We start from the raw sequence: 133,976 nt of genomic DNA on the forward strand, positions 1-133,976 counted from the left end.
AATCGCACCACTGCACTCCAGCCTGGGCAACAGAGCAAGACTCTGTCTCAAAAAAAAAAAAAAAAAAAAAATTACAGGGCTTATAAGAAAAGAAAGGTATATAAGCAAATTAACTGGGCAATCCACATAGATTTTCATAACTTAAAGCAATTTCATAGAAGGCATAGTATGTAGTAGTCTTTTAATATGCTAAGTGCAACCATCTTTCTTACTGAAAGAGAAGAAAACTAGAAATTTAACACAAAATAACAAACAATAAAAGCACACAATGGCCAGCTGGGCACAATGACTCACGCCTATAATCCTTGCACTTTGGGAGGCCGAGGCAGAAGGATCGCGTAAGCCCAGGAGTTCAACACCAGCCTGGGCAACATAGCAAGACCCTGTCTCTACAAAACATTTAAAAATTAGGCAGGTGTCATGGTGCATGCCTGCAGTCCCAGCTACTCAGGAGGCTGAGGTGGGAGGATCGCTTCAGCCCAGGAGGTCAAGGCTGAAGTGAGCCGTGTTCACACCACTGCACTCCAACCTAGGTGACAGAGCAAGACCCTGTTTCAAAAATTGAAATACATAAAAGCATGCAATGCAATATTAACACAGAAAGCTCCATCATCTTTTAAATAACAATTTTATAGATGGCAACTTCCATTATATTAGAGTGTCTTTATAATTTTACTTTTTTTTTTTTAGACACAGTCTTGCTTTGTCATCAGGTTGGAGTGCGGTGGCACGATCTGGGCTCACTGCAACCTTCATCTCCCGGATTCAAGTGATTCTTCTGCCTCAGCCTCCTGGGTAGCTGGGATTACAAGCACACGCCACCACGCCCAGCTAATTTTTGTATTTTTAGCAGAGTCGGGGTTTCACCATGTTGATCAGGATGGTCTCGATCTCTTGACCTTGTGATCCACCTGCCTCGGCCTCCCAAGGTGCTGGGATTACAGGTGTGAGCCACCGCGCCTGGCCTATATTTTTTACCTTCTTAGTCACATGTAAGAGGTATCTATTCAAAGTTTACCTAAACTCAAAATATGCTCAATATTTGAAATGTCATACTTAGTCAATATTCACTTAATTTCATAATCCTTTCCAGCTTCCAGATAAAAGGATTTTAACAGTGTGTATCTATTCAATGAATACACAGTTTTGTTCTCTGTAGCAACATCCCAATACTTCATGACCAAATTTGTATCAATTAGAAGGGACAGTACTCAAGCTGATAACTTATTTATCTCACATTTATTGAATTGCTACAGAAGGAAATCATTAAAATATTTAATGTATAAATCTAAGGTTGCCTCCTAGGTCCAGCTGGATTTAAATGACACTTTTTTTTTCATTTTTATAATTAGTAGAAATATTTTATTGTGAAGGCTGAAGAATATACTAAAATGCTTGGTTTTGTGACATCTGATTTTCCAACTGTAAGTTATTAGCACTTAGGAAAAAAGCAATCACTTAAAATAAAACTAAAAGTATAAAGCCTATGTTTAAAACATGGCCTTTATTAATACTGCCCACTGAGCTCCATTTTTATTTTACATTGAAATACTTCTGCTTTGCAAAGAAAAGACAGAAAAGTGCATTTTACAAGAGTACTTTTTTTGTTTTTAATTCTCTGAGAAAATGGAATCTGAATCACAAGTTCACAATGTGGTAAAATGAAATTAAGAAACAATGATTTCAGTAATGCTATGCCATCACTAGTGTTTAGCTCTGACTTCTTCTTGTAAATCAGATCCTGATATACAGTCTAGAGCATCTAGGTTATTATTCTACAGCATATTAAACACAGAAAAGGAGGTTTAAAAAAAAAACCCCTTTCAATGTACAAACATGAATTTAAAAATTGCTTTTAAAAAATCACCTTTTTACATAATGTATATGCAAAACTGCTTTAAATACATGATTTTGGAAGAATTATTTACAAAATGTATCAGTCTGTGGAACAATTCACAGACAAAGCATACATAGTTGCTTTACTTAGTTGTTGCATCTCAACTTTGGGAGATATAAATTCATTCGGCAGTATAGCAAACATAAAAACTGTGACAAAGTATCTTAAGGGCAACCAAAAATTTGATCCTCAAAACAGTTTAAATACTAGGACTGCCAAAGTTTCTAAACAAGGACATACTTTAATGATCCAGATGCCCATTTATAGTTCTATACTGTTTGACGGACTGAGACAGACTCCCTTTAACACAGGCAAGGCTGCAGGATGCAACCTCCTGTAAAAAGGACAGCTGAGAGCTATTGTCATCCAAAGAGTGAATTAACCTAGAATTTTCTTTTTTTCAATTTTATTAATATTTTAAAAAATACATAAAAATACAACATCCAATGTCTGAATAAATATATTTAACAAGTTGCAAGATAATACCTTATTTTACACAAAATTTTCAGCTTTAGAAATCTTGTTAAATAACTTCATTGTTGTTATATATTTCATTTTTGTCTTTTTGTAACAAAATAAAAACTCTGAAATTACATAGAAAAAAGACAAAATATTTTTGTCAAGGGATAAGATAGTCCACTGAAAACTTATTCACAATTCCACTGTAAACATTAATAAACATTAAAATATTTGCATAATTGTGTGCTCAAAAATCCTATAAAAAGTGGAAGACTTATTACAACTGTAGTTTTCAGTCAACTACACTTCCTTTCACAATTTATTTTGTCCCATTTACACCTTTAATCCTGGGCACACTGCTGAACATATACTTTGGCAGTTCTAAATAGCAAGTGCTTCCACAAAAATAAAAAAAACAACAATAATGAAAAAAACACAACATAAACCCCCTACTCACCAAGTGTTCAAATACATCTTAGTGAAAGTGCAGCAGTAACTATTCAGCTGGGTAATATTTTGATGTTTATCATGTGCACTTGCTTGTCTATGATTTCTATAACACCTGAAAGCTTTATTATACAAATTCAAATTTGCTAAGTGCCCTTTGTTCTATATCACAACAAATGAAAAAAAAAGTAAAGAGGAAAAATTATGACAAATATGGCAGGCTGCTTAACCTTCACTTATTAATCAGCTTATTTTTTGCAACAAGAAAAAAGAAGAGAGAGGGGAATAGATACAATCCGGCCTGGAAAAGTATACAGGATATACTTAGCAATGTCAAACCAGTTGAGTGCTTTCTGTGGTTGTAATTCAGGGTCTGGGGATTTATGTCCATGGCAGCAAACTGCTGGGAAGGTAGAGAAAATGTTTATCACCTGCATTCTACAGCAAGTACATTTTGTGGGGGAGATGATGATGAAGGACTCATTCCAGTGTCTGATGAAGCAGATGACATGGAGGCTCCCGCATGAGACACTGTGGAATCAAAACAACTATGTTAGATCCAAAAACTGTTACACAAAGATACCTGGCTAACAGCAAATTAGAAATAAAATTCTTCTTAACATTATTCACCTTAATCACAGGCCTCTTATATGTCACATGAAGGAGTAACAAATTGTCAGCAAAAATTTTGTTTGGCTCAATTAAGTAGAGTTAGTCTTTGGTCAGTTAAGTACTACTCAACACTTTAAAAGACATCATAAAATATAAGGATTAAAGAGACAAAAACTCTTAAACCTCTAGTTGGGGGATCCCCTGAAGGAACTTAGCTCAATCAGAAACAAGGTCAACCTGAGATAAACACAGAACCATAGGGAATTTCTGCTTTATCTATGGGTCATAGGACCATAAAAGAATTAACTTAACTCAGAGGATTTCCTCTGACAGGTATCAGAATCATGGAGATCAGGACGGAAGTAATGTGTGATAAGCAAAAAGTCCTCAAATGGTTTTAATGTAATTTTCTCCAGGAGGACATAACACAGATTAGGGATCAGTACTTTGAGCATTAGATGTTTTGCCACTTTTTAAGTTCTTTGCTTTTATCTTCTCTTTCCTTGCAAAACTCTTGTCTTCTGCCAATCTTTCCCTGATTGTTCCTATTTTATTTGAAGTTTTAATTTTTGTTTATTTAAGTATCATTACAACTTCTGGGGCTCAAGCGACACTCCCGCATCAGCCTTCCAAGTAGCTGAGACTATGGGTGCACGCCACTGCACCCAGCTAAATTTTAAATTTTTTGTAGAGACGGGATTTTGCTATGTTGCCCAGGCTGGTCTCCAATTCCTGGGCTCAAGCCATCCTCCTGCTCCAGCCTGCTAAATGCTGGAATTATAAGCATGAGCCCCATGCCCAGGCAACAAATTCTTATATATATGCCAGAAACCACTCAAATCTCAGTTTAATAACTCATTATGAAAACCTAAGCAAATAAAAATGGAGAAAAGACTATAATAAGCTGGGCATGTTGGCTCATGCCTATAATCTCAGTACTTTAGGAGGCCAAAGCAAGAGGACTGCTTTAGAACAGGGGTTCGAGACCAGCCTGAACCACATAGTGAGAATGTGTCTCTACAAAAAAAACTAAAAAGTTAGCTGGGTGTGGTGGCAGGCAACAGTGGTCCAGGCACCTGTGATACCAGTAACTTGGGAGGCTGAGGTGGTAGGGTCGCTTGAGCCCAGGAGTCTGATGCTGCAGTAAGCAGTGATCACGCCACTGCACTCCAGTCTGGCTGACAGACTGTCCCCCTGCCCCCCAAAAAAAGATGGTAATAAAAAAATCTTTTTGGCCGGGCGCTGTGGCTCACGCCTGTAATCCCAACACTTTGGGAGGTCGAGGTGGGTGGATTACTAGGGGTCAGGAGTTGGAAACCAGCCTGGTCAACATGGTGAAACCCCATCTCTACTAAAAATACAAAAATTAGCCAGGCATGGTAGCAGGCACCTGTAATCCCAGCTACTTGGGAGGCTGAGGCAGGAGAATGGCTTGAACCCAGGAGGTGGAGGTTGCAGTGAGCCAAGATCGTGCCATTGCACTCCAGCCTGGGCGACAAGAGTGAAACTCTGTCTCAAAAAAAAAAAAAAAAAAAAAATTCTAATTGTCTGAAATGTATGTCACCTTTAGGAAACTGACCCCAGAGCAGTGGTGGGTTCTCTGAAGAAATTTTAATTTGCTAATTTGTTCTTTTCTTCTTTTGATATTCAAAAGTTCTGTAAATACATCTTGGTATTTACAGCTTTTAAAAGAAAAGGATGAACATGAGAGTCTGATCTCTTTCCATTTGCTCCACCCTGTTCCTATTTGTAGGAATTAAAAACTGCTGGACTTGGAGCACAATGGTCAAGACCACACATGACAGGTCACTCTACCACAAAGTCATCCTCTAAATCTCTACTAGAGGCAGAAAACTTCTCTCAACATGATGAACTCTATCAGGTAATTTACCTTTTATTTGTTTTTTAAGAGATATCCCTTCTGGAGCTTTCCCCTCCTGTTCCATCCTACTCCTGGAATAGTTGCTTTCTAGGTCTGCTATGCAGTGGTCATCCTACAGCTTCCATTCACCATCACCTTCAGATATTCCTTCTCTATTTTCCTACGTAGGATTCCTTGTTTGCCAGATCCCATGTCTTCTTAGCTTGGCTTCTAGTGTCTAGTACTACCACTGAGAAATCAGATGTAAGACTCTTGATGCTGTTCTGAGATCCATTTCTTTTTATATATGTATCTTTATATGGTAAATTTTTCGAATCTACTTTTTGTTTTTTTTGAGGCAGAGTCTCACTCTGTCACCCAGGCTGGAGTGCACTGGCGCGATCTCGGCGCTCACAGCAGACTCTGCTTCCGGGTTCAAGTGAGTCTCAAACCTCAGCCTCCTGAGTGGCTGGGATTACAGGCATCTGCCACCACGCCTGGCTGACTTTTGTAGTTTTAGTAGAGATGGGGTTTTGTCATGTTGGCCAGGTTGGTCTTAAACTCCCGGCCTCCAGTGATCTACCTGCCTCTGCCTCCCAAAATGCTGGGATTACAGGCATGAGCCACTGTGCCAGGCCTAGAATCTACTCTTTATCCACAGGATTCTGAAATTTCATATGCTTTGGTGATTTTCACCCCCATTATTTATAGAGGGCACAGTGAGTCCTTTCAGTTTTCTGACTCACATCCTTCAGTTCTAGAATTTTAAAACTATTTCTCTGATGACAACTTCCTCTTGTTTATTCAACTCTCCTTCTAGAAATCCTATGATTCAGAAGTTGGAGCTCCTCACCAATTTCCATATTTCTATTATTTCTTCTCTCCTATTGTCTTTTTGACCCTCTAGTGGAATTTCTTCGGCTTTACTGCCTTATTAATTTTTCTAAATTCCTGCTATCATATTTTAAAGATATCCTTCTTGTTCTCTCAATTTTTAAAATAGTTACTATGCTTTTGTTTCAAGGTAGCAGTATCTTTCCCTTTACCTCTGGATACAAATCAAATATCCCTAATCCCAAAATCCAAAATCTGAAACTTTTGAGCATCAATGTGATGCCACAAGTGGAAAATTCCACACATAAGCACTTACCACAAACTTTGTTTCATGCACAAAATTATTTAAAGTATTACATAAAATTACCTTCAGGCTATGTGTATAAAGTGTCTATGAAACATAAATGAATTTTGTGTTTAGACCTGGGTCCCATCACCAAGATATTTCATTATGTACAAATATTCCAAAATCTGAAAAAATAAAAAACCCAAACACTTCTAGACCCAAGCATTTCAAATAAAGGATACTCAACTTGGATTAACTATTAAGAATAGTTGTGTGTGTTTTTTTTTTAAATATGGTATATTATCTGTTTTTTTCCAGTTCCTTTTTTTTAACTTTGGCTTCTGCCTTTATGTAGGGGTTTTCCTCAAATGTCTGGTCATGTGGCTTCCATATTTAACATTAAAAAGCTGACTGAAAGCTGTGTATGAGCATCAGGGCTTTTAAATATGGACAGTACACATGTAGTGATTGGCAAGGATCTTGATTTTTGTTTCAGGAACATCCAAATAGTAGGTAATTTTTCTTGGGCTGGTCATTTTCTTTAGAAGAATCTTCCAGTCTCCTCCCAGGACTAAGCATAAACTTGGCTGCCAGCTTTCAGGAAGCCAAGAGGACTAGGCCTCTTCTAACGAAGAGGCACAGCAATCTAACTATTCAGTATGCAAACTTTCACTCCATCCACTATTTTGGCTTAGCACTTAATCATTACCCTCAGCTGTGGCTGGTGCCCCCAAGTCTACAAGCCTACTGATTTCCTCATTCTCTGTTAAGTTAATCTATTTTCTGCTTGAGTTGGGGGTGAGGTAGACTTGCTTCACTGATGGGAAGAGGAGATCCAATTTCTCCTTTCATTTTCAACCAATCCCATTTCTCAGCATTGTCCCATATCCCTTCTGAGGGCTTTTCTGGGGTTACATGGTATGAATTGTCTTCCTTCTTGTTGTTTTGTCTCACTATGAGGACAAGCAAGCTTAGTTTCAGTAGTATCTCATCTGCTAGGAGAGTTACAGTAGTCCATCAGTTATGCAGCTTCCAAAAGATATACTGTTGACATTTCTTGTCTGCTGTGGTCATTCTCTCGTCCTTTTGAGTTTAGGGCTCTTAATTTCCTTTACTGTTATTTTAACAGGGCTTGGGGATGGATTGTATATGGATATGTTCATGTTTAACTAGAAGTTAATCCTATAACCCCCGAAGGGCTAGCTCAGACACTACTCCCTCTCTGTGATTGCTCCAAAGTAACCTCTCCTTCCACTAACTCCTATACTTGCTAATATCATTCTTAGGGCACACATTGTTCCACTAGATGTTAAGATCTCTGAGATGAAAATCTGTGTCTAACTCATTTCTGCACTTCCACCACCTGGCAGTGCCTGGCGCACAGCACATGCTCATTAAAGTTGCTGGGTGGCACTATCTTATCTTTTAGTTGTTTAGGGAATGATTTCTAATCCCAACAAGATAATCTCCTTGAGAATAAGCCTTATGATTCATTCATTTTGGTGAACCCCATAATAAATACAGTGCCTATTAATAGGTGCCAATAAATGTTTGAGCAAAGAGTGAATTTCAGAAGGAGTATGCTCTACCTGAGAATCCATCACATTTAGTACAATCACACATTTTGAAAGACAGTTCATACTCCCTTTTAAGGGTGTCATTCTGATTAACTCAGTTGCTGACCTACTCCTTTCAACAAAAGAAAACACTAGGAATTTAAAAACAGCAATTAATGAATGTGTGCTATATTCAATGAGTATCAAATTTAAATCTTCTAAAATGATAGGATATAGTTTTGAAATATAAGAGGAGAAAAATTATAATAAAATTACCTTCCCTGTCTTTCTTTTTTAATCTTTTTCTCCTCCTGTCTATGGTTGCAACTTCAGACTTCAAAGACATATAATATTTTCTGATTTCCTGTAGTTTTTCTTGGAGAAATGAGATTCTCTCCGTACTGTTCATATTATCTAATTCATCTAAAAGGGGGGAAAAAAGTTAATTTGCATTTTAAAATAATTCTTTGAGAAAAATGATGGTAGTTCTATCAAACATCTAACTCACAAATCAACAAAAGCTTTAGTTTATTAAAACCTAGTACAGTAAGCTAAATAAGATTGTAAACAGGGAAGATGTGAATTAAATTCATGATTAAGAATTATTTTTAGATCCCAAATGTTCTATACTAAACATTTATTACTTAAATGATCAGAAAAACATAAGAAAACATCAACACAAACCAACCCTGACCTATCTATAATTATAGTTATCAGAATAGTTTCCCTGTATTGGCATTTTCTTCACTACTACTAGTTATACAGTAGTTAGTGCTACAAAGGGCACTTCAGTTTCACTGATTTATATAAATCATACATGTCTTCTTAATGGAGACCTTCCTGTAAGTCAATATTTATCAAGTTAATTTTATGAAAAGACACAGATTTATACTTAAGACAACATGTAGTGATTATTGCTAAGGCAATATTTGGAATATCTAAATAGTTAGTCATTATTCCTTATTAACATTAATCCAAGTTGATATTTTAAGATATATTCCACTTTACGGTATTCATTTATCAAGTTTTCAATAAGCTTCTTACTGAGTTGAAAGCTCCATTTGTATGTCCTAGGGGATGAATTTGGATGTTTTTCTCTGTGTTTATCTTTCTCTCCATCTTTGATGTGTGGGGATATTCTTGCAGGAGATCGTGCAAGTTTCTGTGGCTTAGATACATTAAGATGCTTTACTGGGGTACATTTACTTGAATTGTCTAGGACAGGAAGATCTTCACTATCACTGCTTTGTCCTATAAATAATGAAAAAGGTTAACTCAGATTATAAATGATAAAATTCTTAAATATCAAAATGCAACAGACCTAACAATTACATTTCTTGGTATCCTACCTACAGAAATATGTGCACAAATGCACAAAGTTTATAACAGTATAAAAAAAAAAACAAAACCTAAATGCTCACCAACAGAGAAATGGTTAAAAATGATAAACTTTTTAATACTTTCCTAAAGTTGTAAAAAAGAATGAGCTAGAGTTCATAAGAATAAAAATGGCAAAATATCTAGTATAATACTGTTAAATGAAAATGCAAAGTTATAAAACAATATAGTATTGCTCCATTTATGTTTAAAACAAGCCAACAAGCTGCTAAAAATACTAACACTGTAAGACTAAAGCTAGCATTGAATAACACCAACCTGTTCCATTCTTTTCATTTTTGGCTGCAGCATTTGTTCGCTTTGGGGTACGCTTTTGCTTTTTTGCCATTAATCCACTATTGCCATCACTTGGTCTTTTCTGACCTGAAATAAGGTGGAAAAGGGAACGTGAAAAAAAAAAAAAAAAAAAAAAAAAACCCAAGAGGAAGTATATTTATTCAACAGACTACACTGACATTTCTTTTTTTAAGAAGAGAGAAAAGGAAAAGAAACTACTTTACAGATCAACAGTACCTAAAACTCAACAGTTTTAATTTTTGGTTTTCATATAAACACTAACTTTTCCCTAGAAAGTCCTTACCCTTCTCTCTGCTCTCTCTCTCTTGTACAATTATACTACAGGTACCAGAGGCAACATTAGTTTCAAATCCATTTGCCGATTCCCTCTCACAGAGACCTTCTTGAGATTCTTCAGCAATACTATCAACTTCAATCGTTATATCACTCTCACTTTTTACGCTTCGAGACTCATCTTGACTAAGAGTAAGTGGTGAAGCTACTGAAAAGTTATGTTGGACTACAGGAGGTAGGGCAGGTGGAATAGAAACAAGGGAGTTAGACTCAGAGCTTTCAACTGCTACATCCTCAATGCTGGTCTTATCCTTTTCATCCAAATCATCCAAATCTACTTCATGGCAAACCAAGGTTTCAGGCCCAATCAGAGGCATTGCATCCTCATCTTCTTTTAGTGGAATATTTACAGTTTCTTCAGCTGGACTATCAAATCTTTCACTAGTCAGTTGTTGGATGCATTGGTTTGACTCTGCTGTCAATGATGGCATTCCTTCATTTTCTCTTTCAAAGTGCTGTTCAAAATTTAACTTTTTCATTCCCTCAGATCCAATACAATCACTGGTCCTTTCTTGAGATACAGTAGTTGTCATTTCCATTCCATTCTCAATTCTTATTTTTTTCTCTGGTGATGATTGTCCTAGTATTTTCCGTTTCAACTTCTTTTCTTTCACACATTGGTCAATTTCATCTTCTGTAGCAGAAGAGAAGTTTTTATTGTCTAATGAAGACAATTCAAGACTACGAGCCTCTATATGAGGTTCACTTCCTGCTTCATTCTGGCCAAATGATGAAATCTTTATAATTTCTAAAGAAAGATCTTTTGTCTTGCTTCGTCTTCCCTTTCCTTTTGGAGATTTTTCGGCTTCTTTCTTAACTTCTTCTGCTTGTTCCATTTTGTTTCCAAAAATCTGTACTATTTGTTCATTCTCTCCAACTTCTAACTTCAGGGTTTCTAAAGGCTGCAGCTGAGTCCTATCATTTTCTTTTAATATGTGTGCAGAAATCTTTGGATTTTCTTCATCTAGCTTATCATCATTCAAATTTTCATTTTTTTCTAGTTCATCTTTAAGAGAAAGTTCTTCATTTATTAGATTCTTTTCTAAAGCATCTTCTGTTTCACTATCAGATGAACAAGAGTCTGTAAGAGGAAATATTATTATATTATGCAGGTTTTTATATTACCAATGTAATTTTATAATAAAAATCTTACCAAAAATAACAATAAAAATATTAATCATGTACCTCTGAATACCTCCCTGTAGAAAGTTCTGATATAAAACAAATCATAACATTTGTGCCAAGAATTTGAGGGGGAGGGGAAACTACATTAAGCGCCAAGTAAAAATATATTACATTGCGTATTACTAACTCAAATCTACATGAAAAGCTATTTTGCAATATTCCCCAGTATCATATTTAGGTACAAGAGTCCTTAAAAAAAATCAAAGGATCAGTACCTAGACATCCTAGACATGAAGTTAATTTGTTAAGTGGTTTGAGATAGTATCTAGGAGGGACATGTGATGGGCATTTTGTATCCTAAGAAAGGAATATGACATTCAACTTAAAATAATTGCGGAAAGAAAAGTTTTTTTTCTTTCCTTTCCTTTTCTTTCTTTTTTCTTTTTAAGACACAGTCTCACTCGGTCGCCCAGGCTGGAGTGCAGTGGCGTGATCTCGGCTCACTGCAAGCTCCGCCTCCCAGGTTCAAGCCATTCTCCTGCCTCAGCCTCCTGAGGAGCTGGGATAGGCGCGGGCCACCACGCCCGGCTAATTTTTGTATTTTTAGTAGAGACGGGGTTTTGTCATGTTGGCCAGGCTGGTCTCAAACTCCTGACCTCAAGTGATCCGCCTGTGTCAGCCTCCCAAAGTGCTGGGATTACAGGCATGAGCCATGGCGCCCAGGAAGAAAAGTTTTTAAAATGGGCAACTGGACTCAAAACTTTAAATATTCTTAACAAACAAGAAAGTACAGGAAACAAAAATTATTCCCTGTAAGTAAGGGAACTTGTAAAATAATAAAGTAGGGTTCTAAGACTGTATAGGATCTAAAAAATATAAAAATCTTGTCCACATGGTGCTCATATCCTCAAGAAGTTCAAAACTGCAAAAACGAATTTTTAAGTGAAAAGGTGTATACAATTTTATTTTGTGGTTTTATCATAAACAGAATGTAGAATTCATTTTCATGTTTTAAAAAATCCCTTTCAGTGGTAGTTTAATAAGGCTGGTATGTGGTTTTGTAGACTGGACACCAAACACAGTTATGCCGTCTAGGTATCTTTCACTTTGTGGACATCTTTCGTTTGTCAGCAGATGGCAGTAAAGAGGAAGGATGTCCTTTCATAATTTGCACACAAGCACCACATGTACTAATAGCAAACATGTAGTTCAGTATAGCTTTTTTCTTGAAAGAAGAGAAATTTTTATGTAAGACAACCATTTAAAATTTCTTTTTTCGGGTCTGGGCACAGTGGCTCATGCCTGTAATTCCAGCACTTTAGGAGGCTGAGGCGGGTAGATCACTTGAAGTCAAGAGTGCGAGACCAGCCTGGTTAACATAGTAAAACCCTGTTGCTACTAAAAATACAAAAATCAGCCAGGTATGGTGGTGCACACCTGTGGTCCCAGCTACTTGGGAGGCTGAGGCGGGAAAACTGCTTGAACCCAGGAGGTGGAGGTTGCAGGGAGCTGAGATTGCGCCACTACACTCCAGCCTGGGTGACAGAGTGAGGTAGGGTCTCGCTCTGCTACCCAGGGTGGAGTGCAATGCTATGATTACACTTGCTGTAGCCTTGACTTCCCAGAGTCAAGCAATCCTCCCACCTCAGCCTTCTGAGTAGCTGGGACCACAGGTGCACACCACCACGCCAGGCTAAATTTTTAAATTTTTTTCGTAAAGATGGAGTCTCACTATATTGTCCTGGCTGGTCTGGAACTCCTGGGCTCAAGTGATCCTTCTGCCTCAGCCTCCCAAGGTGCTGGATTACAGGCATGAACCACTGCGCTCAGCCTATAATTTCTTAATTACATTTAAAAGTATACAGAGGTAGAAAAGTGGGGAAAATGAGTACAAGCAGAATAAAATGTGTTCACCTATACTCATTATAAAACATGCCTGTACCACAATAGTCTGTGTTCTCTTAGAACCACATGGTTTCAGCTTTGCTGAAAGATCCCAGGTGAACAGCACTGAATTTATAGGAGACACTGGTACAGGCTTTGAGGGAAAGTGTAGCACACATTAGGATGCATGGATTGTCAATTCACCTTCTATTAAAATATATTATTTTTAAGATATTTATGAGAAAAAGTATTCCTAAATGAAAACATCACTAAATTTCAAATAAAAATGATACAGCAAAATATTTTCCTCAAATCAAATTTTATAGTTTCAATCATATGAGATTAAAAACCTAGGTGATTTACAGGTTGAACACCCCTAGTCCAAAAACCTGAAATCCAAAATGCTCCAAATTCCAAAACTTTTTGGGCACCAACATGATGCCTCAAGTAGAAAATTCCACACCTGACCTCATGGGACAGATTGCATCCAAACACAGGTGCACAACTGTCTTCGGCAGCCCCAGGCTAGTGTACAGGTAACCTTTTAATGAAAACACAGCATTGTAGGTGGAGATTGAAAGCCTGCTGTTTGTTGTCATTGTTGTTTAGCAGCCAATACAGATATTCTGGTGATGCTACCTTGCTGCTTAGTTTCCTCACACACACTATTTTTCCACTGTATTAATTGTAAGTCATATGTTTTACTGTTATGTAATTATGTGTAAGAAAATTACTTATCAGTAGGTGGCATATAAATTCAGAGTCAAGAATAACAGTTATGCCAAACAATCACAGACTGTTCACATGGGTGGCTGAGACAGTTATACCTTTGGTTTCTGATGGTTCAAAGTACACAAATCTTTATTTCATGAACAAAACTATTAAAAATGGTACAAAATTACTTTCAGGCTATGTGTATAAGGTGTGTATGAAGCACTAATTTTCATGTTTAGACTTGGGTCCTATCCCCAGGATAGCTCATTATGTATATGCAATATTCAAAAATAATAAAAAAAAAAAATCCAAAACACTTCTAGTCCCAAGCATTTTGGGCAAGGGATACTCAACCTGTACTGTGAATATTTCACACAATGGAAGTTTTATTATTTATGTTATTTTTTTTTAAGTCAGCCATCCTCAAAATCGAGCACCTTCCATTCCATTTGACAGAGGTGAGCTGTCTGGTATATTGCTGCGAGCACTTCTGGTACCTGATTTTCCTTCACTGTTTGCTGTCTTAGATAAGCCATACGGCATGTTTGATGAAAGGGTTGATTTTAAAGGAGGTCGTCCCCGTTTTGACTTCTGCCTCTCCTCATCTCTCTTTTCGTCCTTTTCACTATCTTCTTTATTCTGGGCAACAACAACAAAATGTATGAGAAGGGCCAATGCTTTATGAAAAATGAACATCCTACTTATCCAAAGAAAACTACATCTCAAAAAAGGTTTGATATTTTATATGTCACTTCCTAGTCTGTGCTTATAGAAGGATCAAGAGTTTTCTGGCTGGTCTGAGAGGTTATCGGCACTTATTAACATTAGTGTCACTGAAATTGGTATATAATCCTCCACTTCTGAATTTCTAACGTATTTTGTATTTACATAAATACAATATTGTACAATTGTAATACTGGAATTATATTGTGATGGTCAGCATCAGAGCATTAGAAGGCTATACAACCATTCAGCACTCCCCACTGTTCCCTACTATCCCCTGCAGAAGGGAAAGATACCTATCATCCACTAGACAAAACCATGGGCAAATCTCTACAGCAAAGCTTGACAATGGAGGGTGTGGGTGAGGGTACAACTGGCCAGTATATATGTGTTTTAAAATTTTAGTATTGGCTTCTAGCATTTAAAAGTCAAATTTCACATTTTAAGAAATATAGTGGTCTTGAAAAATCCTAAAATCTGGCAACCCTGGGTCTGCATTCCCACAGCAGAGTGGTTAGTTCCATTCTGTCTAAATGAGGAATGTGTCCTCTCATTTGTCACGGTTAGTCTTACTTTATCCTTCTCCTATAAAGCCTCTACGGGAATATGAGTTTGAAAGTCATGTCCTAAGGGTTGCTGGTTTTCACCTTTGCCGAAACAATGTGGTAATGTGTTACTTTTAAGCTCCTGGGTTATAAAGAAAAAATCACAATTAACTTTCAAGAATCAAGATTTTTTTTTTTTTTTTTTTGAGACAGAGTCTTGCTCTGTTGCCCAGGCTGGAGTGCAGTGGCGCGATCTCGGCTCACTGCAAGCTCCGCCTCCCGGGTTCACGCCATTCTCCTGCCTCAGCCTTCTGAGTAGCTGGGACTACAGGTGCCTGCCACCACGCCTGGCTAATTTTTTGTATTTTTAGTAGAGACGGAGTTTCACCGTGTTAGCCAGGATGGTCTTGATCTCCTGACCTCGTGATCTGCCCACCTCAGCCTCCCAAAGTGCTGGGATTACAGGCGTGAGCCACCACACCCGGCCAAGATGATTATTACAATAAGATTTATTAGACAAACACAATATCGTATATGCATATTACTAAGCAAAAGAAGCCAATCTAAAAAGGCTATATGGTGTATGATTCCAATTATATGATATTCTCGAAATGGAAAAAACGATGGAGAGAGTAAAATGTCAGTAGTTGTCAGGGGTTGGGGTGGGGGTAAGAATAAACAGAACATAAAGGACTTTTAGGGCAGTAAAGTTACTCTATATGATACTATAGTGGTGGATCCATGTCATTATATATTTGTCAAAATCCATAGAATACACACCACCAACAGTGAACCCTAATGTAAACGATGTACTCTGGGTGACAATAATGTGTCAATGTAGGCACATCAGTTGTAACAAATACCCCACTCTGGTGGGGGATGTTGACAATTTGGGAAGACTATGCATGTATGGGGCAGAGAGTATATGAAAGGTCTATATACCTTGTTCTCAATCTTGGTATAAACCTAAAACTAAGAAGTCTTAAAAAACACACAATACAATTTGAATAATTCCTATACATATTATAAGGGACATAAATCTACAAACATACTTTCGCTTTTTTCTTCTGTTTTTTCTTTGGTCCACCTTTGTCCAAAGGCCAGATTATCCTGTCAGCCTTCACCCACTCATCATACCTTAAAAAAAAAAAGAATATGTACAAACTTTATAAATTATAACCTTTTTGAAATGTATTCACCAAACAAAAACAACAGTGAGACAGACTAAATAGTTTGTTCTTAGTGTTGGCAAGAATATGAAGGGCACAGGGGCTGGTTTGTTGGTAACATGTGCCAGTAACTGTACTAGGTATTTTGCATAACCACTAGGGAAAGGCAAGAGGATTTAAGAGTTAACAGGTTTAGAAGGAGGTCTTGGAAAGCAAACTCTAGATTCAAGACAATCTGAACTGCTTTGTTTTCTACAGCTTTTACAGACCTGAGCTTATAATCAGATTCTGCACTAGAATTCGCTCTATTGAATGAATAATAGAAAGCTAGTCAGATAAATTCAGATTTGCAAGGTGATCAGTTTCAGGTTATTTTATCAAGTCCATTTCAACTTCCTTTTCTTCCTCAACACTCTCTCTAGTCTCTAGTAAAAATATAAAAAATTAGTCTCTAGTCTAGTATTTCCAATAAAAATTTCTTCTGAACTACATTGCCTTTAGGACTCTGAAATTTTTTAGAGATATCTGTATTTCACCTCCTTTATCTAAGTTTATTCTGTTTAGCTCAAGTTGAAAACTCATTTCCCCTAAACTTTTACTTAAAATTTTTATTTTTAAATTTATTTTTAATTTAATTTTCTGGGGGACAGTTTCAATATTGTTGCCCAGACTGGCATGCAATGGTGCCATCTTGGCTCACTGCAACCTCTGCCTCCTGGGTTCAAGTGATTCTTATGCCTCAGCCTCCCGAGTATCTGGGATTACAGGTGCCCACCACACCCAGCTAATTTTTTATTTTTCGTAGAGACGGGGTTTCGCCATGTTGACCAGGCTGGTCTTGAACTCCTGACCTCAGGTGATCTGCTCACCTTGGCCTCCCAAAGGGCTGGCATTACAGGGGTGAGCCACTGGACCCAGCAATTTTCTTGAAAGAGGGCCTCACTCTGTTGCCAGGATGGAGTGCAGAGGCATGATCCCCTGGGCTCAGATGATCCTCCCACCGCAGCCTCCTGAGTAGCTGAGACCATGGGTGTACACCATTGCATCAAGCTAATTTTTGTATTTTTTATAGAGACGGGGGTTTTGCCATGTTGCCCAGGCTGGTCTTGAATTTCAGAGCTCAAGTGATCTGCCCACCTCAGCCTCCCAAAGTGCTAGGATTATAGGTATGAGCCACTGCACCTGGCCTTCTCAAATGATTACTATCACTGCTGAATGTCTATAGTCCAAGTGACTAATCAGGGGCAAATAAGAAATTAAGTTTTCTGGAACTAAATAACAGTTTTTACATTATATAAATATACAAGTATTTATAGAATTAAGTCAAAATCTAAAAATATGTACACTTAATTGAAGAAACTACAGGCAGTCCTTGCTTTAGACCAGGAGTGTCCAATCTTTTGGCTTCTCTGGGTCACACTGGAAGAAGAATTGTCTTGGGCCACACATAAAATAACACTAACGATAGCTGATGAGAAAAAAAAAAAGAAAAAGAAAAAGAAAAAAAAACCACACAAACAAAAAAACTCTCATGTTTTAAGAAAGTTTATGAATTTATGTTGAGCCACATTCAAGGCCATCCCGGGCTGCATATGGCCTGTGGGCCACGGGTTGGACAAACTTGCTTTAGACTGTAGCGTGTTAATAGAAACTCATGTATCTGGAAACGATATTCTTGCTTTGTAAACTAGTTACCATGGAGATGTACAAAGTAAGGACATGGTTCCTGTATGCATGTATTTCAGCTGACATGGTACCATGACTACCTATACAGATGCTCCTTTACTTATGATGCCATTATGTCCTGATAAACTCATCACAAACTGAAAATATCGTAAGTCGAAAAATGCATTTAATACATCTAGCCTACTGAACATCACAGCTTAGCTTAGCCTACCTTAAACATGCTCAGAACACTTATATTAGCCTACAGTTGAGCAAAATCATCTAACACGAAGTCTATTCTGTAATAAAGTCTAAAATATCTCATGTAATTTATTGAATACGCTGTACAATATTGGTTGATTAGTCTCATGGTTTCTTCGCTGCTTGATGTGGCTTGCCACCACTGCACAGTCTGATGAGAGAGTATCATACTGCGTATCACTAGATCAGTAAAAAAAAAAAATCAAAATTCAGGCCGGGTACAGTGGCTCACGCCTGTAATCCCAGCACTTTGGGAGGCCGACGCGGGCGGATCACAAGGTCAAGAGATCGAGACCATCCTGGCCAACATGGCGAAACCCCATCTCTACTAAAAATACAAAAATTAGCTGCGCGTGGTGGCATGCATCTGTAATCCCAGCTACTTGGGAGGCTGGGGATGCTGAGGCAGGAGAATCGCTTGAACCCAGGAGGCGGAGGTTGCAGTGAGCCCAGATCGCACCACTGCACTCCAGCCTGGTGAAAAAGCAAGACTCCGTCTTAAAAAAAAAAAAAAAAAAAAAATCAAACTTCTAAGTATGGCTTCTACTGAATGCATATAGCTTTTGAACCATTTTAAATTAAAAAAAATTGAAGTTGAACCACTGTAAGTTAGGAACTACCTGTACCATGATTTGAAAACGATCTCTCACCTCATTAACCCAGTATCTAGTTTCTAAAATGGGACTGGCTATGAGCATTGTACTAGGCCTTTAAATATCTGTACTTTGTTAACTTATATGGAAATGTTTATTCATCTGAACATACACTGAGGGCCTACTAGTATGCACTGTATCAGGAAGTACGTAGAGAATAAACATGGCCCATGTTCTCAAGCAACCCATAGTCTGTTATAAAAGACAGACATAGGGTAAAATCAAGTATAGTCTGGTAAGTGCAATAAGAGAGTTGTGTATCTGATCCAGGGCTAACAAAGGGATAACTCTATCCAATTCCACAATTCCAAAGGAGGTATCAGACAACCAAGAAGCGCAAGCCTGATTTTTAGTGTACTTGGTCCTGGCGACACTGGACAAAGCAGTATACCATGTAGGTACTTCTAGCACTAATACTACTAACCAAGGACAGTCCCAGGATTTCTCAGTGAGAGACCAGGACTCTTCTCACACTTCTTACACTTGCAGATACTCCCTTTCAGGAATCTGGCTAAATTCTTTAGGAACCATGGTGGCTTCATCTCAACGAACAGGCCAGAATTATACCAGCTTTTAGGAGTAGACAAGAACAATGAAAAAACATGAACCAGGAGAGTACCAGTTAAGTAACGAATTAGGGAGATGACCAATCCAAAACCTGAGTGTATAATAAAATGACTGCTGAGAAGAGTCATAAAGTAAAACATTAAAGAGATGAGAAAGAAAGATGATACGGGAAATTCTAGAAAGCAGAACACAGACATATACAGATGTGAAACAGGAGTGGAGAGTTGTGAACTAAATAAGAATCTGAAGAAGAAAGAAGGCTATCCTGTGATGCAACTGGAAATACAATGACTGAAAGTTGGTAAGATGTAGTCCTTTTCCCCTGAATTCAGCAATACATTGTAAAGAAAACAAAACAGTTAACATTCATGGAGCACTAAGTGCCAGGCATGATTCTAAGCATTTACATCTTAATACAAATATTATCACTACAGTAGTCCCTGCTTAGCCACAGCATAGTTCAATTACCCATGATCCAAAAATATTAAGATATTTTGAGAGAGAGAAAGACTACATTCATATAACTTTTATTACAATATATTGTTATAATTGCTGTATTTTATTATTATTGTTAATCTCTTACTGTGCTTAATTTATAAATTAAACTTTATTGTAGGTACGTATGTATAGGAAAAATGATAGGATATATAGGATTCAGTACTATCTGAGGTTTCAGCATCCACTGGGGGTCTTGGAACACATCTCCAGCAGATGAGAGGGAACTACTGCATTATACAACACCTCTACAAAATAGGAACCGTATTTTTCCCAGTTTAGAGATGAGGGATTTGAGTCATAACAGTGCACACATCTAGTGTATAGAGAAACCCAGGAGCAGTCTGGCTCCAAATAAATACAGGGCAACTAGAGATATTAAACATGCCAGATTTTGTAAAAGACAACAAGAAAGGCAGCCCCCGACATTTAGGAATTTGCCTGGCACTATCCGTTGGGCCTTGGTGTTGCTTGGAGCTAGTCTGGCACGCATAGCTAGGCCACACTGTCCTGCTGTTGAAATATGAACAATTTCAAAGAGCATCAACATCAGACAAGTCCATTCTGTGATCATGATGTATCAAAACAAAAACAAGACCACTTCCTAATCGTGTCTGAACACAGAAAAAACAGGAACATTGTCCAAGTCACAAAAACGACCAAACATCTTTTTTTTCTTGACTAATGTGAGTGATTGCTGTTTCTTTACCAGTTATAGTGTTACCTTGGTCTGTCTCTCCTTCTAGATAAGATTTATTAAGAAAACCAATTATAATTACCCCAGCTTCCTGACAGGATCCAATATGGAGCAAAATCCCTTTTTTTTTTTTTTTTTCTTCTTTTTTTAAATAAGAGACAGGGTTTTGCTCCATCGTCCAGGCTGGAGTGCAGTGGCATGATCATAGCTCATTGCAGTCTCCAACTCCTGGGCTCCAGTGATCCTCTCACCTCAGCCTTCTGGGTAGCTGGGACTACAGGTACGTGCCACAATGCCAGGCTAATTTTTAATTTTAATTTTTTGTAGGGATGGGGGTCTAACTATGTTGCCAGGTCTGGTCTCGAACTCCTGGCCTCAAGCAGTCCTTCCGCCTCCACCTCCCAAAGTGCTGGTATTACAGGCACAAGCCACCATACTCTGCCTTTCTTAAACCCTCCCCAAAATAATCTAATGGAATATCAAATCTAAGTTCTAACGTTCTGTTTTATTAATTAGTCGACTTAGAATTATTACAGTGCTTGACACAGGCTTGATTTCTGATTAATGAAACAAACAAACACTGCACAGTTGGAAGCTGGGGGACTGGCTCCCTGCTCATATTCAGTAATATGTCTCCACAGAATTATGAATTATTGTTTTCCAAAGGTGGTGCCTTGAGCCTCTGTTGATTCATTTAACACCTTATTACTAAGGTGCCCTATGGTTTCCCTTGCTGTGTGTTCTCCCTCACTATAAATGAGTAATAAATGTAACTTGTTCTAACTACAGGTGTGATCCTGGTAGTCTCCGGCTAGAAGCATTGACACTGCCAGTATAACAGCAGGAATGTCAAAGTCTTGGAAAATTCAGAATCAAGGTGTGCTTTGTAAATATATACCATCATTTGCTTTCACTCTTCACAACATTAAGTTGATGTTCTATTTAACCACTGAAAAAATTTCAATAGTAAGAAAATACTTTCTTGCTTACCTGACATTCCATCCATAGTAATGTACCAAATATAAAACTTCTCCATCATCAATTTCAGTGCTTTTAATACTGGCTTCATAAATTTTCTGAGTCTTCCCTCGTCCGTATTTTACTTTCACTTTGGTTCCTGTTAGGCAGGGTTCCATGTCTTCCTCATCTTCCTCTCCCTCAGAGTCACATTTGCTTTCAGTTTCTTCCCTGCAGTAAGTTATAATATTGATAATGCTACTAATAACTTAATGGAGAACAAAATATGCTAAAAGAATTCAACAGGTAGATTATTCACAACCTAAATATTACCTTAGTAACATATCAGTGGAGGAGGAGAAGAAGGAGGAGAAGGAGAAGATTTCTGTGGCCTACTTACTAAGGAATTTATTACGTGAAGGTGCACTGTACCCAAAGTAAATCCATACTTTTTAAAAGCCAATCAAGTCACAGCTAATGATGATCTGTAATCAAACAAATCACTTCTGACAAAACAAAATAAGAAAAATACGCTCTGAAAAAATTCTTTAGAATTCGTATTTAAGTGCCAGCTAACGATGATCTGTAATCAAACAAATCACTTTTGACAAAACAAAATAAGAAAAATATGCTCTGAAAAAATTCTTCAGAATTCATATTTAAGTGCCACCTTATATGTAAAAAAAAGATCTAAGGATATTTTGTAACTTCCTGCAACTGAATTTTCTTAAATCTGCTTTACTACCACAATTAGAATAGTTCTTGGCAAGACTAGTTTTTTTAGTGGGCAAAATAATAAGCAAGGACTATCTACCTTAGTAACCATGTAAACTAATTTATATTTTAAAGGTTTCCCAACCCTAACAAAGAAAAGAAATTTGAGTATTAGGTCACTTGCTGACACTGTAGGATAGCACCACAAGAACAAAGCTTTACATTTGTGTTGAATTCTATTTGTTTACTCATATTCCATCAGCTTTTCTTTGTATTGATAATCAGGTATAAAGATTAAAACAGGACGGTCTAAAAATACTTTTAATATTTTTATAACAAAACATTGTGTATCAATGCTGTAAAGACTCACAAGAGAACTGCATCAAAGATCATTCTAGTGTCACAAGCATTAAAAGCTCAACAAGTAGTATTGTTCTCTGTAATAAATATAGGGCATTATTTTGGTGACCCCTGGGGGTCCTGACATGAAGCTTTGACAGCCCATTTGCAGTGGGAATGTTTTCTCTTGGAGGACACCTTCCAATAATAGACTGATGAGATAAATTCAAAACATTATGAGAAAAACTACTTAAAGATAATATTGTTCTTCATATTCAAGTCTGTGAAGTTTTCTCTAAAATAAACCTCCATTTACATAGCAGTTATAGTCTTTTTAAATCACATTTTTACATAGATGTATTATATGTTTTATATACATATTTCAATATACATATTTTGATGTTTTTCTCACAAAGCTTCAAACTATAATTAGGCCTTCCTTTTTTTTGAGACAGAGTCTCACTCTGTTACCTAGGCTGGATGGAGTGCAGCGATACAATCTTGGTTCACTGCAAGCTCCGCCTCCCGGGTTCACGCCATTCTCCTGCCTCAGCCCCCCGAATAGCCAGGAATACAGGTGCCCACCACTGCGCCTGGCTAATTTTTATATTTTTAGTAGAGATGGGGTTTCACCGTGTTAGCCAGGATGGTCTTGATCTCCTGACCTCATGATCCGCCTGCCTCGGCCTCCCAAAATGCTGGGATTACAGGTGTGAGATACTGCACCCGGCCAATTAGGCTCTACTTTTTAAGTGGTTCACCTTTGCTTAAATTTTTTTGTCCAAATATTTAAAATTCTATACTCATATCATTACACTCAACTCCAATTATTTCCTCCTACTTTTCCTAATCCTAATTATATTTCATTACAGAACCTTTTCTTACTCACTAACCTAGTTCATACGTAATTGTGATAGCTCCTGTGCCTATTTGTATTAAATCAAATTACCTCTCCCATTCACTAATCATCCTATTTTTCCAAATATTTATTATCTCAATGGCAGGTCAGTTTTCCCAAATTTGGCTTAACAACTCAAATTTCTAGAAAAATTAACATCACATAATAATAGAAAAATAACTATAGAAGAGAGCTGGTATTATAAGTAAGTGTGTTATGTTGTTGCTCAGTTAAAATTCATTTTTAGTAGTGTCCTAAAATTAGTAAATCCATTTCTCAACGCTTACAGAAACAGCTAATACCTTGGTGAGAGACTACCTTGATCTTGCTGGACTGCCTAATCTTTGACTATTTTTAAGTCAGTTCAGTCCATACTTGTCTAATACATAGAAAAAAAGAATACAGGTTTTACTCAACAGTAAACAGGATGGACATTAAAAAATCTAAAATTTATTGTTGTGATGTGGGGCAAGAATGTATTTTCCAAACTAGAATCAGGGGTGCATGCCACTTAATCTAATACAATAACTTGAAAAAGAAAAATGTCTTAAAGCTAACACACAGAAACATCTGCTAGTACTGTGCACCCATGTGTTTGTTAGCTTTCCCACATTGTACCTTTTTTAAAATGGAATTTTTGCTGTCGCTGTTTCCTCTTGTCCACTTCCTCCATTTTTCTCCAGCTCCCTTCCCTGCTGTCAACTGCAGGACCTTTCTTTTGACTGGGTGGCGCAGCCTTCTTTGAGGCCACTGTTTAGGGCACAAGTGCTATTAAAATGGTGCGACCAGTATATTCTCCGATTCCGAAAGGCAATACACATCATCTTCACAATGTGTCTCACCTTCATTAGACAAGAGGAACGGAAGTCCCAATAAGAAAACATTCCCTTAAACCTGAATCTCTAAGCAGGAACAAAGCGCTGTTGTACCCCAGACAGGTGCTTCTGGAGAACAAACATAAGATAATGTACCTCTCTTGGCTTTTCTCTTCCTCTTCATCTGAATCTTTGTCAGAATCCTCCTGTTTTTTAATTTTCTTCTCTTTTTGCTTTGGTGTATTTTTTCTCCCCAGTAGTAGCTCATTTTCTTTTTTCTCTGCAGTTTCATAGTCATCATCTGCATCCTTATTTTCTGTATCATTGTCTTTTAACTTGTCTTCTGTTTTCTCTTCTTCAATTTCCTTTTTAATAGAATTTACATCTCGAGCAATTCTCCTTCGTCCCTAGTAGAGGTGATAAAAGCTTTAAAATAGCTATCACTATAAAGGGGAAAAAAGTAGGAAAAAACATCTTTTCCTTTAACCTTCACAGCAATGACTCTGGCTTGAAACACGGCCCTGAAAACCAACTCAAAGGTACATTTCTCTTCCTTTTGAAAGTAAAAGAATAACTAATATAAATTACTTAATTATGTCCAGGTCTACTTTGGCTACATACTACTTAAGAAATATCTGTCAGAATCTGTTTGAGTGAAAAAAGGAAACAACAACAAAAAAGAAATAAAAGTTGTCTCCTTTGTTTACTACGTCATTTTATCTCACTTTTATTCTCAACTATAATAAAAATTTAAAATAAATTATCTAATGTTAATGATAAAACGTAACAATAATAAAGCATATCCCCTGAATTTTGCTTCTTTAAAAGCTCTGTGGTCTCTAATTCTACAGCTTAGTAAAACAAAATTTACATTGTCACTGTATTTGTGGATGACTACATTTTAAAAGGACTGAATTGCATAAATGGCAAAAAAAGTGAGGAGACTTCTTTGAATGAGTATCTGGAGAGTTCGCTGGGCCAACAGCAATATGTTTTACCCCCACTAGCTTCTATCTAGCCCACTGAATGCTGAAGTGACCATGACCGGTGAGCAATTTCACTATCTCCTAGGTTCTATTTCAAGACAACTTTTATACACTGGCAGAATTCTCCTCTTCTTGGAATAAAGCAGATAAACAGCCGGCAACTTAGGGAGCATTAGGATACAATTAATATCTCAGTAAGCAAATGTTTTCCCTAGTTGCTGGCTATGTGCTATTTACACTTCAAAGGCAGGAAAAGAAGAAATTTTTTTCTATCATAAAGCACTAGCATGCAAGTTCCAAGATGGCACTTCCATCTCCTCAGATCTACACAGTGGCTGGCACATAGCAGGTGTTTTTGTTTTTTTTTTTTGAGACAGAAGCTCACTGTGTCGCCAGGCTGGAGTGCAGTGGTGTGATCTCAGCTCACTGCAACCTCTACCTCCCAGGTTCAAGCGATTCTCCAGCCTCAGCCTCATGAGTAGCTGGGACTACAGGCGTACGCCACCACGCCCAGCTAATTTTTGTATTTTTAGTAGAGATGGAGTTTCACCATGTGGCCAGGATGGTCTTGATCTCTTGACCTCGTGATCCGCCCGCCTCGGCCTCCCAAAGTGCTGGGATTACAGGCGTGAGCCACCGCGCCCGGCCTAGCAGGTGCTTTTAAAATATCTGTAGGTAAATGAATGAAAACAACTGCTATAAAACTTGGGTCTGTATGCCTTTTTCCCAGAAGTACCATTTTTATTTATTTATTCAATTTTTTGAGATGGAGTCTCGCTCTATCACCTAGGCTAGAGTGCAGTGGTGCGATCTTGGCTCGCTACAACCTCTGCCTCCTGGTTTCAAGTGATCCTCCTGCCTCAGCCTCCTGAGTAGCTGGGACTACAGGTGAGAAATGCCATTTTTAGAAGCCTGGCTTATATATGTGGATAAGTGATGAGGATATTTTTACAAGCAAATGTATTACAGCACTTTTTAAAATAGTAAAAAATTGGGAGAAAATTTAGGAGAATGTAAATTTATGGTTCATCTATACTAGACAGCACATTGCAGATATTTTATGTAGGACGAGGAAGGTTTTTAGGTAATGACAAGGAAGTATGTCTACAATACATACAATAAAATATTATTCACCTTTAAAAAGGAAGGAAATTCTGACACGTGCTACAACATAATGTCTTGCAGATATTATGCTGAGTGAATAAGCCAGTACAAAAAGACAAACACTGTATGATTTCACTTATATAAAGATACCTAGAATATCAAATTCATAGGTACAGAAAGTAAAATTGTGGTTGCTAGGGGTTGGGGGAAGAATGAGGAGTTACTGTTTAATGGGTACAGAATTTCAGTTTTGCAAGGTAAAAATGTTCTGGAACTGGATGGTGGTGACGCTTATGCAACAGTGAGAATGTACTTAATGCCAATGAAATGTACACTTGAAAAGAGTTAAGGTGGCAAATTTTATGTTATATGTACTTACCACAATTTTAAAAAAAATTAAAAAAAGAAAAGAAAACCAATTTGGAAACTTCATGACATTCACTAAAAGATTCCATTTACTACATGAAAGAATGAACAGTTTTAACAACTGGTTTCTGGACTATAAGACAAAGAAATTTCACATTCTTTTTCATTAAATATGATTCCACCAAAAAATAAGACATATTATACTAATTAAACTTCTTTGATGGTGCGGTAAATTCCTTTCTCTTTCTAAAACTTGATAAATCCTACTATGTAAACATCACTGGACACTGATCCAAATGCTAGTGACAATTCCTAAACAGACTTTATATATTAAAGGAAAGAAGGAGCAGAGTTGGAAGATACAACCAGCGTACATGTACACATCACTAGAGCCACACAGTGTGCTATAAAGTTACAGAGAAAGACAAGATACCATCTAGTTCAGGGCACAGGCACTATAAAGAGGTGATTCGTTTATTCAACATCTATTTAATAAGCCTTTATTACGTGCCAGGCACTATTCTAAATGTCTGGGATCTGTCAATAAACGAAATAAACACTAATCCCTGACCTCGTGGAGTGTAATTCTTGTGTAGAGTGGCGCAAAATAGATAATCACAATAAACAGAATAAGTAAATTACAAATAGGAGCAACATTACAGGGACTGAGAGTTCTAAAGAGAGGAGGCAGGTTACAATTTCAGATAAGGTGACCGAGATAGCCTTCAATGAGGTGATACTTTAGCAAAAGACTTGGAAAAGGAATATCTGAGATTCATCCCAGATGAGAATGACTTGATCGAACATAAACAGAAAACAGAAGGAAGGGTTTTCAGGTAGAGAAAATAATATACAATATATTTAGAAAAAAGTAGTTAGCTAAGCAGCATTAAATACTGGAAAATAAGCTAGGTTCACTGTAGTACTTTTGTGTATATACGAAAATGGCTATAATAAAAAATTTTAAGTAATACTTAAACCAGATAAAACTAGTATTAAGAACTCACCCTCGGAGATTTTAATTCTATCTCTTCTCTTTCACTTTCACTGTTTGAATCAATATTTTCCTCAGGTTCACTCTTCACTTCTGTTAAAGGCATTTCTTGATCTAATTTGAGAGCCTCTTCCATTGATTCTTCTAAGTCTTTTTTTTCCTCTTTTACTTTTGGTTCATGGTGATGAATAGTTCTGAACTGAATATTTGCCGAACGGCAGTACTCCTCAAAACCATACAGATACCTAAACAAACAATATTTCATTTAAGAAATCTTACAGTCTTTGCATTTAACTTGAATTCACATGTTATTAAACACATTTTTAAAGAGTAAAGCCCAGTAATTTAAAAAAAATTTTGTGTTGCTATTTTCTGTGTTACTATTTTCTTGGTGTTTTAGATAGAATTATAAACAGAAAAACTGATCATAAAATGCTGTCCTGAGACGTCTCAGCTTGTGATAACTAAACATAACTATCCTAAGTTTTGATATGAAGGCTGTTCACCCCAAAAGATGTAGCTCTATAATATGTATCATAATCGCAGACACTGTCTGCGTCTTGCTTTTGGAAAGGAAATCAGGACAACATAAGAAATGGAGTAAATAAGATTTGATGCAATGAAATAACTTTCAATCACAAGTATCTGTCAACCTAAACCTTTTTATACACTTTCTCTAACTTTAATGTTCCTAGATTGATGTATTCTTGTTAACAAAGTAAATGGAAAATATTTCCTATAAATATATATTCTTTGATGAATAAACTATACTACTTACTTTCTATAAGCAGTTTTTACATTGTAGGAAGCAGCTGAATTCAAAATAGGAATGCCAAGGTCCATATAAATTTGCTTCCATACAGCACCACTATCAATCTGGAAAATTAAGTTTTTATGTTAACATTTGCAAAGGGAATTAATCTTTTTTTTTTTTTTTTTTTTTTTTTTTGAGACAGGGTCTCACTCTGTTGCCCAGGCTGGAGTGCAGTGGCGCAAACAGGGCTCACTGCAGCCTCGACTTCCTGGGCTCAAGTGATCCTCCCACCTCAGCTTCCCGAGTGGTTGGGACCACAGGCATGCGACACCACACCTGGCTAATTTTTGTTGAGATAGGGTTTCGCCATGTTGCCCAGGCTGGTCTCGAACTCCTGAGCTCAAGCAATCCACCCCGCCTCAGCCTCCCAAAATGCTGGGATTACAGGTGTGAGCCACCATGCCTGGCCAGGAAATAATCTTTACCCTAATATTCTATGTTCATTAAGGAAATGTATTTATTATCCAACGTGCATATAATGCAATATAAAATAATTTACCTTTTTATGACATCAATACATGTTTCAAATAGCAATGTTATACTTACATTGTCACATCCACCCTGATGATAAACCAGTCTGAAGAGTTTGAAGAGATTGAGATCTTTATAGCCCAAAACAGGTGGTTTGTTGATTGGAGTACCTTTTCAATGTAAGTAGGTAGAAATAAAATGTTTATTCAAATGAGAAATACTAATTTGAAAACAAAGCTGTCAACTTCTAATTTCCCAAATTTCATTAATTAGAGGCACATATTTAAAGAGCCTTAAACAATGTAAGACAACATAAGATATGCTCTCCATTATTTATATAGCCTTTGTGGGGAACTTCAGATTTTAGGTGTTATACTTCTAAAACTAATAAAGCCACCTCTTTAACTGTGAATGAATTGAGTAAAACTAAACACTACATGGTGTGGCCAACAATGTTGCTGGCTCAAGAGGCTTGGGCATAGGGCTGGGTGCAGCGGCTCACACCTGTAACCCCAGCACTTTGGGAGTCTAAGGCAGGAAGATCACTTGGGCTCAGGAGTTTGAGACCAGCCTGGGCAACATGGCGATATCCTGTCTCTACAAAAATTAAAAGGAAAACATTAGCTGAGTGTGATGGTGTGCACCTGTGGTCCCAGGTACTCGGGAGCCTGAAGTGGGAGGATTGCTTGAGTCCAGGAAGTGGAGGCTGCAGGGAGCCATATTCATGCCACTGCACTCCAGCTTGAGTGACAGAGCAAGACTCTGTCTCAAAAAAAAAAAAAGTTTAGGCATAAACAAACACAATAGAAAAGATAAGATTTACACCCTGGTTCCATTTTCACTGCTTTGACACAAATGTTAAGACTGTTAGCAGTAATCTGAAGGATGATTTCTGAAGGCCACACAGAATGTTTAGGACCAATTTATCTTAAGATTTTCCAGGACTAACAAATGCCAAGGAGTAGGATGGTTTATAATTGTTCTATTATTCTACCTATATTAGAAATCTCATCCTTTTCAGATAACAATTGGTCTCCTATTATGTTTAATTTGCTGAGAACAAGGATCAGGCTAGTTTATCTAGTTTATTTACCACAAATACAGCATTAGCAATTAGTGGATATGCAGATTAACATTATAACTGGTCACTTTCTATTTCTAAAATATCAGAATATTCTTTAGTTTTATAAGTGACAGGGAAAACTAAATTGTATTAAAATACTTTCTCACTTGTTTCTATGTAAAATAGGTATTAACAGTTTAATTCCAAATATTTTACTACTGTCAGGTGTAACTGATTCTAGGATTTATTTAAAATCCAAAACTAGACAGGCATGGTGGTTCACAGCTGTAATCTCAGCACTTTGGGAGGCAGAAGTGAGAGAATCACTTGAGGCCAGGAGTTTGAGACCAGCCTGGGCAATATGGCCAAACCTGTCTCTACAAAAAATAGAAAAATAAAAAATTAGCTGAGTATGGTGGCACGTGCCTGTAGTCCCAGCTACTCGAGAGGCTGAGGCAGGAGGATCACTTGAGCCCAGGAGGTCAAGGCTGCAGTAAGCCAGGAGCAAATCACTGCACTCCAGCCTGGGCATCAAAGCAAGAACCTGTCTCAAAATAAATAAATAAATTATAAAATCCAAAACTGTTTATCTGCAATACTAACAAAAACAATGCATATACCTAGAATGTAAACATGTAAAATAAATGACTACTTTAAAATAATGAGCATGAAAATACCTCTGTCTTCCATAAACTTATAAAGCTGCTGGAGGAAGTTGTCCCTCTCTTCAGGATCAAGTTCTTCCTCAGGCTGTAAAGATAAAATATATAAATGTATGGCGCAGTGAACTGGAAAAGATACATGTCTTCTTTTACTTTTGTGAACCCAATGTAAAGTCATCAAATTTTAATAAAGCTGAAAAATCTGAATTTTCTCAATATCCTACAATGCCAGATTTTAAGTCATATTTATGAAGATATAAAATGTCTACCCTTCACTCCATTTACCAGTCTAACTCTACCTTTGAGTATCACTGTAAGGACTAAGATTAGCCAAGAGGAAAACATTCAGGAATAAAATGGGAGTGTTACGTTTTCACCTCACCTGTTATTTTTTTTTAAGCCCATTAAAAATACTATGTGGCCCACGCAAATATACTGGCAGATGAGCACAATCATGACACATGTTCATTATATCATATATTTATATCTAAAAGTAACTTTCATATAAATATGATAGGTTTTGTTATTGTCAGATGAATATAAACCAGGGATTGCAAAGTCACAGTGGCAAAGGATTTTTGTTTAGATGGCACAATGTTTTAAAGAAATCTGAATACATTTAAGTGAGTCATATACATTCTATTTTACCCCAGACCTCATCACCCCCTCATCTCACAATAACCTGGTTTTCTCTTTTGCCTTTCTAGTATGGCCCCTTTGGTTGACTTTGCAACACCTAAAAATAAGATAACAAAATAATTCCAGAAGTAATTCTTAGGGAAGGAAACAAGATACATAATTACTGATTTAGCTTCTTTAAAAATTCTTAAAGTTTAGCAATACTACAGAGAAACAAAACACTGATATGTTTCCTCCATATAAATGATCATAACTCAGAGTATTACTCTCCTCTGTTCTAAAAGAGCTCAGAATCTTTTTTTTTTTTTTTTTTTTTTTTTTTAGATGGAGTTTTGCTCTTGCTGCCTAGGCTGGAGTGCAATGGGACGACCTCAGCTCACTGAAGCCTCTGCCTCCTGGGTTCAAGCAATTCTGCTGACTCAGCCTCCTGAGTAGCTGGGACTACAGCAGTGTGCCACTACACCTGGCTAGTTTTTTTGTATTTTTAATAGAGATGGGTCTCACCATTTTGGCCAAGCTAGTCTCGAACTCCTGACCTCAGGTGATCCGCCCACCCCAGTCTCACAAAGTGCTGGGATTACAGGCGTGAGCCACAGCACCCGGCCTGGATTTTTGTCTTTACAAAGCCATATTCAAAACAAAGGCAATGCTCAAGCAATAAATGTTGAGTCTTTGGTGTCCAGAGGGCAAGAGGCACTTTAAAATTGTGTTATCTAATAGCTGATAATATAGCCAGGATCAATAAGTATGTAGTTGATTAAAATATATAATAAAAAACCATGAGACAATCAAGAGAAAGGGAGTGAGATCTTTTATTACATTTTTTCTTTTAGTACATTCATTCATAATGATTTATAACACTAAAATACTTCTACCAAATATGAAGAAATTTAAATCTAAGTTCTAACATGTGTCCAAAATCAGCAGTTTACAAAGTTAATAATCACTATAAAGTAGTTAGTAGGGGTGATTACTTAAAGCTCAAATTAAGAGACGGCAGTTTTTTCCCCACGTGAATTTAAAAATATTGCTTTTACAAAGTTAACTGCCAATGAATTAACTCAAGAAAAAAAGTAATTCAATAGCCCAAGAACCACTTCACGCATTAATTTTAAGAACTTCTAGTATGGGGAAAAAAAAATCAAAACCAAAAACCACTTATGCTAGACTGGCTCTATGCTTTGCCTGTGCCCTGTAATCATAATATTCTCTTTTCAGACGAAAACTTCATTCCAGTATATTTTTTTTAAAGACAATCTTGCTGTCACCCAGGTTGGAGTGCAATGGCACAATCTCAGCTCACTGCAACCCTCTGCCTCCCGAGTTCAAGTGATTCTCCTTCCTCAGGCTCCTGAGTAGCTGGGATTACAGGCATGCACCACCACACCTGGCTAATTTTTGTATTTTTAGTAGAGACTGGGTTTCGCCACATTGGCCAGGCTGGTGTCAAACCCTTGACCTCAGGTGATCCACCCACCTTGGCCTCCCAAAGTGCTGGGATTACAGATGTGGGCCACTACACCCAGCCTCATTCCAGTATTTATGATGCTACAGAATTCAGGGATCCCTTCTGTATCCAATATATGTAAAAGCAATTCTTTAAAACGGCAGTAATTTAAAATCAAAGTTGCTCCCCAATACAAGTAAACAAAATCAACTCATCAACTGAAAAATTAGGTTGCACCCAACATTTGATAAATTTTTAAAGTTAAGAATACATTTTTATAGATAAAATTTGATTTATGTGTATTTTATTTAAAAGTTAGTGGGTAACCAAGAGTGCTTTAGGTTTCATGAGAAACTATGGCCAAAGAATTGTAGTTTTGGTACAGTTAAACAAGACATAAATGAATAAAGAATTCTACTTACAGACATATGCCTTGAGGGGAAATTTATTTTCTACCAAGAATAAATAAAAGATGATGCTATAAACAAAGTTTTAAACTTATCTGATGTTTCTGTGAAACTTAAAATTGCTTCTCTTACAATAAGCCACTCCTCATAATTATTCTTGAAAATAGCCTTGCTGCTAGTCACCTTGCAGTAAAACTGCATACGCTAGAAAACGCCTCCAATGAGAAGAATGTGCCTTTATGACTTTGTATGGGGCTCTTAATTGCTATCACGGTTTGCTTTCTCTATCCATGGCATTTTCATAGCAATTTCCCTCCTGGTCAAGGCCTGGGACTGTTGCATCTTTCAAGGGTTTTGGAGTGCGAGCGGGTTATAAGAATGGGAGGTAGAGGTCCACTAGACCATGCTGAGGAGACTTCTTCCCTTCATTTAGTCATTTACATTTATACATAAGAATAACTATGTACCCAGTAAAATGCCAGAGATCCAAGAGTCACATTCATGATCATAATTTCAAGAAATTTCCAATTTATTTAGTATTAGTATATACTGCCTAGTATTATAAGTAGTTGTATATCTATCTACACTACTAGATTGTGAATTTTCTGACTTTAGGCACATGTCTTCAGATTAAGCTCAAACATCTACTGATGGTTACCATGAATCAGAGATTGTTCAAAAGCACTGTGGATTAAAATGAGAACACATGGTTCCTTTCTATTTTTGCTGCTCTGAGTTTGGCAGGAGGTGTAGAAAGGTAAAAGAAGCCAATATAACACGATGTGATAAGTGTTGTAAAATACATAAAAGAATACAGGAGGAGCAAGTGAGGAAATGAATGGTTCTCCTTGAGATGAACTGGCAGTGGTAGTATTAGGCAGCTTCAAAATACAAATAGTAGACAGCCCTGGAGCTAGAGCAAACAGCATAAGCATGCGACTGACAAAGGCAGGCTGGGATTAGGAAAGGACTCTATAATAGTATGCTAAAGAATCAAAACTTGATACTGTGGTTAGATGTGAAATTTGAGACAGGGAAAGATAATTAGATCAGATTTGTATATTTAAAATTTCTCAGCCAAGAATGAGTTTGACGGATTGGAAGGGAAAAGGAAGCCATTATAACAGTCCACAAGGAAGAGAATGCATGCCCGAATTAGTCTTGCCAGCTGGGATGGAAAGTTCACCTCTTCGCATGAAAGGAAGAGGAAGAGAGAGAGAGAGAGAGAGAAAGACAGACAGACTGATGGAGGGATGGGGAGAGGGAGAGAGAAGGGAAGAGGGAAGAGAACCACTGTGCCTGGCTTACTCATAACTTTACCACTAATGACTGGCATTTAGTTTAGACACTCATGTGAATGAAAATGGTATCTGTGCAAATGAATTGTGTAGAGTTTTCTTGTTTCACATTCATTGAGTATGAGAGCTAAGATTTATGATAATATAAATGCAAGAGTCAGGGAAAGACAGGAAATAAGAATAGTTGAGGATGTTCTAAGACACAGTTGGGGCGGGCGTGGTGGCTCACGCCTGTAATCCCAGCACTTTAGAAGGCCAAGGCAGGCAGATTACCTGAGGTCAGGAGTTCGAGACCAGCCTGGCAAACATGGTGAAGTCCCGTCTCTACTAAAAATACAAAATTAGGCCGGGCGCAATAGCTCATGCCTGTAATCCCAGCACTGTGGGAGGCCGAGATGGGCAGATTGCCTGAGCTCAGGAGTTCAAGACCAGCCTGGGCATTACGGTAAAACCCCGTCTCTACTAAAATACAAAAAATTAGCCGGGCGTGACAGCATGCGCCTGTAATCCCAGCTACTCAGGAGGCTGAGACAGGAGAATCACTTGAACCAAGGAGGCGGAGGTTGTAGTGAGCCGAGATTGTGCCACTGCACTCCAGTCTGGGCGACAGAGCAAGACTCCGTCTGAAAAAAAAAAACAAAAAACAAAACAAAATTAGCTGGGCATGCTGGCGTGCAGCACCTGTAATCCCAGCTAAGACTGCGCCACTGCACTCCAGCCTGGGCAAAATGAGTGAGACTCCGTCTCAAAAAAAAAGAAGACAAAAAAAAATCACACAGGTGGTTATGGCCCATGACTTGCTGGCATTCACCTTGTCCCTTGTCCAAATATATTAATCAGAAAATGAATGATTATGCATTTGGAAATGGCACAAATTCTAGTAAACAGACTTCTTACCATTTTAGTGGGATGGGAAACTGATATGGTTTGGCTCTGTGTCCCCATCCAAATCTCATGTTGAATTGCAATCCCAAATACTGGGGGAGGGAACTGGTGGGAGGTGATTGGATCATGGGGGCAGATTTCTCCCTTGCTGTTCTCATGATGGTGCGGTCTCATGAGATCTCGTTGTTTGAAACCGTAGAGCACTTCCCCCTTTGCGCTCTCTCGCGCTCGCTCTCTCGCTCTCTTGCTCTCTCTCTCTCTCTCTCCTGTTGCCACATGAAGATGTGCTTGCTTCCCCTTCACCTTTTCTCCTCATTATAAGTTTCCTGAGGCCTCCCCAGCCGTGCCTCTGTACAGCCTGTGGAACTGTGAGTCAATTAAACCTCTTTCTTTATAAAATACCCAGTCTAATGTAGTTCTTTATGACAACGTGAGAACAGAGTAATACAGAGACAAATGCAATTCGAAAAATAAGATCATATCTTATTTTTGTAGGAGCTATTAACTTTCTTAGCTAGAAACTCTACTTTCCAATACACATTAGGAAGGTGGACAGTGTCCAAATTGTCAAAATATGTCAGTAAAAGATGATGAACTTTACCCAAAGCTCCTCAGACCCATGTAACTTGTACACAGTTCTAACTGGTGGCTTGGGATAGTTTCCTAGCGTATAACATATTGGAGCCACAAAAATTGACATTTTTAAAGTGAGGAAAGGTATAACTAAACTTGATCTTTGTGGTTTCCCTGTACTGTGTTTTGTATGTAACAGTACATATTATTGATGGGTATTCTCAGGTTTCAAGAACCCCTATGGGAATCCCTTAGAATTTTTGGTCAGGCGCAGTGGCTCCTGCCTGTAATCCCAGCACTTTGGGAGGGCCAGGCAGGAGGATCACTTGACCCTAGGGGTTTTAGACCAGACCGGGCAACAGAGCAAAACCTTGTCTCTCTAAAAAAAAATAATAATAATAAATTAGCTGGGTATGGTGGTGCGTGCCTTTAATCCTAGCCCCGCTACTCAGGACGTTAAGGTGGGAGGATGGCATATGCCTCGGAGGTTGAGGCTGCAGTGAGCTATAATCACCACTTACTCCAGATGTCTTCCCTCTGGTGTTTTCCCTTTGAATTCATTATCCATAAACATCTTTATAAAACACAGGTGGTTCCTGCTGGTAACCCTTTATTGGCTTTCAGCACCTTCAGGATGAGGTCTGGGTTTTTCATCACAGGCCTTTAGAAGTCTGCCCCATCATGATTTGACCCGTGCCCACCTCTATGTTCCTACAAATATCTGTTGAATTTTTAAAATCTCAGCTGTTGTCACTTATTTTCTGAGTTTTTAAAACTTTCATTTTATCTTTCCTATTATACTTAATACTAACAAAGGGAATGGGCAACACAAAGGCAATATTCAATGTAATATCAACAGCAGCTTCTGAACAATATCTAAGTGGCAGCAGGGGAGATGTAAGAAGTCCCATATCGTGGAAGGGAGAATAAAGAAGTGTAAGTGGAACAAAATACAAACAAGGAGCACTGAAAATCAAGAACTTTTACTACAAGTGACAGAAAACTATCCCAAGATGACTTAAGCAAAAAATAATTTATTTTATAAACTCACAAAATTATGCAAGAAATTGAGATTGCCTACAGAGTACACAGCCTGAGAAAACAGATACTATAAAGGGAAGTTAGATATCTTATCCCTTAGTTCCCCCCGCCAAGGTGAACTTTCTAGAACCTTATAACAAATTTCCCACCACCTTGTTTCAAAGAGTAATTTGCTACAACAATTACATAACCCATATTCATTCATTTAATGAAGGTTTAATATCAGCTAAGCAAGCTCTGTGTTGATAGCTGTTAGCTACACATACTGGTAGGAAAAGGAAAAAACAAAAACCCTGAAATCCCCTGCTTTCACAGATCTTACAATCTAGAGGAGGAAAGAACATTTTCTTAAAAGCCTGTAAAAAATTCTGAAACCTCTCTAAACCTTGGTTTTCTTAATTTTTATATATATATATATACACACACACACAAAGATACATATATATACACACACACAAATATATATATAAAGAGAAGGTTCTAGGAGATTTATTGTAAGGTTCTAGAAAGTTCACTTTGGGGCTGGGCGCAGTGGCTCACGCCTATAATCCCAGCACTTTGGGAGGCCAAGGTGGGCAGATCGCTTGAGGCCAGGAGTTCGAGACCAGCCTGGCCAACATGGTGAAACCTTTTCCCTACTAAAAGTACAAAAATTAGCTGGGCATGGTGGCGCATGCCTGTAATTCCAGCTACTGGGAAGGCTGAGGCATGAAAACCATCTGAACTTGGGAGGCGGAGATTGCAGTGAGTGGAAATCATACTCCAGTCTGAGTGACGGAATAAAACTGTCTCAAAAAAAAGAAAAAGGAAAAAAAGAAAAAGAAAGTCCACTTTGGGAGGAACTATGGGATAAAGTATCTAACTCCCCTTCATAATCTCTCTTTTCTCAGGCAATGCACTCTGAGGCGATTCCATATGTATATATTTATTTATATACATATTTACATAGACTGTTGCAAGGACTAACCAAACAGTCTTACTTTAAAAACCACCAAGTCTCCATAAATAAACTGAGAACATTATTTAGCGTGGTCATCTTTACTTGTTTGTATCTCCTACAAAAGGTAAACATTTTAATAGTGGTATTATGAAAGGTACATCTTGATGTATGTTCCGGTACAACAGATATATTTTGTTGTCACAACACCTTAGTGAAACAGCAAATAAAGACGAATTTAAAAAGAAAGCTTAAAATTTTAAACTTTCAGTTAAACTTCAGGTTTAACTTTAGGTTTAACTTAAAGTGAAAAGCAAACAAAACAAATAGTAAGTCTGGTAACTTAGGTGAGCCATAGGTCAAAATGACTATATAGGTTATCAATAAGACTCACCCCAAGTGGAATTCTGAAGAACTGTCCAGAAAAATTATCATATGTAAAAACTAACAATTGACAATATATAGATTAGAAGAAAGAAAACTGGGAAAAAATTCACAATCTTTACAGACTTATGTCACTTAGTGTAAGGGCTAAGAGCCAAGACAGTATGTGATTTACAAGAATGCAATAATTAAATCTTGAGTAAATATTACATTAAATAATGTACATTATACTGCGTTTAGAAAAAGGTGGTATGCAAGGCCGGGCGCGGTGGCTCAGGCCTGTAATCCCAGCACTTTGGGAGGCCGAGACGGGCGGATCACGAGGTCAGGAGATCGAGACCATCCTGGCTAACACGGTGAAACCCCGTCTCTACTAAAAAATACAAAAAACTAGCCGGGCGCGGTGGCGGGCGCCTGTAGTCCCAACTACTCGGGAGGCTGAGGCAGGAGAATGGCGTGAACCCGGGAGGCGGAGCTTGCAGTGAGCTGAGATCCGGCCACTGCACTCCAGCCTGGGTGGCAGAGCGAGACTCCGTCTCAAAAAAAAAAAAAAAAAAAAAAAAAAGAAAAAGGTGGTATGCAATATGCTTTAGAAACATTTTAATCCAAAAGAATAAAAACCACAACCTCTTTTGTTCCCTAAAATTATTTTATTACTAAAAGAATCACATATATATATCTTCAGTTAGAAAAAAAAAAAAAAACTACTGTAGATCCAGTACAGAGAATAGACTGGAGGAGGGCAAGCATGGATGTTGAAAGAACAATTAAATTGTTATTGTTATTGCATTAGTCTAGGGGTAAAAGAGAACAGTAGCTTGGAGTAAGATTGGCAGAAAGAAGAAAAGAAACCAAAGGAAGTGGGCAAATTTGAGAGCTATTCGAGTGGGTAGAAGAGAATGGACTGGGTATCTGATTGGACAGGGGGTTAAGAATAATCAAGGTGACTTCTGTGTATCTGGCTTGGACAGCTGAGCGGATGCTGCTTCTATTAAAATGAATTAAGGACAGCCAGGGAAAGGACAGGTTTAGGGGAAAAAGATGATGAATGCAGTCTTGCACATACTGAGTCTGAATATGTACAAGTTAAGATGAAATCCTCGGCCAGGCGCAGTGGCTCACGCCTGTAATCCCAGCACTTTGGGAGGCCGAGATGGGCGGATCACCTGAGGTCGGGAGTTCGAGACCAGCCTGACCAACATGGAGAAACCCTATCTCTACTAACAATACAAAATTAGCCAGGCATGGAGGTGCATGCCATAATCTCAGCTACTCAGGAGGCTGAGGCAGGAGAATTGCTTGAATCCAGGAGGCAGAAGTTGCAGTGAGCTGAGATCATGCCATTGCACTCCAGCCTAGCTAACAAGAGCAAAACTCTGTCTCCAAAAAAAAAAGATGAAATCTTCATTGGCAGTTTGTTATAAATGTCTTGAGCTAAGAAGAGACATCTTTGATGTACATATAGATATCGAGTCATTATATCATTTTAGATAGGAAGTAGGCCAAAAAACTGTGATGTCATGGATACCAAGCATTCTAAGAAGTTAGGTATGTCAGAGGTACTGACTACTACTCAGTAGTCAAGTAAGATCAAGATAAAAATGTGTTTGGTTTAGTACAAAACTTTGTTGGAGTCACCGCTAACCTTAGTAAAGTTGTTTTAGTTGTGGGAAAGCAAGATACACTATTATGAATTAAGAATAAAGGAGAGGTTATGAACAGTGTATGTAACTCTAAGTGATCTGGCCATGAGTGGATGAAGAAGAAATGTAGTTACCTGGAGAGGAAAACACAGAGGTTGTCTGAAGACTTGTCGAGGAAATATGGAGGGGTTGTCAGAAGGCTGGGAGAGATGTAAGCATGTTTTAAAAAGCTGATGAGAAGGATACAACTGAAAGGAGTAAGTTAAAGATGAAAGAAAGAAAAGAGAGAGTCGATAGTCTCTCTTTTCCTGAAAGGAGGAAGGGAATGAGATCCAGAGCATAACCTGAGAGACTCATCTTATAGAGGAAGACAAAACACTATCAATTGTGCCTCAAGTGAAAGAGAGCAGGCAAACAGGTTTACAGCATGCTCACATCTGAAGCTCCCAATTTCTTTATAAAATTGTGTGGAGTGGATATAGGATTATCGGTTTAACGGAGGAAATAATGATTTGCTTACAGAAATTGGGAATTGACCAATAGCGCTGAAGGCCCAGTGAAATTTGGTAATCATAAAATTTAGAGTGGTACTATTCTTCCCTATTGTACACCTACAGAAAATTTCAGGGCTCACATAAGAGATGATATATTCATAGTAAGGCACTTATAATTTCAGAGAACAGTTTTAACAACAGCTGCCTAAAATAAATGATTACATGATTCTTGTATTTTATCAGTTAACTGAGCCTAGTAATTTTTCCCCATTTGAAAAGGTACACATTTTAATCATCAAGATGTCATTTAAATGCTATCAAATCCAAGATTTTTAGTACAAGTCAACTATCTCATATGACCACAACTAAAAAATGAATTGATATAAAAGTGTTTTTTTAAATACATAAAAACATAGCTGTATGTAGCTATATTTGTGTGTACAAATGTGGAATCCTTATTAATCTGATTAGATGATCCTAATTGGGCTAGACTCTTTCTTATACTATTACCATGAAGCAAGACTCTGCTAAATACATAGGGGCATTTTTGTTTGTTTAATGGGCTAAACTTTAAGATTTTAGCAAGTCAGTTGTTATATGATTGCAAGCTAAAGTCTCAATTATTCATGGAAGGTTGGCTTTTTAGGATCTGCTTAGAAATACAAAATGTTCACATTACATTTAAAACATTCTTTAAATTCTACCAATTTAGCATGGTTTTCTTAAGTTATCAAGGATTTACTGTAAGTTTATACCTAAAGTAATCTTGAACGACCATCAACAAATGCCTTTACCATCTACAAAAAGGCATAAATATGCACAAATAACACGATTTAAACATCAAAAATAATATTTATGTTTCCATGAATAAACAAACTCAAGTACTTACGATTTTTTACAATAGTGGAATATAATCTTGGGCATTAATATGTCAGTGGTCCCTAAACAATTCCCAATATTAGAGAAATGGCAGTAGTTATTTAAAAATTCAGTGAATTCAAATTTTCATTACTAAATAGGAAATTTTTAAAAGCGCCCAACCTATAAGCCTACTTATTATAAGCCAAAATGATTTAAAAAGCTAAGACTGGTCACATTCCCCTTAATGCTCAGTTTTCCAAACAACAATCCATTTTTTTTTTACCCTTAGAAAACTCTCCTATATTTATCCAAAGTAAATATAAATCAGGAATAAATGAATAATTGAGACGATTACTTATGTTTACATGAACTTTTTGATCAATTTTAAAGGTGAAAAATCCAGTAATATCTTTTCTAATACAAAATTTTCTTAACAAAAACATTTAAGTAATAACCATAAAAATATCCCCCAGGGAATTTTTCAATATAATTATTGAGTTCAAGTTTAAAGTAATCAATATACATAAAACCTACTTTCTGTCAGATCCTCAATCTTTTCCCACATAGTAACAGCATGAGATCTATATCTTGTACTCAAATCCTGAACTACCAATACTTAGGAATTCAAATTAATATTAAGGGGAAAAGGTGCTCTTTCTGTAACGTCATAGAATCTCAAATCTCATTAAGGCTACTTAGGATACCCAAAGCATCAAATATAAAAACAATGTTCACTGCCCATTAACACTGCAGAAGTATCTAACACTTGTATGATTCTACTGCATAAAATTTGCTTGCTATACTAAAAACACCAAATGACAGACTAGAGTATTGTTACAGTGGTTTAGAGAATCTTACAAAAGATCTTTTTGATTATTGTAATGCAACATTGAATCTTCATGAAAAGCATAGCATCATTACATTTTGGGAAGACTCTGATCTGTAACGTAATACAACAGCGTGGCCTCACCTACATGGTAAAGGCCCATAATGACTAAGCCAGGTAGGCCATGGCTTATCAGATTTTTATTCATTTTATACCATAGTCATTCCCCTCCTCTTTCTTGTATACAGTGCTTTTCAGTTTATCAGTATATTACACTTTTAAAAAATAACTGTTCAAGACAAGCTACAATGATTCAGCAACTAAATCTTAAACCCAGGAGCAAGAAATGCAGCTGATATTTTTCTAAAGCAACAAAATTTCACTCAAGAAAATCTTCCTGTATAGTCAAAGAATTAGTTCAATAATTCAATAAAACATATGCTATGAAATTGACCATCTGAAAAATAAATAATCATATGAATCAGTGCCTAAATTCTGTAATTTTGCTGTTATTTTTCAGTAGATGAAAAGCATCCTGATCCACTTAATTTTAACAGGCTCATAATTTACATGACACATTTTAAGAAGATACTATCCTTATAAGCTTTCTTACCTTTAAAAATTTATTTACTATTACCTGCAAACAATAGGTAACAGAGCTTTGCCTCTGCTCTTCGTTCTTTTATACTAATGTATACTCACAGCTTGAATAAAACATTACAATATTTATGAAATGAATCATTGTAATAAGACCACTACTTACAATTTACTATTTTATAGTCTCCCTCTGCAACTTTCTACAAAGCTCTTTTTACCCTCTTTGTTTAAAATTTCAGGGTTTTTAGAGGGTGGGGGGGGGGGGTAGGGAAAATGCATTCTGGAAGGGACAGCAATTAAAAGTATTAGCAAAAATAAAGAGGCTAATCTTTCTTCAATATTGGACAGTATAAGATCCTAACTAATGTTAATTTAAAAAACAAAAGCTAAATCACAGATTTGCAACAGTTCACACCCTGAAAATGTGGCCTAATTACCCTGAAAATATATAATCTATAAATAAATACAGATAAAATACAAAATTCACATTTAATATTCTGACTTTAAATCCTGAATTTTGCCAAACTATCTCATTATCATTTTCATTTCAAAATCTATCTTGTTTCAGAAAAATAGCTTTCATCCATTGATATTCTAAAAATAGACTCCTACTGTCTTTTTTACAAGAAAGAATTATTTCTTGGTTCTGAGTCCTTCCATATCAGCTACATCATCAATACCTAAAATTCTTATTTAATCCCGTCTTTGGCAATCAAAATGGTAACTAAACATACAAAAAAAAATCTTACCTATATGCTGCATTTTCTTTCAAATGCAAAGTGGTTAGATTCCCCTTCTACTTAATCAGTACAGGGTCTGGACATTTTTCAGTCTGACTTGCAAATATTTGCTTTCCCTCTTAGGGCATAGCATCCGCAGGGTTATACAGCACTACTTACATTCTCTTCCACATAAAAATCAGACATTACATGAAAGGAAAAGAAAGACAGCCCATTTCAAAGCATCTGGCAAACCTCCATTGGCAACCTGCCAAGCCTCTGCTAAACCTTCCTGTCTTTCCGAGCATGCTCACTTAAAACCAACAGCATGTTACTATGGCAACTCTGTAGGCAGCCTGTAAGTATGAACCGCCATTCTGATTTCAGAGTGTAAAAAAACCAAATACTGCAGGGGAAGTAAAAGGAAAGAAATAGCGTATGCCCTTCATCACATACGAGTATACTCATTTCATTTCATAAATTCGTATTTGTGTATTTAAAACAGAAGCATCCCATATTTTTCCAGGCAAATATTTTTCATGCTCAAATAGGTCCCCCTTTTCAGTAAATTCATTGTCTTTGTCTTGCCCCTAAGCCCTTTTACCCCATAACAACCAAAAATATACTAGACAGTTTACCCCATTTGATACAACACTGCAGAATAGACAACAGTATTCATATAAGCAATCATGCAGTATTCCATGGATGATTTCCTACAATTATACGCACATTATAAATGACATGGCAATATTACTAAGAAAACCATTAGCACTTAGAACATACAATCTAAATCTTTTCTATGATTTACCAAATTGCCAAATGAAATTGTCTTTGGGGTTTGGATAGGATTTTTTTTTTTCCCTAATTATCCTTGAAATATTGTGAAATGTCTGAAAGAGGTTTTAAAGTTGAGACAGGCCAGACCTGGGTGCAAATCCCTATCCTTCCCATTTTAGTTGTGCCACCTTGGGAAAGTTACTTTTTTGAACCTCCCTTTCCTTACCTTTAAAGTAGGATAACAACAGTTACTTTATACGGTAGTAGTTTAAATGAGTTAACACATATAAAATACCTAAAACTTTTTTTTTTTCCCTCCTGGGTTGTTTTGGAAGACACCCCGAAAAAACCAGTGTGCACTTGTTGATTAACTAACCTGAAAAGTATTTTCTTGTAACCTCTTACTAAAAATTAGTTCTGATTTACACACTATGCTATGAGCCAAAAACCTTCCTCAACACCCAAATCAAGCAATGCTAGAAATGGAAACAAATAATAGAGAATCGAAACAGAGGGAAAAATATATGAAGGTATTATCTTCACTAGAGATATTAAGATGTTTTTATTTGTTACAAACATGAAATTACACCTACCACCTCTTCTTCTGTCTTTTTGACCTCCTTTTCCTTTTCTTCATCATTTTCTTCAGCTGGGCCATCTTCATCATCACTACTGGATGACTCAAGGATTTCACTTATATCCATTTTCCAATTATCAGGAACAACTCTAGTTTTTAAGAAGATGCTTGCTTTCTGAAGCCCTAAGAGTGAAAATGTACTTCAGCAGTTGCTTGGAATTAGCAGCATAGAACAAAAGAAAAGGCATGGCATTCAGAATCAGAAGATCTGAATTCAAATTCAGCTGTCATTTATAAAATGATACAGTAAGCTTGAACATATTTCATAAGTTACAATGTTATATAAAATTTGTTATTACTTTACAGAATACTGTGAGACATCTTAATGGTAAAATATGAAAAATTAAACTTATCTAATAATCACACACCAAATATATCTAGACATTAAAAAAAAAAAATCAAGTAAGATTGGTTACCAACTCTAAACACTTAAAATGGTGGCACCAGAGAGTATCAGTCTTGCTTTATTTGCTATTTTCCATATAGAGCCACAACATAAAATAATAGGGTAATTCATCCTTATTTTACCTGGTTTACTGGAGAGCTCAGATTCCGGTAGATTGAGAATGTCTACTTGCTTAATGTCCTTTCTTGCTATAGAGTAACTAATTATCAAGAAGAAGGGGAGGAAAATAACTTATTCAATACAAATTATTACTTAAATAGTACATGTTGACATATAGAAAAATAAAAACCTCAAAATCAAAATATTGCCTATAAAATGTTTTTAACTTACTCCTTAATAAAAGGTAAGAAGAGGTAATACAGGCAAAGCTAGTTATCTTAATTCTGAAGTTTTATATATCAAAGTACATTGAGGGCCTCACATTCACAATATTTCAATCTATACATTCCTCCTACAGATAGTACGGGGTAATTTATATCAGCATGATGTTTTCAACATTTGTAGACAATGTCTACTTTAATATTTGTGAAATTTATTTTTCATTTTAGTAAAAAAGCACATTTACTAGATAGTAATATTGAAATATTTTTACCACTATAAGATATATTATAGTATTAAATTTTTCACAGAGAACTATAACTCAAAAAAACTTTTTTAATTTCACTTTTTTGATCGCAAAGCAGAGATGAGGTTAGGAAAAAGTTTTTATAAGTCTGGATTTCATTTTTTTTGAGACAGAGTCTCACTGTGTCGCCAGGCTGGAGTGCAGTGGTGCGATCTCAGCTCACTGCAACCTCTGCCTCCCAGGTTCAAGTGATTCCCTTGCTTCAGCCTCCCAAGTAGCTAGGACTACAGGCATGCACCACCATACCCAGCTAATTTTTGATATTTCACTAGAGACGGGGTTTCACCATGTTGGCCAGGATGGTCTCGATCTCCTGAGCTCATGATCTGCCCACCTTGGCTGGGCGTCAGCAACAGCGCCCGGCCCAAAAGTCTGGATTTTAATCATGAAAAAAGTCAAAATAATTGCCCTTGTAATGTAGATTAAAAAAATAAGCTTCAGGCCGGGCAAAGTGGCTCACGTTTGTAATCCCAGCACTATGGGAGGCCGAGACAGGCAGATCACAAGGTCAGGAGATCGAGACCATCCTGGTTAACACGGTGAAACCCCATCTCTACTGAAAATACAAAAAATTAGCCAGGCGTGGTGGCGGGCGCCTGTAGTCCCAGCAACTCCGGAGACAGAGGCATGAGAATGGCATGAAACCAGGAGGCGGAGCTTGCAGTGAGCCAAGATCGCGCCACTGCACTCCAGCCTGGGCGACAGAGCGAGACTCTGTCTCAAAAAAAAAATAAAATAAAATAAAAATAAAAATAAGCTTCAGAGTTAATAATAAATGTCACATACTACACATGATGAAAATATAGAATTTTACAATTAAGGAAAAAAATAAATACCATGCTTTGCTAAAAAAAAACTTAATATTGTTCTCACATAATGTTGTTCACAGATTTTATATAAAATGTGTTAGTGAAAAATACCCTACATTACAAAAAGTCAAAATGTATTAGGTAACAACTTCTCAGTTCATGAATGATTAGACTATTAAAAATAAAGTTTTGGTGGGGGAGCGCTCTATCATTGTAATTCCATACTTTTTCCTCCCATGTAACATCATTAAAGAATTCATTACTCACAATTTAGAATCAATAAATGATCGAACTAAACACTGATCCTTTTTCACTGTGATGTCATCATTACAGCTGGGAGATATTACCTGAAATATAAAATAAGAACAGACTGATTCCTATTTCCTGTGCTCAGAAAAAGCATATTTTTCAAAAGAACAATTCTGGATCCCCTAACTTCTCAGATAGATCATCTTTTACAAAAAACAGCTTCATTATAAATAGCCCCTATTATTAAGGAATTACCTACAAAAAAAGATACCCTTATATATTTTATTTAGCATATTGGTTGTCTAGAAATTTATTTTATCCATAGTCATTAGATTATAAAATGAATAATTAATGAAATACAGGGCCAGGTCTAGTGACTGATGCATGTAATCCCAGCACTTTGGGAGGTCAAGGTGGACAGATAGCTTGAGCTCAGGAGTTCAAGACCAGCCTGGGTGGCATAGTGAGACACTGTCTCTACCAAAAATACCAAAAATTAGCCTGGTGTGGTGGTGTGTGCCTATAGTCCCAGCTACTCAAAAAGCTGGGATGGTAACATCAGTTCATCCCAGGAGATGGAGGCTGCAGTAAGCCAATATCACGACACTGCACTCCAGCCTGGGCGACAGAGTGAGACCCCATTTCAAAAAGAAAAGAAATATAAATTAAAATGTGACCAGCACTTTAAAAATATCAGGATTTATTCTAAGCTAAATTATTGTCAAAAACTAAATTGTATAATCTGTGATGAAAATTTGGCATCTAATTTTTAAAAATATACTTGAATAAGAATTTTTTGAAATCTGGTCATAAAAAAAAATCTATGTTACCTTTTTTAACCAAGATATGTACAATCGTTAGTAATTAAAACAAGTTAAAACATGAACAAAGAACTTTTTAATTTCTTAACTTCTGAAAATAGTATCTTAACAGTATCATTGGTAAATAATCTGTATCCTTTATAAAACTTCATATTTTTAAAAAATTGCTTAAATGTATCTGTTCATGCTCTCCCTAACACTAGCCTCTCTCTGCTACATTCCAGCACCATTCACAGACCTTTGTGCACTGATGGAAATGTTCTGTATCTGCACTGCCCTATACAGTGGCAGTGAGTCACATGGTGCTAAACACTTGAAATGTGGCTGGTGCAACTGAGAGACTGAGTTTTTAATTCTATTTTATTTTAATTAAGTTACATTTAAACTTAAATGGCCACACATGGTTCATGGTTATCATACTGAACAGTGTATATCCAGATAATTGAATATTCTTGGCAGTCACATCAGCTGTCTTAACACCAGATGGAAGTATTTTTTGTTTGTTTGCTAGGTGCTGGTAATTATTAGACTAATAATATAGCCGTGCCAACCCTCAAGGAGCTAACAGTGTACTGGAGGGGCAAACATAAAAAGATACACAAAAAGAACACAATGGAGGATAAGTACAGTGATACCACTAGCACATAATAATATGAAAACATTGAGGAGGGAGATTTTGCTTAACCTGGGCAAGGAAAAGGTGTGGCAGGAAAAGCTTAAAGTAAATTTTAAAGGATGAATAGGCATAATCCAAGGTCTAATTACCTCACCTATGAACTATTTAATGGCCTTCAAACAGATTCCTGCCACCTCCAGTCTTTCTAGTAACATGCCATTCTTCATTCACATTCCTAAACATGTAGCTCAAATAACATCACTCTTCTGGAAAATTCTCTGCAGAATTATGCCCAAATTCTTTAGGCGAACTTTTAAAGACCCTTCCGCCCTAGAATCAAATTATGTTCACAGGTATATTTTCTATTATTCTCTGACTCACATCTAATATTTAGCCAAAATGGATTCCCAGAGCAAACAGTTTCGTGAACAAACCCATTCTTTTTTTTTTGAGACGGAGTCTTGCTCTGTTGCCCAGGCTGGAGTGCAGTGGCACGATCTCGGCTCACTGCAAGCTCCGTCTTCCGGGTTCACATCATTCTCCTGCCTTGGCCTCCTGAGTAGCTGGGACTACAGGCGCCCGCCACCATGCCCGGCTAATTTTTTGTGTTTTTAGTAGAGACAGGGTTTCACCGTGTTAGCCAGAATGGTCTCGATCTCCTGACCTTGTGATCTGCCCACCTCGGCCTCCCAAAGTGCTGGGATTACAGGCATGCTATTTTTTTTAACCTATTTTTTTGTTTCCTCTAGTGAAGCTTTGCCTACTATCTTTAAATTCTTCAAAGCTCAGCTCAAAAGCACCTGCTTTGTGAAGGCTTTCTGTATTTTCCTCAAATAAATGTAATCTCGCAGGCCAGGGAGTCCTAATATTGAACAAATACTATTTTACATTACTGTTACTTGGATTATTCTGTACATTATACATAAAATCACCAAATGTAAGAATAGTGTCCTACTCATTTTTTATTTGCAATATCCCCTGGTAAATGATAAATCTGAATAAATAAAAGAATTTATTTAAAAAAAAAAAAACTCTTGGCAAACCTAAAATCTGAATATTCTGCATCCAAATTCCAAATTACTTATTTTTCTATACAACTGAAAGGTTCAAGGGACTTTCAGACTTTCCTCATATAAATTAAATCTATTATCTATGAACTGAGTAATATATTTACACGCACACAGAAACCTAAAAATATACTTTCAGCTCTTTACAGGATTATAATCTAATTTGAGATACATTTTGTGCCACAATTATTATTAGAGATAAGTGATACCAAAATTCAAAGGGCCATACTTATGTTAAGAGTATTTAGGGCCAGGCGCAATGGCTCACACCTGTTGATTCCAGCACCTCGGAAGGCCAAGGTCATCGTTTGAGCCTAGGAGTTCGAGACCAGCCTGGACAACATGGCGAAACCACGTCTCCACAAAAAAATACAAAAATTAGCCAGGTGTGCTGACGTACACCTGTGGTCCCAAGCTACTCAGCAGGCTGAGGTGGGAGGATCACCTGAGCCCAGGGAGGTGAAGGCTGCAGTGAGCTGTGATCACACCACTGCACTCCAGTCTGGGCGACAAAGACTCTCTCTCAAAAACAAAACAAAAGAAGAGTATTTAAGAGAGACCCTGCAAAGAAGGTAGGACTTGAGTTGAACTTTAAGAGATATTTAAGAGGGGATGAGGAAGTGGAGGAAGAAGTAAAGGAGTAGGAAGAGAAGAAAAAAGACATTAATTTCCAATTATTTTTTACTCCTCTCCGAAATAATTCTCTTGTGTATCTCTTCTTCTTACTCCTTCTCTGTGTAAGCAAAAATTAGCTTTCTCTACCAACCCACCTAAAAGTTGTCATTTCCAAAATCTTCCTTAAAATGTAGGTGAATCCCTCCTTTCATCCTTTCTTACTCCACTCTGTACCAAATTTTTTTTATTTACTATACAATCTTTAATAACTATGTAATCTCTTACATGTCTACAGTAAGCTTCTTGAAGGCAATACATTTAAGCCTCTTCTAAAGAACTTTGAACAAAGCTGAACTCACTGTAGATCCTCAGTAAATGCTAATTAATTTAAGGCAGGGATAAAGGCTTAGAGGAGTGATGTATCCTACATATGGGGCAGTTAAACAACTTGAGTATAGTTTACACTAAAAATAGGAAATAAACTGAGAGCCAGGGATGGCCTCAAACATCCATTTAAAAAAATGCAAAACTGATCAACTAGGCAGACTCACTGAAGGTTTTCTATTTCTGAGAATGGGACGATCATGACTAAATTTATATTGTAAAAAGATTTCTCAGCCAGGCATACTGGCTCATACCTGTAATCCCAGCCCCTTGGGAGGCCAAAGTGAGAAGACTGCTTGAGCCCAGGAGTTTGAGACTGGCCTGGGAAACATCGGGAGGCTACATCTCTACAAAAAATAAAAAATAGCCAGGTGTGGAGGCGCATGCCTGTAGTTGTAGCTGCTTGTGAGGCTGAAACAGGAGGAATGCCTGAGCCCAAGAGGCTGAAGCTGCAGTGAGCTGTGCTCACATCACTGCACTCCAGCATTGGCAACAGAGTGAGACCCTGTCTCAACAGAAAGAAAAAAAAATTCTCTATAAAAGTTAGTGCTGGAAAATTAGTCTGAATTAATAGAAAAGAAAGAATTCAAGAATCAAGTTAAGGGAACCCATGGCAATGGGAATAGAGTAAAAAGCCATTGGACATATTATGAGGGAAGAAATACAAAAGAGCTCAATAAAAGGCTATACAGAATTAAGAAAAGAATAACCAAAGAAGACAGTGAAGTATTCTGGACCTATGATTATTCAATTAAAAAAATCTCCAATAAAGTCCAAATTTAATATTTTCAAAATATTTTAAATGCTTTTTAAAAATCCATTTTAAACAAATATTTAGATGGCTGATTAACTTTGCAAAGAAACTTTACCTACCAAAGCAGGGTACCATTCAGTCCTCTCAGTTGCAGACACCACACTTACAACTTTTCCTAGTAATTCATCATTGAGACGGCGCTTGTCTTCATCTTCCTCTTCACTACTTTCTTCTTCCTTTTCATCTTCGGTACTAAAAGTTAGAATAACTTGATCATTATCCTAACACAAATAATTATTTGATACAGAGTATTGTGAATTTAATATAGTCAATTCAATTCCTAATGGATTACCCTGAAGTAGTAATCTCTTCATTCTTATTATAATTGAAGACATGGGTCCTTCCTTAGCCTCACAGAAGTATGTAGTCCTGAGCTGTCTATGGTAACTCTGAGTCCACTTCACTAGATCAATGAGTGCTTAGGCTTAGGCTCTCATGCCAATACCAGCTGGGACAGAAAAACCTAATTACAACACCATTAAATACTTATTATGCCAAATACTTTTTTTTTTTAAGATTGCCTTTCTATTTTTATGCCAGATAACATAACTTTAATTTTCTAACTGGCTACGAAAATATCTGGCTATGAAAACACCCATAAGGGTTTACTTAAGGTAACTTATCTGGGTAACTAAAGTTTACCCTTAAGTGTCAACAAATTTTAAGCATACATATTTATATATATGTGTGTGTATATATGTGTATATATACACACACACATACATATATGTGTATATATATGTACATACGTGTGTGTGTGTGTGTGTGTATTTGGAAATGGAGTCTCGCTTTGTCACCCAGGCTGGAGTGCAGTGTTACTATCTCAGCTTACTGCAACCTCTGCCTCCCGGGGTTCAAGCGATTCTCCTGCCTCAGCCTCCTGAGTAGCTGGGATTATAGGCATGTGCCACCACACCTAGCTAATTTTTGTATTTTTAGAAGAGACAGGGTTTCACCATGTTGGCCAGGCTGGTCTTGAACTCCTGACCTCGTGATCCACCCACCTCGGCCTCTCAAAGTGCTGGAACTACAGGTGTGAGGCACCGTGCCCAGCCAAGCCTACACTTTTAAAATAAAAATAACTATGTATTCCCCATTTGAGCTCCTAATGAATGTATATTGAATTTGACATCTTCTTGAAGACATCCTGCAATATATTGATAATGTTGGAGTTTACTAAAGTACACAGAGCTATTAACACTTATTAATTCTTAAATGGCTCAAAACCACTTAGTTCATTATATTTTTATGGTTTTAGTCCTTCTTTTCTTCTCATAGACTTCTCAGCTGTGAGACTCCACAGTTTTCTTTATTGACTGCATCTGCTAATTTTTCCTATATTTCCTTTTGACACATCTCCCAATCGGCTGCACTCTGAGAAACCTGATAACTCAACTTGTTAAAATTATAAAATAAGTACAAGGGAGTTTTCAGTAGAAGTCTATGGAGGTAGTTCATAAATAAAATACTGGGTATTGAATTATTAAATATATATCATGTCCTGAGTACTTATTACACACTGATAAATTTATATACATTATCGGCTGGGCGCAGTGGTTCATGCCTGTAATCCCAGCACTTTGGGAGGCCAAAGCAGGTGGATCCCTTGAGGTCAGGAGTTGGAGACCAGCCTGGCGAATATGATAAAACCCCATCTCTACTAAAATACAAAAATTAGCCAGGTGTGGTATCACACACCTGTAGTCCTGGCTACTCGGGAGGCTGAGGCACGAGAATCACTTGAACCTGGGAGGCAGAGGTTGCAATAAGCTGAGATCACATCACTACGCTCCAGTCTGGGTGACAAAGTGAGACTCTGGCTCAAAAAAACAAAAAACAAAAACAACAACAACAAAAAAGAAAATTGTATACATTATCTAATACAAAAACCAGCAAGCCATTACCATTCCCATTTTCCTCAGTTATAAATTGAGAATATCTTGCAGGTTTTGTGAAGATTTGAGTTATTATACATAAATGCAGTTAACTATAAAGAGGTTAAGTAATTTTCCCGAAGTGATATATCTAGTATATGGCTGAGTTGGGATTTCCATTTAGGGTCCTCAGAGGTCTTTTATTACTTTCTGGTTTGCAGCTTAGGTGTTATTTGACTTTGCCTTTAAAAATACTCATTATATACTCCCCAGGAGCAGTGAGTACATATCTAATACTGGGATCTTGGTTTCTAAATCTTATTTCCCACTAAAATAAATGAGGGACCCTTGTAGAAATGGCCAATTCCAGGGTTGGCGCAGGAAAAAATTAACATGAGCCTAGGATACCTTGTCATGCCAGAAGGTGAAAAAGTGCTCAAGAAATGGTGAGGCCTTATCAAAAGAACACAGAAGCCATCCTGGAAAGGCTCCCTTGGCTAAATCTGGAACAACCTGAATTATAACCCATTAAGTAAAATTAGAATCCATAGCATTAGGAAAAGAATTTCATTATAGCTAAATGGTAACTAAAAAATGTAGCAAGAACGAAAAATTAGAAAAATCAGCATTTTGCTATCATAATAGTACTAACTGATTCAGGCAAGAATTATTAGTAGATAAAACTTGAAAATGGAAGTTTGACAGAGAATAGAATATTTAAGTAGTCTCAAAGTATCTCCACGCAGATTTACAAATTACAAAGGGGAAAAATGGTAACTATAGTAATTCTGAAGTTGAGAAATTTGGCAGACACCACCCTAACCAGGTGATCAAAGGTAGTATCACCAGATATGGGACAAACTGATAATACTTCTTGCTGGGCTTTCCTTCAGGACACAACATCACTGACGGAGTATAATGTATAACCTGAATCTAACAGTGAGAAAACAATCTGACAAACGTATATAAGGGAAAAGATTACAAGACTATTGTCATGTATTCTTCAAAAATGTCAATGTCATGGGGAAAAAAAAGGCTGCACAATTTTTTCAGATCAAAGGAGACTCAAGAACCATATAAACTAAATGCAATGCATGATCTTGAATTGGATCCTGGAATCAGGGGAACTGGGGGATGCTATAAAGGCTTTTATTGGAATAACTGGCAAAGTTTGAAATATTAACCATATGATAGTAGTCCATCAATGTTAAATTTTCTAAATTTGGTATTCATACTTTGGTTACGTAAAAGCATCTCCTTGTTCTTAAATATTTAATGATAAAGGATCATGATGCTTGCCACTTCCTCTCAAATAGTTCAGCAAAATAAAATTATTATTACAAAATATAAAAATAATTAGTATAGGCTGGGAGTGGCCCAACACTTTGGGAGGCCAAGATGGGTGGATCACGAGGTCAAGAGATCAAAATCATCCTGGCCAACAGGTGAAACCCTGGCTCTACTAAAAATACAAAAATTAGCTGGGCGTGGTGGCACGCACCTGTAGTTCCAGCTACTCGGAAGGTTGAGGCAGGAGAATCACTTGAACCCGGGAGGCAGAGGCTGCAATAAGCTGAGATTGCACCACTGCACTCCAGCCTGGCGACAGAGTGAGACTCCATCTCAAAAAAAAAAAAAAGAAAAAAATTTGTATATATAGAGAGAAGGAATCATAAAGCAAATGTGTGAAAAATGTTAAGAACTAGTAAATCTAGATAAAGCGTACATAGACACTAGGCCAGGCGCAGTGGCTCACACCTATAATCCCAGCCAGCACTTTGGGAGGCCAAGGAGGGCGAATCACTTGAGGTCAGGAGTTTGAAACCCATTTGGCCGACATAGTGAAACCCCGTCTCTACTAAAAATACAGAAACTAGCCAGGCGTGGTGGCGCATCTGTAATCCCAACTACTCAGGAGACTGAGGCAGCAGAATCACTTGAAACTGGGAGGCAAAGGCTGCAGTGAGCCAAGATCGTGCCACTGCACTCCAGCCTTGGTGGCACAGTGAAACTCCGTCTCACCAAAAAAAAAAAAAAACGGAAAAAAAAAAGTATATAGACATTCACACAGACATTCATGTATTATTCTTGCAATCTTTAAGTTTGAAATGTTTTTGAAGTAAAAGATAAAAAACATATACTCACTTAAAATAGAAAAATCATCATATCAGTTAAAAATTTTGGGCCGGGTGCAGTGGCTCAGGCTGGGCGTGGTGGCTCATGCCTGTAATCCCAGCACTTTGGGAGGCTGAAGCAGGTGGATGACGAGGTCAGGAGTTCGAGACCAGCCTGGCCAGTACGGTGAAACCCTGTCTCTACTTAAAATACAAAAAAAAAAAAAAAAAGTGGCTGGGTGTGGTGGCATGTGCCTGTAGTCCCAGCTGCTCAGGAGGCTGAGGCAGGAGACTTGCTTGAACTCGGGAGGCAGAGGTTGCAGTTAGCCAAGGCCGCAGCGAGCCGAGATTGCACCACTGCACTCCAGCCTGGGCGACAGAGCGAGACTCCATCTCAAAAAACAAAATCCAAAACAAAACAAAAAAAACTTTGGCAAAGTAACTTAAAAATAATCTTTTTAAAATAAGAGTTGTTATCATTCCTGGCAAATAATGGGAATAATCAAGAACAAGGTCCATTCAGCATAAAATGTCTAACATAAGGATACAATATGCTATGGAAAGCTTACCCAAATGAATTTAGCCATCCTAAGAAAATCACTTGTTTAATGTTCTAATTATTGTAATTAAAATGATACCATATACGAAAAAACTCACACAGGAAGAGAAGACCTCCTTCCCCTATTTGTCTTCTTTGCAATTACTGGAGTTCCAAAATGCTCTGGATTTGTTAATGGAAGCTGGTCAAGTGTCTGTATAAGAAACAGATTAATTAAATCACGTTTTACCTCTAGATCAGTACCTGTAGTTCAATCCAAATAGTCCATCCATGTCACCCTACCTCACTCTCTGCAAAATGTCTCTCTCCTTTCAGACAAAGCGAGGTACGTCTCAATGTTCGCTCGTCACCATCATCAAACACTATAATAAGCACAAGATATCAGAGAATTTATGCACACTAATGAAATAAAAACTTAAAAGCACAGAATGCTATTATTGCTATTAATTAGAGCTTAATATTTGTAAGAACCATTATTTTAGTCATTTTTCAAAACCTTTACAATAAGCATACCATGCCATATTTTTCATTCTATAGATACCAAAAACACAGGTTAAATGGCTGCCCACAACTGCTTAAGTATCTCCATCGGCTTTTTTGATAGAACTATCACTACAGAACCACCTTCTTAACTCATTAGCAACCTAGTCAAAGCATAAATATTAAATTAACTGCAATTCTAGGAGAATGAACAAAAACCTGATTTTAAAAAAAGTATGGATTTTTCCACAAAAGTTTAATATTAGAGTACCCCTAACTTCCAGAAACTGACTCCTGGTATTGCTACTGAATTATTCTACTGCTTCTATTTATTTGCATGATAACCTACTACACATGTACTGGCTGCCAAATTCTAAAGTCATAAGATACAAGTTCTTTCTTTTGTTAGAAAAGGATATAAGTAGTTTGTTTAAAAAAATAAAATAAAAAAAAGACAGGATTTTGCTATTTTACCCAGGTTGGTCTCAAACTCCTGGCCTCAAATGATCCTCCTGCCTAGGCCTCCGAAAGTGCTCAGATTACAGGCATCAGCCACTGTACCCAGCTGAGTAGTTTAGCAATAAAGGTTGAAATAAGGAAACAGAAAGATAAAGTTTTTAGTGCAGGCATGGTGGCTCACCATGGGACCTGTGGTCCCAGCTACTGGAGAGGACATGGTGGAACTATTGCTTGAGCAGGGAGAAACCAAGGCTCAACCACGGTTAGTGAGCCATGATTATGCCACTGGGTGACAGCAAAACCAGATTCTGTCTCAAAAAAAATAAAAACATACAAATATAAAAGGTTTTTTTAAAAAGAAACTTTAGACCAGGTGCGGTGGCTCACGCCTGTAATCCCAGCACTTTGGGAGGCTGAGGTGGGCAGATCACCAGGTCAGGAGATGGAGACCATCCTGGCTAAGACGGTGAAACCCCGTCTCTACTAAAAATACAAAAAATTAGCCTGGTGTGGCGGCGGGCGCCTGTAGGCCCAGCTACTCGGGAGGCTGAGGCAGGAGAATGGCGTGAACTCAGGAGGCAGAGCTTGCAATGAGCCGAGATTGCGCCACTGCACTCCAGCCTGGGCGACAGAGCAAGACTCTGTCTCAAAAAAAAAAGAAAGAAAAGAAAGAAAGAAAGAGAGAAAGAGAGAAAGAGAGAGAGAGAGAGAGAAGGAGGGAAGGAGGGAAGGAGGGAAGGAGGGAAGGAGGGAAGGAGGGAAAGAGGGAAAGAGGGAAAGAGAGAAAGAAAGAAAGAAAGAAAGAAAGAAACTTAAAAAAAAAATCGTAATTACATAGAAGCTTTCTCAAATATTTTACTTTTACTACCTTTTTTTTTTTGAGCCAGAGTCTCACTGTGTCGCCCAGGCGGGAGTGCAACGACGTGATCTCAGCTCACTGCAAGCTCCGCCTTCCGGGTTCACGCCATTCTCCTGCCTCAGACTCCTGAGTAGCTGGGACTACAGGCGCCAGGCACCACGCCCGGCTAACATTTTTGTATTTTTAGTAGAGACCGGGTTTCACCGTGTTGGCCAGGATGGTCTTGATCTCCCGACCTTGTGATCCACCCGCCTCAGCCTCCCAAAGTGCTGGGATTAGAGGCATGAGCCACCGCGCCAGGCCTTTACTACATATTTTAAAAAACCACACTACTTGGCCGGGCATGGTGCCTCACGCCTGTAATCTCAGCACTTTAGGAGGCGGAAGCGGGCGGACCCCCTGAGGTCGGGAGTTGGAGACCTGCCTGACCAACATGGAGAAACCCTGTCTCTATTACCCCGTCTCTACTAAAAATACAAAAAACTAGCCGGGCGTGGTGGCGGGCGCCTGTAGTCCCAGCTACTCGGAGGCTGAGGCAGGAGAATGGCGTGAACCTGGGAGGCGGAGCTTGCAGTGAGCCGAGATCGCGCCACTGCACTCCAGCCTGGGTGACACAGCGCGAGACTCCGTCTCAAAAAAAAAAAAAAAAAAAAAATTCAAAATTTGCCGGGTGTAGTGGCACGCGTCTGTAATCTCAGCTACTCCGGAGGCTGAGGCAGGAGAATCGCTTGAACCCGGCAGGCAACGGTTGCAGTGAGCCTAGATCGCACCATTGCACTCCAGCCTGGAGAACAAGAGCAAAACTTCGTCTAAAAAACAAACACAAAACAATCGTACTACTTGACTATGTTTAAATATTTCAAGGAAATGGGATAAGGAATTTTATAATTTATCCCTAATAGTCTCCTAATCACTAACAATATATTATTTTGATAATTGTATAGGTTTAACTTTTGTGACTGTATTCTGATTTTAGCATCCAACATTTATAAAGTTAAGAATATGCTCTCAGAAGGTAACTCATTGCCCCAGGTTATGAAGAAATAAGATATAATCTTTACTTCAAATACTTAACATCCATATTCATTCAAGAAGAAAGCATATATATGTACCCAAAAACAATTATTAAGATTTAGTACTAAATTTCGCAATTCTAGATACTTTTCCATTCTAACAAAATAAGTTAGTGCTAATAAAAAGAAATTCTACATTACATTCATTTGGTATCTTAGAATCTTTTCATTGGTTACCTATGAAATTATAATCCTGAATTACTTTCTTAAAAGGTTGTTTTATTAGCAAACACTTTGCCTTCAAATCCTACAATTACCTTTAATGAATAAGTTTTTTAAAAGAAAATTATATAAAAGCTTTCAACATGTTAAATATTTATCTACTTCAATCAGTTCTCCCTCTTAGACTACAGATACCTACACTTAGATTCTCTTACATGCAGGAGACAATGTGAAAAAAATTAAAAACTCCTGAAGCACATACTCAAAGAACCACGATTCTAAAAAAGCAGCTGTGCTATACACAATGATCCAGAAATTAATGACTAGCTGCAGGCACAATGACAAGTTAAAACACAACATCCTCCAATGATTACATCACTGATCTGCACTTGAGTAATAGGGTGCTAAATATTTGATATAAAAATTATGATTCATATAGTGTCAAGTCTAACAAATTAACCACTGTTCTCTTAAAATTTTTAAATCATGAAATTATCACAAACCGAACTTAATTCTTGTTAGTATTAGTATCTGTAAGTATAAGATTTCAAAAAGAATAAAACCTGAAAGATTTTCAACTTTTCTAATGCCTACAATACCAAAGATGAAGATACCAGACCCACACACATTTCAATGGAGGTATGAAGAAGGAAAATGTGAATGTAAGAGCAACACTCCAAATTTATATAACAAAATATTTTCCATAGCGTTTTATCATTAATCAATGGCAGCCCTAAACCAAAATGTTCTGATGAAAAATTTGAACAATTTCAGCATTTCAAACAAAATTTTTCAGCAATTTCTGTATTTCAACAATTTAAAAATTTCAATAATCACTTTGAAATAAAATCAGATTTTTGGAAGGAAAAATTCATTTCACTTAAATACACCTTATGGATAGAAATATTTTTTTAAAAAAATTAAAAAAGGGATTTCTCAAAAGGGGATTATGATACAAACAACTATTTTACAGTTTTACATAGGAACCCTCCCAACTTTAAGTGAACAAAAAGAAATAGTGTAAGATTTATTTATTTATTTAGAGACAGAGTCTCACTCTGTTGCCCAGGCTGGAGTGTAGTGGCGTGATCTTGGCTCACCGTAACCTCCACCTCCCAGGTTCAAGTGATTCTCATGCCTCAGCCTCCCAAGTAGCTTGGATTACAGGTGCACATCACCAGGCCCGGCTAACTTCTGGATTTTTAGTAAAGACAGGGTTTCACCATGTTGACCGAGGTCTTGAACTCCTGGCCTCAAGTGTTCCGCCCACCTTGGCCTTCCAAAGTGCTGGGATTACAGGTATGAGCCACTGCACCCAGACTAAGATTTTTTTAATTCACAAAATTATACAAATATATGTTTTTGAGTACTTTATAAATTTGTTAAATAATGTAATTTTTCAAGATTTTCTGAAACACAAACAGAAAACTCAACAATAGGGGGGTGTGATGGCTCACACTTGTAATTCTGGTGCTTTGGGAGGTCAAGGCAGGAGAATCCCTTGAGTCCAGGAGTTGGAGACCAGCCTGGCTAACACAGTGAGACTCCGTCTTTACAAAAAAAAAAATTAAAAATTAGCTGGGTGTGGTGGCATGTGTGTGCAGTTCTAACTACTCGAGTGGCTGAGATCACTTGATTCCAAGAGTTCAGGAATGCAGGGAGCTATGATTGCCACTGCAGTCCAGCCTGGGCAACAAAGTGAGACCCTGTTTCTATATTCCTATATTTTTTATAAAACAAACATTATGAACTTATTAATCATGACATCCCTGATTATCAAAACCATGAAGAAGCTCTATCTAAAATAAACTTCCTCTCTTAACTTGCATGTTAGAATTATCATCTAAAAGAACACAACATTTGTAGGCACTGAAGAGTATCATTTTTCTAAGAGTGAAATAATGTTGTATATAGCAAGTCTAGCTTCTTTTTAGTTGTCTTCTACAGCATGCTAAGATGAAAAAAAGTCAGACTACAAGGATTTAATAATTCTACGAAATGTCTTATATTTGCCAAAAATGGCTTTTGAATAGATTGTTCATTGAGTCTAGCAGAACACACATATAACCAAAAGTGGTATCTCTGTTATTATGTTAGGTATTTTGACAGTTAATTTTAGATGTGAACTTGACTGAATTAAGAATACCTAGAGAAGTGGTAAAGCAATTACTTCTGGGTGTGCCAGAGGAAACTGGCACGTGTGTCAGTGAACCAAGTGGGAAGATTCACTCTCGATGTGGGCAAGTACCATCCAATTGGCCGGGGGCCCAGACAGAACAAAAAATGAGAGAAAAGGATTTCCTCTCTCCTGGAGCTGGGATACTCTTCTCCTCCTGCCCTTGGACATCAGAACTCCAAGCTCTTTGGCTTTGGGACTCTGCACTTTACACCAGCAGTCCCTCAGATTCTCAAGGCTTTGGCCTGGGATTGAGAATTATATCCTCAGCTTCCCTGGTTCTAAGGCTTTCTGATTTGGATGGAGCCTAGCTATTGGCATCTCAGTTCTCCAGCTTACAGACAGCCTGTCATGGTCATTCTCAGCCTTCATAATATCATGAGCAAATTTCTCTAACACTGGGGTATGCGACCCCCAGGCCACAAACCCATACCAGACCATGGCCTGTTGGTAACCGGACCGCACAGCAGGTGAGTGGTGCGCAAGCAAGCATTACCACCTGAGCTCCACCTCCTGTCAGATCAGCAGCAGCATTAGAATCTCATAGGAATGCAAACCCTTGTGAACTGCACCAACAAGGGATCTACCAATAGGTTGTGCATTCCTTATGAGACGCTAATACCTGATGATCTAAAGTGGAAGAGTTTCATCCTGAAACCATCCCCCAGCACTCCCATCCATGGAAAAACTGTCTTTCACGAAACCGGTCCCTGGTGCTAAAAAGGTTGGGACTTCTAAGAAATCCCCTCTCATATCAATCTATCTATCTATCATCTATCTATATCTTACTGGCTCTCTAGAGAATCCTAATAGGGATTAAAATATTAAAATCTATTAAGAGGAAAATGACAAAGCTGAGAATTTCACGGTAACACCAACCATACTAAACACAATAGACAAAATAATGCCAATGCAAACACACACACAAATCCTAACCCTAATCAGCTAGAATTCAAATGAAAGGATCTGATCAACTACTAAATACAAAAGACTCATTTCCCTGTTATCACAGCACTGATACTGAAAGATAGTAAAATAATAACAGTAAATTAATTTTATCTAAAATATAATTGGCTATCACTTATTAAGCTTTTACCATGTCCTAATCCTCACAACAGCCTCTGCAAAGTAGGAACCACTATCCTCCTTTTATAGATAAAGAAACTGAGAATCAGAAAGTTAACTGATGAGCTACATTTTAGTTAAGGGGGTATCAAAAGACATAACAGGCATGAAACAGAAGTATAAAATGAAGTCAGAGAAGGAAGTAATGAATTCTGTCTTTGGAAAATTAAGTATCATTATTGTTATATCAGGGTACAGCAGTTATGATTAACAAAATTATAGAATTCTTCACATAATGGAGTAAATTACTTGAACCCTAGAGGTGGAGGTTGCAGTGAGCCAAGATCATGCCACTGCACTCCAGCCTGGGGGACAGAGCAAGACTCTCATCTAAAAATAAATAAATAAATAAAAATAATGGGCAAAGGACCTGAATAGACATTTCTCAAAAGCAGACATACCAATGGCCCAGAGGTATGTGAAGAAGTGTTCAACATCAGTAATAATCATCAGGGAAATGCAAATACAAACTACAAAGAGATTTCACCTCACACCTGCTAGAATGGCTATTATCAAGAAGATAAAAAGTTACAGGCAATGGCAAGGATATGGAGAAAAGGGAATCCTTGCCCACCACTGGTGGGAAAGTAAATTAGTATAGCCATCATGGAAAATAGCATAGAAGTTCCTCAAAAAACTAAAAATAGAACTACCAAATGATCCAGCAATTCCACTCCTGGGTATATAACCGAAGAATGAAACTAGTATGTCAGAGATGTATCTGTACTCCCATGTTTATTGCAGCACTATTCACAATAGCCAAGATATTGGATCAATTTAAGTCTCTATGAGCAGATGAATGTATAAAGAAAATGTGATATAACATATATACATAATGAAATACTATTCAGCTTTTAAAAAGAAGGAAATCGTGACATTTGTAACAACATGGTTGAACCTGGGGGACATTATGCCAAGTGAAATAAGCCAGGCACAGGAGGACAAATACCATATGATCTCACTTAAAAAGTCAAACTCTTATTAGAGAGTAGAATGTTGGTTATCAGGGGTGGGGGCAGCTTGGTTGGGGAGGTGGGGGTGAGGGATTGGGTAAACGTTGGTTAAATGATACAAAATTTCAGTTAGAAGGAATAAGTTCAAGAGCTCCATTGTACAACATGGTGGTTTTAGTCAATAACAATGTATTGCGTACTTGAAAATTGCTAAGAGAGTATATTTTGAGTGTTCTTACCACACACAAAAAATAAGCCTGTGAAGTGATCCACCTGTTAATTAGCTTGCTTAGCCATTCCACAATGTATACATATTTCAAAACATGTTGCATAATATAAATACATATTATTAATATTAAATAATTTTTTTTTGAGATGGAGTCTTGCTCTGTCACCCAGGCTGGAGAGCAGTGGTGCCATCTCGGCTCACTGCAAGCTCCACCTCCCAGGTTCAAATGATTCTCCTGCCTCAGTCTCCCAAGTAGCTGGGATTACAGGCATGAGCCACCATGCCCAGCTAATTCTAGTAGAGATGGAGTTTCACCATGTTGGCCATGCTGGTCTCAAACTCCTGACCTCAAGTGATCCATCTGTCTCGGCCTCCCAAAGTGCTGGGATTACAGGCGTTCAGTGAGCCACCACACCCAGCCCTTCGCCAATTTTCTAAATCGGGTTGTTTTCTTGCTATCGAGTTGTTTAAGTTCCTTATAAATTTTGGATATGAACCCCTTATGAAATACATAGTTTGCAAGTATTTTTTCAAATTCCGAAGGTTGTCTCTTCACTCTCTTCATTGTTTCTTTTGCTGCGTAGAAGCTATTTATTTTGATGTAATCCCAGTTGTCTAATTTTGCTTTTGGGGTCATTAAAAAAAAGTCAATGCCCAGGCCAATGTCATAAAAAATTTTCCTCTATGTTTTCTTCTAGTGGTTTGACAATTTCAGGTCTTAAGTCTTTGATACACTTAGAGTTAGTTTTTGTATATGGGGTAAGATGAGGGTCTACTTCCATTCTTCTATATGTAGATATCCAATTTTCCCAACACTATTTATGAAGACACTGTCCTTTCCCCAGTATGTGCTCCCGGCACCCTAGTCAAAGATCAAATGACCATAAATAGGTGGATTTATTTCTGGGGTATCTATTCTGTTCCACTAGTCTATGTGTCTGTTTTTATGCCAGTATCATGATGTTTTGATTACTATAGCTTTGTAGTATATTTTGAAATTAGGTGGTATGTCTCCAGTTTTGTTCTTCTTGATCAAGATTGCTTTAGCTTCAATAGTTCTGTTATTCATAGAATCATCTGTGATAACTACAGAAGTCCCTCAGCAGCTAAGGTAAAAAAAAAAAAAAAAAAAAAAAAACTCCAGGAATCTGTAAATTTAAGAAATTAACACTCAAATACATAATTACATTAAGAAAATATCATGGGAGAACTAAGTCTTAGGGAAGGCCATTTAAAAAATGAGTTAAAGCTTATCATAGGACTAAACACATTGTTTTTGCTTACTACTTTCTTTCTTTTTTTTTTTTTTTTTTTTTGATACGGAGTCTCGTTCTGTCGCCCAGGCTGGAGTGCAGTGGCGCCATCTCAGCTCACTGCAAGCTCCGCCTCCCGGGTTTATGCCATTCTCCTGCCTCAGCCTCCCGAGTAGCTGGGACTACAGGCGCCCGCCACCACGCCCGGCTATTTTTTTGAATTTTTTTAGTAGACACGGGGTTTCACCGTGTTAGCCGGATGGTCTCAATCTCCTGACCTCGTGATCTGCCCGTCTCGGCCTCCCAAAGTGCTGGGATTACATGCTTGAGCCACCGCGCCTAGCCACTACTTTATTTCTTAACGAATAATCTTGTCAGAATAGCCACCTGGGTTTGAAAACATTTTGCGGTTGATTTTGATTATAACATTTGTCATAAGCAAGTCTGACTACATTAAAAACCTTATAAACCTGCAGGACATTCTACAAACTTTAATTAATTCACCAGTTGATTCTAAACCTCCTCTACTCAATATTAACTAGAACTTACACAAAATCTGATATAACCAATGTTCAAAACAATAACTACAAAGTACAAAATAATCTGAATCTTAAGTATTTCTTGTTACAAAAACATATTAATATAGATGATAGATTTTAGTGCTAAACTTGATAAATGATGTGTGTGTGTACATTTTCAAAGTTAATTACTAGAATTACTGAAATTTTTATCCTTTACCTTTTCCTTGTTTTTCAAGTATATGTTTTCATATTACAAAAAGGCAAAATATAGAGTACCTTCAAAATGTTTTACTGACAGTTGTATTCACCAGGAGTTAGTGGCAACATTTAACTGGACATATTAATTCCTCTTTTCTTTTTTTTTGAGACGGAGTCTCGCTCTGTCGCCCAGGCTGGAGTGCAGTGGCCGGATCTCAGCCCACTGCAAGCTCCGCCTCCCGGGGTTATGCCATTCTCCTGCCTCAGCCTCCCGAGTAGCTGGGACTACAGGCGCCCACCACGTCACCCGGCTAGTTTTTTGTATTTTTTAGTAGAGACGGGGTTTCACCGTGTTAGCCAGGATGGTCTCGATCTCCTGACTTCATGATCCACCCGTCTCGGCCTCCCAAAGTGCTGGGATTACAGGCTTAAGCCACCGCGCCCGGCCTCCTTTTTTCTTTAAACATAACTAAGATTTGGGCTCTAACCAGCCGAAATCTCTCATAGAGCCCATTCATCTGCTCATATCTTGGCTCAATTTGACACCTTTTGAATGACTGAACAGGTAACACACTTCCATATATTACAGATTCCTTATCTTTAATGGCAAGGATAAGAACTATCAATGAATAAACTATGGTAGGAATGGTAAGAAGAGGAAATATTTCTATTGCTCAAAAACAAAAACAAAAAATCCCTTTGAGTTGGTGCTGTTTACTGTTCAACATTAAAGGGGAAGCCGGGAGCAGTGGCTCACACCTGTAATCCCAACACTTTGGGAGGCTAAGGCGGTAAGATTGCTTGAGCCCAGGAATTCGGGGCTGCGGGGAGCTCTGATAGTGCTACTGAACAAAAGCAACAGAGCAAGACCTGCCTCTAAAACAAACCAACAAAAACAAACAAACAACCAAAGAAATAAACCATCAGAGGGTAAGATATTACCAGATATTTTAAAAACTGAGTCATACTATATCCATAATCTCTTTCAAAATTGGTTAATCAAGTTTAACAGAAGGGAAATTGATACCCATATTATGTAAGAAGCAGTTGCTATCACTGACTCTAATGATAACTTTAGATCACTAATGATCATAACTCCTATTTGATCCAAACCAGCAATGTGATATCCTCTTGTTTTATTTTTAATAATCTGACATAATTTCTGGTATCTCATGAAACCAAAAAGGTAATGGAGGTCATAAACACTTTGAATAATTTTCTGATTATACCCATATAATACTTTGCTAGGAACTAGAAATCAAGAAAAATTCCAGAAAAGAGCAATTAAACCCAATAGGTAGTGGGTACTCACTGTAAGAAAAATACAGGATGTTCATGAGCCAAGAGGTTTACATTTCATTTTACTGTTTTTTTAAATCAACTGATAACTTAGGTCATTATACTCTGATCATTCTTTATGTGATCCACTTCCTTCAATAACTAAATGTTCTTCATAGCAGTGCTATCTTGAGTTTTCTCAATGGACCAGTACCTTTCAAAATCTTTTTATGAATTTCTTTCATGCATGTAACTGCAAAAATCTTTAATATTTTGAATTTGTCTCCCAAATAAATCTGTTTTTCCCTGTTTTTATAAGTGTGAACTACCTGCATCAGAATCACTGACATGCTTACTAAAACATTCTTGTATTGCCAACCCCAGGCCTACTATTTAGAGAGGCTTGGCGTCCTCAAATCCTCATTTTTCTAAGCTAGCACCAAGTGATTCTTATGTACACTAATGCTTGATACCTCAATTATATGCAATTAAGATTCTAAAGCTCTTTGAGAACAAGAATTATACAATTTCTTCTGTAATTATCCAACACAGAAAATCACCATAGAGAATGCTTAGTAGTGACTAGTTTTTAGAAACACTAAAATGCTACTCATGTAGAGGACAAAGGTTGCTATTCATAATTGAATAACTACTCTGGGATAAAGAAACCCAAAATGAGAAAACTTGAAAAGTAACCCTTCTGTAGAGCATATGCATTTTATCAGTAAAGCTTCATAAATAACGTGAGTACAACCTTTATAGTGAGTACAATATAATATGCAATATTAGTATCCGAATATCCATCATATATTTTCCAGTGATTCTACACACACCTGTAATTTTTATCAGGTCTTAGTTTAATACAGCAAAGGTATATTTACTTAATCTCTAAGAGTTAACATTAAGTTTAGTTTTTATTTGTTTTGAGATAGTTTTGCTCTTGTTGCCCAGGCTGGAGTACAATGGGATGATCTAGGCTTACTGCAACCTCTGCCTCCCAGATTCAAGCGATTCTCCTGCCTCAGCCTCATGAGTAGCTGGGATTACAGACGCCTGCCACCACACCCAGCTAATTTTTGTATTTTTAGTAGAGACGAGGTTTCGCCATGTTGGCCAGGCTGGTCTCGAACTTTTGACCTCAAGTGATCCACCCACCTCGCCCCGGCAAAGTGCTGGGATTACAGGTGTGAGCCACCACATTCGGCCACTTAGTTTTTAAATATTTAACAAATATCAGTAGCCACAACTAAGCTTCCTAAAAATATGTAGTTCAGAATAGCACCACTGTGAACCAACACTAAATTCTAGCAAGTACAGGAAGAATAAAAGAGGTTCGAAAAAAGTAGTTACACATAGCAAACTGGTACTACTAATAGAAGGCACAGGGTAAGATGGAGACATTTTTAACCAAAGCATAGTTCTTCACAACAATGAGCATCAACTGGAATGAGTTTTACCCAAAGCAACAAATCAAGTAAACTAAAAGTAAACCTAAATGGTCATTTCTTTTATTTCTACAAGAAAACCACAAAATAATTATACCTCTTAAACGAAGAAATAAGTATAAAAACCAACAATGCTATAGATTGGATGTTATCCACAGGACTGTGTAGTTTGAAAGTATGGAGAGGAGATTTGAAAATGTTACCTAATGCTATTCTCATCAACATAATGACAGCAACTATTTAAGTACTACTTTTAGGTTTTAACTTACACGTATTATGACACTTGTTGCTTCTTACTATTAATACAATAAAGTTATCTAAAGCCAGTATAAGATTATGAATGGAATGTTAAGAATGCATTCATATTAGGAACATCTATATCTTTCTTGAAAGCTGCTTTTTGTTTTTTTTTTTGAGAACGAGTCTCACTGTCACCCACGCTGGAGTGCAGTGGCACTATCTGGGCTGACTGCAACCTCTGCCTCCTAGGCTCAAGCGATTCTCATGCCTTGGCCTCCTGAGTAGCTGGGATTACAGGAATGCGCCATTACCACCCAGCTAATTTGTGTATTTTTAGTAGAGACGGGGTTTCACCATGTTGGCCAGGCTGGTCTTGAACTTCTGACCTCAAGTGATCCACCTGCCTCAGCCTTCCAAAGTGCTAGGATTACAGGCATGAGCCACCGTATCCGACCTTGAAAGCTGTTAATATGAGCACCCACACTGTGTCAAAAATCAAAAACTAAGTTACAATCACCTATTCTTGAATCTACTGTGGTCAGGATTTTTTAAATCTGTAAATTGTCTGGCAACATCTACATTACCCTTATATAAAATATGTAGCAATACAATAAAGATCACAACTATGGAATTTTAATTGTAATTATAGAAAAAGTGATCACAATAATGTGATCTAACCTTCTTGAAGAGAAACATTAAAATAACCTAAAATACAAGTACATTCTTGGATGAAATAGACACAAGTGGCCAAGCTACTGTAAGAGATAATTATTTTTGTTACCTACAGGACATTCTTAGAATTTTAGCCAGCTATATCCAGTAAACTGATAGGAAATAATACATATTTCTCCACCAACACAATGATTTGGTCTATCCACAAAACACAGATACATGCAAAGTCCAAATCAAATCTATGTGTTAAATGTGTTAAATTACTTAATTACTTACCCACGGTATACCAACTAGCATCTGTCAACTTGCTGATAATAGCTTCCTGAAAAGATCCATCAGATGTCCTTGTTTCAACAATAGCTCCAACCTAAAACGTGAAATCCAAATTTCCTTACCAAATTTAAACAAATAAACCAAATCACTTCCACCAACTCTATTATCTAGGTAAGAAAAATAAATACCATCCTTATGATAATTCTATCTTACACTGTCTTAGATCTTTATCATTCATAGTACTTATCTATGTATTATGCAATTTGAGCCCCAAAACACTTTGACAAAATTTAGGTAGCTATTATTACTCCTACTTTACACATGGAAAATTGCAGTTCAGAAAGAGAAAATAATTTGCAGAGTCCAGCATGACAGCCCAGTCTCTTAAATCTTACTTTAGAGCTCTTCCACTATATCACACTGACTTCAAGAAAATTAAATAGAAGAACTGTAAAATTATAAGACCACCAAAATAGCATCAATTTTCTTTCACAGAAATATGAATATTGGATTCAGCATTTGTATTTAAGGAACCTTTTAGATAAAGGTTCACCTGGAGAGATAGGGATGGACCAGTTGACCTTCTTTCAGTTTCCAGACCTTTGTATATCAGATATTAACCAAAATGGTACTCTGATATAACAGATTTATTACATAAACAAATGGCCAGAAATGGCTGGAAAACATAATCTAGGTATTCATTAAATTGAATTAGGAAGTGAATATAGCTTGCTTGGTAAATTAGAACAACCGAAGATTGATGGTTATGATACTCAACTTAGAAGGCTAAACATCACCTCAGATACAGCAGCAATTTGAAAAACAAAGCCAGGTATCCAGTTCAAGAATTCAAAACAGAAAGGTAGGTGAAAAACTTAACATGTTTATATATATTAAATTACCCTTCTAAAAGATGTTTAGTGTTCTAAAACTTAGAATACAACCATTGCAATATCATAATTTATACTAATTATATTTAAACCCTTCATATGTATTGTTTTCTGATTAACGTTCTCATAAATGTTAAGTCTATGTAGAAATGTAAATTCAGTAAATACGGTATAAATCTATGATTATTTTAGATTTTAAACTGTACAACATACATACTCTTAAAGGACCCTTTACTTGGTCATCTTGTACCAATTGCGTGGTATTGTCCTGTTTCAGGAGTACCTGAAAAACATTTTGCACGATAATTTGCATATTACTTTTAAAACAAATACATTTACAGTAACACTGTAACAATAATGTCTTTATGCTTTCTTAGCATGCTGTGGTGACCTCTGCTATAATACTTACTACATTCTCTTATTAACTGTGAGCTCCTTGAGGGCTGAGTCCTCCCTTCATTGCTATATCCCCAACAGTTAGCAAGTGTCAATGCATATTACCAGCACTCAATAACTGTTTACTGAATGAACTATATAATAATCTGTAGTGATTACTGTAAAAAAAAAACTGCCTTTATTGCTTTTTATCAACAAGTCATAAAAGGTTCTGACTGTCACCAAGTACACAAAGAAAAAAAAAAGTATCAAACTGTATTGCCTATATGAAAGGTAAACAAATTAAAACCACAACTCTGATCCTTTATAAAGTGAAGCTAAACAATAATCATAATATGCAATGATACAAACAAGTGCTCCCTTCTACTACACATCTAAATACACAGAGTAACCATCCATAATAGATGGCTGGTTACTATGGTCCAAATAACAGATGGTCCAAATAAATTCAGAATCTAGGTAATGCATGATAAGACCTCCTAAAACAATCGTTGTATTAATTTTAAGTAAATAAGAACACACACACAATACTAATACCAAATTTGAATTGTTAAAGAATCCCAAATAAATATAGAGTAATCAAATCCTATATAGCTGACATGATAAAAATACTATATGAAACAAAAAGAAATGAATGTCAATTGACATCCTATCCTAATAATACTTGAAGGTTCATCAAGAAAATTGAAACATAAGTTTTATAATAATCATAGATACATCTATTTACCCTACAAATCACACTCCTCTAGTCAATGTTTCTCAAACTTTTTTTTATTCCCCCCAGACAGGGTCTCAACCTCCACTTCCCCAGCTCAAGCAATTCTCATGCCTCAGCCTCCCACGTAGCTGGGATTACAGGCATGTACCACTATGTCTGGCTAATTTTTTGCATTTTTACTAGAGACAGGGTTTCAACATTTTGGCCAGGTGGGTCTCAAACTTCTGGCCTCAAGTGATCTGCCCACTCTGACTTCCCAAAGTGCTGGGATTACAAGCATGACCCACCGTGCCCAGCCTGATTCTTAAACTTTTAACATGCATCAGAAATATTTAAAGGGCTTATTAAAATACAATTACTGGATCTTACCCCCAGAGTTTCTGATGAAGTAGATCTGGGGTGGGGAAAATTTGCATTTGGAACAAGTTCCCAAGTAAGGCTGATGCTACTGGTCTGGGGCCACACTTTAGGAATCACTGCTCTAGTTCATTGATTCATTCAACAAATTTTGAGTGTCCACTATGTATCAGGCACTACTCTATGTGTTGGGCATAGAACAAGTCAGACGTTTCCTCCTTTTATGGTGCTTAATTCTGGTAGGAAAACATCAGATATATAAGTGAATAAAGCAAACTGCAATATAGCATGATCCAATACCAATGACAATAATTTTACGACTGGCACAGTAAAAAAAATCTGGAAGACCACATCAAATCTCTTTGGAGTCATATCAAAAAGGACTTTCACAGTGTTCTACACCACTATAGGATGACTAGTTAACAATGCTATATTACATGGTTTCAAATGACTAAGAGGAGGATACTGAATATTCCCAACACAAATAAATGAAAAATGTTTCAGATGATGGATATGCAAATTATTTTGATTTAATCACTATATATTATATGTATCAAAACATGACTATGTAGCCAATGAATATGTGAAATTATTAATCAACTTCAATAAAATATTTTAAGACTTCATGAACTATATTATATGCCTCTATAATGTTAAAAATGTTTATAATAAGCATAGATTACTTTTGTATTTCATATAAAGTAATAAAGACTATTAAAAATATATTCATATAAGAAAATGACTGGCAGGAATCACCAAAAAAAGTTATTTCTGAGTAAAAGCATCTTTAAAAAAAATTTTTTTTTTGAGACAGGGTCTTGCCCTGTCATCTGGCCTGCAGTGCAGTGGCACAATCACAGTTCACTGCAGTCTTGACCTTCCAGGCTCAAGCAATTCTCTCACCTCTGCCTCCAGAGTAGCTGGGACCACAGGTGCCTGTCACCACACTTGGCTAATTTTTTTTTTTTTTTTTCCTGGACAGATCAGGTCTCACTATGTTGTCCAGGCTGGTCTTGAATTCCTTGGCTCAAGCAATCCCCCCACTCAGGCTCCCCAAGTGCTGGGACTGCAGGTGTGAGCCACCTTGCACAGTCAAAAATATATATATATTTTTTTAGTCAACCTCTCTCTGTCACCCAGGCTGGAGTGCAGTGGTGCGATTTCGGCTCACTGCAACCTCCACCTCCTGGATTCAAGTGATTCTCCTGCCTCAGCCTCCCGAGTAGCTGGGACTACAGATGTGCACGCCAGGTTAATTTTTTTATTTTTTGGAGATGGAGTCTCGCTCTGTTGCCCAGGCTGGAATGCAATGGCATAATCTTGGCTCACTGCAACCCCCGCCTCCCGGGTTCAAGCAATTCTCCTGTCTCAGCCTCCTGAGTAGCTGGGATTACAGGTGCCCGCCACCACACCCAGCTAATTTTTGTATTTTTCGTAGAGACGGGATTTCACCATGTTGGTCAGGCTGGTCTCAAACTCCTGACCTCAGGTGATCCACCCGCCTCAGTCTCCCAAAGTGCTGGGATTACAGGCATAAGCCACTATGCCCAGCCCCAAAATAAACTTTTTTAATGCTTTTTTACACTGTCTTGAAAACATAATTCCTGTTGTTATTTATATTGTCCTAAACACTGAAATTGTCTCTACCTGAACATTAAATGAGGGGAGAAAATAGATTACAGTCCAAGTATGCCACCACAAATAGTTAAGATCCAAATGACAGGAAATATCATGAGCATGGTATTTTGGTGGTAGCATTTTGGAATAATTTATCCTTCTGAGTTCTTTATTTCTTGAATTTTGATGTGCTTTTTTCCTGTAAATATAGTATATAAAGGGCATATAATGACTCAATAAAATGCTGATTTGCAGTCTCTCTCTCTCCTCAAATTTCTTCAATCTACAACTAATAAAACTATTGCATAAAAACAAATATTACCTTAACTTTCACCAGCCTTTTCACAGTCTTAATTTTTGCCTCACAGAAGGCACCCCGGTACTTGGCACTGACATCAGTTCCCACTGTCAGGTAGGCAGGCTCATCCGCCGCCTGGTGAAAGGAACATAAACTGTGAATGTCATTACTATGCCTCCCTGCTCTAACTTCAAGTCTCATTAAAAGGTTGTGTTTGAAGCATGAAAAATAACAAAATGATTTGCTTATTAATATCATTGAAAATTTGAAAAATACCCGAAAGCAAACACTTGATGAGCAACCTTTCATTTTACAGACTGATGTCCTGATATGATAAAATGTTTTAAAGTTGTAATTCAAAATTATCAGTGAGTAAATATAATGTTTTTTTCCAGATACAAAATTTTTCAAATATTCTATTTATATAAGCAGAAAAATAAAAAAATCAGAAAAAATATTTCATATTACACATATCATAAAACTAAGTTATTCATTTATAGCTTCCTGAAAATTTCAAATTAATTAAAATAAATATTGCTACTAACATTAACACTAACAATATATAATTGTTTATTGACAAAGGTACATAAAGGTAACATCTTTTCACAAGGAGAGTATCAATTTGGAAAATTCATTTGCTAAAAGCTGCATTTGAAAGGTTTTAAGTCTGAATTCAGCTGGAATGCAGATATGAACCGATGGTTCAAGACCTGTAGACATACCTAGTTTACCACACTGATCTTCTTAGTATAAAAAAACAAGCGTTACTAAGAAACATCTACTTTCAGCAAATGGACATGACCAGAATGATACATAGAATGATGCAAGAAATTTCACTCTACCATTCATTTTAATCTTTACAGTAACAGGATGATTGCTATCTCAATCTGTCATTTTACCTTTTTTTTTTCAGAAGTTAAAGTGTATCCATACAAGTTCAACTTAACATTGTTAAGTGCAAAGTTAACAGTGTACACTTTGGAGATACGTTTTTAAGTAGAAAATGATTTTTTGTTTTCTAATAAGTTTTCCCAAGTAATATTAAAGAAGGTTAAATATGTCATTTACTTGGAGAAAATAGAAAACCATGAGAAAGTTTGGGAAAATGCTATATTTCAGAGCTTAATATACTGAAACAGTAAATAAGACAGGAATTGGCTACCTTTTAAAAACGTTTACAAAAAATACAAATTGAATAGGAATGCTTTTGGCAAATAAAAATCTGACCTGAAACATTCAATGGCCACAGCATTCAAGAATGCTATATGAGATCCTTTCCCTTTAACTATCCACATATTGATATTTGCAGTCATCCTCAGTAGAACATGTATCTTTTTAGAATAAGTATATGTTTTAAAATATTTACTGGAAAGATTTAACTAAAACTATTATTATAGTTCAACTTCAAATATTTTAGCCACATAAGTTCACTTTACACACAGAAGAAATGACACCTTCTTTACTTAATTACTTAATCCACGTACTCTTTCTTTTACAAAATCGCATTGGCACTGAGGAAGAAAAAAATTTTCGAAAAATCCCCCAAAGAACCAAAGCAGGACAAAAGCTTTACTTCTGCAAAGGTTGCTGCCAACACAGGAAGTGTTTAAAAATACTATCCGAATGGACAACAACTGAAAGGCTGCACCAGCCTTTCCAAAGTACTGCCACAGAGAGGGCCCAAACTCCGCATTTAGACACACAGATCATTTCTCACCCATTCAACACATCCTCCTATGCCGAAACTGCTGATCAGTAGGAACATCAATTTTGAGGAGCAAAACAAATGACATTCCACGGCACTAGCCTTACGACTGGCAGTGTCCAAGGCGCGAGGATCGGGGCAGCGTTGACTCCACTTACCTTCATTTTTGTTGGTGATCTGTGGGGTTCCAGCTCAGCGAGCTATCGTCGCAGTCGCTAGAACTACGGGGAGGGGGAAAGAAGCACAGACAGAATCAGTCAACTGCGGGGAGCGACCAAGGGAAAGAAAGTAAACAAACGCCAGCGGGGAGGGGCGGAATCCTCACCAGCCAAGGGACAAGACCCCTTCTGAGGGCAGCCAGGATGCAGGAGCGGAGGGGGCAGCGAGAACCCCACGCGCGCCAAAGGGCAGCCCGTTCCGCCCCGGAGCTTGCCAGCGGCCCACCGCGCCCCCGCCTCGCTGGCCACTTTGACCCGGAATGCTGAACTCGGAGCCCCAGGACAGATAGCTCCGGAAAAGGGCAGGGCGCCGTTCGGGCTTCCCCAGGTCCCCCGCGGAGGCGACCGCCGAGCCTCCGCTCCGCTGTCCCCTGGATCCCCCGACTTCGGCCCGCGCCCCGCCTCCGCTGCTCGGCCCCCTCGGCCCGCCCCGGGCCCGCGGTGGCGGCAGCGGAGTGTCACGGCGCCATTGCTCTCCTTCCTTTGCTCTGCACCATGTCAGGAAGGAGAAGCGCTCCTTCACCCAAAGGGGCAGGGGCCGCGGCCTTCAGCCGGGAGCCGCCAGAGCCCCGGGAGACCCGCGCGGGGGAGGGGGCGGGGGACTGAGGGGAGGAGGAGGGGAGGTGGCCCGGACAGGGTGTGGGAGGGGAGGGGAGCCGCACCGCAGCAGCCGCTGCCTCCTCCCAGCGCCCGCCTCAACTTTTTGTACAGCCCAGAGAGGTATCAGCTCGCAGCCCCTCGAGTCCTGCCACGGACTCCGCAGAGGTGGACGCGCCGCGGAGTTGGGGAACGGCTCCCCCAAGCAGCCCGCTCCTCACGGCGCGGAAGCAAACTTAGCAGCGCGGCCAGCCCCACAGCCATTTTCCCGGGAACCCGGGGAAGCGGACGAGGCGGCTGCAGCTGCGGCGGCGGTTCCTGCAGTTGCTGCCGCTGCTCCATGGCTGGCCCCTTCTCTTGCGCTCGCCGCGCCACTTGCCTAGCATCCCTCTCCCCACCTCCAAAGCTTCCAACTGCACCGGGACCCCGGGCAGCAGCAGCTGCTGCCACTGCCACTTCGTCCATTCAGTATCCCCCGATTCCCCTCTCCCCGCCTACCAACTGCGGGTGAAGTGCGCACTGTCAGCTCCAGAGTCCTCCTCCCCTCTGACCTCCGTGGGCCCCCGTCCGGGCAGCACCACTCCCAACCGCGGCTGCAGTTCCTGCGCCCGGTTCCCCACTCGCCCCGATTTACTGCCACAATCCACCAAATAACAAGCTGTTGAGCAGACTCGCTTCTACACGAACTCCTATTGGCTGTTCATGACGCCGAAGAGCTTCGGATAGGACCTCGCTACCTGCCGTCCTCATTGGATGTAGCTCTGAAACTTCATGGATTGGTGCGAAAAACAGCAGGTAGGACATCTTCCACTTATGATTGGCTTTTTCCGAAGACCAACGTTATTGGAGAGTTGGTTATTGAGTAAGCAAGTCTTGAGAAATGATTGGTAGAGACGACTCCGGATGTGCTTGACTGGGCACTGATTGGTGAATTGAGGGGTCAGGAAGAGCAGTTCGGCACGAGGATTGGCGGCGGAGTGTCCCATGGAAACGGAACCCAGAATTGCAGCCAGGGGCTTGCACGGGGGCGGGGCAGGGTCTTTCCAAGGCGCCTGCGCTAAACCAGGTTCTCGGCGCCATTTTGTCTCGGCAGCGGTCGCCGTAGCTCCATCGCATTTTATGTTTCTGGCAAGAAGGGAACGGAGTTTTCATCAGGTAGATTGGTTTTTGTGCGTCCGTCCTCCACCGTTTCCTCCAGGACAGCACCTAGTCTTGGCCGGAGGAGTCTCAGAGCTGTGAGAAAGGTCAGTTGGAGGCTATGGTTGTCCGATTGACTGGGGGGGATGGCGCAGCCCTAGCGGCACCGGCACCGGAAGTGAAGGGGCCGCAGGAAGCCATGGTAAAAGTTCTGCGGCGGGGTGGGGAGAAGGGGCGGGATGAATGGGGGCGAGGCTTCCTCTCCCGCCGAGAGAAAGAGGTGGAGGAGAGGCAAACGTCTTTCTTGGCGGTGCTTTTTCGGGCTTTCGAGAATGTGAGAGATTTTCTGAATTCTGCTTCTCTCTGAGCCGTCTTTCCTGTCTTTGGAAGTGCATTTTGGATACCTGCCATATTCTCCACCTGATTGGCACAAACTATGGGAGTCTCCTTAGTTAAGACAGGTCAGAAGTGATTCTTAGAAACATTCTGCATGGGTAGAGGTTTCCGCGTGCTCCTCACGCGAAAAAGCTATGAGGAAACTGGAGAAAGCGCTGGCTTTTTGGATGCTGAGGAATTTACTTGCCAGCACAGACGGTGCTTCTGTGACCTTAGACAAGCGTCTGTGTCACTCTGCGCGAGGCTTATGCTGCTTTTTGAAAGGAAAGATTGGTTGTGCAGGGGACTGAAAACATCTTAAAAGGACGTCCCCGATAAGATAGACGTTGGTCTTGTTCTGTTAACATTTTGTATTCTGTTAAACGAAACATTTTTAAATAGTGGAATTGGAGTATAAATTGGCTAGTTGTTTTATAGAATGGAGTAATTTTTTAAATGTGACATATCATCAGTAATCCACGTGGACTAAGATTTCTCAGTAAGAAAACAACTAAGCAGAATCAGTTTTTTATTCGTAACAGTGATTTTGCTCAAAAGTATTCATAAAAAAGTGAAAGGCATGTTGGCATTTCTAGTGAGTGACCTAGTCATACTGGATAGATCCCAATAGTTACCCTCAGTACCTCTGTTTTAAACCCTGCTGCTGTATTGGTGGGGCCCAAGACTAGAAAATGATTGTGTGACTTAACAGTGACTGGGTTTTTTGGCAGTCGTGCTGAAAAAAAACAGAACATCTCGGTGATTACTGAGGTGAGTCATAATGTCTAAAAATCCTTAGAATTGCGGGGGACCACCTGGAAAAACTTTATGTGGATTAGTAAAGGAATACTAGAATGGAAAAAAGGGTAGTTGAAAGATGTTTTGTTTGGTCAGATTCAAATGAGTCTGTAATTAGCTTCCTGGTGTAATATTTTACAATGAAATCGCAAAATTAGGACATCCTTATGGACTTGTTTACCCATTTTCGTGGTTCTTATTTCTGGACTTTGAAGTACCTTATGTTTTTATCATAAAACATTATGCGTATTTTTGAGATTCCCCCCCGCCCCCGCCTATTTAAAAATTTCTTATATAGAAAAGATCTTGTAAATAGGAGTGTTTAGGAGTGAAGCAGGTTTTTTGGTTTTGTTTTGTTTTGTTTTTGAGACAGAGTCTCTCTGTCATCCAGGCTGGAGTGCAGTGGCGCGATCTCGTAGGAGTGAAGTTTTTTAAAACAGCTTATAAAACAATGTATTACTGAACTTTTTAGAGGGTAAGAATCTATAATTCCACTATCAAAGTCTAAACTGTTATTTTGGAATCCAAATAATGCATGGACATTTGGAAATTACTAAAAAGCCCGAAGAAGAATACAAAAATCTCTTCCCTCCACCAAAAGGTAGTTACAGTTTTTACTATAAATATTATACAAAAGGGTTTGTCTTTTTTGTGTTGTTTTACAAAATATTCTAGTTTTGTTCATGTTCTTACCATTATTTTTCTTTATCGAAAACATCGGGAACATTGGAAATATTTTATCGTAAAGCATCTTTTATGTCTTCGTAGTGTGTTGTGGGATAAATACACCGTAATTTATGTAACCTGTTTACGTGTATATAATGGCAGTAATATGTCAGCGAATATCCTTGTACATGTTTTGCAAAATATTGTCTTAGAAAGTCGTTGCAAAAGTAATCGTGGTTTTTGCATTATTGGAGTTTGCCATTTGATGTTGGACTACATTGTTAAATAAATGTGGTTATGTTATATATCATTTTAATGGGCATTTCTTGCTTTGTTTTTTTGGTAATGACTTACTACTTGCTGTTCATTTTATTTTATTTTATTTTAGGGACAGTTGCGCTCTGTCACCAGGCTGCAGTCAGTGGCGCAATCTCGGCTCACTGCAACCTCCTCCTCCCGGGTTCAAGCGATTCTCCTGCCTCAGCCTCCTGAGTAGTTGAGACTGCAGGCACGTGCCACCACACCGGCTAATTTTTTGTATTTTTAGTAGAGAAGGGGCTTCACCGTGTTAGCCACGATAGTGTCCATCTCTTGACCTCATGGTCTGCCCGCCTCAGCCTCCTAGAGTGCTGGGATTACAGGTGTGAGCCACGTGCCCAGCCTTCATGTTTATTTTAGATTATGAAAATGATGTTAGACAAAAAAACAAATTGGAGCAGTTTTCTTATTTGAGTTAAAAATGGGTTGTAAAACAACAGGAAACACCGTATCAGCAATGCATATGGCTCAGGAACTGTTGACGTACAGTGCAGTGGTGGTTCAAGGTTGGTTGGTTGGTTGGTTGGTTTTGAGATGGAGTCTTGCTCTTTCAGGCTGGAGTGCAGTGGCATGATCTTGGCTCACTGCAACCTCCACCTCCTGGGTTCAAGCCGTTCTCCTGCCTCAGCCTCCCTAATCGCTGGGATTACAAGTCCGCACCACCATGCCCAGCTGATTTTTGTATTTTTAGTAGAGACGGGGTTTCACCATCTTGGCCAGGCTGGTCTCGAACCCCTGACCTCGTGATCCACCTGCCTTGGCCTTCCAAAGTGCTGGGATTACAGGCTTGAGCCACTGTGCCCGGCCGGTTCAAGAAAGTTTGCAAAGGGGAGGAGAGTCTTGAAAATTAGGAGCATAGTGACTGGTCGCCAGAAGTTAATAACTACCAGTTGACAGCAATCAGCGAAGCTGATCCTCTTACAGCTATTTGAGATGTTGCCATAAATAACTCAATGTGGACCATTCTACAGTCCTTCGGCATTTGAAGTAAATTGAAAAAGCTCGATAAGTGGGTGCCTCATGAACTGACTGGAAAAAAAAATCATTGTTTTGAAGTGTCGTTTTCCCTTATGTTATACAACAACAAACCATTTCTTGGTCAGATGTTGATGTGCGAGAAAAAGTGGATTTTATATGACAACCGGTGATGGCCAGCTCAGTGGATGGACTGAGAAGATGCTCCAAAGCCAGTCTTGCACCAAAAAAAGGTCATGGTCACTGTTCTGTGGTCTGCTGCTGGTCTGATCCACTATAGCATTCTGAATCCCGGGGAAACCATTACATCTGAGAAGTATGCTCAGCAAATCGATGAGATGCACCAAAAACTGCAATGCTTGCAGTCAGCATTGGTCAACAGAAAGAGGCCCAATTCTTCACAATGCCCTTCCGCATGTTGCACAACCAGTGCTTCAAAAGTTGAACAAATCGGACTGTGACATTTTGCCTCATCCACCATATTCACCTGACCTCTCTCCAGCTACCACTTCTTCAAGCATTGCCACACCTTTTTGCAGGGAAAACAGTTCCACAACTAGCAGGATGCAGAAAACGCTTTCCAAGAGTTTGTCAAATCCTAAAGCATGGAATTCTACACCACAGGAATAAACAAACTTAAAAGTGTGTTGGTTATAATGGTTTCTATTTTGATTAATAAAGATGTGTCTGAGCCTATTTATAATGATTTAAAATTCACAGTCTGAAACCGCAATTATTTTTGCCTGAACGTAAATTCTGAATTTTAGATGCTGAAATTTCTGGGCATCTAAATCTTCTTTCACATCCGTGATTATTTTTGGAATAAACTCCCAGAGGTGGAAATATGAGGCTGAAGGTCTGGTGTGGTGGCTGAAGCCTGTAATCCCAGCACTTTGGGAGACTGAGGTGGGCAGATGGCTTGAGCCCAGGAGTTTGGGACAACATGGTGAATCCTCATCTCTACAGACAGTGCAAGAAACCAGCCAGCATGGTGGCATGCACCTGTGTTCACCGTTAACCGAGAGGCTGAGGTGGGACGATCACCTGAGTCCAAGAAATCAAGGCTCCAGTGAACCATGATTGTGCCACTGAACTCCAGCCTGGGTGACGGTGAGACTTCGTCTTAAATACATATGTGTGTATATATGTGTGTGCTTGTATGTATATATGTATTACATGTATATTTATATGAAGGGGTTATGTATTTAAGGCTAGGGATGCTTGTATAGTCCATCAGAAAGCTTTTCTTCTTACTGCGCTTACATTTATTGTCCTTTTTGTTCCTACCTCCCCTCCCCTCTCCTCAAAATTTCTGGTTTTTCTTTAGCTTTATTTCTGAACATTTTATCTTGGATCTCTCTTTGTTCAAGTAGAAATAATTGGCTGGACGTGGTGGCTCATGCATGTAATCCCAACATTTTGGGAGGCCGAGGCAGGCAGATCACCTGAGGTCACGAGTTCAAGACCAGCCTGACCAACATGGAGAAACCCCGTCTCTACTAAAAATACAAAGTTAGCCAGACGTGGTGATGCATGCCTGTAATCCCAGCTAATTGGGAGGCTGAGGCAGGAGAATCCCTTGAACCTGGGAGATGGAGGTTGCGGTAAGCTGAGATTGGGGTATTGTACTCCAGCCTGGGCAACGAGCAAAACTCGGTCTCAAAAAATAATAATTGCAGTCCTTAAGTTACACATATCATAAAATATATGAGAATTTTTCTTGGACCCTAGGAGTGATATTTTTTTTTTTACTTTAATTTTTTTTTCACTTTAGGTGAGCATTTGTACAGTGAAACATTTTGTTACACAGAAGTGATGTTTAGGAATACTAACAAATTATTTCCATGGTCTAGTTAGTTGAGTTTAACTACTTTCTGTTTCCCTGTAGTCTTCTCTAAAGTTTCCCCTTCTTGTGTGTATTCTTACTCTCAGTGCTTTTGTAGCTGATAGGACCCTCTGTACATGTGCCTCACCACACTTACTTTGCATTTGTTTGACTCTTCCCAAATTTGAAACTCTGTTTCCAGAAAGTAGCAACTGTTTTATTTAATCACTGTTATGTTCCCTCACCTGATAGGTGCTCTGTTATAGATATTTTTTCTAAATCTGTATGCACTTTTGTATGCAAAATGTGAAATAAGCCAACTTAACATCTTTTGTTTTCTTGGGATTTTTTCTTCTACTTCTTTTTGTTGTTTGGTTTTGTTTTGTTTTTGAGACAGGATCTTATTCTGTCACCCAGGCTGGAATGCAATGGCACGATCATAGCTCATTACAGCCTCAAACTCATAGGCTCAAGGGATCCTCCTAGTTTGGCCTCCTGAGTAGCTGGAACTACAGGTGTGTGCCATCAGGCCCGGCTAAATTTTTTGTTTTTTCGATAGAGATGGGGTTTTGTTAGTTGCCCAGACTTGTTTTTTCACCATAACAATAATTCTTTCTTGAAAATTAATGTATCATAGATGCTGTCTTAACTTTAAATTTCAAAATATTCCAAATACTTAGCTTTAATACCAAATTGATTTGTAATTGTTAATAAAATGTAGACTTACAGGACCATTAAGAATGTATCATGCTCGCTTTGGCAGCTCACCTCCCAAAATTGGAACCATACAGAGATTAGCATGGTCTCAGTGCAAGGATGATGTAAGAAGCATTCCATCTAAAAATTAAAAAAGTGAAGAATGTATCAGAGTATTAGTTTCTTCAGACTTCTTTTTATTCTCCAATCCCTTTTTAAGTATTTTATAATATTTTAATGGTAACTATGGACGAATATTAGTAATTAGGAGACAACGTCTTGGGTATAAATGAATGAAATTATGATGTAATTGTATTTTTGTAACCTATTAGTTAAATGAGCCTAAACTAACAGGAGTCATAATTATCAACTTTTTAATGTTCCTGTGACATAAAGCTATATTGAAGAATGTTTTATTTGTTAAGAGTTTGAAGAGAATACATAATTAGCTTCCCAATGTGGTATTTTAGACCAAAATCTCAAAGTTAGCACATCCTTATGGATTTGTCTGCCCATTCGTGTGGTTTCCAGTTTTTTTTTTTTTTTTTTTTTTTGAGACGGAGTCTCGCTCTGTCGCCCAAGCTGGAGTGCAGTGGCCGGATCTCAGCTCATTGCAAGCTCGTCCTCCCGGGTTTATGCCATTCTCCTGCCTCAGCCTCCCGAGTAGCTGGGACTACAGGCGCCTGCCACCACGCCCAGCTAGTTTTTTGTATTTTTAGTAGAGACGGGGTTTCACCGTGTCAGCCAGGATGGTCTCGATCTCCTGACCTCGTGATCCGCCCGTCTCAGCCTCCCAAAGTGCTGGGATTACAGGCTTGAGCCACCGCGCCCGGCCGGTTTCCAGTTTTAAGTTCTTGATAATTTTATCACAGAACCCCATGAACATGTGTGTAATTTTTTTTTTTTAACCAGTCTTACCAAGGAGAGTGTTTAGGAGGGAAGCAAATTTGTGTGTGTGATTTTTTTTAATCAACACTCTGTATTCTGAATGTCCGAGATATAACATACTCAAAATTTTAAAAAAGTCTTTTGTTTTTTAGAATAAGGCTGATTTTATGGGAAAATTAAGCAAGGTGTTCCTTGAAAAACCTGAATCTGCGATCTGTTTGTGGTAAGTAATTTTACTTAGCTCCTCTTAGGTAATCAAGACCGGTCATGTTGCTCGTGTGTGTGTGCGCGTGTGTATCTGTGTATCTTTTGAAAAATGATAGCCGGGCACGGTGGCTAATGCCTGTAATCCCAGCACTTTGGGAGGCAGAGGCGGGCAGATCACCGAAGGTCAGGAATTTGAGACCACCCTGACCAACAAGGTGAAACCCCATCTATACTAAAAGTACAAAATCAGCTGGGCGTGGTAGCACATACCTGTAACCCCAGCTACCCGGGAGGCTGAGGCAGGAGAATCACTTGAACTCGGGAGGTGGAGGTTGCAATGAGCTTAGATCATGCCACTGTACTGCATCCTGGGCAACAAGAGTGAGACTCTGTCTCAAAAGAAAAAAACGTAGAATTTGTTCAACTGTGCAGTTGTTTCTGTACATATATTGAGAAGTGGAAATGATTGCTGTGTTGAACGTAGCAGCTTTCCTAAAGATTTAGTTATTTTATGGAAAGTTACGTAATTTACTTCTTTGTAACCAAAGCAGAATTTGCAATTTTTATATTTTTTTTTTGCCCTGTTCAATTTTTATTTATTTTTTGAGAGGGGGTCTCGCTGTGTTGCCCAGGCTCGAGTGCAGTGGCATGATCTTGGCTCACCACAACCTCCGCCTCCTGGGTTCAAGCGATTCTCCTGCCTCAGCCTCCTGGATAGCTGGCACTACAGGTGCACACCACCATGCCCAGCTAATTTTTGTATTTTTGATAGAGACTGGTTTCACCACATTGGTTAGGCTGCTCTCGAACTCCTGACCTTGTGATTCACCCACCTCGCCTCCCAAAGTGCTGGGATTACAGGGGTGAGCCACCACGCCCGGCACCCTGTTAGATTTATCTGCTGATTTTATGGCCACATGGAGTCATAGATAATGGTTCGTATAATTCAAACTGGAATGACAGCGTATTTTAGGATTCGGATTCAAGCAGATATGCGTTAGATAATGGCTTTCCTACAAGGATCTGTGCTCCAGGGGCTTAAGATCAATAAAAGGGAGAATGTAATTACACATGTGGAAAGTTAATCTAAGTAGTTATTTCAAAAGATGTAAGCAATCTATATAACCTTAGGTATAGATTTAAATGGCACCTGATAATAGATTTGTCAAAGTTCTGTATACAGTCAGATCCAGTGGTTCTTTTAAAACAGACAAATTGCTTTAGAAAGCAGAGCAGAAAGAAATTTATAATGGTTATTAAAGGCTTTTCAAGGGTAGTGAGATATATGTAAAATTAGAAGTAAAGAAGGCATTCTATTTGGATGAAAGGTTGTGAGCAAGAATATAAGGAAATCTGTATTTGGGACAGAGGGTAAACCAGCTCAGAAAGTATGACTGGCTGAAGATTATGTAGGGAAAATTGTATGTGGCCAGCCTACCCATATTTCTAGGGTTAGCTGCACATCAGAATCCAATGGGGTATTACAAGGTTCTAGAGGGTCTTGGAAGATTGGGTGTAAGCAGAAATTGACTATTATTTTTGTTTTGTCTTATTTCAAATTTTATAAATTATAATGGAACTAAACAAAATAAAATGCAGCCAGGCATGGTGGCTCACACCTGTAATCCCAGCAATTTGGAAGGCCAAGGTGGGCAGATTGCTTGAGGCCAGGAGTTCGAGACTAGCCTGCCCAACATGGTGAAACCTCATTTCTACTAAAACTACAAAATTCAGCCTGGTGTGGTGGCACGTAACTGTAATCCTAGCTACTCGGGCGGCTGAGGCAGGAGAACCTGGGAGGTGGAAGTTGCAGTGAGCCGAGATTGCACCACTACACTCCAGCCTGTGCAACAGAGTGAGACTGTCTTAAAAGAAAAAAGAAATCACTTTTAATGCCACTCTAAGAGATTTTTAAAATTTCCTTCTTGCTTGTCTATATGTATTTTCTTTAGTCTTAGTTTTTGGTTTTCTTTGTTCCTTTAACGTTATAACAAGCATTCAGTGTAATGGACAGCCTCTATAATGACTTTAATGTCTGAAAATATTCCATCAAGCTTTTTTGTCCTTTTCATTTTTCTATTGCATGACTATGTAGGTTTCATAGTCCTTCAGTGTTGTGCTTCAGTTACCTTCTTCATGCATAGAGTATTTTCTCTTTTGGACTGTTCTTTTAGTACATTTAAAAAGTCATTGTATGAACATTTTTATGACTCTTGAAACATTGCTGTGTTGTTCAAGCTGGTTATAATAATTTACACTATCACCCTCCCTGTGAGTTTAGCTAGTGACATTGAGTAATCTATAATTATCATTTTTACTAATTAAATATATGCAAAATATATTGAGCTCTTTTTTTCTTTGTAGGGTTTTTGTTGTGAATTAGTGAAATGGGACCTTGTTCTGTGATTTTACTTACTGATTCTTTTACAGGTTGTCTATTCACAGTTCTAATTATAAATTAGAATCTAGATATTTTATTTCTTAATTGGTTGAGTTTATTATATAATAGTGGTAACTTGCACATATTTTTCCATGCAGATTTCCCTTTTAATTTTAGTTACTTTTGCTGAGAGTTTTTGAATAGACACAGAAAGGCATGGCATAAACAAAATACAGTGTTGGAAAATTATTTAGAAACACTGCCCAATGTAACTGAAGAAATGACACAGGAATTGGAAGTGGGGAGACAAGATACTGTTGAAGTGGTATCAGCATGAGATGACACTAGAGTAGGGTCTGGAGAGAGAAAGGAATAGGTGAGCAAGGAATTGTTTTTGGGGAAGGAAAACTTGACAGCGTTTGATCTCTGATTATAGAGGTAAAGAAGAAAGAAAACACAACACACTCAAGATTTAAGAAAGAGGGAACAGGCAGTACCATTCACTGATTTGGCAAGTCAAGAAAAGCCGCTGGTTGGTAAAGAAGATGAAATCTGTTTTAAACATGCTAGTTAGAGCTTGAAATGTCCAGTAAGCATTTATTCTTCGTTTTATCAAAATCTTTATGGGTTCCTTAATTGGGACAATGGATTAAACTGGACCTTACATTGTTTCTACATGGTGACTTTTAATTCCATTCTATTAGACTTAAGTGTAACTGATACTGCAGTTCAACTTGAATTAAGAAAAAGTAGGCTGGGTGCGGTGGCTCAAGCCTGTAATCCCAGCACTTTGGGAGGCCCAGGCGGGCAGATCACGAGGTCAGGAGATCGAGACCATCCTGGCTAACACGGGGAAACCCCATCTCTACTAAAAAATACAAAAAAACTAGCTGGGCGAGGTGGCGGGCACCTGTAGTCCCAGCTACTCGGGAGGCTGAGGCAGGAGAATGGCGTAAACCCAGGAGGCGGAGCTTGCAGTGAGCTGAGATCCGGCCACTGCACTCCAGCCTGGGCGACAGAGTGAGACTCTGTCTCAAAAAAAAAAAAAAAGAAAAAAGAAGTTCAGGAAAACCAGATGATTCTCAGATTAAGAAGAGATTTGATTTTTCATTATTGAAAAAATAGTTTTGTGAGAACATAAATTTTTTTGCACCAAAATAAATTCATACTAACTTGTTATAACATGTCTGAACAGGATCTAGTTTGAGGCACTAAGAAGTTTAGGACATCAGTTTGCAAAGAGCCCCTATCAGGGCAGAATCAATTCTGCTAAAATTGTAGCAAGGACAAACATCAAATTGATGGTGAAAGTTGTGATGTGGAAGAATGGCGAAATCATTGATACTTTACAAGTACTTTATGGGGACAATGCCTCCAAAGAAATCAGTAGCAGTTTACAAATGCATAACTAGTTTAAGACGAAGCAAAGTTTTAAGTGAAGCCTACAGCAGCAGACCAATCACATCAGTTTGCAAGGGAAAAGTTAATCTTGTTTATGCTAACATCTCAATTGCTTTAGCTTACACAATTTTGATGGAAAAATTAAATTTGAGCAAAACTTTCCACTCAGTGGATGCCACAACTGTACACCCAGATCTGCTGAAGACAAGAGCAAAGCTTTCAGTGGAAATTTAAACAAGTGTGAACAAGACCCTAAAGGATTTCTTTGAAGAATTGTAACAAGAAATAGAACATGGCTTTACCATTACACCTCTGAAGACAAAGCACAGTCAAAGCAATTGCCACCAAGAGGTGGAAGTGGTCCAGTCAGAGCAAAAGCAGGCTGGTCAAGAGCAAGGGTCAAGGCAAAACAGGTTTTTGGAATGCTCAAATCATTTTGCTTGTTGACTTTCTGGAGGGCCAAAGAACAACAACATCTGCTTATGAGAGTGTTTTGTTGAAAAAATTAGCCAAAGCTTTAGCAGGAAAACACCTGAGAGAGCTTCACCAAAATGTGCTCTACCCCAACAATGCAGCCAAGGCTCTTCGTCAAACTAGGGCAGTTTTGCAAGAATTTTGGTGGGAAATCGTGAGACATCTACGTCGCAGTCCTGATTTGGCACCCTCTGACTTCTTTGATTCCTAATCTTAACAGTTTTTTTTTTAAGGGCACTCGTTTTTCTTCAGTTAGTGTAAAAAAGACTGCATTGACATAGCTAAATTCCCAGGACCCTCAGTTCTTTAGCGATGGACTGAATGACTGGTATTATTGCTTATAAAAGTGTCTTGATTTGATGGAGCTTATGTTGAGAAGTAAACTTCATGTTTTTTATCATTCTATTTTTCCACAAATTTTTTGAAGTCCCTTCATATATGTATGTTTTAAAAGGGCTCAGATATGTAGAGTGAAATATGTTTTCCCCTCTTCCTGAGTGGACTAATTTTTGTGTATTCTGTTTTAGTTTATTTTTAAAATAATATCTAGAGGGAACAGATATGTTTATGGAACATGAATGTTTAGCCAAGATTCTTTATCTGAAATCCAGGTAAAGGTGTTAAGTGTCTTGTTTTTAGAAATCACTTTTATTTCAACAAAATGTTCAGTATAAGAAATAACTTTTAATAATTACATGAAAACATGCAGTAGGTGGACTTTTGAGCTAACTCTGGAGAAAGAGCTGGATTTTACCATTTAGCCTCCTGTGGATCTGCCACCACCATCACCCTCCCACCCCACCTCCACTGCCTTTTTTCCCAATACTTTTTAAAAAATGTTTTATTGGCCGGGCACGGCACTTTGGGAGGCTGAGGCGGGCAGATCACGTGAGATTGGGAGTTTGAGACCAGCCTGACCAATATGGAGAAACCCCATCTCTACTAAAAATACAAAATTAGCCTGGCGTGTTGGTGCATACCTGTATGTAATCCCAGTTACTCTGGAGGCTGAGGCAGGAGAACTGCTTGAATCTGGGAGGCAGAGGTTGTGGTGAGCCGAGATCGTGCCCTTGTACTCCAGCCTGGCCAACAAGAGCAAAACTCTGTCAAAAAAAAAATGGACGTGGTGTCTCACACCTGTAATGCCAGCACTTTGGGAGGCCGAGGTAGGCGGATCACCTGAGGTCAGGAGTTCAAGACCAGCCTGGCCAACATGGTGAAACTGCATCTCTACTAAAAGTACAAAACTTAGCTGGGTGTGGTGGTGGGCGGCCGTAGTCCCAGCTACTTGGAAGGCTGAGGCAGGAGAATTGCTTGAACCCAGGAGGCGGAAGTTGTAGTGAGCCGAGATGGCAGCACTGCATTCCAGCCTGGGCAACGGAGCAAGACTCTGTCTCAAAAAAAAAAAGGTTTTATTTGCTGCTCTCTTTCCTGATTTTGTTTTAGGAAAAAATCTTTTACATTATCAATTACATACCAATCACAATATTAAATATATATATATATAGTTTTTGATTCCACTTTTTAGTCTGCTTTTATAAAACTTTTTTGGAGCTTTCCTTTTGGGATAGTATGTGAGCTTATGAAATTTGAGCTACTTTTTTATATTTATCAAGACAATCTTTGATTTGATTTAAATAGGTACTTAAAATTTTTTCCATTGTAGTGCTAGCTTTGAGTTACAAAGATACCTGTTTTCAGATTCAGGAACAAATTAGTATATTTAGAAACCTAACATTTGTGCGTCGGTTTACAACATTCTGACTTTTTAATGAATGTGTGGTTATGTGTATGTTTTTATTGCTTCACTTTTTATCTCCTGCCTTTGACACCTTTTATTTTTTTCTCATAAAAAATGTATTTGCTTAGAAGCATTCAGAGTGTCAGCAAAACAGCTGCAACTTTTTTTTTTTTTTTTTGCAATTGCAGAGTGGTATTCAGTTAACAGAACAACAATTATTTTGTATAAGCCACATCAGAGACAACTGAAGATGAAAAAACTACCATCCCCGTGTATAATTTGTGCTGTGCACCAACAAGAACCTGCTTTAAATGTCCATGCCAATTTACAACCCCCATACTGTACTAGGCAAGTTTAGTGGCTACTGAAAATATCACCAGGACAGGGCTATGTAAAGACACATTTGGTAGTGTTAACTATACAAAAAAAGACACTGTACAGTATTAAACATTTTACACAGCCTTACATTTCAAATTTTTTCTTTGAAAGGAGTGAGTTGTGTATGGGGAGTTAAATGCTTTATAGACAAAAAAAACTGCACTAAAACCAGCGTATTCATCATCATCCTCTTCATCTTCCTCCTCCTCATCATGCTCTTCATTTTCCTCATCTTTCTCTTCTTTTTCTTGCTTTTTTCAGCCTTGACATCTCGCTTTTTCTCTGCATCAGGTTTTCCTTTAGGTTAATATGCAGCAATATCCTTTCTGTATTTTTCCTTCAGCTTTGCAGCCTTCTTTTCATAAGGCCGTTTTGTCATCTGCAGCAGTGTTAGTCCACATAACTCCCATTTCTTTGCAACATCACCAATGGACAGGCCAGGATGTTCTCCTTTGATTTTTGAGCGATACTCAGAACAGAACAGGAAAAAGGCTGAAGAGAGGCCTTTTGGGTGCATTGGGATCCGTGAACTTCTTTTTTGTCTCCTGTTTAGGGGGAATATAGGTTTTCCTTTCCCTTTCATAACGGACCTTGTCTGCCTTTGTCATATTTTCAAATTTTCCTTTCTCTTTAGCAGACATGGTCTTCTACCTCCCGGAGCGCTTGTTAGAAAACTCTTTGAGAAGTTTACTGAAGCATTTGGGTGGTGCTGCTTATGCTCCTCCCGACAAGTTTGCACAAAAAATGCATATGACAACATTTTGTCTCTCGTCTTCTTAGGATATCCTTTATCCATGTTTAGTTGTTTTTCCTCAGCAAGGCACAGAGTCACCCATTGCCTGTTTGGCTCTCACTTGACACCTTTTATTTTTTTAAGGATTCTTAAGTCATTTAGGTTACTTGGTAGGATTTAGGTTTTTCCTGTGCCCCCATAAGAATGATAACTTTAAAAATTATGCCGGGATAGCAAAGAAGATAATTCTAGCTTTAGAATGTGTAGGTATGGCCAGAATTTTTGTGAGGAGGGGTGATTTAGAGCAAATTTCTTATTCTCCTTGCCTCATCTGTAACATGGGGATAATAATAGATCTGACCTGACAAGGTTGGAATTAGTATTACACGGTAAACACATGTAAAGTGCTTAGAGTGGTGCCAAATATTTAGGAAGTACTTCATGGATATGAGGTGGTGATGGTAGCGTATGTAATACTCTTACATGCATATCATTCCAAGAGAGTTTTAAATGTATATATTTATTGCATTGATATACAGAAATTAAGGATCTAGACTCTCGTTGATTCTGAGACCCTCCTAAAGATCATATCCACCTCTCTCCAACCTTATTTTTCACTACTTCCCTTCAAGCATCATATGCAGCAGTCGCATTCAACTACCATGGTTCTCTTGTACAAGCCATGTTTTTTCATTTACTTTTGTTCATGTTGTTCTCACCAATTTGAATGTTATCCCATCTCCCTGTGTTCAAATACTGTCTTTTAAGTGAAGTTTTCTGATAGTTCCATACGTAGAACTATGTAGGTAATCATCATGTGAATTTCATGTTTCCTGTTATATGATTCTTTACCACTTTCTGTATTGCACTTCAGCCTTTTGTTAACGTCTCTTTTACTGTGTTATGTAATCTTTACAGGCAGAAAACTGTAACTTTTTCTTCTTTGTAGGTTTAGAACCTAACATAGGCCTTGGGATTTAGTAGGCATTCATTTGTGTAATGAAAATTTATAAAAGGTACCAAAAGCTAAAAGGTCATATTTAATGGACAAATGCATGCCAGTAAAAATGTGTTTTGTCAGTGTTTGTACGTTCAGGAATGTCCTGGCCAGTCACTTAAAATGAAATCTTTTTTTAAAAAAAGATTGTATCTGTAAATAACCACCAGAGAATTGTTTTTCTGCTTCTTGTTACCTCATTTTTCACAGATCTTCTTAATAATTATCAGTGGTACAAATCTGGGAAAAGTTCATCCAGGTTGAGGATGAACTTCATCCAGGCTGAGGATTCATCACATGCCAGTAGTGGGATAGATAAGCCACGTGGCTCAATAAATTGTTGAACCCATAATCTCACCCTCCAAATACTTTTTTTTTTTTTAAATCACAATACCATAATGCCTTTAGGTGTGAAACTGGGTATAGCCCGAGAATAGGAACTGGATGAGATATTTCATGAGGACATTTGATCCTTGCTGTGATATTGCTAAGGGTGTGGCATCATGATTTGGAAGAAATGAGAATGGCAGGAATTGGGGAGATAAGTTAAAATATCAGGCTCGTAGTAGGCATTCATAGAGTTAAAGCAGTAGTTGTGTGCGCTTAGCTCCAAAATTCTCAGAATTTTTACAATAATTCAGCAGCACATTGGATTGAATAAGCACTCTAATACTGAAACACTGGATTTGAAAACCGGATGTTATGTGTTCTAATCGTAAGCCTTTTACTCTTTAGCTGTGACCTGGGATACATCACTGCTTTTGCTTTTAGAGAGTGAGGGTCATTGGGCTGGGTATTTGCAGCTCTTAATATTTTAGGGTTGCAATCTAGTACCGTATTTTTAAAACAAGAATTCTGAGCTTCTAGTATCTACCTGTTCCCTGCAAGGTTAACTTTTTTAATAAACCCTGAGAATCAGAAGTCTTAGACATTTACTTGATAATTTTAGCATTTGAAGAATTGGCTAACGTTCCTAGAATCAAATTCCGACAGAAACTTTAATGGCCCCTCTGTCTCACTGTTTTATTTAACAAGAGTTCTGATTGCTTTCATTGGTTGGTTAAAACAGGTTATTTCAAGTAATAGCCACACGAATTAATTTCATTATGGTGACATTTCATTAATGTCATTATAGTGACATTTCAGTTTTATATATGTGTCTGTGCTGCCCACACACAAAAGTACTACAGTGTGATTCAGTATTTTCTTCTGTAGTTCATTTGTATAAAAAATTAGATGTGGGACCGGGGGCGGTGGCTCATGCCTGTAATCCCAGTACTTTGGGAGGCTGAGGCGCGCAGATCACGAGGTCAGGAGATTGAGACCATCCTGGTCAACACGGTGAAACCCCGTATCTTTACTAAAAAATACAAAAAATTAGCCAGGCATGGTGGCGGGTGCCTGTAGTCCCAGCTACTTGGGAGGCTGAGGCAGGAGAATGGCGTGAACCCAGGAGGCAGAGCTTGCGGTGAGCCAAGATCGTGCCACTGCACTCCACCCTGGGTGACAGAATGAGACTCCGTCCCAAAAAAAAAAAAAAATATGTGGATGCTGAGCTCAGTGGCTCATGCCTGTAATCCCAGCATTTGGGGAGGCCAAGATGGGTGGATCACAAGGTCAGAAGTTAGAGACCAGCCTGGCCAATATGGTGAAACCCCGTCTCTACTAGAAATACAAAAATTAGCCGGGTGTAGTGGCGCACATCTGTAGTCCCAGCCACTTGGGAAGCTGAGGCAGAAGAATCGCTTGAACCCAGGATGTGGAGGTTGCAGTGAGCCAAGATCACACCACTGTACTCCAGCCTGGGTACGGAGCAAGACGCCATCTCAAAAAAAAAAAAAAAAAATCTGATGTGATCCACAGAAGTGGTTTCATGACTTACTGTGGGTCTCAACCTGCTTTGGACGGGATGAGGAATCAACTAGATAACGTTTTAAATTTGTTTGGTACTTTAACATTTGCTAGGCACTTAGATATACTACTACACTTATGTATGATAGCTTAAAAGTTAGATACAAATTAATCATTATCTGAAAAATTCCTGACAGCAGTGGGTTGAGTGGGAAAAAAGGCATGGAGGATGAATTCATGTTTTTTTTTGTTTTTTTTTTTCCTTTTTGTTGGCTTTTGTTAAGTTTAATATATTATTGAGTCTGCCAGTTCAAACAGCCCACTTAGGGATCTTAAGGATTTGTATTTATTTACATTTAGGGTTACCTCAAATCCTGTGGCAAGCAAAAAAATAAAAATAAATCCCCAATTATTTCCCTCAAATCAAACCAGAATTGTTACTCTCAAAAAAATCTTAGTTCCTTAGTCCGTATATGCATTCATAAAGCTCCTTCCAGTGTTTGTATAATTTTGGTGGCCTAGATCTTGGTCAGATGGGACAGGGAGGGGGATTTTTGTATGAAGGAATATAACAAAAAAAAAAAAAAAAGGCACCAATTTCTTGTTTCTTATTCCTCTGTGTATCATGTGATACTGCTTTTAAGGCCTTAGAATTGCCAAGGTCTTGGTAACCCAAGGCAAACTTGCTGTTTTCCTCTCAAATTTGAAGTTCTGCATTTTGTTAGTCATGAAGAACTAGTCTGTTACCAGCAAATACTTAAGCCACAAAACTTGCTTCTCTGTGCTGCTGTGTACTTCCTGTTTTGTCAGATTTCCATTTAGGGAAAAGAATGGATTTTATGCTAGCCTAGCTTCTCCTGAAATTCAGCTTGGAAGCTGTCCAGATATCTAGGTCGGGTGATGGGGGAGAATGGCATGTCTTGTCTACATATGATGTCATTTGTCAGAAAGATTCATTTGGCTGCTTATCATGAAAGAGGGTTGCCAGGAAGGAAGAGAAACTTTTTGCTGTCAGAACTGTTTAGTGTATGACTTGCCTACTTTGTGGCTTGCCTTTAGGCTTTCCATGTCAAATGTGTTTGAGGTTATGAATGAATTATTATATTGCCTATGAAGGAAGGATCTATGTTCATTTCTAGTAGACTTTTATTCCAGAAATATGTAAGAACTGCATTTAGCCACATTTGCTTCACTTACAGAAGAGACAGGTCAAAGGTTAGGTGGTAATTAGAACTGGGCTACATTGTAAATGTTGAATATCTTTTGGGGGAAAGTTGCAGTAAAACCATTTTAAGAATCTTTTGCAGCTAAAATAGTAAATATAACATCTAATTATAAATGATGAATTTTCTGTCAGTTTTTATCCTATGAAATGAAATTCCAATTAGTTGTTAATAGAATGTGTAAATAGCATATGCTTTCAGTGTAATCCTGAATCTTATTAATATTGCTGGTAACGAAATACTGTTTTGCAATGGTGGAACCAAAGCTCTTCTATAAAATTCTCTTTGACCAGATTGTCCTGGTCTGCATTAAATCAGAGCTAATTTTCTCTTTTTTGACCTGTCGGTAAAATATGAAAGATGCTTTTCAATCCCTGACCATTAGTGAACAGTTACAGAATTTCTTCCTTATTGGTACCCTGGCTCTTTGTTCATTCACATGTTGGAAATGTTCTCCTAACATCTGTACCTTGTCTTTTTTGTGAGCTGATGTTGAATTGTAAAATATTTGGAACCATCCCTGTAAATTTTCTGCCAGGTTCTTCCCTCCCCTTCTGCCCAACCCCCCGCTCTTTTTTTCATCTAGGGGTATGTATGCTGCTATTTCTGAGACATACAGTTCTTACACAATCATGAAAAAAACTTTTCCTAAATATCCATCATCCCCCACTGCTTAATCCCCCATTTTGCTTTCTAAGTGTCATCTCTTTTTTTTTTTTTTTTTTTTTTTGAGATGGAGTCTTGCTCTGTTGCCCAGGCTGGAATGCAGTGGCGCAATCTCAGCTCACTGCAACCTCTGCCTCCCAGGTTCAAGTGATTCTCCTGCCTCAGCCTCCCGAGTAGTTGGGATTTCAGGTGCCTGCCACCACGCCCGGGTAATTTTTGTATTTTTAGTAGAGATGGAATTTCAACGTTGGCCAGGCTGGTCTCGAACTCCTCACCTCAGGTGACCAACCCACCTTGGTCTTCCAAAGTGCTGGGATTACAGGCGTGAGCCATTGCACCCAGCCCTAAGTGTCATCTCTTTAAAAGTAACCTTTTCTGTTACCCTGTTCTCCTTTTAGTAACCTGTTTCCAAATCAGTGATTCTCAAATTTTAGAGTGTTAATAAGAATTACATCAGGTACCAAAGTACATATTCCTGGGTCCCTCTTCATACCTAGTGAATTCAAATCTGTAGCATTCTGACTTAGGTGATCTTTGAACCACACTTTGAGAAAGTTATCTGTTGCATGCATTCCCACTATTATGTAAATTCTGTCCTTCATATTTTTACATAGTCTACTTTGTTTTAATTACTGGCATCTCAGAAGTATTTTGCTCCTAATTATTGATATGCTTTGTTTTTCTCCTGAATTCACTCATTGGAGGGGTCTTCCACTAGGTGTCCAGGAAATGTTATTCCCTTCCATATTTGTCAGAATTTATGTCCTCTCCTTCCCAAAGCACATGTTTGTAGTTCAGTTATAGACATACAAGTATATGTATACACATCTTTTTTATTTTTTTTTGAGACAGGATCTCACTGTGTCACCCAGGCTGGAGTGCAGTGGCACCACCTTGGCTCACTGCAAGTTCTGCCTCCCGAGTTCAAACAATTCGGCTGCCTCAGCCTCCCAAGTAGCTGGGACTACAGGCACAGGCCACCATGCCTGGCTAATTTGTGTATTTTTAGCAGAGATGGAGTTTCACTGTGTTGGCCAGTCTGGTCTCAAACTGCTGAAGGCAAGTGATCCTTCGGCCTCCCAAAGTGTTAGGATTACAGGCGGGAGTCACTGTGCCCGGCCTGTATACACATTTAATAGACCTTGCCAGTGATTTTTAGTATCTGCTTTTCTCACTAGGGAAAGAACTATATCTTAACTTCTTAAATTTTAATCTTCCTTGGTGATGTGATACATTGTAGGCATCCAAATGTTTGCTTGAATTTTTACTGCTATCACTTGGCTGCTGCTGACACTCAAACCAGTCAAACCTACTAAATATCATATATTACTATCTTTATGTCTGTAATTTTCCTTACCATTTCCTTTTCTCTAAATTATCAGAATTTTTTTTGGTGCTATCTTAAGAATAATTCCCTTAAATTACATTAATCTTGAATCCCATTGGCTTTTCCTGAAAAAAAAATTAACTCCCATTTCCACATGGATCTTACAGCCTTTGGCTTTTCCTGAAAAATATTAACTCCCATTTCCACATGGATCTTACAGTTCAACTCTTTATTTACAAGAATTTTTCTCAAAACTTTGTGATTCCATGTAGTAGAAATCAAATATAAGTCCAAATGATACACTTCAAAGACAAACCCAAGATACATGAGTAAGGAATCCTGCTCATCAGCTATCTTTATATGTTAACCACATTATACTAGTATTTATTTCAAAGAGATGTATGGACTGGAAGGATACACTTTAATAGAGTACCCCTTGAAGGGGTTGAGTGGTCAAAGAAGGAATATTACTTTTATTTGTAATGTTTTAATATTTATATGAGGGACACTAAGTATATAGGTACACATGAACATACCACATAACTTAAGTACATACATTGCAAAAACAATGGAGGCTGGCAGTGACTCACACCTGTAATCGCAACACTTTGGGAGGCCAGGGTGGGAGGATCACTTGTCAGGAGCTTGAGATCAGCCTGGACATTATAGGGAGAGCCTGTTTCTTCAGAAATTTAAAAAATTAGCCAGGCATGGTGGTACATGCCTGTGATTCCTGCTACTCGGGAGGCTGAGGTGAGAGGATAGCTTAAGCATGGAAGGTTGAGACTGCAGTGAGCTTTGATCCTGCCATTGTACTCCAGCCTGGCAACAGAGTGAGACCCTGTATCCAAAAAAAAGAGAGAAACCATAGAAGCAAGCAAAAAAAAAGAAAATCCTAAAATAGTTACTCCGGTTTGTGGGAATATGGATGACTTTCTTCTTTGCCCTTTTTGTTATTTTATTTTTTGTTGTTGTTCAGATGGAGTCTTACTCTGTTGCCCAGGCTGGAGTTCAGTGGCACGATCTTGCCTCTCTGCAACCTCCACCTCTTGGATTCAAGCAGTTCTCCTGTCTCAGTAGAGACGGGGTTTCACCTTGTTGGTCATGCTGGTCTCTAACTCTTGACCTTGTAATCTACCTGCCTCAGCCTCCCAAACTGCTGGCATGACAGGCTTGAGCCACCACACCTGGCCTTGTTATCTTTTTTTTTTTTACTTTATAGAGGCAAGGTCTTGCTATGGTGTCCAGGCTGGAGTGTAGTGGCTATTCACAGGCACTTACACAGCACACTGCAGCACTGCTCAAGCAATCCTCCCACCTCAGTGTCATGAGTAGCTGGGACCACAGTTGGACACCATCACACGGGTCTTTTGGGGTTTTTTTTTTTCTTTACTTTTTTTTTTTGTTGGTGATGTTTTAGTTTAAGCAGCAACATGCGAAAAGGTATCTTTTTAAAATTCACCTTAATTCAGAGGAGGGTAAGATATAATTTAGTGGTTTTATAAGGAAACAACTTCTCAGAATATTTTGTAAACTAAAGGGCAAGAATTGCGTTTTCTATCTCCTGTGTCCTTTAACAGTTCTAATAAGCAATTAATGTTTATTATGATTGAGGTATGCCAGGTGCAGTGGTTCACGCCTATAATCCCAGCACTTTGGGAGGCCAAGGTGGGTGGATCACCTGAGGTCAGGAGTTCGAAACCAGCCTGTCCTAACATGGTGAAACCCCATCTCTACTAAAAATACAAAATTAGTCAAGTGTGGCGGTGCGTGCCTGCAATCCCAGCTGCTTTGGAGGCTGAGACAGGAGATTGCTTGAACCCGGGAGGTACAGGTTGCAGTGAACTGAGATCACGCCATTGCACTCCAGCCTGGGCAATAACAGTGAAACTCGGTCTCAAAAAAAAAACAGGCACAGTGGCTCACACCTGTAATCCCAGCACTTTGGGAGGTTGAGGCGGGCAGATCACAAGGTCAGAGTTTGAGACTAGCCTAGCTAACATGATGAAACCCCATCTCTTGTAAAAATTCAAAAATTAGCACCTGTAATCCCAGCTACTCGAGAGACTGAGGCAGGAGAATCGCTTGAACCCAGGAGGCCGAAGTTGCAGTGAGCCAAGATTGTGCCACTGCACTCCAGCCTGGGCAACAAGAGCGAAATTCTGTCTTGGGGGAAAAAATACTGAGGTCTATTTTTTGGATTAAAATGGAATGCTTTCCTCAAGACTGTAAAATTAGGTATTGTTACAAGTTTAAAGACTAGGTTTAGCCAATGTGATTATTGCAGTGTAATAAAAAGGATCCCAGGTGGCACACATGCTAGTGTGGTGTGCAGATGCTCAACTGAAGTGAAGGATAGTGTGCGTTTCAACATTTTCTATATACTAGGCAGTTTTTCTTAAGTCTTGGTTTATTGTGATATAATACAGTGAAATTTACTCTGTGTACGTATGATTCCATTAATATTAACAAATTTAAACAGTCTTATAGCTAAATACAATCAAGATAGAGAACATTTCCATCACTACAGGAAGTTGTTTTGTGCTAATTTAACAACTTCTACCCATGCTCATCCCCCCACTCCCACCCTGAGAACCACTGCTCTGTTTTTCTGATCATATAGTTTGACCTTTTCAAAAATGTCATACAATTGGAATCATATAGTATGCGTGAATCACGTAGCCAAAGTTTTCATTTCACTTAGGTAAACACCTAGGAATAGGAGTGCTGGGTTATATGCTAAGTGTTAAACTTCCTAAGAAGCTGCCAAACTGTTTTCCAAAGCATCTGTACCATTTTCCTGTCCCACCAGCAATAAGGCATTCATTAGTCTACATACTCACCAATGCTAGTGTAGTCAGAAGGTATAGTTTTAATTGTTCACATTCTAACAGATGTAGAGTGGTATCTCGTCATTTTAATTTGCATTTTCCTAATGAGTATCTTTTCTCATGTATTTGTCATTCATGTATCTTCTTTAGTAAATTGTCTTACTGTTTTGCCCATTTTTAAAAGTTGAGTTTTCATATTGTTCAATTTTGAGAGTTCTTCGTATATTCTGGACACAAGACCTTTGTCAGACGTGTGATTTGCAAATATTTTCCCCCAGAGTTTTTCCGGTCTTGTCAGTCCCTTAATAGTGTTTTTAGGAAGGAGAGCAGCTGCTTTTAATTTTGATGAAGTTTGTCAATTGTTTTTCTTTTATGGATCGTGCTTTTGGTGTAGTATCTGAGAACTCTTTCTTAAACCAGTCACATATCTTCTGTTTTCTTTGAAGCGTTATAGGTTGAGGTACATTTTGGTCTATGATCACTTTTGAGCTACTTTTTATATATAGATAAGATATGGTTTGAGGTTGTGTTTGGGATTTTTTTTCTTCCTGCATATGAATGTTCAGTTGTTCCAGCACCGTTTGTTGAAAAAACACTATCCTTTCTCTATTAATTTGCCATTTTACTTTTGTCAGTTGATTGTATTTGTCGGTCTATTTTTAAACTCCATTCTATGTCTACATCATGAACTTTATAGTGAGTCTTGAAATTAGGTAGTGTGGGTCTTCTCTCTTGTTCTTTTCAAAATTGTTTTGGCTCTTCTAATTCCTTTACTTTTCCCACATAAATTTTAGAAACAGCTTATTGATTTCTGCCACTTTCCCCCAAAAAGCCTCTTGGGAATTTGACTAAGTTTACATCTAATCTAATAAATGATTTTGGAGAGAAGTGATATCTTAGCAATACAGTCTTTTCTGATAACACTTTCTGTTTTAGTTCTTTTTCTCATTTAATAATTTTCCAACATTAAAATCTTGGACAAATTTAGATTTATATCTGAATAATTCCAGTTTTGTTGCCATTTCAAATGGTACATAATCCTTATTTTATAGATGAGAAAATTAAGTAACTTCCCCAAGTCACACAATTATTAAATGACAAAGCCAGATTGAAATCTATGAGCTTATAAACTAATGTCTTGTTTTGAACTACAGTACTAGTTTTCTTAAATTGTTGTAAACTGGGGTAGAGAGGAAGCCCTAACGTCTTTTAAGAAAAATCCTGCTACTGTAATTCACAAAAGAATTGGTCCTTCCCACATTTATGTATTTTCAATGTTTTAGTTTTCCAGATCTGTTCAGATGATAAACCATGCTTTTTTTCTTCCTCTTGGAGACAGAATCTTGCTCTGTCACCTAAGCTGGAGTGTAGTGGTGTCATAGCTCACTACAGCCCTGAACTCCTGGGCTCAAGTGACCCTCCCGCCTCAGCCTCTTAAGTAGCTGGGACTACAGGCGCATGCCCACACCTGACTGACTTTTTTATTTTTTGTAGAGAAGGTCTCTCACTATGTTGCTTAGGCTGATCTTGAACTCCTGGGTTCAAGCGATCCTCCTGCTTCAGCTTCCCAATCTCACCTGTGTTGAGATTACAGGTGTGAGCCACCACACCCAGCCTCCATGCTCATCTTAATCTACAAGCCTTCGGTTGACACATTTCTGAATCTGTGTTTTTTAAACAGTATACCTTATCCAGCAATTAATCAGTATGATTTCAGTATGTGTACCTTTAGCATGTGAATAGTTTTTGTGCTCACCAGTTGAAATACAAGGACAGGATTTTTTTTTTTTTTTAAAACAACTCTCAGTCTTGTGGCGGGGGTAGTGGTATATACTTTATTATAGTTAAGCCATAATAGATACCTGTGGTCAGTGGTAACCAAAAAAAAAAAAAAAAAAAAAACCTATACTTGGTTGGGGTTACAATAGCTGCATTTCATGTTTTGAAGTTCCTTTGATAGCTGGATATTTTTACAAAATGAGAATATTTGTAATCTTAATTTGCTGCTTCTCCTATGAAATGAATATTCTAATGCTGAAATCTGTTAAACATTGATAACCTACAAGTTGATTTTCTTATTTTTTAGGTCTCTTTATGAATAAAGAAATAAAAGCAAATAGAATCTTATCAGATAAGTGCTTTTATAAGTCTAAATATATTTTATTCTTTGGAATCTCTAAAGCAAAACTTTTAAACTTTTTTTTTTTTTTTTTTTTTTTAGGTACCAGCATCAAGATGATTTATGGTAATAAGGTGCTCAGTCTTTGCTTAAAATAAATTTTACATTTATCAAAGTAAAATGTACCAGCTTTTTATTTATTAATCCTGTTTAGTGTGTATGAAAATCACTTGGTGACTGGGCATGGTGGCTCATGCCTATAATCCCAGCACTTTGGGAGGCTGAGGTGGACAGATAACAAGGTCAGGAGTTTGAGACCAGCCTGGCTAATACAGTGAAACCCCATTAGCTGGGCGTGGTTGCAGGTGCCTGTAGTCCCAGCTACTTGGGAGGCTGAGGCAAGAGAATCTCTTCAACCCGTGAGGCAGAGGTTGCAGTGAGTTGAGATCACGTCACTGTACTTCAGCCTGAGTGACAGAGCGAGACGCCATCTCAGAAAAAGAAAATCACATCACTTGATTTTCTTTCTTTCCTAAGAGTTGAAGAGCTAGGTATGTCTGCTTACATTATGGCATCTATAGATGTCAAACCCCCCACTGGTTCTTTAAAACCAGTGTCTTTTAAAGAGGGTTTTAACTATGCTGGTGTGAATTTTAAGGATAGATTGAAAGAATAAAGATTCATGTGCCATTCATACTTTGGAACTTTGGGAAAGTATAGGAATGACCATAGATTGGCTTAGGGATAGTCAGTTTATCCGTCTGTAAATGGATCCAGGCCGGGCGCGGTGGCTCAAGCCTGTAATCCCAGCACTTTGGGAGGCCGAGGCGGGTGGATCACGAGGTCAGGAGATCGAGACTATCCTGGCTAACATGGTGAAACCCCGTCTCTACTAAAAATACAAAAAACTAGCCGGGCGTGGTGGCGGGCGCCTGTAGTCCCAGCTACTTGGGAGGCTGAGGCGGGAGAATGGCGTGAACCCGGGAGGCGGAGCTTGCAGTGAGCCGAGATCACGCCACTGCACTCCAGCCTGGGAGACACAGCGAGACTCCATCTCAAAAAAAAAAAAAGGATCCAATTTAGTGTTGTTCCTGTATTTTTCTAAAACCGACCCTTGTGTCATTCACAATTAAATAGGAGTTGTGGCCAGGCCCGGTGGCTCACGCCTGTTATTTCAGCATTTTAGGAGGCTGAGGTGGGCAGACTGCTCAAGTCCAGGAGTTCAAGACCAGCCTGGGCAACATAGTGAGATGCCATCTCCACAAAAAATTTTTAAAAGTTAGCCAAGCATGGTAATGCTTGCCTGTGGTCTGTGGTTCCAACTACTCGGGAGGCTGAGGTGGGAGGATTGCTTGAGCCATATGCTCTAATATATTTTAAAATACGTATTTTTAAATGTATTTTGAGTGGTAATATATAGCAGATAATGTTACATAAAAGAAGCCATGATAATGACATATGACATTACTGGTTTTGAGTTGTTTGTGTAGTAGTTAGCTATTAATATTCAGGTATAATGATTTGCTAAACTACACAAATGCTCAAAGTCCAGTGATACCCTGCACGCAAATTTCACTGGCTAGATTACCTTCTTAGGAAAGCATAACACTTGAATGGAGTGACACTGGCGTGAGTCCACTAGAGGGTGTGTATACGTGGCCTGAGTTCAAATTGTTTGTTCCTGCTGTGAGGACTGCTTTTCAGCTTCAAGTTATTCTTCTTGGCCACAGTGCTGTTTATTCCACTAACAGTTCTGTTTACAGAGCACTTTCACATAAATTCTGATTTTTAACATTAAAGCTGTCTGATGGTATTTTTGTTTTAATCTTTGGAGATCAAGAAATTTTTTAGTGACAGAATAGGGACTTTATTGATCCTTAAATCCACCCCTCACCACAATGAAGGAAAAAAGCAAAAAATTCTTGGCTCATGCATTGAACGATCTTTTTTGAGAAGGGTCAGTTTTTGAAAAATTATCCAAAACTGAAACATCTTTCATCTTTTTCACACCTAAAGATTAAAAGTGACTGATAACCACCAGTTATTTCACTAAATATGAAAGTAGGAAACCGTATCAATTACTTGTCCACTAAGTTGGTAAGCCCAGGAGAATATGATCTGTAAATTCTAGTTGAGTGATGAAGATGGGGCTTTGAATTAATCTACAGTCTTGGAATTAATTCTGCAGCGTTTTAACCAAAGAATTTTTCAGTAGTCATAAATCTATATTTTAAAATTGAGTAAATGTCCTCATTTACCCCCACCAATTTTGTAAAGCAGATATTAACCAAACTTCAATAGTTATAAGACAAAAATTTAATGAAAATTGGACAGTATGTATAATCCAGGGCTAAATAGTTACATTGGACTGGAGTAGAAATTTAAAATACAATAGATGCTGGAGTAAATGTTACATATTATCATCATCTGATTCATCTTCTTCCTTCAGAGATTCCTGTTAAGAGAAAATAGGTGTTTAAAATTGATTTTTAAAATTGTTATATCCCATACCTGTGGGCAAGTTAAGCCACAACCACCTGAGTTAAGTGGTTAAATTCCTTTACTTGTAACTGAATGAACAGTTCTAGAATAAGATACCCACGCAAGGCCGGGCGTGGTGGCTCAAGCCTGTAATCCCAGCACTTTGGGAGGCTGAGATGGGCGGATCCTGAGGTCAGGAGATTGAGACCATCCTGGCTAACACAGTGAAACCCCGTCTCTACTAAAAAATACAAAAAACTAGCCGGGCGAGTTGGCGGACGCTACTCGGGAGGCTGAGGCAGGAGAATGGCGTAAACCCGGGAGGCGGAGCTTGCAGTGAGCTGAGATCCGGCCACTGCACTCCAGCCTGGGTGACAGAGTGAGACTCCGTCTCAAAAAATAAAAACAGACTAAAGGTGAGAGTCTCAAAAAAAAAAAAAAAGATACCCGCGCAAAGATAATTAAGCAAATGTTGCTCTAACATGCAATGACTGTATCTTTGATAGAATGTATACTTAAGAGGCCAGGTGCAGTGGCTCAAGCCTGTAATCCCAGCACTTTGGGGGCCGAAGTAGGCAGATCACCTGAGGTCAAGTTTGAAACTAGCTTGGTGAAAACCCGTCTCTGTATTATTGGTGAAACCAAAAATGCAAAAATTAGCCAGGTGTGGCAGCGTGCTCCTGTAATCCCAGCTACTGGGGAGGCTGAGGCAGGAGGATTGCTTGAACCCTGGAGGCAGACGTTGCAGAGCAGAGATGGTGCCACTGCACTCCAGCCTGGGTGACAGAGCAAGACTCTGTCTCAAAAAAAAAAAAAAAATAGAACATATACTTAAAAGTCCTAAAAAAACTCTTTGCACTCTAAACCCCCCACAATTTTTTTGGAACCAAGGCAACTGTACCCACTAGAGATAACCTAGAAAATTTCTATCCTTAGTTCAACTGAACTGTTAGTGATATTTAATAGAAGCCACCCAAGTTGATTTATATTATTCAACACAATTTTGGTTAGAGGAGTTTTGTTTTTTTTTTTTTTTTTTTTTTTTAATTAGGGATGGGGTCTTGCTGTGCTGCTCAGGCTGGTCTTGAACTCCTGGGCTAAGTGATTCCCCGCACTGTACCTGGCCAAGAGAAGTTTTTGTGCTGTGGCTTACCTTAGCGTATTTCTCTGCTTCTTCCCTTATATCTTTTGGAACAATTTCATGTCTTCCATTAGTTACTGTAAATTAAGCCACATATGTAAATGAATTTTAAATTGAGTACTGTATTGTAACTTGCAGTATACCACAGGATCTACCCAATCCACAGATCTGCCTCACCTAGGGTTGCAAAGTTGTACTATGAGTAATACTCAAATATTTTAGTGTGCTGCTTCCACATGAGATTATATGTGCCTACACATTAAGTTCTTATGGAAATGAAAGTAAATTATGCTATAATTTATAAATCCTGAGCATTAATTTATAGCATAGTATCTTTAAAACCATGAAATGGATGTTTCAAAAAATAACCTGTTCACAGCTTAAGTCAATTATTAAGCAGAACTTTCCCTTCATTTAGACAACCTAGTAAATTTGTTTTAGCTTTCATTATTTTAGAAAGGACTCTCAGTTGTAAATTAGCTGTGGTACAGATAATTCCTAAGGCAAATAAATGTACAAAAATAACTTACATTCACCAACCCAGCTGAGTTCTAGTTCAAAAGCTTTATCCTTAACTTCATCATGTACTATGTAAATTCTAGAACAGAAAAGGGAAAGGTAAGATTTTGGTAACCTCTAAACATTGTAGTAGTTCACAGACTCATAGTCAGTACAAATTAGAATGTCCATCCATAATAAAATTATAAAATTACACAGACACATTCTACATAGCATTTAACATTAGAGAAGACAAATTACACAGGGACTGAAATGAAACATTTGCTCTCCCAACAAATATTCAATATATCTAATCAACCCAAGTTCAGTTTATTTTTGCACATTGCTTTAGAGATATAACTTGGGTAGGTGCAGTGAGTGGCTCACACCTGTAATCCCAACACTTTGGGAGACCAAGGCTGATGGATCACTTGAGGTCAGGAGTTTGAGACTAGCCTGGCCAACATGGTGAAACCCTGTCTCTACTAAAAATACAAGAATTAGCTGGGTATGGTGGTGGGTGCCTGTAATCCTAGCTACTCAGGAGGCTAAGGCAAGAGAATTACTTGAACCCAGGAGGCAGAGGTTGCAGTGAGCCAAGATCACACTACTGCACTCCAGCCTGGGCTACGGAGAGAGACTCCGTCTCAAAAAACAAAAGATATAACTATAAAAGATACCTCATAAAGAAAATGGATTCACTAGGAAGAAGTGTCATTAACTGTGCCCTTTTAGGAAATTTATGTTTTGTCCCATTAATTTTAATATTTTTAAAGCCAACTAATTGGCTGGGAACGGTGGCTTGTGCCTGTAATCCTAGCACTTTGGGAGGCAGAGGTGGGCGGATCATGAGGTCAGGAGATTGAGACTCTGTTTCAAATAAGTAAGTAAAACCAACTAATTTATGTGTTTGCAATTATTATGGTCTCTTCAACCTACAGCTTCTTGGCAGTAGTCTTAAGCTCCTTGTCCATTTTATAATGGCTTATATGCCACAAAACCTGGCCTTCACATTGTAGTACTTTACAAATTACAGCAAAGAAGGAGGCACTGCCATCCAACATATTTAAGTAACGTAAAAAGTATCAAGAGGCCAGGTGCCGCGGCTCACATCTATAATCCCAGCACTTTGGGAGGCCAAGGTGGGTGCATCACAAGGTCAGGAGTTCAAGACCAGCCTGGCCAAGATGGTAAAGCCCGTCTCTACTAAAAATACAAAAATTAGCCAGGGTGGTGGGTGCCTGTAATCCCAGCTACTTGAGAGGCAGATGCAGGAGAATTGCTTGAACATGGGAGGTGGAGCTTGCAGTGAGCCAAGATTGTGCCACTGCCCTCCAGACTGGGCGACAGAGCAAGGCTCCATCTCAAAAAAAAAAAAAAAAAAAATCAAGAAATTAAGTACAGTAGCAGAGTATAGCTTTTATCTAATGCTTTCCACTGAGTTACACACCTTACTTTTTGGAGGGTCTTCTAAAACCTTGCTATAATATGAGAGGATCTCAATTTTTTAGAACTAAGTAAAAGATAACATGCTGCTTCATTTTCTTAAATGAAGAAGGGATGGCTTTCCTAACATGGAACACTTAATAGATGACTACCATTATACCTAAATATAAAAGATGGCAAGAACTGATTTCCAGAAGCACTTCAAAGGATTGGTTCAGTGAAGGAAACAGAGTATATCATGATAAAATACTACACAATTCAAGGAAGATAAATGACTTCCTTTCTTAGCAGTTCTGCTGTATGTTGGTTCCTAATGTTGCCGTTAGAATGGCTTCTGCCTGCTTCACAACTGAAACTGGAAGGGCGGAGGGGAGGAGGAAGCAGGAGGGGTAAAGGCAATAGCAGTAATGATGGACCACTTTATAAGAGACTGAGTGTCATGTAAATAGTATGTTTATTATACAATAGGGCCCATTGGAATTTTTTTTCTTCCTTGTATTGTTAGATGTAAAACCTGAGACACTACCGTACAGAGAGCTGATTGACTAGACCTTGTTCATGCAGTTCTAATGTGGAATAGTTAGAGGTGTTATGAATTATCTGAATATAACTTTTGAATCTAAAAAGCTGGCTATACAACATGTTTTGTTGGAATCTTTGTAATACCAAATGTCTACACTCTTTTATCTAGAAGAATAAAAAAATTTTTGAAACATCATTACCCAGGTTAATTGACTTTTTTATTGCTTACTGTCTAAATACCTGTTACATATTAATAGTATTCTAGTTTACATACCTGTCGTCAACTATTCAGGGTTTCTTAAGCTAGTTTTTGAAATGTTTTGTCATACTGCTCTTACCTTGTTATAGGAACTTTTATAATAAACCTGAAAAAGTGAAACATATCTTTCCCAAATAAACAGATTATGTAAATGAGCCAGCTTCGTGGATCATGTATGGAAATAATTAGTTGTAAACCTATAAAGTTTGTAAGCATTATTAGAGGCAATCTAAGATTATTATTATTAGTACTTAAGAGATTTGAGAAGTTGGGAGCTAACAAATTAAGGCCCTAATGGTACATTATATGTCCTTAACCTGTAACAGGAGTTTGTCAAAAGCTATTTTTCCCATCCTATTCATTACTACTAAAAAATGTGGCTTGAAAACATTTTCCTCCTTTGTGAGGCTTCTTAGAATGTTAAATTTACCTTCTAAAACACACTAAGTTATTTTACAGGAAAACAGCCTCTTAGGATTAATGTAATATATATATGCAAAGGTCAAGTGAAATATTTTTGTGGATGGTAAGAAAAATTTCAACTTACATTTTTGCAACTTCTTTAACAATATCACGGCAGGTCATTTCTTTCATCTACAGAAAATAAAATGTATATTCATCAGAAGAACATTTTCCACTTGTGTAATTATTTTCACTTTTATACTCAGATATAAAACCAAGGAAAATAACCTGAAGTCTGAAAAAGACCAGAATCGAAGTTTCCTGATTCATATTTTAATGTTTTGAAATTTATACGCCAGGCTAGGCGCAGTGGCTCACGCCTGTAATCCCAGCACGTTGGGAGGCCAAGGCAGCCGGATTGCCTGAGGTCAGAAGTTCAAGACCAGCCTGACCAACATGGTGAAACCCTGCCTCTACTAAAAATACAAAATAGCCAGGCATGGAAGTGGTGCGCCCCAGTAATCCCAGCTACTCAGGAGGCTGAGGCATAAGAATCTCTTGAACCCAGGAGGCAGAAGTTGTAGCGAGCCGAGATTACGCCACTGTACTCTAGTCTGGGCGACAGAGAGACTCCGTCTCAAAAAAAAAAAAAGAAAAAAAAGTTTATACACCAAAAAAGATATTCTGAGATATCCTATAGTTACCCCTAACTTTGTGATAAAATTATAAAAATCCACAGCCATCTATAAATCTGAAGTCTGACCTGAAGTTTGAATGACTGGAGAAGACATCTGATCCTCTTTATAGCCAATTTAGGCTAATAAAATGCAAACAAATCATTAATGTCTACTATATGCAAGATACAGAAAGATGAAGGAAGGAGTAACAAATCATCCTTTGTGGAACTATTCAAAGCAAAAATGCAAAATACCAGGGAAAGCTTTGAAGAACCAAGATTTGAGCAGGTTCTTAGAATACAGATTGGATTGGATTGGATTTCAAGAGAGATGAACGTATAAAGCAGAAGTGGGAAGCCAAAAGCTTTTTTCCGAATTAGAATTAAGCATTCTTTCAATGAACACTTGGAAATCAAGGTAGAAAAGTACCCCTAGGGCCTAGGTGAGGAGTCTGTATGTCGTTAGGTTTTGATAGTAACCAGTGCAAGATTTTATTATCGGACATACAGGTTTCTGAATAGGCAGGCATTTCTGAACAGACATGACAGGATCAAAACAATGTTTGCGCAAACTGCCCTTCATCTATTGTGGATACATTGGGGGATGATGGAATATAATGAAAGATAACAGGTGCTCATACAGCAGTCTAGACTTTAGGTGATTCAACTACTATATATTTAAGCTAGATTATCTTTTTTTCTTTTTCAATTTTGAAATCTGGATGCTCAAGCTATGCCTGCACAACCACATGAGGAAGAAGGAACAATGACAACAACAAAACACTAAATTTAAATTTAAGAATACTAATCTTAGGAAATAGATAAACCATTATTTGGGTACAACTAAAGGCAAGTGGCATAGACTCTTAAAGAAATATTTTGGGGAAGAAAAAGACTAAAAGAGATCTAAGGAAGAAAATGTGAACCTCGACAGTTTGAAACAGTTAAAAAGGCAGTGTAGAAATTGCTCAGGCAGTTTGATTATGGACTATTAGATGATACTTGGGTCTGATAATGGTATAAGGAGAATAAAGTATTTAGGGATGCAATATGCCTGCAGCTTTTTTCAAATAGTTTATAGGGAAGGGGGATGTGTAAGTGGTTAACTGAAGTCTAACTAGATGAGTTTGTTGTAAGCTTATGATGTTTACAGTTCTTCATGTTAAATTGAGGGTGATCACAGGAAGGGAAAGAATACTGATCTTTAAATTTTTGCCCTTATTGGTTAAGTTCTGTATTTAGTGAATTAACTGCATCCTACAAAGTCAAACTTGAAAAGCACATTTTAAATGGCAAATATATTTTTACATATGTTTGTAAAGTTTTTATTTTTTGGTAAACCATCAGAAGAGAACAATGATACAGAGCAGGGGTCAGCAGATGGATTCTGTAAAGCATCAACTTGTAAATATTTTCAGGTTTATTAGCTGTATGGCTCTGGTTTCTGTTCCCTGTTCCAAATGTTATAGTCTACTGTTGTATTTTCTAAAAGTAGCCATGAACTGAATGTAGCTGTGTTCCAATAAAACTTACACAAAAGCAGGCAGTGGGCCATAATTTGTAACACCTGATTCACAGCATAATTTTGTCACAAACTGTAAGTGTTCCTCAATTAAAGTGATTTTTTTTCTTGATTTTTTTCTGGGACTTAACTGTTTTTCCCATTCCTTACTAGGATTTAACTACAGAAAGATAGTAACTGCTCTAAATATTCTAATTTCCTTTACTTTTTTGAGATAAGGTGTCGCTCTGTCGCCATGGCTGGAGTGCAGTGACGTGATCACAGCTCGCTGTAGCCCCCAACTCCTGGAGCTCAAACAGTCCTCCTGCTTCAGCCTCCCAAGTAGCTAGGACTACAGGTACATACCACTTCACCTCGCTAACATTTTGTTTTAGGAGACAGGGTCTCACTCTTTTGCCTAGCATGGTCTTAGAACTCCTGGGCTCAAGCAATCCTCCCAACTTGGCCTACCAAACTGATAGGGTATTACAGGGGTAATCCCCCTCAACTAGTATAAATATTCTAATTTTCAAATTTCCATATAATAGTATGGAGAGATGAAAACAAAAGGAAAAGAGTAGAAGATAGGAACCTAGCATCAGACTAGTAAGTGTGCAATGGAAAAGAACATAGGTCTAAGACTCATAAGGTCTGGATACTGTTCAGAACCAGCTGATTCTGTGGTCCTATGCAGTGTGTTTAATCTGCAGTTGAGCTTGGGCTAAATGACCTCTAAGATCCTTTTGTCAACTTTACTAAAATACGAAACAAATTAGGCTTTATAGATGGTTCTAGAACTCAGCATTGTATAAATGCCAAGCGCGAATAAATATTTTCTAGAAGCTGGCCTTAAATAAGTTGAATGAGTAGTTGAGAAAGATTCTAGTACAGCATTAACATTTAAATGTATGTGAAATTTTATCTCACTTCAGTTTACCAAAACCCTGATAAATTGTACGTCTGCTTTTTAGGCAAGTTTCTGAGAGGTCATCAATAATACTGAAACAGTATCCATGAAGTCTTTAAGTTGATCAATGTATGGCTAAAAGGAAAACCAAGCTTTTAAGAAAACTTTTTCACACTAATAGCTGTATGTTGTGAAAAAATAAGTGGGCAGTTGTAAGAGTATAGGCTAAAATTTATGCCTTATGTGGCTAGGAGCAAAGTTAAGAGAACCAGTGGAGCACAGCCAGACATAAAAGCTGTGTTCCAAAGAAATAAAGAATATAGGAAAAATATAACTTTTTATTAACTCAAAATTTTAAAATTTTCAAACTAGAGCTCACATAGATTCATAAATAGGTTTCAAGGATTTTGTGAAATCTCATCAAAAGCTGCGTTTTTCTAGATTGAGGCTTTATAGCAGTTATTAAAAATCATAAAGGGATGTATAACACAATTCTGTAGATATGTTATCAGCTTTCACATTCAGTGACTTAGCAGCCTCATAAAGCTCTACTCTAAACATCAGACCACACTATATCCTTAAACCAAGCTTCTCCAGCCACGGGGCGCAGAGCCAAACACAAATTCAAACTTTAACACGTTACGAGATTTTTTTTTTAAGCTCATCAGCTATCATCACTGTTGGTGTATTTTATGTGTGGCCCAGGGAAGCCAAATGATTGGACATCCCTGCCTTAGACTGAAATGTCTGTGGTGATAAAATTTCACTGCATTAGGATGACAATGTAGTAAAAATTCAAGCATTAATTATTACCTGAAGCTTCTCTATTTCCGTCTTTGCAGCTTGCCTGGCTTTGCCAATGGCACAGCCCCAATAACCCTATTTAGAAAAAATATATAATCACTGAATTAGTATGCTATCATATATAATTTATGACTACTAATGTTTCTATTTATAACCTAGTGAAAGGATGTTAAATGACTTTTAAAAGCAAGTATGGAAAAGTATAGTCAAACACATTCTGATGAATGCCAAAGGGCTCAAAAATATTAAAATACCAAACAATTCTATAACTACCTCTATTTTTAATAGAGGTATATCCAAAAATATTTAAATTGTGTAATCATATACACTTTGAGACATTTTGGGGAACATGAATGGGAAAGATTTTAGCACTATGAAAATGAAAAATGAAATTATATATTCCTGAGGCACAGAAATAAAGTTAATTCCTATGAGTTCAGTACTCTAAACCCCAATGTTTTTATTTTGTAAATTTTTTTAAAGAAAAGGATGCACAGCCGGGCACGGTGGCTCATGCCTGTAATCCCAGCACTATGGAAGGCTGAGGTAGGCGGATCACCTCAGGTTGGAGACCAGCCTGGCCAACATAGTGAAACCCCGTCTCTACTAAAAATACAAAAAAATTAGCTGGCTGTGGTGGCAGGTGCCTGTAATCCGGCTACTAGGGAGGCTGAGGCAGGAGAATCACTTGAATCTGGGAGCCGGAGGTTGCAGTGAGCAGACACCACGCCACTGCACTCCAGCCTGGGCAACAGAGTGAGACTCCATCTCAAGAAAACAGTTAAGAAGCGGTAATAATAGGCTGGGTGTGGTGGCTCACACTTGTAATCCCAGCACTTTGGGAAGCCGAGGCATGTGGATCACTTGAGGCCAGGAGTTCCAGACCAGCCTGGGCAACATGGTGAAACTCCGTCTCTACTTTTAAAAATACAAAAACTAGCCAGGTGTGGTGATACAGGCCTGTAATCCCAGCTACTTGAGAGAAGCTGAGGCACGAGAATCCCTTAAATCCGGGACGCAGAGGTTACAGTGAACCAAGATTACACCACTGCAGTCCAGCCTGGGTGACAGAGCAAGACTATCTCCAAAAAATAAGAAGAAGAAGAAGAAGAATTTAGGGAAAGCTCTTAGAAATCACATTTAAACCTTCTCTTTAAAAGGGAAGGTAGGGCAAGGTGGCTAACGCCTGTGATGCCAGCACTTTGGGAGGCCAAGGTGGGCGAATTACTTGAGATCCAGAGTTCAAGACCAGCCTGGCTAACGTGGTGAAACGTTGTCTCTACTAAAAATACAAAAATTAGCCGGGTGTGGTGGTGCATGCTTCTAATCCCAGCCTACTCGGGAGGCTGAGGCAGAATTGCTTTAACTGGGGAGGCAGAGGTTTGGCCTCTGGGCGACAGAGCGAGACGTTGTCTCAAACAAAATTAGGTCCAGTGCGGTGGCTCACGCCTGTAATCCTAGCACTTTAGGAGACTGGAGTGGGCAGACCACTTGAGGTCAGGAGTTGGAGACCAGCTGGCCAACATGGCAAAACTCCATCTCTACAAAAATACAAAAATTAGCCAGGCATGGTGGCATATGCCTGTAATCCCAGCTAATTGGGATTACATCCCAATCCCAGCTAATTGGGAGGCTGAGACAGGAGAATCGCTTGAACCTAGGAGGCAAAGGAGGTTGCAGTGAACCAAGATCAAGCCATTGCACTCCAGCCTGGGAGACAGAGACTCCATCTTAAAAATAAATAAAATAAAATAAAAGGGATGACATGGCTGGACATGGACGCTCATGCCTGTAATCCCACCACTTTGGGAGTCCAAGGCAGGAGGATTGCTTAAGGCCAGGAGTTTGAGACCAGCCCTGGGAACGTGGAAAGACCTTGTCTCTACAGACACCAAAAAAATACAAAAATTAGCCAGGCATGGTGACATGGACCTGTAGTCCCAGTTACTTGGGAGGCTTAGGTAGGAGGATCGCCTGAGCCCCGAAGTTAAGAGGCTGAAGTGAGCTATGATTGTGTCACTGCACTCCAGCCTGGGCAAGAGTGAGGAAAAAAAAAAAGAAGACATTAAATACAGTTTTAAGACAGTGTTTATAGTAAAAAAGGAAAATCACATATTCAAAATACTATATGCACTGTATAGCTTCTATAAATAACATACTGAAAACAACAAATCTTTGCTCTGCCTCGTATCGGTTATTAATGATAAACAAGAAAACATGGTTGGGCACGGTGGCTCACACCTGTAATACTCCCACTTTGGGAGACCCAGGTGGGTAGATCTCTTGAGGCCTGGAGTTCAACACCAGTCTGGCCAAAGTGGCAAAGGCCTGTCTCTACTAAAAATACAAAAAAAATTAGCCAGGTGGTGCACACCTGTAATCCCAGCTACCCAGGAGGCTGAGGCAAAAGAATCATTTGAACCTGGGAGGCAGAGGTTGCAGTGAGCCGCTGTGCTCACGCAACTGTTGTTAGATCAACATCAGATCCAACGTGAGCCATTGGATCATGCCAGTGTGCTCCGGCCTGGGTCACAGAGTGAGATCCTGTTCCACCAAAAAGGAAAAAAAAAAATGCTGTTGGACAAGAGGTTGTTGTAAAAAAAAAAAAAAAAAAAAAATTGCTTGAATGAGTTTTTTAAAAATTTCATATAATCTTATAATGAGACTTAAATGCTAATGAAATACCATTAAACTAAAATAGAATTTCAAATGATTCAAAAGTACTCACGTATGAAACACCTGATGGGTCAATCATGTAGAGTTGCGCACCGTCATTCACACTGTAAGACCCTAACATGAAACTGCATAAAAGTATACAAACAGCTTAAACCATGGCAATAACATAAAAGTATTTTTGAAAAAATGATTAAAATGCAATTATATTTTGTTTCTGAGATAAATTACTAATATACATATAGTACTTTCATACAGTGGTTTCAAATAATTAAAACTAGTACATACTTGAGATTATTCAAAATTCATGTAGCTTTTTTTGTTTAATATTAATCTTTCTGATTAAGGTGTCCTAGAAAGTCTAGCAGTACAGGGAAAGGAGTAATGATAAGATAGATGAAAATCAAAACTAATGAGAGGGCCCAAAAAATAAGGCATAAACACAAAAAGGTCAAGGGAACAAAATTCCTGGCAGAGAGTATACTGAATCCATGTGAAATCCTTTCTACCCTTCATTCTATTTCCCAATATCCTGCCAGTCATTTCTCTGCAATAATCAGAATTGGTTCAGTGTATTTTTCTATGCTCAACAAATTAGGCTATTAGCTAATTGTATGAAATACTGATTTTCTGAAATTGCAACATTCAGTGGGCACTGTTTCCATGAGTTCTGCATCTGTGGATTCAACAAACCACAGATAGAAAACTTTCAAAAAACATTGCTTCTGTACTGAACAACTGTGATTTTCTTGTCATTATTCCCTAAACGATATAGTGTAACAGCTATTTACACTGTATTAGGTATTGCAAGTAATTAGAGATGACTTAACATATACAGGAGGATATGCACAGGTTATATGCAAATACTTAACCATTTTATATGAGGGACTTCAGCAACCTTGGATTCTGGTATTCATGGGAGGTCCTAAAACCAATCCCCCACAAAAACCAAGGGACGACTATATTTGCCTTAGAGTAGAAAAGAAACCAGCATCATCTTACACATCATCTCATATGCGGAATATTTTTAACTATTCAATTCCCATCCCTACCGTCATTTCCATCCATCTTCTACCCTGATATGAGACTTATCCTTCAGAATATATAGCTCATTGTCACTATTTTAAAGCCTTTCAACATTTCCTTTGCTGAAAATCAGCATGGAACACAGACTTTTACATGACTGGACCCCTTCCTACATCTTCAATATCATCTCTAAACCTCATACTCTACACACCAAGCATACTTAACTATCGCTGGCCCAAATATTTTCATACCAGTTCCTGTGCTTGCAACTACCAAGTCTCCTTACAGCTCACACTCTTTTCCTTGCCTCCTGTCCAGAAACATTCTGTTCCCTAATTGTTGTCCCTTTATCATATCACCTCTAAGATTTTATCAGTGTGACTTCACACCTGTGTCTCCACATCTATGACTAACTTAGTGCCCAATAGATGTTTATTGAAAAAGTTCTCTCTGGCCCAGCGCGGTGGCTCAGGCCTGTAATCCCAACCAACACTTTGGGAGGTCAAGGTAGGCGGATCACTTGAGGTCAGGAGTTCAAGACCAGTCTGGCCAACATGGCAAAACCCCATCTCTACTAAAAATAAAAAAATTAGCCAGGTGTGGTGGAAGGCGTTTGTAATCCCTGCTACTCAGGAGGCTGAGGCAGGAGAATGGCTTGAACCCGGGAAGCAGAGGTTGCAGTGACCCAAGATCGTGCCACTACACTCCAGCCTGGGCGACAGAGCGAGACTCCATCTCAAAAAAAAACAAAAAAAAGTTAATGGGAAAAAAAAAGTTATCTCTACTATTTTTACTTCCTTGAAAAGAGTGGAGAAGTTTGATGAACTCAGAGCTCAGTTGAAAGGTATTTTACATAGTCTGAAAGCAAAGTGTTTCATAATGTAATTTAAGTGAGAGGCCTAAGAATGACTAATGTCAGCCTGGGCAGCATGGTGAGACCCCGTCTCTACAAAAAAAAAAAAAAAAATTTAATTAGCTAGGCATCGTAGCCCATGCCTGTGGTCCCAGCTACTCGGGACGCTGAGGTAGGAGCATCGCTTGAACCAGGAGGTGAAAGCTGCGGTCAGCCATGATGGCACCACTGCACTCCAGCTCAGGTGACAGAGCAATTGTCTCAAAAAGTAAAACAAAACATAAAACACTAATGTAACATTACCAATAGAATAAAACTCAAGTTTTCTTTAATATCTGTCTTAGTAATTAAATATGACTGATGATAAACAACTCAAAGGTAGGACTACAGCTGAGCACTCAGATGTTAGTATATGCACTATTTTGACCAAACATGTTTGACTTTTTTTTTTTAAGTCATAAGCCAAACATGTCTTTTCATTTTAGAAAAATCTAGTCATAAGTCTTCTCTGTGAAGCCAAATTTGAATATTTATACCTATTGCAGGTCTTTATGCAGCTGAATCCCCACTTCACCCCAAAATAAAGTATCAGCACTTCACTTTAACAGAAAGAAAAACTGTGCTTAATGGGAATTGTGAGATGTAATTTTGTATGGACTAATTACTGAATGCCAAAAATAATCTCCATTTAATAGCATATTACCTACAGGCTTAAAGTATATCAGATGGAAATTAATAAGAAAACTGAAGTATAATTGGCTGCTTAATGTTAACACAGCATATATTTAAAATTACCTAAGAATATCAGGGACTAATACCAGAGAGTTTATTATAATCAGATTAAAGTCATTGTTATCAGTTCCTTGTTTTATAATCACTTCAGATCTATATAGTCCTTTTCACTATTCAAACTTTTCTTTTTTTTTTTTTGTAGAGGCAGAGTCTCTATTGCCCCGGCTAGAGTACAGTGGTATGATCACAACTCACTCACTCCACCATTGAACTCCTGGGCTCAAATGATCCTCCCAAGCAGCTCCTAAGTAGCTGTGACTACAGGCATGTGATACTGCACCTGGCTAAATTTTAAATTTTTTTGTAGAGATAGGTTCTCACTACGTTGGCCAGGCTGGTCTCATACTCCTGGGCGCGAGGGATCCTCCCACCTCAGCCTCCCAAAGTACTGGGATTACAGGCATGAGCCATGGCACCCGGCCTCAAGTAGTTTCTATGTACACTGTTTTATTTAATAATTGCCCTAATACTTCTCGATAAGAGTTCCTATTTTTAAGTATGTAAAAGGCTAAGATGCTGGGGAACATAATAATTATCTATAGTACAGATCTGCCTTTTGAATAATTCACAAAATTTCATACCTGCAGCCAAAAGGTCTAACAGCACTGTAGAGTGTATATGCATGCACATACATGGCCACTCTGTCTGCAAGATGCTATGAAGGGAAGCAGAAAAGCTTATTAATAAACTTCTATTACTGTCCAAAAGGTTTCTCAACATGTTATCAACTTACTTTTAGTGGAATGTTGTAGCCAAAGTTAGATCTAAAGTTGGAAGCTTCTTCTCTTGCTATGTCTGCTAAAGAACGAGCATCTGCCAACAAACCTGCTACTGCCTGAAAAAAAAGCACCAATTTACTAGAGGAACACATTCCTATCACAAATCAAAGTCTGCAATTATTATAGATTTACTAAATTTTTTTAACAAGTATTACCATTCAAAATAAACTTTTTTGGCTTAAAGGCTCTCTACAAGGCATTTTGATGCTTGAGTATGAAATTATAATTTAGAAATTTACTAAGTATAACTTCATTGCTTTGTCCAATGCTCATATTCAGGACTATTTCCTTTTTTTTTTTTTTTTTCTGTGACAGAGTCTCGCTCTGTTGCCTGGGCTGGAGTGCAGTGGCCTGATCTCCACTCACTGCAAGCTCCGCCTCCTTAGTTCGCGCCATTCTCCTGCCTCAGCTTCCCTAGTAGCTGGGACTACAGGCGCCCGCCACCACGCCCGGCTAATTTTTTTGTATTTTTAATAGAGACAGGGTTTCACCATGTTAGCCAGGATGGTCTTGATCTCCTGACCTGGTGATCCACCCGCCTCGGCCTCCCAAAGTGCTTGGATTACAGGCGTGAGCCACCGTGCCTAGCCAATATTCAGGACTACTTCTATCATAAATCCTCTTCCCCTGATTTACTACCTCATTATAAAGAAAAAAAACCATGGGTCTTGGTCAGATTTCATCTTTTTTTTTTTTTTTTTTTTTAGACAGAGTCTCACTGTGTCACCTAGGCTAGAGTGCAATGGCGCCATCTGGGCTGACTGCAACCTTTGCCTTCCTGGTTCAAGGGATTCTCCTGCCTCAGCCTCCCCAGCAGCTGGAATTGGCTAATTTTTGTATTTTTAGTAGAGACAGAGTTTGGTTTTGCCATGTTAGCCAGGCTGGTCTTGAACTGCTGACTTCAGGTGATCAGCTTGCCTCAGCCTCCCAAAATGTTGTGATTACAGGTATGAGCCACTGTGCCTGCCCCAATTTTGATCTTTTCTCTAAAGTTATTACAGGTTGAGGATATCTAATCCAAAAATCTGAAATTTAAAACATTTCAGAATCTGAAACAAACAAAAAACAGAACTGCAGTTACTATGTATGTGCCGAGAAGCCCTCAGGCACTGCAGTGAAATCACATGTTAGTGTGGCATATTTTTCTTTTTTCTTTTTTTTTGAGACAGAGTTTTGCTCTTGTTGCCCAGGCTGGAGTGCAGTGGCGCAATCTCTGCTCACCGCAACCTCGGTCTCCTGGGTTCAAGCTATTCTCCTGCCTCAGCCTCCCGAGTACCTGGGACTATAGGTGCGTGCCACCATAGCCCGGCTAATTTTTGTATTTGTAATAGAGACGGGGTTTCTCCATGTTAGTCAGGCTAGTCTTGAACTTCCGACCTCAGGTGATCCGCCTGCCTTGGCCTCCTAAAGTGCTGGGATTACAGGTGTGAGCCACTGCGCCCAGCCTAGTGTGGCGTATTTTAAGTTTGGAGAAAAATGTCCAAGTAGTTCAGTTTGAACATTAGATCATTTTACTACATTCCTTTCAATGCCTTCACATCTTTCAGAAGCTAGGCTGTTAGTGGTTGCTATGAAAAAAATAAGTAATGTGCAAAAATCGGTGTGAAACAGGAAATGACAGGGGCTGCATCCAAAGTTGGGAAGTTGTGCAGTGTACATACTAGAAATTTTGGTTGCTTAAAATGAAATAAAACATTTTAATTTTTAAATAAAAATATTTTTCACTATATGTGTATTTTTTTAAAAAATGGCTACTAAGTTTTTAGGATGTAAACACTAAGTTCTTTGGACCTAAATACTTAAAAACGAAACCATTAGGTATTTTTAGCCTAGAGAAGCCATGAGAAAAACTACTGGGATACTTATGGTACCATAAACCAACCAAATTTGAAACCCTCTAGCCTAGGACAGTTACAGAATTTAAAAGCGGTATCAAAATCTTTAAAAGCCTTTTTTTCCTATGCTACCCAGTAACAGTAATAATAATTACTAAGAGATACTGAGCACTCATTACATGTTAAGCATTTTACATAATAATTTTTAACCTCACAACAACTGTATGTGCCAAGTACTATTATCACCCTTGTTTTGCAGACAAGAAAATGGGTGTTTAAAATAACTTCCCCAAGGTAACCCATGCCAGTAAGTTATACCACTTAAAGAATCTTCTATTGCTTTAGAGAAAGCTTACTATAAAGTCACATAATTCTCAAATCACTTGAAGATGACAACTGTGGAAGAAGGGAGGATATTAAGCCTTAATTTTCTCCAACCCTCCTCAATGTCTAATGTTGGCCGGACACACTGGCTCATGCCTGTAATCTCAGCAACTCAGGAAACTAAGGCAGGAGGATCGCTTGAGCCCAGGAGTTCAAGACCAGCCTGAGCAACACAGCAAGATCATATCTCTTAGAACAAACAAAAAGTTATCCAGGTGTGGTAGCACACTTGTAGTCACAGCTACTTGGGAGGCTGAGGCAGGAGAATCACTTGAGCCCAGGAGCACAAGGCTGCAGTGAGCTATGATCATGTCAGTGCACTCAAGCCTGGGCAACAGAGCAAGGCCTGCGTGTGTGTGTGCGCGTATATTTATGCATAATTTTTTTCAAAACATAAACTTTTTCTATTACATAAAAATATACAAGATCACCTCCTACTAGCTGGGTTACAATCTAGCACATTTCATCAAAACATATCAGTTTCGCTGGCAATAATAAATCTGTTCAGCATGATTCTTAGCAAACTAACACAAGAACAGAAAACCAAAAACCACATGTTCTCTCTTATAAGTGGAAGCTAAATGATGAGAATTCATAGATACAAAGACAGGAACAACAGACATTGGGGCCTACTTGAGGGTGCAGGGTGGGAGGAGGAAGAGGATCAGAAAAAATAACTACTGGGTCCTAGGCTTAGTACCCGGATAACAAAAAAAATATGTACAACAACAACAAAAAATCAAAAGAAAATGTATATATACACAATGGAATACTGTTCATCCTTTAAAAAGAATAAAATGCTAGGCTGGGCGCGGTGGCTCACGCCTATAATCCCAGCACTTTGGGAGGCAGAGGCGGGTAGATCACTTGATGTCAGGAGTCTGAGACCAGCCTGACCAATATGGTGAAACCCCGTCTCTACTGAAAATACAAAAATTAGCTAGGTGTGGCAGCGTATGTCTGTAATCCCAGCTACTGGCGAGGCTGAGGCAGGAGAATTGCTTGAATCCAGGAGGCGGAGGTTGCACTGGGCTGAGATTGCACCATTGCACTCCTTCCTGGACGACAGAGACTCCACCTCAAAAAATAAATTAAAATATGGCCGGGCGCGGTGGTTCAAGCCTGTAATCCTAGCACTTTGGGAGGCCGAGACGGGCGGATCACAAGGTCAGGAGATCGAGACCATCCTGGCTAACATGGTGAAACCCCGTCTCTACTAAAAAATACAAGAAACTACCCGTCGAGGTGGCGGGCGCCTGTAGTCCCAGCTACTCGGGAGGCTGAGGCAGGAGAATGGCGTAAATCCGGGAGGGGGACCTTGCAGTGAGCTGAGATCCGGCCACTGCAGTCCCGCCTGGGCAACAGAGCGAGACTCCATCTCAAAAAAATAAATAAATAAATAAAAATAAAATCCTGTCATTTGCAGCAAAATAAAGAAATCTGTTCAGGAGAAAAATATTGAGATAAAATAATCTTTGAAGAAGAAGAAAAATTAGTTTTATGGTTTATTGGTTATACTTTACCAGCACCTTTTGTGTTTGTGTGTAACATTAAATCTCATTTAGATATAAGAAAGCTATCAGCTGAACGATGTGGGTCATATAAGGTGTCTTTTCATTTAGAAAGGGCTCTGGAGTAACACGCAGACCCAAGTTTGAATCCCAGCTTTTCTTTACTAACTGTGCATCTATTTTTTCACCTGTGAAAATGGCATTAGGCCGGGCGCAGTGGCTCACGCCTGTAATCCCAGCACTTTCGGAGGCTGAGGCAGGCGGATGGATCACTTGAGGTCAGGAGTTCAAGACCAGCCTGGCCAACATGGTGAAACCCCGTCTCTACTAAAAACATAAAAATTAGCTGGGCATGGTAGCAGGCACCCATAGTCCCAGCTACTTGGGAGGCTGAGGTAGGAAAATTGCTTGAACCCAGGATGCAGAGAGTGCAGTGAGCTGAGATGGCAACCATGGCAATCCAGCCTGGGTGACAGAGCGAGACTCTGTCTCAAACCAAAAAGAAAAGAAACAAAATGACATTGATATAACCTTCACTGGATTGTCAAAATTAAACAAGGTTATTTATGTAAAGAGCTCCCAGCATAGAACCTAATATACAAATATTCTCCTTTCTTCCTTTCCTTTTCAGGTGGCCGGATTAGAATCATTTCATTCTTTTTTTTTTTTTTCCCGGTATTGGTTCTTACAAGCCAAGTCTGCCATCTATGTAGGGTAACTGTGGTATATACCAGTAGTGTATTTATGGCTGGGCTTGCAATTTAGTCCCTCACAACTTAGATACCAACTGCATGAATAACTTATTTCAGTCATGCCCTATGAAACTATTATGGATGTGTTCACTTTTCCTTTTCATTAAACATCCTTTCCTGATGTTCCACCTTATATAAAGGTGTTTGCTATCTGATGGCATCTTTACTGTGACAGTGATCCCCACAAGAGATACAGAAAGCTAAAGATTCTTCACCTCTCAAGCATATGCCTTCATCAGTGATGTGTGTTGCCAAGATCTCATTTCTACGCATACTCCCCACCCCTCTCCCTCTCCTGCTCTTCTTTCAGCAACTTGGATTTTCCCCCATCATTAATAAGGTTATGAGAATACTGCCTTTCTACTTGACAGTGAACTGGACCAATGCAGTAACTCGCTCTGATTACTTTTGTGACTGCACAGTGATCTATTCCAATCAGTTACTTCAAAAGAAATTGGACAAGACGAAAAGGAACATTTTAAAACATTACCTTACCATTCCAACATGCCGATCAACATTAAAAAGTCGTTTGTTGGAACCTTCTTCATAAAGTTTAGAAAGGACTAATTTTTCTACCCCAAAGACAACACCATCTTTGCATCTGATTCCAATAGCTGTACTGAAACAAGGAGAAGAAAATCAGTTTTTTAACTGAAAATAAACTTCATAAACTTACAAAAAAAAAACAAAATAAGTAACATTTAAGGCATGCCAAATACATTAAAACATTTGAAAACCAGGAAGAGAAAACACACTAAAGTGTAATAAATACATTACATCCATATAAATATCATGTGACCCTCCCTCCAGAATCTAGTACATCATTTGACTAAAAATATATTAATATATAAGTATAAAAATGCTAATGAAACACAATATGGCGCAGTGTCTGACATGATAATTATGTTATAAACAAATGACATAAATTCATGTCCATTAAAAATGGTACATAACAGACATATAAAAGACAGGTTAGATACAAACTTAAAAGTTAACAGTGACTGCTCTGGGTAGAAGGATTATGATTTATTCTTCCTTTTGCTCATCTCTTTCTTCCAATTTTCCCATAATAAACATATTGCTTCTAATAAGTATATAAGAGAATAAAATATATGTTCTGCTACAACTGTTTAAAATAAAAAGATCTTAAAATAACCTCTTAAAGCCAGGCATGGTGTAATCTCGGCACTTTGGGATGTTGAGGCAGGAGGATCTCGTAAGCCCAGGAGTCCAAGACCAGCCTGGGAAACGTGACGAAACCTGGCTTAGCCAGGCATGGTGGTACACGCCTGTAGTCCCAGCTTCCTGGGAGGCTGAGGTAAGAGATTGCTTGAGCCCAGTTAGGTGGAGGCTGCAGTGAGCCAAGATTGCACCACTGCACACCAGTCTGTGCAACAGGGTGAGACCCTGTCTCTCACACACACACACACACACCCGCTTAAGTAAAATGTGGAGAAATTACATGTTGCCATTTCAAGGTGAAAATGTGTTACACTTTATTGTTCTGTTCCTTTTTGATAAAGGTAGTTCTGATTGGAAACAATAGAGACAAAATAAGCAATGCTTGATTGTACAGTTTTCTGGTAAAATTATCTCAACTTTCTTTTTTTTATTTTAAAGAAATGGAGTCTTGCCATACTGCCCAGGCTTGACTTGAAGTCTGGAGCTCAAGTGATCCTCTCACCTTAGTCTCAGTAGCTGGGACTACCAGCACTTCTCTATTTTGGGTAACAGCATCACCAAACTCTACATCCTCCAGGTTGAGCTTCTATTTACTATTAATTTTTTTTCTTCAAAATTTCCTTCATGTCCACTTCTTTACAATAATTATACCAGCATTGGGATCCTTATAATTTCAGGCCTACATTACTACAGCATCTTTTCTACTTCTCTAATCCATTTTATCTAAGACCAGCCTAATTGCTAGCTTTGTTTCATTTTGCCAGTCATAATATAAAAAGGGATCCACAACCTAAAAAGCAGGGGAATTGTGTCATTCACAGGTCTCTTAAAATCTGATGAAACTACGGCATTTCTTCCCAGAAAAATGAACAGATGCACACAACAAATTTTCTAAGAATTTCTGACACTCCTTCCCCAATACTTTAGGTGTCTTCCATAGCTCCCCTTGCAAGGTTAGACTCCTAAGAGTCTGGCAGAGCCCCCTGAGCATATTCAATTTCCTGTTATAAATTCTGTACTCTACTGAAGTTACCTCACTGTCAACCTTCCAACACTTCATGTTCATTTTTGATTCCATGTCTTTGAGATAGTTATCCTGGATGCTAGAATACATTTCCTCTTCACCACTGCTAATTTAAATGAATTTCCCCAAAAGGTTTGCAAACTTACTTGAACTCAAGCTCTACAGGTCAGAATGTAACCTCAGGACTTTGGAAGGCCCAAGTGAGAGGATTGCCTGAGGCCAAGAGTTCAAGACCCATCTGGCCAACATTTTGAAACCCTGTCACTTTTTTTTTTTGGAGATGGAGTCTCGCTCTGTCTCCCCGGCTGGAGTGCAGTGGCGCGATGTTGGCTCACTGCAACCTCCACCTCCCGGGTTCAAGTGATTCTCCTGTCTCAACCTCTCATGTAGCTGGGATTACAGGAGCACACCGCCACACCCAGCTAATTTTTTGTATTTTCAGTAGAAACGGGGTTTCACCGTGTTGCCCAGGCTGGTCTCGAACTCCTGAGCTCAGGCAATCCACCTGCCTCAGCCTCCCAAAGTGCTAGGATTACAGGCGTGGCTCACGCTCAGCAGGAAGCCTGTCTTAATTATCTCAACTCAACATCTTCCTCAATGTTTAAAACATTCTTGAAAATCTGGAAATCTCTGAGATCCTCTCAGGCAGTCTTCAAGGTCAATAATTTTCAAAAGAATTCAAAGACTTCGGCTGGGTGCAGTGGCTCACACCTATAATACCAGCACTTTGGGAGGTCTAGGCAGGCGGATCACTTGAGCTCAGGAGTTTGAGACCAGCCTGGGCCACATGGTGAAACCCTGTCTCTACAAAGAATTAGCCAGGCATGGTGGCACATGCTTGCAGTCCCAACTACCTTGCAGGGCTGAGGCAGGAGAATGGCTCGAGACCAGGAGGTCGAGTCTACACTGAGCTGTAATCACACCACTGCACTGCAGCCTGGGTGACAAAGCAAGATTCTATGTTCTGCCCCTAAAAAAAGTTTTTTTTAAAAAAAAGGAATAACAGGCCGGGCACAGTGACTCACACCTGTAATCCCATCACTTTGGGAGGCCAAGGCAGGAGGATTACTTGAGCCCAAAAGTTCAAGACCAGCTGAGGCAACACAGTGAGACCATGTCTCTTTTTTAAAATGAATAATTTTTTTTTTTAATAAGAAACTATCATTTGTTCAGTTTTGGTGTATCAAAGATAGGTTACATAGATCGTTAAAAAGAAGAACTTTTAGGCTGGGCACGGTGGCTCATGCCTATAATCCCAGCACTTCAGGAGGCCGAGGCAGGTGGGTCACTTGAGGTTGGGAGTTCGAGACCAGCCTGACCAACATGGAGAAACCCTGTCTCTACTAAAAATACAAAATTAGCTGGGTGTGGTGGTGCATGCCTGTAATCCCAGCTACTCGGGAGGCTGAAGCAGGAGAACTGCTTGAACCCAGGAGGCGGAGGTTGCAGTGAGCCAAGATCGCACTGTTACACTCCAGCCTGGGCAACAAGAGCGAAACTATGTCTCATTATGAAAAGAAAAAGAAAAAAAAGCACTTTCCTCACTTTTTCTGAGACAGTCTCTGTTGCTTAGGCTAGAGTGCAGTGGTGCAATCTCGCCTCACTGCAACATCCACCTGCCAGGTTCAAGCAATTCTCCTGCCTCAGCCTCCCAAGTAGCTGAAACTACAGGCGTGTGCCATCACGCCCGGCTAATTTTTGTATTTTTTTATTTTTTAGTAGAGACAGGGTTTTACCATGTTGGCCAGGCTGGTCTTGAACTCCTGACCTCAGGTTATCTGCCCCCCCTCAGCCTCCCAAAGTGCTGGGATTACAGAAGTGAGCCACCACGCCCGGCTGCGTTTTTTCTTCATTCAGGAAAAAAACACATTCGTTTTTAAGGTTTCAACTTTTAAAAATATTTCATCTTTGCATAAATCTGACTTTTTAAAAATCATATTTAGGCTGGTCGTGGTGGCTCACACCTGTAATCCCAGCTCTTTGTAATCATGAGAAATATAGGACTGGGGCTACTCTTTGGGAGTGCAAGGCAAGTGGATCACTTGAGACCAGGAGTTTGAGACCAGCCTGGCCAACGTGGCGAAACCCCGTCTGTACTAAAAATGCAAAAATTATCTGGGAATGATGGCACATGCCTGTAATCCCAGCTACTGGGGGAGGCTGAGGCAAGAGAATCACTTGAACCCAGGAGGCAGAGGTTGCAGTGAGCCAAGATCATACCACTGCACTCTAGCCTAGGTGACAGAGTGAGACTCAAGTCTCAAAAGAGAAACAGACATAGAAAAAATCTTTGCTGAATCGAACATGTGACTAATTGCAAAAGACATTTAAAACACAAGATGTATGAGACATAAAAAAATAACAAGGTCACAAATCTAATGGCCAAGGAAGCCTATGATACAAATCAAGAATTTGAAAATGGAAAACAAAAAGATGATAATGAATGTGATTTTATATACTCTGCAACATGGATAATCTAAGTGGATAATCCTGGAATCAACGAGAAATACAGGACTGGGGTTCATGGAAAACATCTGGCCTAGAAAGAGATCTAGAAATGAATAGAGATTTGGGGACATATACTAATTTGTACCAAAGTAACATAACAAAGCGTAATCACCAAAATATAAAATAAAAGGAGACATGTAATACCTGGTTAAATGTTTCTTACCTACTATTCTCCACAGCCTTCATAGCATATTCAACTTGAAAAACTCTTCCGTCAGGAGAGAATGTAGAGGCTGACAGGTCATACTTAAGGAGAAAAGGCAACAGTAAGCTTGTATCTTTGGCAGTAATGACCATGCAGTTTCTTCCCCTCTAAATGGCTTAAGCATCAGGAACATGTTATATCCTAACAAAGACCTTGCTTTCAAGAGAGGAAAGGGAAACTTGTCAGAGCAGCAACAGTAGCTAAGGTAAAGCTATATTCAGCTATTGAAGAGTAATGGATACAAGTCCCAGGTGAAGTCAGAACACTTTTCACACAGACTACAAAACTCATTTTTGAAAAAGATTAATATGGGGTAGTAGAACCACCACTGGAGTTTGAACATTTAAATTTGTAACCATAACTCTGCAATTAACAAACTAAAAGACTTCAAACAAATCATTTGGCATTCACCAAGCACTTAATGAGTATCTATTATGTTAGTCCACTACATGGAATACAAAGGTGATCACTCATTCATTAAGTCCTTCAATTTCAAATCAGACATGAATCTAGGTGCTAGAGATACAGCAGTAAATCAGAAAAGGCACTAAGATGAAAATAAAAGAGTAAAACAATGGAAGGAACTACTACAGACTACATCATCAGGGAAGGCCTTCTGGGGCAGTAATATTTAGGCTGAGTCAAACCTAAATGACAAGAAGCTAGCCATTTAAGATATGAAGGAAAAGCCTTCTTGGCATTTGGCACAAAGATCTTAGGGTAGAAATAAGGCTAGCACAGTCAAGAAACAGAAGTAAGGTCACTGTGTCCCGAGCACTATAAGCAGCAGAAAGAATAGACTATATTAGTGAGGTAGCTGAGGGTCAAATTATGTTGGGTCTTCCAGGCTGGAACAAGGACTTTGTATTTTATTCTAAATGCAACGAGGAATTTAAGCAGGGGGAGTGGTATGATCTACATTTTAAAAAACATCATTCTGGCTTTATGTGGAAAATGAATTCTAGAGAGAACAACAGAAGCAAAGATAAGGTGTTCCAAAGATAGTGGTACTAGCTTAGACAAGAGAAGAGGTAGAAGGGAATACTTTTTCAGAGTATAGTAAAAAAATAAAAATAATAAAAATAAACTTGCGAGGCCGGGCATGATGGCTCATTCCTGTAATCCCAGCACTTTGGCAGGCTGATCACGAGGTCAAGAGATCGAGACCATCCTGGCCAACATGGTGAAATCTCGTCTCTACTAAAAATACAAAAATTAGCTGGGTGTGGTGGTGTGCACCTGTAGTCCCAGCTACTCGGGAGGCTGAGACAGGAGAATTGCTTGAACTGGGAAGCGGAGGTTGCAGTGAGCCAAGATCGTGCCACTGCACTCCAGCCTGGCAACAGAGCAAGACTCCATCTCAAAAAATAAAAAAATAAACTTGCTAAAGCGTTGGTTCTGGAAGTAAAAAAAGGAATTAAAGATGAATCACAGATGTTTTCATATGACCATTCACTGAGCTGAAGACTGTAGTAGATGCAAAATGGCAAGGTAAGGAGAAAACCCAGGCCGGGCGCGGTGGCTCAAGCCTGTAATCCCAGCACTTTGGGAGGCCGAGACGGGCGGATCACGAGGTCAGGAGATCGAGACCATCCTGGCTAACACGGTGAAACCCCGTCTCTACTAAAAAAATACAAAAAACTAGCCGGGCGCGGTGGCGGGCGCCTGTAGTCCCAGCTACTCAGGAGGCTGAGGCAGGAGAATGGCGTGAACCCGGGAGGCGGAGCTTGCAGTGAGCTGAGATCCGGCCACTGCACTCCAGCCTGGGTGGCAGAGCGACTCCAGCCTGGGTGGCAGAGCGAGACTCCGTCTCAAAAAAAAAAAAAAAAAAAAAAAAAGGAGAAAACCCAGAGCTCTACTTTGACATGCAGTACAAAATAAACAATCAAGTGGACAGACATGCCAAGCAGACAAACAATTATTCCTATCTAGAGTTCTTGGGAGAAATGAACACAGAAGATAAGCCTTCAACAGTGGTACTTTCTGAGTCTGTTTCCTGATCTGTTAAACCCAGATCATTAACCCTACCATTGTTACTAAAATATCCCACATGGTTATATTATCAAGTATTCTTTAAAAGGTTTGTAGAATGAAATACTATTAATTGAAGGTAATAATATAATTGCAAAGTCAGTTTGCTACAAGATTTATTATTGAGCATTTACTTATCTAAGAAAAGTATGGCAGAACTTTAGCATTCATAACCGAATGGATTAAACCATTCCAGACATAAATTGCCTATTATCAAATTTAGAACGCCAGTACTTGAACTTAAGGCTGAGCATGAGAATCTTGTTAAGTAGAAATTGAGGAACTGAGAAACTCATTATTCAGTAACTCTAGTGCAAATAACCAATAAATCTTGTAGAAACTGTATTTTCTATATAGAGAAGTACATAAAAGGAGTAAACTGCACATATACATACGTTTAACAAAGGAAAGCCAAACAAGTTAACAAGTCCCACTGCAAAATCCTCAACAGTCTATCAAAAGTCTGAAGCTGTTAAGTTCCTAAGTAACCACTTAAACGTTTACGGAATAAATGCCTACAAGTGCTGTTAGGTACTTTGTATAGGAAAAACAAGGACAAAGGAAAAACTGAAGGATTCATCAGATTTAGTTATTCAGATCATTTTTATTAGTTCTGTTCCGACAGGGTTTCCAGTGACTCTTAAACTGAGCGGTCGATGATCTGCACACTTAGACAGAGAAGGCCCGTGAATCAGCAGCAACCTGGGAACTGCAAACGCAGTCCACAGAAAGCACGATCTCCAGACCGTGGAATCCCAAATCTCACTGCCTCGGTGGTTCTCAAGAGAACACAATATTTCAAGCCCCATGAGTTTCCACTTTCGGTTTCCCTAAGTGGCCGAAGAAAGTGACTCAGCAATCCAAAGCTGCTCCAAACCTCACCGCGGCGACGCCAAGCCGGCTATACCTGGGCTGAAAAGCTTCAGGAGTCATGGTCACCTGAGACGCAGGCCTAGCATATAGGGGATAAATACGACCGGTCTCCAAACAGCTGCAAGTGGCCCACCCAGCCGAAGGCGGTCTTAGAGCACCCCAGGTCCGCGAAACCCTTGTGGTCTGTCCCAGTTCCCTTCAACCCCAAGCCTTAGGTTAAACTATCACACCCAGAGACAGCAAACTCACCCCGGTGCCGATTGAGCTCATCGTGCTAAACCCAACGGGACGCGTAAGGATTCCAGGCCTAGAGCGCTTCCCCTACACCACAGGATGCCGCAAACTAGTAACAGACCCGCTCATTGGCTGCATCGCCAACCAATAACCTTTTTCTCTGTGGCTCGTTCCGCGGCTCCGGCCCCCAGGACCAGGAGTATTGTGGGAAAGAAGCGGGACGCTAGAGGCTGGCGGCGCGCATGTTCAGAAGCAATGGAGGCGGGATTGGGGAAAGCAAAGGCTCCGCCTTTAGTTCACGTACTTTGAGTTTTTGGCGTCGTTTTATCTGAGAAGCTGCTCTATTCCTTTCCTAGGAATTATTATTTATCTTTTTATATTATTATTCCCTCCTCGTCACTGTATTCTTTCTTTAAGCAAAAGGGAGAGATGCTCGTATACTCAAAGAATAGAAAAAGCAGTAGGGGCGAAGTAACCTGTCTTCCTCCGCGTCCCCATCCTGACCTAGAATCTTGATGGCATCCACCTCACCTTCTTATGCCAGACTCTCGGGAAGTTTCGCTTCAAGGGTATCGTCTTTGAATTCAGCTTGGAATTTTACACAAGTATTAGTACTCTTTCTATGAGTATAACGCTTTTTGGTAGAGTTAAAGATATGTCTGATTAAAGATATTTATTGAGCGCTGATATATTCCACGTGTTCAAGAAAAAGCTGTAAACAGAACATACCACCGTTTCTAATGGAATTTACATTCAGTAGGAAGAAATAGATAACAATAAATAAGCAAAATAGTAAGAAGGAAGAGTGCTTTAATAGAGAATGGAGGTACTAACTTTAGGCAGTGTGCTCAGGGAATGACTTTCTAAGTGAGTGATATTTAAAATAGGATAACAAAAGACAGTGGTTTAGGGAACAGTAAAAAACTTGGCTTGCGCTAGGAACTGTCACGTCAGAGTGACCCCTCATTAAGTGGGGAAGAGTGACAGGGAGAGAACAAGTGCACATGACAGCAAATCTTGAAGTGGTTTGAATTTTAATCCGATTGTAAATAGGGCATCAGCCTTTTTTTACTCCTAAATATTAATACGTCAGTGTGTATTTCCCCCCCAACACAGGAACATTATTTTACATAGACACAGTATTATTGTGAAAATCAGAAAACTAGCAATACTATGATCTATCAACTTTTTTTTTTTTTTTTTTTTTTTTTTGGTAATTTTCCCTATAAAGTCCTTCATAGCTAAAGAAAATCCAAGATCACACCTTGCATTCAGTTGTCTGCTTTAGTGTGGAAAATAGCTGCTTAGTATTTCTTCAGGTTTTTTTGTTTGTTTGTTTTTGAGACGGAGTCTCCCTCTGTCGCCCAGGCTGGAGTGCAGTGGCGCGATCTCCCGCTCACTGCAAGCTCTGCCTCCCGGGTTCCCGAGTAGCTGGGACTACAGGCGCCCGCCACCACGCCCAGTTAATTTTTTGTATTTTTTGGTAGAGACGGGGTTTCACCGTGTTAGCCAGGATGATCTCGATCTGCTGACCTTGTGATCCGCCCGCCTCGGCCTCCCAAAGTGCTGGGATTACAGGCGTGAGCCACTGCGCCCAGCAGTATTTCTTCAGTTATCATGACATGAAGATTTTCGAAGAATACAAACCATTTATTTTGTAGAATATTCCTTAATTTAGGTTTGATTTTTTTGTTGTTATTTGATTCAAGTGATGCATTTGTGGCAGGAATACTACAGAAATGACCTTGTATTCATTCATGTCAGAGCATTGTATTAGGAGGGACATGATGTTAGTTGTTTTATTGCTGATAATGTTAACTTTGATCACTGGCTGAAGATTTATCCCTGATAATGTTTCTACTTTTACCTTTGTAATTAGTATCTTGTGAGGAAATACTTTGAGAATATGTACACGTCCTGTTTACGCCTCAACATTTCACTCATTAATTCTAATATCTGATGATTCTTGTTTGAATTTATTATTACAATGGTTGCCAAATGGTGATTTTCTAATTCCGTCATTCCTTTCACATTTATTACTGGTTTTCTACTGTGAGGTTATCAGGAGTTTTTAAAGCAGGAGAATTATATGATTTGATTTAAATCATTAAATGAGCTCTTATTTCTGTGTGAAGAATGATAGCTAAGGGAAAGAAGAGAAACAGGGATACTAGTTGGAAAGTTATTGCACTTTTGTGAGCTAGCAGTAATGGAGAGTGATTTGGACTAAAGTGGTGGCAGTGGAGGTGGAAATGTGTGGATGGATTTCAGATGTGTAGGGTGCTGTGGTTTGAATGTCCTCTTCAAAACACGTGTCGAAATTTAATTGCCAATGTAATGGTATTGCCATGTGGGGCCTGTAAGAGGTGATTCGATCATGAGGGCACTATGGATGAATGTCATTTCTAGAATGGGTTAGTTATCTTGGGAGTGGGTTCCTAATACAAGGATGAATTTCACTGGATTTCAGCTCTCTGTCTCACATATTCGCTTGCTCTTGCTCTTCTGATCCTCTGTCGTGGGATAATACAGCACAAGGCCCTTGCCAGATATCAGTGCCATACTCTTGAACTTCTAAAACCGTGAGCCAAGTAAACTTTTCTTGTTTGTTATTACCTTGTCTGTGGTATTCTGTTATAGCAGCAGAATATGGGCTAAGACATAGGGTTTGCAGAATTGGATATAGAAAGTAAGGGGAAA

The 133,976-nt window shown here is 38.7% G+C and overlaps 2 protein-coding genes across 7 annotated transcripts; both read right to left on the reverse strand.

Moving 5' to 3' along the window:
- Nucleotides 1-1,485: 1,485 nt before the first annotated feature.
- Nucleotides 1,486-76,780, reverse strand: ARID4A (AT-rich interaction domain 4A). Of its 5 annotated transcripts, none has more exons than XM_003901863.4 (24): nucleotides 76,470-76,780; nucleotides 75,315-75,377; nucleotides 73,476-73,586; nucleotides 70,283-70,348; nucleotides 69,179-69,269; nucleotides 56,062-56,141; nucleotides 55,878-55,972; nucleotides 51,292-51,424; nucleotides 46,934-47,013; nucleotides 45,355-45,431; nucleotides 44,783-44,949; nucleotides 30,677-30,749; nucleotides 29,012-29,106; nucleotides 28,430-28,527; nucleotides 27,665-27,896; nucleotides 24,358-24,608; nucleotides 21,469-21,666; nucleotides 16,024-16,108; nucleotides 14,201-14,342; nucleotides 9,931-11,061; nucleotides 9,609-9,713; nucleotides 8,997-9,203; nucleotides 8,229-8,375; nucleotides 1,486-3,334 (listed from the first exon to the last, which is right to left on the reverse strand). In XM_003901863.4, exons 2-24 carry the CDS (start codon nucleotides 75,318-75,320, stop codon nucleotides 3,231-3,233), a joined length of 3,774 nt encoding a protein of 1,257 aa, XP_003901912.1. In that variant the 5' UTR covers nucleotides 75,321-75,377; nucleotides 76,470-76,780; the 3' UTR covers nucleotides 1,486-3,230. The 5 variants fall into 5 exon arrangements, with proteins under 5 accessions (XP_003901912.1, XP_009209878.1, XP_009209879.1 ...); XM_009211614.3 differs by having other exon boundaries at nucleotides 14,141-14,342; XM_009211615.3 differs by lacking the exon at nucleotides 76,470-76,780 and adding an exon at nucleotides 75,482-75,837 and having other exon boundaries at nucleotides 14,141-14,342.
- A 27,494-nt stretch (nucleotides 76,781-104,274) lies between these two features.
- On the reverse strand, nucleotides 104,275-131,451 carry PSMA3 (proteasome 20S subunit alpha 3). 2 transcript variants are annotated; one of them, XM_003901861.4, is made up of 11 exons: nucleotides 131,292-131,451; nucleotides 128,097-128,179; nucleotides 123,715-123,838; nucleotides 118,692-118,793; nucleotides 118,540-118,613; nucleotides 115,343-115,415; nucleotides 112,624-112,689; nucleotides 108,872-108,918; nucleotides 106,130-106,197; nucleotides 105,612-105,676; nucleotides 104,275-104,432 (listed from the first exon to the last, which is right to left on the reverse strand). In XM_003901861.4, the coding sequence occupies exons 1-11, from the start codon at nucleotides 131,310-131,312 to the stop codon at nucleotides 104,388-104,390; spliced, it is 768 nt and encodes a 255-aa protein (XP_003901910.1). In that variant the 5' UTR covers nucleotides 131,313-131,451; the 3' UTR covers nucleotides 104,275-104,387. The 2 variants fall into 2 exon arrangements, with proteins under 2 accessions (XP_003901910.1, XP_009209873.1); XM_009211609.2 differs by lacking the exon at nucleotides 112,624-112,689 and having other exon boundaries at nucleotides 131,292-131,432.
- Nucleotides 131,452-133,976: the final 2,525 nt, after the last annotated feature.

Source organism: Papio anubis, chromosome 7, assembly GCF_008728515.1.
Source record: "Papio anubis isolate 15944 chromosome 7, Panubis1.0, whole genome shotgun sequence".
In the NCBI taxonomy this organism is placed as follows: domain Eukaryota; kingdom Metazoa; phylum Chordata; class Mammalia; order Primates; family Cercopithecidae; genus Papio; species Papio anubis.

Excerpts from the sequence above, each read along its gene's own strand:
- ARID4A (XM_009211614.3), bottom strand. Across the intron at positions 44,950-45,354 it reads TGAGCTCTCCAGTAAACCAG|GGCTTCAGAAAGCAAGCATC; the intron begins GTAAAATAAGGA and ends TTTCACTCTTAG. Across the intron at positions 9,714-9,930 it reads GAGAGAGAGCAGAGAGAAGG|GTCAGAAAAGACCAAGTGAT; the intron begins GTAAGGACTTTC and ends ACCTTATTTCAG.
- PSMA3 (XM_003901861.4), bottom strand. The coding sequence starts at position 131,312 with ATGAGCTCAATCGGCACCGGG. Across the intron at positions 112,690-115,342 it reads ACCCATCAGGTGTTTCATAC|GGTTATTGGGGCTGTGCCAT; the intron begins GTGAGTACTTTT and ends TTTTCTAAATAG. Across the intron at positions 108,919-112,623 it reads CGGAAATAGAGAAGCTTCAG|ATGAAAGAAATGACCTGCCG; the intron begins GTAATAATTAAT and ends TATTTTCTGTAG.